Raw genomic sequence first — 144,179 nt, 5'->3', positions numbered from 1 at the left:
AATTTTGTTATGGAAGTGACTGAGTGGCAGATCAGCTGGATCCTTTGGAGGCTGTTTTTTAAGCTTTGTTAGGTGGGATTTAGTGCAGCCCTTAGTGGAGAATGAGAGTCTGGCTGGCTCTCAAGGGAGAGCTCACAGCCTGCAGCAGGGTCTCCTCATAATGGTGGAGCTCTAGTCTCCCAGCACTGTGGGAAATCCAAAACCTTCCAGGAGCTCATAGCCACCCCATACCTCTTTTCTTCTGGGGTGGCACTGAACTCCCCGGTGCATAAGTATTGGATTTGGCCAACAACAAGAGGACCAGCCACTGGGTAGATTTCTGGAGGTCCTTCTCTGTGCAACTCCTTCCTTCTGACACCCTCTCCCACAGTCCAACGTGCCTACCACCAAGTTCAGTCTCTACTCCTCAGCTGAGTGAAACTGCTCTGTTTGGGTTCCCCTCCCTGCACTCTGTCCAAACAGGGTCCCAGCCTAAAGGACAGCTGGCCATGGACTCACTTAAAGCATTTTTCTTCTCTTAGGTGTCATACTCCTAGCTGCCTGTTGTCCTATGTCTGAAAACAGTTATACTTCCTATATTATGCTCACTTTTGTATCTATCGAAAGTAGGAGTCTAGAACTGTCAATATCAGTAACAAAGGCTAGTTTTCTTGCCTTTACCTCCGTTGTTTGAAATGTATGCATATTTTTTTCAATATTTGTTCTTGATTTTTTTAGAAAGTATTACGTATGACATTGTTTTCCAAAATATGTTTCATGAAAAATTAAAAAGACTCAGCATTAAAATAGCTTGGGAATGCATTTGTCTTGACAGCGGGACATCTCAGAACCATAAAAAGCTAATACGGATTGTAAATTTTCAAGGGACTATATTATTTGCATTTTTCAAATTCATTTGACCACAGAATCCATTTTTAACAGATTGTCTTATGGGATTACTAGACAATGGACCACTTTTGGGTAATGCTGCTCTGCAGTTGCTATTTATTAATTTTATCAAAAATGTATATGCCTTACTAAAAAGAAATCATGGTTACAACTATCTTTTAAATTAATTTTTAGATGGCAAATAAGCTTAGCTTCTCCTTCCTCTCCTAACACCCTTCCATCCAAAATTATTTCGGAAAGTCCTCAAAAAATACGTGGAGATGTATGTATACATACACGTAGGTTCCCAGTGGTGAGTTTGCAGGTGGGCCCTCCCATACTTTATGTGTCATGAAAAGAATTTTAAAGGGAGAAGTGAAACTGTACATTATGAAAACATGTATTTCATTTTGACTTTTTCCCCCCCAAAAGATAGAGGCGGGTAATTTTTTTTAGACACGGTAAAATAAAGTCAGCATTTTTCATTCTGCGAAGTTATCATCCTATCATGCTGTTTGATAAATGAGATGTCACTAAAGATGCAAGAATGATTGGCCGTCAGTAGCAGCAGCAGCTGCCAGATCTCGTCTTTACCATTAATAATTCAATTATTTTAAGTGTTTCTCGCGAGCACTCCTCCTCCTTCAACACACTCACACAAAGCTCTGGGTGCAGCTGGTTGGGGGCAACTGCCTGCCACCACATGTCTAAGAATTATACGGAACCAGCAGAGAGGCAACAGAAGGGAAGACAATTGACTCGGTGAGACTCCAGGTGTAGGGTGCCATTTGGCTCTTTCATTAATCTCTGTCCAGCAGCTCCCCTCTCTGGACCCTGGTTTCTCCAATGGGACAATGAGTTCTTTGGACTGAGTGATTTCAGTTTCCTTCTGGCTCAGTTCCTGCATTCTATAGATCTTGTGGAAGAGCACCCCATTAACCAAAAAGTGGTAAGAATGCCATTTCTGTAAAGCATTGCCTCTCTGGGCTGGGAGAAGAAGAGATGTGTTCTGAAAAACAATAGAAAATATGACTGTCAAGCAACTGATGGGTTTCTTTTAGCTTTAGACCTGGGAACCAAAAAATTCTTACCCTTCAAGTTTGGCCTTCAGGGCTTAAATAACTCCCCTAATCACAATCAATTGGTCATCTGTCAAAGACTCACGTTATAGTTCTGGTTGAGTGACAAAGGTGCTGGCTTTTCTCCTGGAACTTTATTCCATGTTATCTTCCTATAGATGGTAGAAGGTTATAAGGCAGGAGAGAGACATTCTCACCAGAGATACAATGAAATTTTGCAGAGAACCAGAACAAAAAGATTTCGAATCTCTAAATGAAACCAGGAGAAACAAATTAAGTCATTCTGATTTGGGTTGCTAACAAAGGCAGAAAAAGAAAAAGACAGTTGCTGTGTTACTTCTCCATAAGCCAAGCTCAACACAAAATCCAAAAAGATTCCCTGTCACAGCTCTACATTACCTTCCATCGCATTATTGATTTCGATTATAGCAGGAGGGAAGAACCGAAGATCAAAGGTTTTGTTTTACCTGGAGCTTTAAATGCGTCGGAGAGTGTATCTATCTATAGGACCATTGTATTTGGATACCCATGGGATCCTTTGTGCTCTTGTCCTACCCAAGGGCCAGGTGAACCTGGAGAGTTGCGGGATGTGGTCCCTGGGGTTGTACTACCTTAGCCAATGTATTTACCTGGAGCTATGGAGAGCAGTACTAGAAGGAGATCCAGATGGGAAACTGGGGCTCTTAGGTGGAAATACAGCACTAGGTGTAGGCCTGAAGGCAAAGCAAATCCATAAAGAGGAAAGGAGTCTAAAGCAAGGAAGATGGGGGTACTTGGGTGGCTTAGTCAGTTGAGCATCTGACTTTGGCCCAGGTCATGATCTCATGGTTCCTAAGTTCAAGCCTGGAATCGGCTGGCTGATGGCAGCACAGAGCCTGTTTCATATCCCCTGTCCCCCTCTCTTTCTGCCCTTCCCTGCTCATGTTCTCTCTCTTAAAAATAAATAAACATTAAAAAAAAAATAAAGCAAGGAAGATGAGGGACAGAGTGGAAGACAGAATATGAGGTGGGTTAGGGAAGGAAACTGTGAGGCAGATGCCCATTTTTAAGTATTGCCCCAGTTAACTAGTCATGGGCCTTAAGTGGGACTGCCCACTCTTCCTTCTACTCCTGACTTGCCAACCTCTTAGCCTTAGAAGGGGAAGAAGAGATGCCCTTTCCTTTTGCTGGGCGATGGGGCACAGCTTTCTAGTTGTGCAACTTTTATAGAGTACAGTGGCTCAGCACACGGACGTGGCGAGATAGCCACTTCCTAACCACATCATCTGGGACAAGTTGCTTAATTCCTTTGAACTTCAGCTTCTTCCGCTGTAAGATAAGGATCATACATTTAATAAAAATCAAAGAGGGGAGGATAGTAACCTTCACTATGGGGTGGTGATAAGTATTAAATTAATGAATAGAAGGAAGGCACTTAGCACCTGGCACACAACAGTTAAATGTTAGAGCTGCTCTAATTACCTCCTGCTCCTTGTAGCTCCGCCTACGTCCAGCTATCCTGAGTAGCTCCCAGGATACAAGCTCCAGGAGGGCGCAGATCATGCCTTTCAGGTTCACACCTGCATTGCCGCCCAACAGCGTGCCTGGCACACAGGAGCCCTTTATGAATATTTGTTGAGTGGGTAAATGATCAAACAAATAAGAAGAACTTCTGATAAGCACTCCCGGGCAGCCTGGCTCAGTCTCTGTGAGGGAAGTTTGGGCAGCCACCAAGCACTAGGACACTCCAAGGTGAAGGGTCTTGACCCTGCCTGGTTTGGCCGGGGACACTGACACATGCTTGTACGTTCACTTTCTATGGCTCTCGTTAGGCAGGTACACATCTTTGCTATTTGTTACTGTCTCTAGCACCTCAGTTCAAGTCTTTTTTATATGTGTGTAGGAGTGTAGCATGTATCCAGTTTTGGTATTCTCACAGAAACATTTTTAAACTCATGGTGCTGGGTCAATAGAGTAGTAATGTTACTTTGTCCCACCTCCCATGTCATTCCCCAAAGAGAGCAATTACAGCTGGTATTTTACTTCATCCGCTTTTCTATAATAGATAGTATATGTACACAGACAACTCATTATCCCGACACACATTTTTCCATCCTGAGAGTCAGCCTCTCAAAATCTGTTTTAAAGCCCTTCCCATGGAATGACTGACACATTTTAATAGATCTCTTGTGGGGTATCACTTGGTATGCAAGGAAAAGAGGGAGTAAGTGGGTGGATAAAAGGAGGCCTGTCGGTGGTGATGCACACAGCAGGCTCAGGAGCTGGAGACTGTGTTGGGGGAGAATGATGTACAGGATCAGAGGAATCACAGCAATGAAGGAGATGGAAAGCAAGGCGGCTAGTCGCCAGCCCGCTTTCACAACATGCTGTTTCTACTTCTTATTATAGCATACACCACATTTTATGCGATTTTCTTTTTTTAGAAGTTGTTCTCCACCACTATATTGTAGACTTGATGATGTAGACCCTGTCTTATTCCAAGAGTCTAGCAGTCTTTGGGGCATAGTAATTCTTAAAAATTTTGAATGGGCGATTGGCTAAGTGGATGGATGGTTGGATGGGTCTTAAGAAGAGATTATGAGAGGGAGAAGTTATGAAAGAGGGAGAAGAGCGAAGGAAGTTATTAAGCAGGAGTCCTCAAAGTATCGAGTACATCTAGCACTTCCTAGGGCTGAGTCTCCCTGTGATAGGACCGAGAGAACCTCTCCCCTGAGACGCAGAGGTTGGAGGGAGACATAACCTTCCATCGGAAGGCTGAAATCAGTAGGATAGAGAGAATAGGCCAAATATATCACTGCTTGGGAACCAGAATCAGCATCTAAACCTGGAATTGGAGGCTGTGGCCTAAAATAAAAGCGGGAAGCAGTTCAGGGTCCTTACTGGAAACAGATATTGTTGTCTCCTTAGATCTGATGTGTCTGTCTTAGAGCTTATCTTAGGGCTCTTTTTTATAGTCAGGTATGAGGGAGATGCTCTCATTCCCAGAAGCATCTTTCAGATTCATCCCAGGCATCGGGGATGGGAGGTACCAAATTTCAGAGCACATGTCCCATCCCATACATTCTCATGTCTAATTTCTGAGGCTGAACATGATTTTGGCAAGAGTCCAGAGGGTCTTTGACAACATATTCAGGTCACTCATATTAGATTCTGGGATCTAGGAGATGTACAAAACAGAGTCTTGACTAGGCAAATGGACCAGAAAGTGGTAAGAATGGGTGGACAAAAATAATAAGGGAGGGTGGCTAGAGTTGCAAACTGTAAAAACATAAGGTTGACCTCGAAAGACTCAAGGTCACAGGCCTCCAAGATTTAACAGGTCCAAGGGCTTCTTGTGTACCATCTCCCATCCTAGATTCTTTCCTGACACATTCTTTGTTCTGTTGTGCAAAGGAGACTATCTTTTACATCCTCTTAAGACTCTCAGGCTACTCTAGGAAATAGCTACTGAAGAGGTGGTCGTCTGGGCATAGGGAGTTTGGGGGCAGAATCAGTACTTAGTTTCAAAACAGGTAGTCTGTCTAGAGGAGGCCAAGCATGCACGGTCTGGATTGATTGGCCCGTCCCATTATCTGCAATGTTCTAGGGCCCTATTGACCATTCCAAGTTGTTGTTAGCCTAGGAGAGGTATGCGATGGACAGGTTAGTATGAATGCACAAGTCTAAGCATGAAGGACACTTTCCAAACCAAGAATTTAAACTGAGGGACAGTGTCGGAGATCAGATAGCTAAGCAGTCTGTGAACATAGATCGTTTTGCTATGTCTTTTTGATATAGATGGGTAAGGATAGGGTTTAATACCTACAAAATATGCCACGTTGATGAGAGCATTTAACATTATTAGGAAGGTTTCTTGGCCATTAGGAAGCAGAGTATCTGAAATGTATCTTTTCGACAGGGTCCTAGGATGTTTGAGATGAGGAGAAATGCAGGTCTTCAGGCCTCCCATTCCATCTCTGATTCAAGAGAAACTATTTCAAATACTTGTGTGTTTCTGAAGCACGCTGATAACAAGCTACCAAAAGAACTCAAGATCATATTTATAGCCTTTAATGGATTTTGATGGCCTGACTGGTTAGTACAGTGTCACAGCTTCTAGGTGGGGATATCTCTTATTGCCAGTCTCTCCTGAACCCCATCCTCTGGAGTTGCCTTTAGCGGCTATGCATTTACATCAAATACTGCAATACATATGTACAGTGGTTGTCTACTTTGGATGGTCTTGCTTTTTAGAACTGTCATGGGCTAGATGACTACAGAGTATTCTAGAAAAAAATAATTTCTCTAGGTGTGGCAGTCTCAGTCATCTTCCAGTTTGAGAGTTTTTGTAATGGGGTTTCTGTATAACAGGTTTGCTTGGAACAAAGACAATGGAGAATTTGAATCAAAGAACATGGACTGCTTAGGATAGGTGATTTCCATGGTCAATGCCTTATAGTCAAAGACCACCAGAAGCCTAACTGTAGTTGAACAAGTTGGGTTTATCACTTGAAGTGAGGAGGGCTGCCTACCATAAGGAACTGTGGGATGTCTCAGTAAGAGGGTGTCAGAGGGAACTCATAGGATTTGGGCTTTGGTGAGGCAATTTTGGAAAGAGTTTAAGGAAATGTGGGTTTGCTCTGGATTGTGTGTTGTCAGAGGTGGGCACAATTCTGTTTTTCTCTTTCTCACCAGGCTTGTCACAATGTTGCCACAATGTTGCGGGTTATAAGGGTCTTGTTTGAGTCAGGGAGCATAATTCACTCTGATATTTCCAATGAAGAGACTTTAATGAAGGTACTTCCAGACATATGGGCCAAGTTAAGGAAAAAATCAAGTGAGGCACCTGAAGACCAGCAACAATGGCAATCCATTACCACCACCACCACTGCCTTCCTCTCCAGAGTTGACAGATACAGGGAGTAATTACTTTCACTGAAACTCCATGAGAACTGGGACCCCAGGAGAGGGACTGACCTCTAGAAAGTAGAGTTTGGGAGACATAAAACAACAGTAAGTAATGCTTTAGTGAAGCAGGAGGGCTGAGGGAAGAAGTATCCAAACTTTTTTCTCTCCAGCAAGTGCCAACCAGTACACCAACGATGCCCATCTGTGGAGGAGCTTAGATTATGAAGCCAGAGCTTCTTAGAGCATGTAGTAGGGCATTAAAAAAGCAGACAATTGCTATGGGGGTGGAAATGGATAGTAGAAAACCAGAAGAGCTTCCATACCAAGAGATAGCAAGGTGGTGGATTGGGGTGGGCAAGGAATGATCAAGACATAAGTCAGTTTATAAATCATGGGTGTAGATACTGTGGAAGGACAACAGCAGGTATCCTCAGTTGTCGTAAAGGGATAAAGAGATACAAAGAATTGATGAAGGTCAATTATTCAGGTTCGAATGTATGACCAACACTGCCTTGCCAACCCAATGGAATTTTTAAAACAAAAACTTTGGGGTGAGGATCAAGTCTGAATATCATCTCCACAAAGTTCTTTCTTATAGAAAAGCTAGGCCATCGGAAGAGCCAGTTGATTATATTTGAAAGGTGCAGGGCATCGAGGGTTCAATATGGCTTCAAGATCGAATAGGAGTATGGTTAGGCCTCAGAGGGTAACTCTTCTTAGAGAAAGAGAAGCACGAAGTGGATGGTTTTGCCCTCATATTTGGGGTATCACATACCACTGGATTGTTAGTTAAAAATATGAGTCTCAAGGGCAAGAACTAGCACATCAGGGAAAGGGGTAAAAGGTGTTAACCTGTGATAGAAATGACAAGGATTTTTGATTCCAGATCTGAAATGGTTTTCGAGGAACAAAACTTTCACTGTAGGAAAAATACCAGAGCATCTTATTTAGGGATATTTTAGGGACACTTGGGATTTGTTTTAATCAGATATGGTAAGAAACACATGGTACAGCTATCACAAAAGAGATTTATTGTATTCTTAGATCCCTAGCACAGAATGATTAGGATGCCATGCAGGAGGACCACATGGAGAAGCATCAGGGTCAGTCAAGAGGCAGAGGGAGTGAAGGAAAAATGCAGACAAGAGATTTTAGTGTGATTTCTGTAAGAAGAAACAGGTGAATGAGGGTCAGCAGGCTTAGGCTTGGCTAGTTTGAATTTCAGTGAGCTCTGGGATTTAGGGGATGTTTAGTTACCTGGCTGTGATAGTTAATTTCATGTGTCAACTTGGCTGAGTCTTTGTGCCTAAATAGTTGATCAGACATTATTCTGGATGTTTCTTATGGAGGGTTTTTTTTTCCCCTTTCCTTTCCTTCCTTCCTTCTTTCCTTTTTGGTGAGATTAACTTTTACATCACTGGGTCTTGAGTACAGCAAATTTTTCTCCATAATGTGGGTGGACCTCATCTATCCAGTTGAAGGCTTGAAAGATTGACCCCCCCTGAATAATAAGGAATTTGCCCACACACTGCTTTTGGACTCAAACTGCAGCTCATCCTTAAGGGTTCAGCTTGCCAGCCTGGCCTACAGATTTGGATTACCAAGCCTCCATAATCAAATGAGGCAATACCTTAAAATAAAACAAGTCTCTCCCCCTCCCCTCTCTAATACACACATACATCCTTTGGTTCTCTTTCTAGAGAAGTCTAATTCCCTGGACCTTGGGTAATTAGGGCAGATGGGCAGTGGCCAGGAGTGAGAGAGCTTGATAAAGGAGGAGGTGGGGGATATGAGCTCTGGGTTGGTTGGTTTGCATTTGAAGTTATGGGTGTGAGAGGAAATTGGCTAACCTTGGGAACAGCAGTCCCTTGAGGATCAGCAAGGTCCCAGATGTCACAAAATACCAAAATACGAAGAATAAAGACATACGGTTAATATAAGTGAGAAAGGGGGAAGTTATGGGAAACTGGTAGAATAGATTGGGGACTGTACATATCTCTAAACAAAAATGCCTCCATAGTGGGGATGGAGAAATCTCTACCATGGGCAAGACAGGCAAGGCTCCTGCTCTCAGTGTCCTTACATTAGAACGAAATGAATGCCTGGAGACCAGCAGTGGGCATTTTCAAACGTACGAAGTCTACTAAAAGGGTGGCAGAGAAATAAAATGCCTGATCATGGACTGAGGCTGGTAATTAAAGTAGAAGGAGGCTTGGCCAGAGGGATCTAAGCACTCAAGAACTCTGAGCTTAGACCATTTATTTAGAACAGACCCTTTCGGGGCAGGTGGGACAGAGCACTCTTGAGTGACTCCCTCAGCACCATGCTTATCCAGACCAAGACGGACTTCCTCCAAATAAGCAGAGGAACAGAACACAAAAGAGTCCCTTGAGATAATGCTACCAGCACAGGGACCAGGTTGTGACCCTAGGAGGAGTGAGCCAAGTGGGTTGGGGGGTTGCACCACTGACTGGACACTTTAAAAATGCACTGCCTTTTAATGAATTTATCAACAGCTTCTATTATTTCATCGTGCTTTGTCTAATCTCTGGTACAGGTGGCTGTTTACCAAATTAATTTCCTCTAGCAATTAATATTCCTGGGCAGAGTGGGGCCACATTTTTCAGACTGTTGCAGGTACGTGTACCCATATGACTGAATCAATGGAACGTGAGCACAAGAAATTGGTCTTGTTTCTAGGCAAAGGCTTTTAAGAAACAGGAGTTTTCCTCCATGTTATTTTCCCATTTTATGGCTAACTGGGATGGCACCCGCCAGAGTCATCCTGTAAACCATAACTTGCAGATGGCGAATGCATTGTCAGCATGGGTCCTTGTATGATTGTGTGGAGGACAGCTGATCTGCAGAACAGGAGCACCTACTCTGGACTATTATGTGAACCAGAAACAAACGTCCACTGTTTTAGAGCTGCTGTTTACATTAGGTCCATTTACTATCATGACCCTAACTGATGTAAGGGTAAATGAAAATTATTTTCTCCATTTATAAAGGGCAGAGAAACCATTTCCCTCTTTCTCTCTTTTCTTAGTATTTCCTCGGAGACATGATAATCTGAGTTTTTGCTCTAACCTTTGGAATAAAGATAAATCTCAGTAGGGATTAAGCCCAGTCTCCAGATTTTATACTACAGAGATATTTCTAAGGTCAGGAGCCAAATAACCTCTACTTATGTAAAACCGTACCTTCAGAATTAGCTCAGAGGGGAGTTCCGGAAGATGGCGGCATAGGAGGACGCTGGGCTCACCGCGCGTCCTGCTGATCACTTAGATTCCACCTACACTTGCCTAAAGAACCCAGAAAACCGCCAGAGGATTAGCAGAACGGAGTCTCCGGAGCCAAGCGCAGACAAGAGGCCCACAGAAGAGGGTAGGAAGGGCGGCGAGGCGGTGCGCGCTCCACGGACTGGCGGGAGGGAGCCGGGGCGGAGGGGCGGCTCGCCGGCCAAGCAGAGCCCCCGAGTCTGGCTGGCAAAAGCGGAGGGGCCGGACGGACTGTGTTCCGACAGCAAGCGCGACTTAGCGTCTGGGAGGTCATAAGTTAACAGCTCTGCTCAGAAAGCGGGAAGGCTGGAGGACAAAGGGAGGGAGAGCTGCTGAGCCCCCTGACGGCAGAGCTCAGCTTGGCGGGGAACAAAGGCGCTCGCCAGCGCCATCTCCCCCGCCCATCCCCCAGCCAAAATCCGAAATTGAACCAGTTCCTGCCAGGGAACTTGCTCGCTCCGCGCAAACACCCAACTCTGTGCTTCTGCGGAGCCAAACCTCCGGCAGCGGATATGACTCCCTCCCGCTGCCACAGGGCCCCTCCTGAAGTGGATCACCTAAGGAGAAGCGAGCTAAGCCTGCCCCTCCTGCCCCCGTGCACCTTGCCTACCCACCCCAGCTAATATGCCAGATCCCCAGCACCACAAGCCTGGCAGTGTGCAAGTAGCCCAGACGGGCCACGCCACCCCACAGTGAATCCCGCCCCTAGGAGAGGGGAAGAGAAGGCACACACCAGTCTGACTGTGGCCCCAGCGGTGGGCTGGGGGCAGACATCAGGTCGGACTGCAGCCCCGCCCACCAACTCCAGTTATACACCACAGCACGGGGGAAGTGCCCTGCGGGTCCTCACCACTCCAGGGACTATCCAAAATGACCAAACAGAAGAATTCCCCTCAGAAGAATCTCCAGGAAATAACAACAGTTAATGAACTGATCTAAAAGGATTTAAATAATATAACAGAAAGTGAATTTAGAATAATAGTCATAAAATTAATCGCTGGGCTTGAAAACAGTATACAGGACAGCAGAGAATCTCTTGCCACAGAGATCAAGGGACTAAGGAACAGTCACGAGGAGCTGAAAAACGCTTTAAACGAAATGCAAAACAAAATGGAAACCACGACGGCTCGGATTGAAGAGGCAGAGGAGAGAATAGGTGAACTAGAAGATAAAGTTATGGACAAAGAGGAAGCTGAGAGAAAGAGAGATAAAAAAAATCCAGGAGTATGAGGGGAAAATTAGAGAACTAAGTGATACACTGAAAAGAAATAATATACACATAATTGGTATCCCAGAGGAGGAAGAGAGAGGGAAAGGTGCTGAAGGGGTACTTGAAGAAATAATAGCTGAGAACTTCCCTGAACTGGGGAAGGAAAAAGGCATTGAAATCCAAGAGGCACAGAGAACTCCCTTCAGACGTAACTTGAATCAATCTTCTGCACGACATATCATAGCGAAACTGGCAAAATACAAGGATAAAGAGAAAATTCTGAAAGCAGCAAGGGATAAACGTGCCCTCACATATAAAGGGAGACCTATAAGACTCGTGACTGATCTCTCTTTTGAAACTTGGCAGGCCAGAAAGGATTGGCACGAGATCTTCAGTGTGCTAAACAGAAAAAATATGCAGCCGAGAATCCTTTATCCAGCAAGTCTGTCATTTAGAATAGAAGGAGAGATAAAGGTCTTCCCAAACAAACAAAAACTGAAGGAATTTGTCACCATGAAACCAGCCCTACAAGAGATCCTAAGGGGGATCCTGTGAGACAAAGTACCAGAGACATCACTACAAGCATAAAACATACAGACATCACAAAGACTCTAAACCCGTATCTTTCTATAATAACACTGAATGTAAATGGATTAAATGCACCAACCAAAAGACATAGGGTATCAGAATGGATAAAAAAACAAGACCCATCTATTTGCTGTCTACAAGAGACTCATTTTAGATCTGAGGACACCTTTAGATTGAGAGTGAGGGGATGGAGAACTATTTATCATGCTACTGGAAGCCAAAAGAAAGCTGGAGTAGCCATACTTATATCAGACAAACTAGACTTTAAATTAAAGGCTGTAACAAGAGATGAAGAAGGGCATTATATAATAATTACAGGGTCTATCCATCAGGAAGAGCTAACAATTATAAATGTCTAGGCGCCAAATACCAGAGCCCCCAAATATATAAAACAATTACTCATAAACATAAGCAACCTTATTGATAAGAATGTGGTCATTGCAGGGGACTTTAACACCCCACTTACAGAAATGGATAGATCATCTAGACACACAGTCAATAAAGAAACAAGGGCCCTGAATGATACATTGGATCAGATGGACTTGACAGATATATTTAGAACTCTGCATCCCAAAGCAACAGAATATACTTTCTTCTCGAGTGCACATGGAACATTCTCCAAGATAGATCATATACTGGGTCACAAAACAGCCCTTCATAAGTTTACAAGAATTGAAATTATACCATGCATACTTTCAGACCACAATGCTATGAAGCTTGAAATCAACCACAGGAGAAAGTCTGGAAAACCTCCAAAAGCATGGAGGTTAAAGAACACCCTACTAAAGAATGAGTGGGTCAACCAGGCAATTAGAGAAGAAATTAAAACATATATGGAAACAAACGAAAATGAAAATACAACCATCCAAACGCTTTGGGACGCAGCGAAGGCAGTCCTGAGAGGAAAATACATTGCAATCCAGGCCTATCTCAAGAAACAAGAAAAATCCCAAATACAAAATCTAACAGCACACCTAAAGGAAATAGAAGCAGAACAGCAAAGGCAGCCTAAACCCAGCAGAAGAAGAGAAATAATAAAGATCAGAGCAGAAATAAACAATATAGAATCTAAAAAAACGGTAGAGCAGATCAACGAAACCAAGAGTTGGTTTTTTGAAAAAATAAACAAAATTGACAAACCTCTAGCCAGGCTTCTCAAAAAGAAAAGGGACATGACCCAAATAGATAAAATCATGAATGAAAATGGAATTATTACAACCAATCCCTCAGAGATACAAACAATTATCAGGGAATACTATGAAAAATTACATGCCAACAAATTGGACAACCTGGAAGAAATGGACAAATTCCTAAACACCCACACTCTTCCAAAACTCAATCAGGAGGAAATAGAAAGCTTGAACAGACCCATAACCAGCGAAGAAATTGAATCATTTATCAAAAATCTCCCAACAAATAAGAGTCCAGGACCAGATGGCTTCCCAGGGGAGTTCTACCAGACGTTTAAAGCAGAGATAATACCTATCCTTCTCAAGGTATTCCAATAAATAGAAAGGGAAGGAAAACTTCCAGACTCATTCTATGAAGCCAGTATTACTTTGATTCCTAAACCAGACAGAGACCCAGTAAAAAAAGAGAACTACAGGCCAATATCCCTGATGAATATGGATGCAAAAATTCTCAATAAGATACTAGCAAATCGAATTCAACAGCATATAAAAAGAATTATTCACCATGATCAAGTGGGATTCATTCCTGGGATGCAGGGCTGGTTCAACATTCGCAAATCGATCAACGTGATACATCACATTAACAAAAAAAAAGAGAAGAACCATATGATCCTGTCAATCGATGCAGAAAAGGCCTTTGACAAAATCCAGCACCCTTTCTTAATAAAAACCATCGAGAAAGTCGGGATAGAAGGAACATACTTAAAGATCATAAAAGCCATTTATGAAAAGCCCACAGCTAACATCATCCTCAACGGGGAAAAACTGAGAGCTTTTTCCCTGAGATCAGGAACACGACAGGGATGCCCACTCTCACCGCTGTTGTTTAATATAGTGCTGGAAGTTCTAGCATCAGCAATCAGACAACAAAAGGAAATCAAAGGCATCAAAATTGGCAAAGATGAAGTCAAGCTTTCGCTTTTTGCAGATGACATGATATTATACATGGAAAATCCGATAGACTCCACCAAAAGTCTGCTAGAACTGATACATGAATTCAGCAAAGTTGCAGGATACAAAATCAATGTACAGAAATCAGTTGCATTCTTATACACTAACAATGAAGCAACAGAAAGACAAATAAAGAAACTGATCCCATTCACAATTGCACCAAGAAGCATAAAATACCTAGGAATAAATCTAACCAAAGATGTAAAAGATCTGTATGCTGAAAACTATAGAAAGCTTATGCAGGTAATTGAAGAAGATATAAAGAAATGGAAAGACATTCCCTGCTCATGGATTGGAAGAATAAATATTGTCAAAATGTCAATACTACCCAAAGCTATCTACACATTCAATGCAATCCCAATCAAAATTGCACCAGCATTCTTCTCGAAACTAGAACAAGCAATCCTAAAATTCATATGGAACCACAAAAGGTCCCGAATAGCCAAAGTAATTTTGAAGAAGAAGACCAAAGCAGGAGGCATCACAATCCCAGACTTTAGCCTCTACTACAAAGCTGTCATCATCAAGACAGCATGGTATTGGCATAAAAACAGACACATAGACCAATGGAATAGAATAGAAACCCCAGAACTAGACCCACAAACGTATGGCCAACTCATCTTTGACAAAGCAGGAAAGAACATCCAATGGAAAAAAGACAGTCTCTTTAACAAATGGTGCTGGGAGAACTGGACAGCAACATGCAGAAGGTTGAAACTAGACCACTTTCTCACACCATTCACAAAAATAAACTCAAAATGGATAAAGGACCTGAATGTGAGACAGGAAACCATCAAAACCTTAGAGGAGAAAGCAGGAAAAGACCTCTCTGACCTCAGCCGTAGAAATCTCTTACTCGACACATCCCCAAAGGCAAGGGAATTAAAAGCAAAAGTGAATTACTGGGACCTTATGAAGATAAAAAGCTTCTGCACAGCAAAGGAAACAACCAACAAAACTAAAAGGCAACCAACGGAATGGGAAAAGATATTTGCAAATGACACATCGGACAAAGGGCTAGTATCCAAAATCTATAAAGAGCTCAGCAAACTCCACACCCGAAAAACAAATAACCCAGTGAAGAAATGGGCAGAAAACATGAATAGACACTTCTCTAAAGAAGACATCTGGATGGCCAACAGGCACATGGAAAGATGTTCAACGTCGCTCCTTATCAGGGAAATACAAATCAAAACCACACTCAGATATCACCTCACGCCAGTCAGAGTGGCCAAACTGAAGAAATCAGGAGACTATAGATGCTGGACAGGATGTGGAGAAACAGGAACCCTCTTGCACTGTTGGTGGGAATGCAAATTGGTGCAGCCGCTCTGGAAAACAGTGTGGAGGTTCCTCAGAAAATTAAAAATAGACCTACCCTATGACCCAGCAATAGCACTGCTAGGAATTTATCCAAGGGATACAGGAGTACTGATGCATAGGGGAACTTGTACCCCAATGTTTATAGCAGCACTCTCAACAATAGCCAAATTATGGAAAGAGCCTAAATGTCCATCAACTGATGAATGGATAAAGAAATTGTGGTTTATATACACAATGGAATACTACGTGGCAATGAGAAAAAATGAAATATGGCCTTTTGTAGCAACGTGGATGGAACTGGAGAGTGTGATGCTAAGTGAAATAAGCCATACAGAGAAAGACAGATACCATATGGTTTCACTCTTATGTGGATCCTGAGAAACGTAACAGAAACCCATGGGGGAGGGGAAGGAAAAAAAAAAAAAACAGGTTAGAGTGGGAGAGAGCCAAAGCATAAGAGACTGTTAAAAACTGAGAACAAACTGAGGGTTGATGGGGGGTGGGAGGGAGGGGAGGGTGGGTGATGGGTATTGAGGAGGGCACCTTTTGGGATGAGCACTGGGTGTTGTATGGAAACCAATTTGACAGTAAATTTCATATATTAAAAAATAAAAAATAAAAAAAAAATATTTTATTAGGAAAAAAAAAAAAAGAATTAGCTCAGAGGCCTCACACAAGATGAACAGAGACTGTCACAAGCTTCAGCCCCCTTGTCTCTCAAGGAGATAAAATAAGTCTTCAGTTCTCTTTCTACCACTTTACTGTATAATTTGAGTTAAGTGCTGTGCATATTTGGTGGTCACTTTTCTCTACCATGTGTGCATATAAATCTATTCATGGTTCCTAGGTAATAAATTATGTTTTCCCCCTCTATTCTATATTGGTATAAAAGGGTCTGTTGTTGGCAGGTTGAATTATTTCTCTATCACTAACTAGAAATTGATTCTAGAAGTGGGACTTTGCCATAACAAAGGCCTAAAATATTTAGATTTGATTTAGTGGTCAAACATCTGCAGGGGAGGAAACAGCAGAGGCTAGAAAGACAAAAACCCATGTTACACAACGATGAAACTTTGGTAATATTGTTGCCTTCAGTAACTTGGAAGCCAGAACAAGAGTCTTCTAAATCCGCAGGTTAGAAAAAGCCAGAATGTCTGCACATGCATTGTATGCGTTAGTGCATTTAGCAAGGTATTATAAAGAAGACATAAACATGCAAGGATTGGCTAGGTTGAAAGTACAAATAACAGTGATAGGAATCTAGAAATTTGGGTCTGAAAAGCCCACTGCTTCTGGACTTTAAACAGCAAGAAATATGGGGGCATTTGGGTGGCCCAGTTGGTTAAGCATCTGACTCTTGATTTCAGCTGAGGTTGTGATCTCATGGTTTGTGAGATCAAGCCCCGCATTGGTCTCTGCGTTGACAGTGCACAGAGTCTGTCTGGGATTCTCTCTCTCTCCATCTCTCTCTCTCTCTCTCTCTCACTATACCCCTCACCCCATTTGCACACTCTCTCTCTTAAAATAAATAAATAAACTTTAAAAAAACAGGAAGAAATAAAAAGGCTTTTAGCGAAAAAGCTCTATAAAAATTCTGGCTAATCAAATGAAGAATTTCAGTCCTGTAGCACAGATCATATTAAAGATGTTCCTTTCTTGCCAATGCCTATTGTTTTAGAATGCTATTCTAACTTGAACAAATTCAGCAACATTCTTAGGAAGTAAAGAAACACAGCCAACTGGAAGGAAGAATTTTGGGTTTGGTCCTTGGCATATAGAATTGACAGGCAACAAACAGATCAAAAAGAAACTTATTGTTTGTGAGGAAAATGCTTTGCTAAAAAGAAATAACCCCAGGGGCACCTGGCTGGCTCAGTCAGTTGAGCGTTTGACTCTTGATTTTGGCTCAGGTCATGATCTTATGGGTTCATGAGATCGAGCCCCACATCAGACTCCTTGCTGACAGCATGGAACCTGCTTGGGATTCTCTCTCTCCCTCTTTATCTGCCCCTCCCCTGTTCAGTTGCACACACACTCCCTCTCAAAATAAATAACTAAACATCACAAAAAAGAGAGAGAGAGAGAGAGAGAGAGAGAGAAATAAGCTTAGCTTTAAAAACTCTTTGGCTAGAACTTTTTGAGCCTCTAACTTCCCAGACAGCAAAGCCAGGGGCATGGAAAACAATATGTTAGGGAGTTCTTCCCAGAAAGCAGGTCCAAGGTTTATTAAGAATTTCCTCCACGAGAGAACAAGAGTTCTTTATAAGACCCATTCAATCAGTATCTCATCCCGGCCACAGACCACTGCCTCTGGAGTCGGCCATATTTCTTCATCCCAAAGGGGAACTTGTATTTGGATGTCCTGTCCAAGCCTATATGGTGGTAGGAATTCGTCACCCAACCACAAGGTGCCATATCCAGAATGGCTGGAGAGCACCATGTATCACTAAGGGATCCTGACCTTGGAGATGGTAAGATGGGACTTTGGATTGTCTCCCTTGGGAAGAAGGCAAGTGGAACTTTGAGGAACAGATGGGTCAAGAAAATTTTAGCAAGTTTTGCTCTATGTGTCCCATTCAATCCTATTTTTTTCCTTCTTCAAGTTTTCACCAAATACTTAGAATATTTTTCAAAACTTGCAGAGATGGCTTTGCTTTTATTTTTATTTTCTTCCCCAAACACAAGTACATTTTAAGGTGAGAACACAAGTTTGGGATAAACTGAGATCAACACATCACATTTGGGCAACTAAGCACAGCATAGGAAAGACACCACTAGTAAAGCACTCTTTTTAAGTGAGCATCATGCTTTAATTTCTTACAATTGGGATTTGACTCTGAGTCCTGATAGTAACTGATCTATTTTCCCCATTTTCTTCTTCCATGAAGGAATCCAGTTTACTCAGTATATACGTAGACTGTTATTTATTTTCAACTCCAGTGTATTTATGCAATGAGCTACAGAGCAAAAGAAAGCCACCGTGTCCTCGCGGAAAATGCATTCTGTTCTTCTTCCACTGTGGGGATGGGGCGATCCACAGTTGTGCTGGCTTAAGCATGCCTGCACCTGGCAATCAATCACTCTTCTGGAGACTGCATCCCATCAGGCATCGGCACAAAAAGGACTCTTGCCAGGTAGAATCAGGGGCAGAAAATGCAATTCCAGTCTCTGACAGTGATTGAACATAGATATGCCAGGGCTTTGCCTGGTATCCCTGGACCCGAAACATGCACAGAAAAGTTGCCAAATGCATGGCTCATACTTCCTTCCGAATAAGACTGCCATGCTATTTTAAAGTTCTTACTACACAATTTATCCACAGCTAATACATGGCAAACAAAACTAGAGTTATATGTTCTCTGGGGGAGGTATATTACGAGAAGTAGACTGCAAGTAGACAGTTCAGTGACAAATAATTGGGCCCTGAATGCCCCACCCAGTGCAAGAGTTTTCTAAGAGGAGAAAAATTTTCACAAATTTAAGCCTCTCCTCCTGTATGTACATCATCCCTCAACTGCCCACCTCATTTTGTCCTCTCCCCAAAAGAATTCATGGAAACCTTGGTCCAATCTAAATAGATCCTTCCTGGCTCACAAAATCACAGGACTTTGGCATAGGAAAGCTCCATGAGCAATTTTACTTCATCCTCTTGTTGTAGGACTGGAAAACTAAGCACAAGAATGGTGAAACTATTTATCCAGGTTCAAACAGCTAGTAAGTATGGGATTCGGGATTAGAACCCCCACCTCCCATCTCCTGGTCCAGGGCCTTTCCCTTGTTTAAAAACACTTTTCCAGTCACATTCAGATTCCTGAATGTTGGTAGACATTTTATCAACTGAATCCATTAGGTATTAACTACAATTCTAAATTTTAACACTGCTGAAAAGACACGTAAGAGGCAACCTCAGTGCTCTGTTTGAAGAGAAGCAAAGAGTGCTCCTTAATTCTGTTATGAATTGCATCCTTTATACTTGCAGATCTTCCCCAAGCAAAGATTTGTTGGCTGATAATCTGGAATGAGAAGTATTGCCTTGTCAAAAGAAGGAATTTATCATGGAGAGAGGGATATAGTAATTACAGACCTACACATAAATGACAGTTGTGTGAAGACTGTTAAGGTTGATAATTATTCACCCAGTTATTTCATTCTTCATTCATTTTATATGTATATACCTGTGATGTTTGCAAGATATTGTGCTAAGGTTTATAGGGAACACAAAAGCAAATAAGGCCATGTCTCCCCTCAATGAGCTAGCTTCTGGTCTGCTAAGAAGAATCAAGTAAAGGATATTAAAACATGGTTTTGATTCTGTAGGAGGAGAGAAAACTCCGATGTTTCTGTAGGAAAAGGTTAGCTGGCATGTTTTCCCTATGTATCCCTTTAAAAAATAGCTTTATATATTTTTACAGGAAACAATTTGATACATTTTCACGTGTGTAGGCATCCATGAAAACATCACCATATTCAAGAGGGAGAACATATTCATAACTTCGTAAACTCGCTAATGCCTTTTTTAATATCTCCCTCTTGTCACTCCCCATTCCCCAAACCCAGGAAAACCTTGACTGCTTCCTGTCACAGCTATAGATTAAGGTGAATTTTCTATGATTTTATAGATAGATTCCATTTAAAATGGAATCATCAGATTATTTTTTTCTTTGGCTATTGTCATTCAGCATAATTTTTTTTGAGATCCACCTATATTGTTGTGTGTATCAACTAAGTAATATCACTAAGTAATATTCTACTGAATATGTATATTTATATTATTATATGTAATATTATATAATTATTCAATGCAATGATTCTATATCTACATATCTGCATATCTATCTATATCTATATCTATATCTATATCTACCACAATTCGTTTATGCATTCATCTGTTGTTAGAAAATTGGGTAGTTTCCAGTTTGGGGCTATTAAAAATAAAACTGTGACCATTCATGTGTAAGTCTTTATTTATGTGGACATACGCTTTCATTTATATGAAGAAGTGAAATGACTGGGTCATAATGTAGGTGGATGTTTAATTGTTTAAGAAACTGCCAAACCGTTTTCCAGAATGTCTCTGCCATTTTGCATTTTCACCAGCAATGTATGAGAGTTCCAGTTGCTCCACATCCTTGTCAACACTTGGTATGGTGAGTCTTTTTAATTTCAGCTTTTCTAAAAGTACCCATTTATATCCACTGATTTACAGAAAGGCTGATAGCTTCTTTGGGAAAAAAACTTGAACCCCATCTACCATTTGTGTTCAGAAATATATGCCTGACACTGCATAGTAGAGAAACAAGATGCACCATTGGGGGGAAAATAAACTTAACATAAAGGAAAAAAGATTGTATCACAGGAAAGCAGACTTAGCAACAGAGTCCAAAGAGACTGGCATTCCTGAGGACTATGCGTTGGTGTGAACAGAACTGATCTTATTCTAGTTTTGCATATGCACAGGGGAAAGAGTCACTGCTTCCCTGAAGTCTGCAGTACCTGAGGCATGCAAGCCACCTTGTTAAGGGTCTCTCCTGTGCCCAAAAATCACAGAAAAGTGTCCTTTTCCCTTCCTAAAAGTGATAACAGGGATCTCTATGGCTGAGCTCTTCCCATTCCACCATCTTGGATATGGTAGTTTCCCAACTCTGCCAGGTCCCATGTGATGGCAGTGGTGTTGGTAGGAGCAGCATTCCAACTCCAAGTGACACCACTGAAGAACTATTGGGCTCAGGCTGGTTAAGGGGATGATTTCTAATCAAGACCTGATTATGGAAACATGACAACAGCCTTGAGGGCAATTGACTGTGATTTTCCTGTTGTGTTTCTAAAACAAAGGAGAGGGTCAGAGTCATTGACATTTGGTAGAATAAATGAGACTACCTTGATACTTACTGGATGTTGAGCCTAAGACACTCAAGTAACACACACAAGTAGCCGTAAAGCCAGGGAAAATTAAAAAGATCCATAAGAGATAGATAATGATAGCAGACACTTTGTGAGAACTTAATGATGTGTCAGGTAACATTCAGAGTGCTTTAAGTAGATGAACTCATTTGGTTTCATAACACAGGGCCTTTATATTATGGGTGGCAAAAGCCAAAAAAAGAAGACAAAGTGTCTTCACAGAAAATCTGTGTTCTTCTTCCGAAACTTTGGGGATGTACTAACACAGAGATGTATTCACTTTATCATGACTGTAATTGTGAGTTGTTGTCAAGATTATCACCATTTTACTGGTGAAGAATCTGAGGCTGACCAGCTTAAGTGAATCGCCTAAGGTTATATAGCTAAGAAGTGGCAGAGCCAAGATTAGGATCAGGGCAGTCTGGCTCCAGAGCCCCTGCTCTTCAGCACTCTGCCATATTGATTCTAGAAAGAAATGCAAAATTCTCCTCTCACTTCAGAGAAACGTAACGTTATTTTTTACAGAATAAAAATGGCTTCATGCAAGGTACAGTATTCTAAATTATCTCTTTGAAGAATTATGAAAGTAGAGAATTGGAAGTTTGTAAGAATTAGAACAGGATGGAGAGCATTTCTGTCTGACATTTCAATTGTGCCAATGATTTTGTATACATCTTGTTCACTCTGAATTTGATCATAATCACAATGGAAGCAACCTGTACATACAAAGCTGGATTGACTTATTAAGGATACATATGTATTTTATGAACTCTCATATAACACATATTTGAGTTGTATCCTTCTCTCATTTGGGCCAGCCATTTCTTTACTACAGCATGGTGGGAGAAAGCACATACTAGGGAGTAGAACTCCCCGGGCGGGACCCCTTTCTGGCTCCCCTACTTTTTAGCTGAGAGGCCTTGGATATGCTGTTAATCTCTTATTAGAATTATGAGGAGCCTGAGAATTTACCTACTTGGAAGCTAACAAGTTAGCCTGGGACCATTTCTTGGATTCTAGTAGAACACATGAGACTCATGAGTCAGAGACAAAGGACTTCATTACTCTCAGCAATAGCAGTAGCCAGAGCCTCAGCTTTTGTGCCAGGTCCTGAGACCCAGTCCTTATGGGGTGATGCAGAGTATAAGAGATGCATGCATGTGCTATGGGTTGTTAGAGGAGAGCAAGCTTGAGTGTAGAAAACCCAAATGTTTTATAAGGGGCAATAAGCCTGCCTAGCCTTTGCCCTGAAAGGGGAGTTACCTATGTTATACTGGGCGAAAACAAACCTGCCTTTGCACTTGAGGGAGACACTATCCCTATTTTACAAGCCTGTTTGCTATACAAACGTCCTTTAAAAGACATCTGGAAAAATGGCAGCCACTTCCTCTGTTCACAAGATGTACAGGAACACGAGAGACCCATGGAGAGTTGTCTCCCCATACATCTATGTGCACAATTTATTCCTCTGTAAAAGGGGATAATTACCAATCTTCACAGGGTTGCTGAATAATATAATCAGATTATATTTGAAAAGAATTTAGAAGGGTATCTGCCATATTTCAAGCACTCAGTCATTGTAGCTCTTGTTGCTATCCATTAGTATTATTCATTAGTATTCACTAGTATTATTAGTGTTATTCATTAGTATTCATTAGTGTTATTTTCTCCTCATCCCTTCAAAAAAAAAAAAAAAAGTTGGCACAATCTCATGTGATTGCAAGAAGTCCTGCAAAGGATTCCTGGGGCTTGTCTGTTATCCACCACTCTAAACTCTTGCTCCCGTTCGATTTTCTATACCTTAAGTGTTTCCTTCCATATTCTCCAGCCCTCTGTGGCTTCCTTTGTTCCCAAAACATGACCTAGTCCCATCTCATTTGCTCCCCAAAGAACAACAAATGGAATATTCTCCCCATAACCAACTTCCATTGAAGGTTTGGCTAGAATAAATCCTGCCTAAATTTGACTATTGGTCATTGTCATTCTAAAATTCTTCAGCTGTGCCTTTCATCAGGGGATTACTTTCCTCCAGTACCAGCCCCACCCTATTCTACCACCACCAGTGGAAAACCCTTGCTTTTACTTTATTATGCAGGGTAATTTACTGCCTTTTTGTCCCAAGTCTAGCCTGGGGCCTCCTTTTGTAACTAAAGATCCATTAATGTGTTTCCATATGAAAAAGTGATTTATTCCTCTCAGTTAAATTCTGCAATTTCCCTAGGACATAGAAGTGGTTAAGGTCAAATTAAAAAAAAAAAAAACAACATTATTTTTCCTTCTAACTCAAAAAGAAGTCATTTAGAATTGCTGCAACATTTTAAAAACAATTCGGAGAGTTTGTTCAACATGTTTAGTCTCAGTCTTTCAAATAAAAATCCAGGGTTCCAAACATTTAATTGATTTGTTCAAGAAAAGTAGCAAATCATAATGAAACAACACCTGAATGATTCATAGTACATACAGCACTTTAACTTTTAAAGTTAAACAAAGGTACATAACTTCTAGTTCATATTTCTTTTTTCTCTTCCTTTCTTTAATTTTTTTTTTTAACATTTATTTTTGAGAGAGAGAGAGAGAGACAGAGCACGAGTGGCAGAGGGTCAGAGAGAGAGGGAGACACAGAATCCGAAGCAGGCTCCAGGCTCTGAGCTGTCAGGACAGAGCCCTACATGGGATTCAAATTCACTAACCTCCTGATCATGACCTGAGCTGAAGTTAGCCACTCAACCCACTGAGCCACTCAGGTGCCCCTCTAGCTTCATATTTCTAAATATGACATATGAAATAGAATATGAAAATATTCTATTCTATTCTATTCATATGAAATATGAAAATACGTTCTATCCTAAATCTAGGATAGAACAAAGTCTTCTCTATTTCTTCTTACAATATAATTGAAAGTAAAAATATTACTATTTGGGAATCAAAGAAGTAAAAACTACTTTTTTTATGTAAGGTACTTCTTTGTTATTATTCTTCAGTTACAACTAACAGAATAATAGTGTCAATTATTACTCATTAGTACACTATTTTAGTTTAGTAAAATGCAACATCCATTACTCTTTAAAACGGAATGCTTTCCTTTTTAACCTTCCTATAAAAGATACTGATATTTATTAAGTAGAGGCATTTATTTTGGCGTATTAAGGTTGGTTGAGTTTCTTCATGAAAATGTTCATGCCACCTACTCTTTTGAGTATTTAATGAATAAATTTAATTTTTCCTACTGTTCAAAAGCAATAAAAAAAAACCATTTTTTACATCACCATTTTAATGAGCTTTGCTTTAATGATTAGTTCAATGTGAAATTAGTCATACTTAACTGAGTTATGAAAATAGAAAATATTCAGATACCTAAGTTAGGGGTTCACTGGTATTCAGGTACAGCAAGATCCTGTTTAAAAAACTAATCTAATGGTAACTTTCAATTATTTGGGAATCAAAGTATTCATTATATTTTTTTGTTTTGGAAAATAAGGGGAAGGAAGGAGGGACTATTATCAGGTGACTAGAATAAAACAGTTTTAACCTTTATCCTTTGTCCTAAGAAATTCTAGGCCTTCTTTAACTAGTGGCATATATATATATATATACACACATACACGGAATATATATATATGGAATATATATATATGGAATATATATATATGGAATATATATATATGGAATATATATATATATGGAATATATATATATATGGAATATATATATATATGGAATATATATATATATGGAATATATATATATGGAATATATATATATGGAATATATATATATGGAATATATATATATATGGAATATATATATATATGGAATATATATATATATGGAATATATATATATGGAATATATATATGGAATATATATATATATATGGAATATATATATATGGAATATATATATATATGGAATATATATATATGGAATATATATATATATGGAATATATATATGGAATATATATGGAATATATATGTGGAGCATATATATGGAATATATATGTGGAGCATATATATGGAATATATATGGAGCATATATATATGGAGTATATATATGGAGCATATATATATGGAGTATATATATGGAGCATATATATATGGAATATATATATAGAATATATATAAGGAATATATATAATATATATATAAGGAATATATATTATATATATTTATATATTATATATAATATATAAATAATTATATATCTATATAATTTATAATATAATTTATATAATATAATATATATTAATATAATATATTACATATATTAATATATATTATATATAACATATATATAAATTTATATATTTATTTATATAAATACTTATTATATACATTTATTTATATAAATAAATAAATATATATATATGTATATATAAAAGCTGCTAGGTAAGGAAGGCCCAGAATATACAGACACATACACATACACATACACATACACATACACATACACATACACATACACCTGCATATGTACTTTGATAATTTACGTAGACCAGGACTGGTCTCTTTGGTGCCATATTCCAAAGTGGACAATCCTAACTCACCTAAATTTCACATATCTAATAAGGGGCAAATTAATTGTCTACTTTTCTCCTTTTTTATCTTATTTTTTTTTTAATTCCAGTTGGTTAACATACAGTTTTATATTAGTTTCATTTGAACAATATGGTGATTGAACACTTCCATGCATTACCTGGGCTCATCCCAGCAAGTGCACTCCTTAATCCCCATCACCTATTTTCATTCATTTTTCTACCCACCTCCCCTCTGGTTACCATCAGTTTGTTCTCTGTAGTTAGTCTGTTTCTTGATTTCTCTCTCTCTCTTTTTCTTTCTCTTCCCTTTGCTTGTTCTGTTTATTAAATTTCACATGAGTGAAATCATATAGTATTTTCCTCTCCCTGAATACTTGTTCACTTAGCATTATACTCTCAAGTTCCATCTATGTCGTTGAAAATGGCAAGTAATATTTTTTGTGGCTGAGTAATATTCCACTGTATATACACACCACATCTAATTTACCCATTCACCAGTCAATGGACACTTGGGCTCCTTCCATATCTTGGCTATTGTAAATAACACTGCTATAAACTTAGGGGTGCATGTATCCCTTTGAATTTGTGTTTTCGTATTATTTGTGTAAGTACCTAGTAGTGCGATTGCTAGAGCCTAGAGTAATTCTATTTTTAACTTTTTGAGTAAATTCCATACTGTTTTTCACAGTGGTTGTGTCAGTTTGCATTGCCATCAACAGTGCATGAGGGTTCCTTTTTCCTCCACATCTTTGCCAACACCTGTTGTTTTTTGTGTTGTTGATTAGCCATACTGATAGGTATGTGAGGTGGTATCTCATTGTAGTTTTGATTTGCATTTCCCTGATGATGAGTGATGAGCATCTTTACATGTGTCTGTTGGCCATCTTTATGTCTTCTGCATAGAAATGTCTATTCATGTCTTCTGTCCGTTTTTAATTGGATGATTTGTTTTTTTGGTGTGGAGTTGTATAAGTCTTTATATATTTTGGATACTAAGTCTTTATCAGATGTGTCATTGGCAAATATCTTCTCTCATTCTGCAGATTGTGTTTTAGCTTTGTTGATTGTTTCCTTCACTGTGCAGAAGTTTTTTATTTTGATGTAGTCCCAAATAGTTCATTTTTGCTTTTGTTTCCCTTGCCTCAGGAGATGTATCTAGAAAGAAGTTGCTATGGCCTATGTCAAAGAAATTACTTCTTGTGTTTTCTTTTGGATTTTTTATGGTTTTAGGTCTCACATTTAGGTCCTTGATCCATTTTGAAATTATTTTGGTGTAAGAAAGTGGTCCAGGTTCTTTCTTTTCCATGTAGCCATCAAATTTTCCCCACATCATTGGTTAAAGAGATTGCCTTTTTCCATTGGATACATTTCCCTGCTTTCTTGAAGATTAATTGACTGTATTGTTGTGGGTTTATTTCTGAGTTTTCTGTTCTGTTCCATTGATATATGTGTTTTTTGTTTTTTTTTTTGTTTTGTTTTTTGTTTTTGTTTTTGTTTTTGTTTTTGCCAGTATCAACTTCTTTTGATTACTACAGCTTTGTAATATAACTTAAAGTCCGGAATTGTGATGCCTCCAACTTCGCTTTTCTTTTTCAAGATTGCTTTGGCTATTTGGGGTCTTTGTGATTCCATACAAACTTTAGAATTGTTTGTTCTAGTTCTGTGAAAAAATGATGTTGGCATTTTGATAGGGATTGCATTAAATGTGTAGATTGCTTTGGGTAGTATACACATTTTAACAATATCTGTTCTTCTAATCCATAAGCATTAAATGTCTTTCCATTTCTTTGTGCCATGTTCAATTTATTTCATCAGTGTTTTATAGTTTTTAGAATATAGATCTTTTATCTCTTTGGTTAGGTTTATTCCCACGTATCTTATTTTGGGCACATTGTAAATGGGATTGTTTTCTTAATTTCTCTTTCTGCTGCTTCATTATCAGTGTATAAACATGCAACGTATTTCCATACATTGATTTTGCATCCCATGACTTTAGTGAATTTGTTGATCATCTCTAGCAGTTTTTTGGTGGAGTCTTTTGGGTTTTCCATATATAGTATCAAGTCATCTGTAAATAGTAAAGTTTTTCTTCTTCCTTACTGATTTTGATGCCTTTTATTTCTTTTTGTTGTCTGATTGCTGTGGCTAGAACTTCCAGTGCTATGTTGAATAAAAGTGGTGAGAGTGCACATCTTGTTGCACTTGTTGAGAGGAACATCTTGTTCCTTACCTTAGGGGAAAAGCTCTCAGTTTTTCCCCATTAATGATGATGTGAGCTGTGGGTTTTTCATATATGGCCTTTATTATATTCAGGTATGTTCCCTCGAAACCTACTTTGTTGAGGGTTTTTATCATGAATGGATGTTGTACTTTATCAAACACTTTTTCTGCATGTATTGAAATGATCATATGGTTCTTATCCTTTCTCTTATTGATGTGATGTATCACATTGATTGTTTGCAAATATTGAACCACTCTTGCAGCCCAGGTATAAATCCCGTGAGATCGTGATAAATGATTTTTTTAATGTATCGTTGGATCCAGTTTGCTAGTATTTTGTTGAAGATTTTTGCATCTATGCTCATCAAGGATGTTGGCCTACAGATCTCTCTTTTGGTGGTCTTTATCTGGTCTTTATGCTGGCCTCATAGAATGAATTTGGAAGTTTTCTTTACTTTTCTATTTTCTTTTTTTTTTTTTTTTTTTTTTTTGGAATAGCTGGAGAAGAATAGATATTAACTCTTCTTTAAATGTCTGGTAGAATTTGTATGTGAATCCATCTGGCCCTGGAATTTTGTTTGTTGGGAGTTTTTTTTTTTTAATGTTGTTTCAGTTCCTTTGCTGGTTATCAGTCTCTTCAAATTTTCTATTTCTTCCTGTTTCAGTTTTGGTAGTTTATATGTCTCTAGGAATTTATCCATTTCTTCTGGGTGTCCAATTTGTTGGCATATAGTTTTTCATAATATTCTCCTATACTTGTTTGTATTTCTGTAGTATTGGTTGTTTGTCCCCTCTCATTTGTGATTTATTTATTTGAGTGCTTTTTTTTCTTGATAAGTTTGGCTAAAGGTTTATCAATTTTATAGATTTTTTTCAAAAAGCCAGTTCCTAGTTTCATTGATTTCTTCTATTGTTTATTTAGTTTCTGTATCATTTATTTCTGCTCCAATCTTTATTATTTCCTTCCTTCCGCTGGCTTTAGGCTTCATTTGTTGTTCTTTTTCTAGCTCCTTTTAGTGTAAGATTAGGTTTTTGAGCCTTTTTCTTGCTTTTTTGAGGTAAGCCTGTATGGCTATAAACTTTCCTCTTATCTACTTTTCTCCTTTTAACAGGAAATTGGAAATCACTCCAAGGCCTAATAGATACACCTAACACAATCATCTGGGAATAAAAGGAACAGAAAGGGGGATATTTGCAGCTATTACACTTGACAGCTATAAGGGGTAAGAACACATGTGAGCTCCTTAGTAAAGTTATTATAACTTTTGGTAATTAATCACAGGCCTCTGTAGTATTCCACAGTGATGTTATTTAACCATATTTAACTACTTCTTTAAAGGATTTAGGAAGCTTTCAGTTTACACACACACACAGAAAGATAAACATAAGCACTCACATGGATGAATATGCACACACAAATACCATGGAGCAGCTAAAAATAAATTCAGATTAAAATACCAGAAAGTACTAGATATAAGAAGGAAAAGATGAGGCGTCAAGAACGTGAGTGGTGGTGGAGGTGACAATGATGATGTACTGATGGGGATGATGGTTGTTACTGTTTAGTTGCTTACCACAGTTGGTCATGATACTCAGAAGATTACCTCAAAGGGGCTTACTACATTTGAACATTACATTTATTAAGCTCTAAGATTCTTGTATCCAAGTCAAAGGAAGGAAATGAAATAGGCCAAAGGTGAATAGGATTTAGAAATTTAAAAACAGAATTGGAATTTGTGGCAAGAAGCAATCTGCCTAAATGTGATTCAAATACCACAGACTCTCACCTTTGTTACTGAATTTTCATAGATATTCTTGAAAAGATAGTTCTTCATTTCTTGTTTTTCCTTACAATCACTTACAGAAGCTTTAGTTTTTTTGTTTTTTAATAATGTTTACAAATTTCACTGGGAAGTGTATCGCTATAGCTACTCATGCTGTCACACCAGAAGTCCACCTTCTCAGAGCACTTTTTAATGAATATACGGTTGATCCTTAAACAATTAGGGGGTAGGGCCACCAACCTCCCATGCATATAACTTTTGACGCCCTCAGAATTTAACTACTAATAGCGTACTGTTGACTAGAAGTTGACTGATAACATAAGCAGTCAATTAATGAATATTTTGTATGTTATATGTATTAGATACTATATTCTTACAATAAAGTAAACCAGAGAAAAGAAAATGTTGTAAGAAAATCATAAAGAAGACAAAATACATTTATAGTACTATATTTATAAAAAAAAAACTCCATATATATGTGCACCCAAGCAGTTCAAAGGTCAACTATATTTTGCAATGTTCTATAACATACAAAAGTTGAAGGTGTTTAAGAAATATACTGGGGTTTTAGAAATGTATTGATTTATTCCAAGCCCAGACAAATTCCATTTGGACTTTTTGGTTTCAGTAATCAATCTACACAATCAGGCTCGGCAAGGGTGATTCAGGTAATTTATTACAATAACACAAATCTCCCACCATGTGCCTATCTTGGAGAGCAATAAAGACGAAAAAAAAGGTTGCTTCCCTTTCTTTTTGTTCAATTCAAATCCAAATGCTCTTGGCTAGTTTATTTTAATTAAAGCTAGAAAAAAACTCTGAAATCTCCAGATTTCATTTTAATCAATAAACTCAACATTTTTTCTACTTAAAATTTATTTTTCTGAGTTTTATTAAAAATAAAACAAAGTGAATGTAATTAATGACACAACTTTCTGTAGTTGGGACACTAATCTAGAGTGACATGTCTGTGAAACAGAGATGAAACCAAAAAAAAATTTCAAGTAATCTTCATGTCAGTTAGGATTAGTTTTGGCTGCTTATGAGAGGAAAACCAAAATAATATCTACTTAAACACTTGGGATTTGTTTTTTTTCTAATGCAAAAGAAGGTGGAGGAGGTTGTCCAGTGTTGACATGAATGCTCCAAAAATAATTAGGATCTCAGATACCTTCTCTCTCTGAGGATGAGGCTCTCATCCTCAAAGCCATTGGCGATCCAATCCAACTACTGGAGCTCCAACCTTGTCCAAAACACACATAAAAGAAAGAAAAAAAGCAAAATGAAAGAAAGGTGCACCTACCAGTGGTGTTAACTCCCTTTTCTGGAAATGCCACAAAATTATAATAGGGTAATGCTTCCATTATCATCATATTGCTCAAAACATAGTTACATAGCTACACATAGCATCAGGGGATGCTGGGAAATGTAAGTTTCAGATGGACATATTTCCAGTTCAAATAAGAGTGGGATTCTTTTACTGAGAAAGAAGTAAAGGTTTTTGGATAGGCAATTAACCATTGTACGACAATCTGAAAAATAGATAATCATCCATACAGAATAAATGTACAGCTGAGGTTTCTTTTACCCAAATAACTCTGTCAATAAACCTCTGGGAATTTTAGCTGCTGGTAGACCTCACACAGGCCAGGGCCCAACTGAGAGTTAAGCAAGCACTCAGGCTGTCGAGTCAGGCAGAGTTGGGTTCGCATTCTCTGTCTATGCTCGGTAGATGTGGGAGTTAATTTTCCTCAACTGTAAAATAGGGCTATCAAGGGAACTTGCCTCAAAGGACTGTTGTGGGTGAAGAGAATGTAGGACAATCCCTGAGGACTGTGCCTAGTACAGGGTGAGCCCTCTAGGTATGTTAGCCACTGTTATTCTCTACTACAGCTTTCTTTGTCATTTAACCCATGTGGCTTTTAATGACTTGAGTCAAAATAGATGTCTAGTCCTAATCTAAGCAGAATAAGACTATGTGTCCTATTCTATGTCTGACATAGAGCCATTGCATTGCTCAAGGGATAGAACCAGAAGTGTCCATGCAGGTTAGTTACTCACCTCTCTGAGAGGTGCACAGACATTTCTAGAACATGGTTTCTATTTGGCCTATAGTCAATGCTCAGTAATCCTCATGTGGATAAACAGAGTCCAGACATGTGGTCTCACTTATAAATGGTACCAATGGTAGCAACTGGTCAATACAATTTGGGGACTAGCTTCGAAATGTCCCCGGTTACTGGCGGTAGAGGTTGGTCTTTCATCTGGAAAACAGACTATGTCTGAAGCATTGCATTTAGTTTGATCTTCCTGAAGAGATTCCTCTACTTTAGACATTGTATTTAATTTTAATTTCCGGAAGAAAACACAGTTGTAGAAAACCTGAGACAGCCAGGATTAAGGAATAAATAATGCTGTATTACTACCCTCTATCCTCCCCAGTGAATTTTCTATTTTGGAAAGTGATTTCAAATTCTTTACAGCCTCTGAGCTTCATAAGAATCCAGCAAGTTCGGCAGGGCTGGGGAAAGGATCATTTTCCTTGTTTTGCACACGAGGAAACAGACTCAGCTCTAAGTGGCCTACATTGAGTCATATGGATTTCAAGGTGCAGAGCCAAGACCAGAATTCAGGCCTTCTGAGTGCAAGCCAGTGCCTTTTCAGCTCTGCCAGAAAGCAAATCAGCGGGGAGGCTGCTGAACAGCTTCTGAGTTGTCAGAAAGCAGAGTTTGCAAGTGGCTTCTGAAGCAGTACAGGTGACAGCAGGTGAGATGGGGCAGCTGTTTTTATCAGATTATAATTTTGTGTTAGAAGCAGCCATAGAACATCCTTCATTTGCCCTCGAGGAGTTAGCGAGGTGCACCTTCCTTTCATTCCTATCTGAGGTCTTACAGGGACATGGTATCAGAGCAGTGTGAATTGGCACTTGTGATTAGCAAAATGACTCCCAGGTGCGAAGTGTCAAGTGATCGTAGGGAGACAGAGAATAAAGCAACGGCGAGCTTGTTCCCTTTTTCATTCCTGCAACAATGAATCCCATATGATTAAATATAACCACCCGATACCTGTAATCCTGAGTCAGCCATTAGGGACAGGAATGTGAATAATAGGCCACAGAAGTATCAACCGTTTCGATACTGAGGAGGCCACAGAAGAGAGAGAAGCACTATGACAAGCATTGTTCTAGAAATTTACCGATAAAGTGGAATGAAAGGAGAGAGAAATGCTGTTCGTTTTCAGAACGGTAATATTCGAACTGGGCCTTGAAATATGAGGAGCTTTTTCCATTGAAACAGGAGGCAAAAGGGCATAATGGACATGGAGACAAGATGACATCTGTCATGGTCAGGGAATTTTAAGTAGTTCAAAGGAGCCTAGAACATATGGTGTAGGACTGGAGGTGGCAGGGGAGGAGACGGGGGAAGAGAGCTGGAAATGGGAGGTGAAGTCTGAAAGCTGTAATGGGATCTAATAGCAAGGCCAAAGTGAAGGGCTGGGGAATTTACACTTTATCTCGCAGGTGGTAGAGAAGTGTTTAATCAGGGGAGGGACGTGATCATATCTGCGTTAGAAACAATTCTAAAAAATGGATGCTTCTTTGGTAGCAAAGCTCTTTTTGTATTTCCTTTCCCTTAAATTTGCTTCTACTTGTTTATGTATTTTTTTCAGTAGTTTCCAGGCATTCTGGAGATACCAGTGCTCTTTCAAACCAGTCAGTGAGTTATCTACAATGGTTAACCTGGATATTCATGACAGACCATTAAATATCAGTGCAAAGAGCACTGGGCCATGCACTAAGCAGTCACTCAAGTGCACATGGAGGGGACTGCTTTGCAGCTGCCATGCCACAAGCCAGAGCACTCTCAGTTATGTCCATGTCCCTGGGCCCTCATGGGCCAATTTACTGCAAATAACCTCGCTGTGCTTTATATGCAAAATCCTAGGCTCTGGCCTCCAAGCTGACAGTATTAGCTGGGTAAGACAGATATTGAGAATCAGTAGCAGAAGGATCCTTAAGACTTCTTATAGCAATAAGCTGCAGAGAATCCCTACTCGAAGTTTAACATTAAGAAGCTGTGCTTCAGATGGCCCTGGGAAGAGTAAAGGTTAGTTACTTGTTAGGAGGAGGAGGAGGTGGAGGAGAAAAGAAAAAAGGGCTGCTTTAAGCAGCCTAGAAGATAGAAGATACCTGTTCAACTGGTTCCATGGTCCAATTGAATCAATCAGTTTGGGCAGAGAAAGAAATAAGATCAGCTGAGTTAAAATCTTGGTTTCGGGGCGCCTGGGTGGCGCAGTCGGTTAAGCGTCCGACTTCAGCCAGGTCACGATCTCACGGTCCGTGAGTTCGAGCCCCGCATCAGGCTCTGGGCTGATGGCTCAGAGCCTGGAGCCTGTTTCAGATTCTGTGTCTCCCTCTCTCTCTGCCCCTCCCCCGTTCATGCTCTGTCTCTCTCTGTCCCAAAAATAAATAAACGTTGAAAAAAAAAAAAAAATCTTGGTTTCAATGATTTAGTGTCCTGGATTGAATGACTGATTTCTGGCTAAATTTTCCGGCCAGTTTAGTGATGAGTTGAGTTTTATGTACAGTCCAAACAAGACAGAAATGGGCATCTGTGATCTGTTTTATGCAACGCAATGTCTGATTTTTTTTTATGTTTACTTATTTTTGAGAAACAGAGAGAGAGAGAAAGAGAGAGAGAGAGAGTGCTCATATGTGAGTGGGAGAGGGGCAGAGAGAGAGGGAGACACAGAATTGGAAGCAGGCTCCAGGCTCTGAGCTGTTAGCACAGAACCTGATGTGGTGCTTGAACTCATGAACTGTGAGATCATGACCTGAGCCAAAGTCGGACACTTAACTGACTGAGCCACCCAGGTGCCCCGTAAGGCAATGACTTTTATATATTTTGAGATAAATCGCATTCTACAATGTCTTACTGACGGGGTTTCCTATCCTCTTTTACTTAGAAAGAAAATATCTACATGTTTTCTATGTCCTCAAATCGACATTGTCAAAGTTTTGTTTCCACCGTGTTCATTCAAGTGTCCACTCACTGACCACTTAATCTACTTTGGGCAACAACAACAATAACTAAATCTATATAGCATTTGCCAAGCATTACTCTAAGTATTTATTATTTACTAATTTGTTTAATCCTCCCATTAACCTAAAGGATATGTTTTCATAGCAAATAGGAAAATTGGGGTACAGGGAGGTGAAGGAACCTGCCCCAGTCACAGTGCTATGCACGGCAGCACTGCAGTATGAAGCCAGGCATCTGGTCCTTCCAACTTCTCACAGCACATCCTGGTCAAAGGTCAGTACATGACAAGCACTAGAAATTGGTGGAGAATCAATTATCTCAAGGGCAACGTGTTCACCTTTATTGTCCAATCTCTTTTGATTTTCTTTTTTTGATAACTCAACTGAAAGCCCTTTTTTAACAGATTGGAGAAAGTGCCAATTTGATGTTAAGATGCACTATGTGTGAACAAAGGGCAACCAGCCTGTGTCCTTATCCCAGATGTCACACGTGACAAAAGATTTCACAGCCAGGGGTGATTTTCATTAATTCTATTTTACCTGTTTCTCATCCACGCTTTGTTGCAAAAGATATCTAAGTGGCTAAGCATTTAAATGTCATTTATTTTAAAATGTCTGCCTCACATGTCATCCTAAATGTCATGACAAAGAATGTGAAATACTCTTCTTCCTCCTTGAAAGGCTACAGAAGGAAACAGCAGGATCACACACTGTCTGAGTGATCACATCAGGCGGGGTTTACATGTGAGTCTGCTAGTGCTGGAATCTTCTATGCTTTCAGACATTCCGATTTTAGGGCTCTGGGACTCTGAGCCATTATTCTCTTCTGTGCCAGAGAACTGGAATCCCGTGGCACAGAATGATTGAGATTAAAAGGTAGGGAGGCTCTCCTGATCTCCTCTCTCCTGACCTGGAGTCCTGTACATGTGGCTTTCTCATCTACTGCCCCAGACTTCAAACCTACACTTCTTCACTCTGTGGTTGAGATATTAAGCCACTAATACCTCATGAAAGATGTGAAGAGGGGAGTTTATTCAAGTATGGCAATCTTAGTGTCTCTTCCACATTCCCTTCAAACTAGGAGTACACTGTCCCGGGCCACAGCATCAACTTCCCAGAACCAGGCTTTGGTAAGCTATTTGAGAAGAAAAATAAATTCCTATGGAACATTCTGAATGTACGATTTACAACGTTATGCAAAAAGCCAGTCTTGGTTCTTTTGCAAAGCATGGATCAAGGGAAGTGAAATCAAGTAGGAAATTATCCCCTCTGGCTCCTGTGCTCACCCCAGAAAATCCCGCCCTCCAGCCTCATTAGCAAACAGCTGTGTCAGTCCCTCAGCACAACGACTTTTTCTCAGCTTTTCTTCTTTCGTCCTGTTCTGAGGTATGCATGCCTTTGACCATTTTCCTTCATCTGTCTACCCAGTTCTCTCCTTGGTGTACTCACCCATCATTACATAAGTATTTTTCCCAGTAGAATTACATAAGTGTTTTTCCCCATAATGATTTATAAATGTTGTTGTTAATGAAACAGTGATTAAAATGGAAAGATAAGTCTTATAAATGGCTACACTTTCAAGATGTGAAAGGTGGGGAAAGCAGGAGCATGACATGGTGAAATTACTCTATTGATTGCCTCTGGATCTCATGGTTTATCAGTCAACCATGCGATATGACCAGGATGTACTAAGCATGCCATTTTATTGGCCTGGTGATTTTATTAATCACACTGTTCTCCCTTGCCTGTCTCTCTCTCTCTCTCTCTGAAGGCTAAAAATGCCAAATAGTTTCTCAGTATTTCTCAAGTACTGTAGATTGTGGTGCCCTTGACCCAATTCTAGTCAGTAAAAGGTGAAGGTAGTCTACTGGAAGATTCTAGAGGAGATACTTGTCTCCATGTTAAGAAAGAAGTACAGAAAGAAAAAGGTACTGTCCCTACTTCTACCTACTTCTCAAGGTGGTTGTGTGATGACATGATGGTTGGAGCAGCTGCAGCCATCTTGCAGCAAGGAGGAGAACACCAAGGGGATTTCAAGATCACTGACAGAGGGACTTAATATCATTCAGTTGCTGAAGTATTCCTTCAACCACCATTTATTGGATGCTTGTGTGTGTGTGTGTGTGTGTGTGTGTGTGTGTGTCAGGCACTGTACTAGTGCTGGGATTCATTTGTTCACATATATGAAATAAACAAAATCCCTGTTTACAGGGAACTTACATTTTAGTAGGAGGAAAGGCAGCCAATATTAAACACATGTCAGCTGAAGTTAAGAGCTGTAAAATGTTAAGAAGAATAAGGGATCTGGAGAGTGATGGGGGTGAAATTTTAGATAGGTTGATAAAGGAAGGTCTGATAAAGTGACATTTGAGAGACCCAAAGGAAGCAAGGGAGGTAGTTATGCAGATATTTGGGGCATAGGAAGGAGTGCTTCAGGAAGAGGGAATAGCCTATGCAAAGGCCCTGAGCAGCAGGAAGACCAGAGAGGCCAGAACTGAGTGAGCAACAGAGAAAATGGAGGAATGAGGTAAGAGATGGCTGGCATCTAGATCATTTAGAGGCTAGGAAACTAAGGTAAGGATTTTAGATTTCATTCTGAAGGACATAAATCTTGGGAAGGTTTTGTGCAGGAAAGCAACATAGTACTTATATTTAAGCCACTTTTTAATATGGTGTTCTCTTACTCACAGCTGAAACTCTTTGAAAGTATTCCTGATGTAGCTGGAAGCAAAACTACTATTTCTTCATATGTTCTTTTCTTCCCAGTTTTACAAGTTCAAACCGAGTCATTACAGTCCTGAACCACTGTAAACTCTTAGACAAGGATTTATCTATAAAATTTGCCTAATTATTGAAGTCCATTACAAATAGAATAGACTGAAAGAAAACTGAAGCCCAGAGAGCTTAGATAATTTGACAAAAGTCACACAGCCAGTTGAGTATCGATATTGTAACTCAGGTTGTAATCTGAGTTCAGTTTACAGCAAAAGAAGAAGATAGTAATACAAAATGGCTTCAGCTATTTTTCCATTATAGTTGGAAGTGGCAAAGCCAATTCCTAGATACTTAACAGGCTTTGTCTCTAATCCAGTGTTCTTTCCCTGGCAAACTGTGTATCCTGCATGGTTTACCGGGTCTCACAGCACGGGTGCTCTGCCTCATTGCCTCTCTGGAAGCCAAGATAAAGAACGGGGTCAATTTACTTACTGGGATTTTGCCATGGATTTGGATTGGAGAAAAGGATAGAAATCTGGCCTGGAAAAAGAAGGATAATGTAAAGCATTTTTTTTTTTTTTTTAGGAAAGAATCAGTGCTGTTAATTTCTTTATTCTGGTGAAAAGTATGGCGGGCCAATTGTAAGACTGAGCCAATATGGTGTACAGGAAATGATGAGAAACAGATCCCTTGTGGAGACTGTGGATAGCTTCATTAGAGCAGGGCCATCCAGTAGTAATATAACGCTAGCCACATAAGTAATTTTAAATATTTTTGTAAGCATATTAAAAAAGTACAAAGAAACAGGTGAATTAAAGTCATATACTTAGTTTAACTGAATATATTCAAATATTATCATTTAAAAGTGAGACAAACCACATTATAAATGCCCAGCGGTTGCATGTGGCTGAAAGCTACCACACTGGACAGCACATTTTCAGAGAGCTAAACATGAAAATATTTTAAAGGAGAAAACTTCCGTGATGAAACACAAAGGATAAAACACAAAGTCTTTTTAAGAAATCAGTAATGCGGGGTACCTTGGTGGCTCAGTTGGTTGAGGGTCCGACTTTGGCTCAGGCCATGTTCTCGCGGGTTCATGAGTTTGAACCCCACATCAGGCTTGCTGCTGTTAGCCTGTCAGCAGAGAGCCAGCTTTGGATCTTCTGTTCCCCTCTCTCTGCTCCTCCCCTACTTGTGCTCTCTCAAAAATAAATAAACATTAAAAAAAACCCTCAATAATGTTACCTGTTTCAATGCATTTCAACAAAAACACAGACCATTTCTAAGTCATTAAAATCTAGAATACTATTCGAGAAAGAATCCAGGACTTGGCAGTAAAGAGGAAACAGGGGCTAATAATAAGCCATCAAGGTTGATGTAAGGACCAAATGAGATGATATGGATGTTTTCAAAAATAGAACACTGTAAATATGCCTCTATAAATAGCAAAACTTGCTTTTATTTTATTAGAATATTGGTCTTTGTTTATGTAAACACTTCAAATATCTTTAGATGATTCTTCCCTTCTGATATTTTTATGCTCTTTGCTTTTGAAGCACTTATACATTTGGAAGCATTGACCAGGAACACATTCAAATTCCCAGGAATAGTCAGTCTGATAAAAGCTTGTAACATTTTCTCCCACCAATCAAGAACTATCTGAATGTGCACACATGGAAAATCTAGAGACTTTCTGAATGTAGCCAAAAATGTGGAGTGGGGGAGGGAAATGCTAATGGTTTCTCAAGTCTTTTCTGGTCAAATATCTGATTTAAGGACACTGTATTCTGAGAGACAGAAATATAAATATATATGTTTATACATATATAAACATGTTTTTTGTCCATAATGTCTGAGATTCTGCATTTTACTGTAATTACGTTTAGCAAGAGAAAAACATCCACGCATGTTCTGAGCGGCTCCCAGCAATCTGTCAGCTTTTCACAGCGTAGTAACCTACTGATCGCTTCCTCAGCCCTTCAATAAATACGTAGGCTGCGTGCGTGTGTGCTTACAGAACTTCACAGGTTTCCATGGATACAGGAATTTTAGTGCTAAGGCGCATTTACTATCGCTTTTCTTGTCACCAAGAGTCCTGTAAACACTTGTGTTCTAAGATTTTGTGCAGAAATTTAGCATTTTATAGAGGACCAAGTCAGAATTACCTTTTCCCAAATGCATTGTCTGATTTCCCCTTAGGGCAAAGTCCCTGAAATCCTTTATATTTGTGGCCTCTTTTTAGTGATGTGCTTTCATTTATTAGACTAATAAAAGGCAGTAAAGGCTTAACTGCATTGTCAGTATCACTTTTAAGTGGCAGATATTTATACTATGTAAATGTTACAATTAATAAATAAGACAACTGGCTCTGAATTGAAAATGGAAGAGGAAAATAGGGAAAGCAGAAATAGGAATATTATGTATATATTAAGCCATTTCTCTGGCTGAATATGGTGAAATTTAAGTGTCATTTCCAAGGATACCCTGGTATATCTATTCACCAAGCATAGTTTGAATTTACTGTTATTTATATTGTTTTTGTATATTTTAAGACCTTTCCACAGATCTGATGATGGCAAGCTATGTGTTATTTTTCCTGTTTTGCACATGTATAGCTCAGGCTTAGAAGGTTTCAGGAACCTTCTGTGTGTACTATGTCACACAGCTAGCAAGTGGCAGAACTGAGATTAGAACCCAAGACTCTTGTCTTGACTCACCGTCCAGGGCTTTTCCATTGTCTCTTTTCTTGGGTGGAATGCAGGCAGCTTCTTCTAGAAGGCATGCCCATTTACTTCCTTCCTTGACACATGCTGATAGGTTTCTGTGCCTCTGACCTGGTCCCCGTTAAACCATTCTTTTCTCTACCCATCGTCTTGATGTCCCCAGCGACTCAGTTCAGCCTAATTTACCAAGCTTAGTCATTTCAAATGCACACTACCACTCAGAAGCAGTAATCACAGACAGATCACATAGCCTGGATGTGCACTACATGAGGGGTCTTTAGGGAAACAAATCTCTAGATCCATTCATACTGACCAAGAATGTACAAGGCCAACTGGATGAGAGGCTTGGGCAATTTGTGTAAAAATCTAGTCTGAGTAGACACGAGCCTGGATATTCCAGTCAAGAAAAAAGTTTTTACTTTAATAGCATGGGTTTCGGGGCACAGGGTCGAAACTATTTGAGTGACTGTCTCAGCTCTCACTTGCCATGCTCATGTAGCCAACAGCCTCCAATATCATCATCTTAGGAAGTATCTCAGGCAAGGCCACAAGATCTTTTTAAGACCATCTTTTTTGCACCAGGCCTCATTCACCTCATATTTGTACAGGCCTTTTGGTTTTGTGGGGTTTGGCATGTGGGTTTCTTTCTAATTTTATTTTATTTTTTTTATCTAAAAGGAAAACTCTGCTTTTGCTGTCTAATAAAGAGAAAGTCTGGGTAGAGGAAGACCTCTCCACAAACAGGCCTGATCTTGGTCCAATCTTCACAGACACTGAATAAGGAACTTCATGGCTTAGGTCTCAGGGCAACTGCCAGGACCTGAGTAGTCACGGATTTGTTATGAGGATCAAATGATACAAAGGATATGAAAGTACTTTGCTGATTGTGTGTGTGTGTGTGTGTGTGTGTGTGTGTGTGTGTGTGTGTAAAATATCCACACAGAAAAAAGTTGTCTCAAGCATTCTGTCTGACATCACACAATGCCAATCGGTTTTAGCCTTTATGTATTACAAACGCAAATAATGATTCGCTTTGTCACAGCGCTTTCCCTGGAATGTGAACTTTATTCAACAACCAACATGACTAAATCATCTTCTTTGTAGTTATTTCAACGTTTTTCAACTCTTCCAACCCAGTTAGGCAACAACTGGGGTGCCGTGCACGTGGTGCCTCACTTAATATAACAGCCAAAATAATGGCAAATGGTCCTTTGGTTGTAATCTGACATCTGTTCCCATCGTATGCCACGTGCAGCCCGTGAGATCCCAGGATTACAACCCTAGATTCAGGTAAACTTTGGCTATAACTGCCCACGGTTCATTCCTCATTCTTTCTGACTGGAAATTTGAATTCTGGGCTGCTCATCCATAGAGTACCATTGAGTGATTAACCATCACTCCAGTCTGTAGAAATGAAGAGAGAACTCCGGGTTCTCCTGAGCTACAACGCTTTCTCTGTTTTTCCTACAAATCTCATTCAGATGTCAAATTGAATTTACCCTTAACCAAATGCATTTTCTCTATACCTGGCAGGGATCTGGAAGTAAAATCATAAGATTTATTTCATTTTAATTCTATTATGATGCATTTAATCACAAATACCCCCAAAATGAAATGATAATTTATCATTTTGCCCTGACTGGAGCAATCTTCTTTGGTTCACACTCATGAATCCATAATACAGAGAGGAGACTGGATGATTAAGTGTCCGATTAGAGAAAACAGATTAACCTGGCAAACATAATAAATTTAACTCATAAGCAGGATGGCTTTATAAATGCTCACAATAACTCTCCTGTAGAAAATCATGAACCACTTCCTTCAGTGATGACTCAATTGAAATATTTGAGGAACATAAAGTAAATGCATGTTTATGGCTTTCTCTCCGAGACCTTAAACGAGGATTGAAAGGCATATCTGATTCAGTTTAGGACTCTAAAAATATATTAAATAGGGAACATGTAATAAAAATATAAGCTTGAAAAAAACCCACGAAGCCACAACCTCTCAAGTGTTCTAGTTTCCACTTTGCCAGTAATTGTACCCAGATCCCTGATGCTTTCGATGTCTTTTTTACCTTCTCTATGTCTCCAAAGTTGCCAAACCCAGACTCACTTTCAAACCATGCAGATTCACCCTTAATCTTGACAGAACCTGATTCCTTTATAAAGGCAGCTGCATCTTTACATAATTCTTATCCCACTGTGGCAACACACACAAAATTAGCAAGTTATTTCAGCCTCTGAATCCTGCCTTTCAGCTGAGATTCCATTTAATTCAGAGTAAAAATCTAGGTTCTGACTTGTTTGCAGTAAAGTCCTGTGCAGAGCTCCAAAAAGTTCATTTAGCAGTCCGCCTGGCTTTCCTTACTTAGTTGGCTAGTATTCCTGGCCTCCCTTTTCTTAGCAGTGAGAAAGAGGATACTCTTCATGCCCAGCTTTATTTTTAAACTCACACGGTTTTATTTCTGGAAGCCTCTGCTGGCCTTCCAGGCCTGAAAGAGAGTCAGTTAGGCCCTGCTCTGTCACGTGCACCTAAGTCACGCTGAATAAGGGACTTGCAGAACCAGACCTTTGGTAGGGGAAGGGCAGAAGAGGTGAGGGGGAATGAATGGGCTGCCTGAGAGAGAGAGACTTCTGTCTTTAAGGAAGGCCCCACCCCATCAGGATCCAGGTAAATTTGCCCCTGGGAGAAACTAATACCTGGCTGTAGCGGGAGGGCACACTCTTCTTTCTTTTCTCCTTTCTCTCCCCTTCCCACTCCGAAGTTGATCCTAGGCTAGAGGGTGGTAACAGAGAGGGGTCCAAAGGGAACGGGGTCCATGTGTGTCCTCACAGTCTTTGGGCTCTGGATCAGGCTCACAAGCGCTCACCGTGTGGGTAGGTGTGTGTGTGTGTGTGTGTGTGTGTGTGTGTGGCGCGAAGCCGGGAGGGAGGGTTTCTAAGGCCACTCCCTTTCCCCACCTTTGCTGAGTTCAAGACCCAGCTGCTTTCTTGGGGCGCAGGGACTATGGGTCCTTTCCTGGGTAAAGGAATTTGTGCCGCGCTAGAAGGGTGTGTACAGCTAGCGGTGAGTGTGCATTCATGACGAGTGTCTCCACAAGACAAGTTCGCAACTGCAGCCCCTAGCACAGCCCTTGGGACCATCAAAGTTTGATGTAAGAGTGTCCTAGGGGCTGGGAGCGGAGGGCTGCAGTCATTGGTCGGATTCCATTCTGGGGCTGCGCTTTGACCGCTGTGTGCCTGTGAGTTACCGCGCGCGCGCGCGCGCGCGCGTACGTACAGATCAGGTGTTCTGTCGGGCTCCTCCAGGTGAGGGTGGGGACCCAGGCGGTGGCGCGGGCGGGTGCGGAAGACTTGAGCGTGCGCAGCAGTGTCCGAGGCGCCAGGACAGCTCCTCGCGGTGGGGTTGGCGTTGGCGCTGGAGGGCTGGCGCTGAGTGGGGGGGGTGAGCTGCTGTGGCCTTGACCTTCCCAGGGAGCAGATGGAGTGGGCCCGTGGCCAGTAGCCGGAGAGGCAGCAGCTGCGAGGCCAGGGAGACCCCAGGACCCCAGCAGCTGCCGCTGGTGGGAAAGACGACCCGGACCCCAAGCAAGGTGTGCTGGGGGTGGTGGGGAGGACCTCTAGGCTTCCAGACAACCTTGTTTGCACCACCTGTCAAATACCCCTCTTTGTTACAAATTGGAGAACTGAGTCCACAGGGAGAGACTCAGTCTCCAAGTCACACAGTTATGAAGTGTCCGAATCATGACTAGAAAACTGGTCCTGCCCAAAAAGGCTTTTTAATTTATTTTTTATTTTTTTATATGAAATTTATTGTCAAATTGGTTTCATTCCAAAAGGCTTTTTTAAACCCACCGTCCTCACTGGATGAATGTGGATTATAATACAAGTAATTAGCATTATAAGATATTAGGTGATATTACTTTGGCTTTCAAGACTATTAATATGATTTATGTGCTGGAAAAACCCAGCCACTCTGTCCTCCCTGGGCTTGGGCTTCTCATTCCTTCATTCATTAGACATTTACTCAGCAGTTATTTGTGCCAGGCGCTCTGCTAGCAACTGAAGGTATAGAGACAAACGAGAACCAGCAGAAGAAATTATTCCCGGGACACCAGTAACTGACGCAGGTGTGGGAAACACAATGGGTGTCAGATAAAACGCACCGCGAAACTCCCAAGGTGATGTCATTTCTGGCCGACTGCAAGAAGATCTTGGAGAGGAGGTGGCATCTGACCTGGATCCCCAAGAGTGGGGCTTTGGGGGGCATTTGGAAATGGGCACTGCACTCCAGGTAGAAGGTGCAGTGTTAGCAACGAAATTCCAGGGAAGTGTGAGGAATAATGAATAGTTTGGTTTTCCTGGGATGCAGTGATGAAAATATGGAGGCAAGGTGGGGAGTCAGTAGTGGGGAGCCTTGGAAGGATTCCAGGCAGTGGCTGAGGATAGTTCATCTGGTTGGGAGGATGGTTCACTTGGCAGTGAGGTGGAACCCTCAGCTGCAGAGTGAGGATGTCTGACCAAAGATCCTTAGAGCTCTGAGGGGCTGTGAAGTAGTCATTCTGAGACTGCAGAGCTTCATGGAGCCATTTCAGTGTAGGAGGACCAAGGATGGAAAAATGCAGCTGAAAGGGTTCAAATCACATTGGGAGACTGTTGGACTAGGGATGATCTGTGGTAGTATTTCAGACTTCCACAGCATTCTTGGGAGTAGTTTGTGAAAAAGTGCTCTTAGTATTCCTGTAACACAGGTGGCCTCATGGACACGAGCAGAAGTTAATCAGCCTGTCCCTATCTGTTCAGGGGGGCAGTTATATCTTTTGGGACCAACAGGGAGCTATGAACAGGGTAGCCTGTTTCTTGTACAAAGATTACAGACTTACCTTCATGCCCCTCTTGATGATAAACTAGATAAACAAATCTGGGCAGATGAACTGTTAAAGTATTTTTTTATCTTAAAGGTGACACACACAGATCATAGTAGAGGACTTCATAAATGTATCTTTAATGGGTTCTTGTTAACTCATGTTTATGAAGCACAATATTATCTCGTGCCCAAATGAAATGGGTAGACGTGGTCCCTGCCTATCGACTTACCCAACCAGATGGGTTACAGCCATTTCCCTAACGTCTGAGTCTAGGTACCTTCTAGATGCTTCTAGCCCCACCTTGACACCTCTCCTGCAGGACAAGAGCAGGGATTCCCCAAGGTCCTTTTCCCATCACTCACTAGTTCTGCATATAAATGTTTAAACACTTCCTGTATTGTTACATGAAATGTTTATTCTTTGTGCTTTTGCAACTTCTCTACACAATGGGTTTTTGAGAAGAGGGAAAAATGAAATGTCGTTTAGTAATAATTCCTTTGGTTAGTGATGTAAATCAGTGGTATAAAGCAGGAACATGCAGTCTAGAATAAGAAGACAGACCTGGGATTGAGCTCTATCTCTGTCACTTACTACCTTTGTGACTTTAGGCCTGATGGTTAACTCATCGGAGTCTCAGTTTCCTTATCTATAAAATGGTGATCATAATAATTAGCTCACAGTTGTTACCTGGTCCAACAGTGTTCAAAAAAGGGCCACAGATGTGTCAGCAATGGAGGCAATGCAGTAAGAATGGGATTAGGAACCTCGTCTTGGAGGTAGGCTTATCTGAGTCCTGGCCCTTTTCCCCTGTGTGACTTTGGGTAAGTTCCTGAGCTGCTGTAAACATCATATGCCTCATCTGTAAAATGGGGGAAATAATTATCTCTACTTCATGGTGTTGATTTGAGGATCACACCTTGCACAGTTCCTGGGAAATAGAATGAGAGAACATTAGAGCTTATAAGGGAACTTACAAGGCCTTCTTACTCTAACTATTGTCCCTCCCACCACCACCATGGAAATGTTATTTTCATCAACCCTTACTGTATTTAAACATTCCCAGTGACAGCCTACTATCTGCACAAGGTACTCTATTCCATTGTTGGATCACTTTCAAAGAAGTTTTCCTTATGCACAGCTAAAATCTGCCTCAGTATAACTTCCACATATTTATCCTCTTCTATGTTCTATATTAAAAAAAGCATTGGTCTGTTTTTTTAACTAATGTGTATGTTTTTAGGCAATTGTAGATTTACATGCAATTGTAAGAAATACGACAGAGAGCCCTTGTATCTTTAGCCAGTTTCCCCCAATAGTAACAGCGTGCAAAACTATAGTATAATATCACAGGCAGGTTATTGAAATTGGCATGATCCAGATGAAAACATTTCCATGATCTCTAGAATCTCTCAGGTTGTCCTTTTATAGCCACACCTACTTCTGTCTCACCACTTTTTTTAACCCCTAGCAACAACTATTTGTTCTCTATTTCTATAATTTTGTCATCTCGAGAATGTTCTATAAAAAGAATCGTAGAGTATGAAACGTTTTGGCATTGGCGTTTTTCACTCAGCCTAATTATCTGGGATTCCTTCAGGTTGCTGAATGTATCAATAGTTTGTTGCTTTTTATTCCCTAGTAGTATTCCACGGTATGGCTATACCACAATTTATTTACACATTGAAGGTCACCTGGGCTATTTCCAGTTTTTGAATATTGTGAATAAGCTGCTCTAAATTCTCACGTACAGGTTTTTGTGTAAATATAAGTCTTTATTGTCTTCAGTCTCTGGGGTACGTGTCTGGGAGTACAATCGCTGGATTGTATGGTAGTTAACAAGTTTTTAAAGAAATCGCTGCATTGCTTCAAGAGTGGCTATACCATTTTATATTCTCACCAGCAAATGGGTGATACACTTAGTGTGCATCCTTGCCAGCATTTTCTGTTGTCACTATTTTTTATTTTAGCGCTTGTGATAAGTGTGGAGTTCTATCCCATTGTGGTTTTAATCTGTACTTCCCAAGTGGTTAATGGTGTTTAACATGGCTTACTTGACATCTGTGTCATTTCTTTGGTGAAACGTCTTTGTGTCTTTTGAACATGTTCTAATTGTATTCTTTGCTCTTTTAATCTTCAGTTTTGAGAGTTCTTTACGTGTTCTCAATACTAGTCCTTTCTCAGATATGTGTTTTCCAAATCTTTTCTCCCATTTTATAGCTTGTCTTTTTGAGCTTTTAACAGGATATTTTGCAGTGCAAAAGTTTTAAACTTTGAGGATGTCAATTTGTCAGTTTTTTTTTTCTTTTATGGGTAGTACTTTTTGTATCAAGACTAAGAACTCTTTGTCTCCTCTAGATCCTGGGGAGTTTTTCCTATGTGCTCCCCCCACCTCTGTGTTTTATAGATTTACATTTAATTCCATGATCTGTTTTGAAATATTTTTTGTATAAGATGTGAGACTTATGTGGAGGTTTTAGTTTAGTTTTTTTTTTTTTTTTGCAATGAATATTCAATTGCTCTGGCAATTATTATTTTTTAATTTTTTAAAATGTTTTATTTGTTTTTGAGACAGAGAGAGACAGAGCATGAGCAGGGGAGGGGCAGAGAGAGAGCAAGACACAGAATCCGAAGCAGCTCCAAGCTCTGAGCTGTCAGCACAGAGCCCGATGTGGGCTCACAAACCGTGAGATCATGACCTGAGCCGAAGTGGGACACTCAACTGACTGAGCCACGCAGGAACCCCTGCTCTGGCAACTATTGAAAATCTTTTGTAAAATAGTATATGACCTTTGACAAGTCAAATTACCTGCCTGTTTCTATTTCTTCTGTCTTGAAAATGAGGGGCTTCTGCTAGAACTAGATGGGTGTTATTCAAGCTCCATTCCTAGAATTTCTGGGGCCCCAGACAACCTCAGAAGCAGCCACAGTGAGGAGCAGATGGGGCTCTCATGCTCTTTCCTGACTTCATCAAGGGCAGAGCTACTTTTATGTTTTATATTTTTGTGGGCCCATCTGATATTTGGTTTAATTCAGGGCTCTGATGCTAAAAACAAATTTGGAGAGCAGTGGATTAGGTAATGTCTAAAGTACTTTTCTGCAGTAAATTGCTGCGATTCTAAGCACTTGGTGTGGGCACTCACTTTCCCCGTACATCTTAGCCTCCAGTCTCTTCCCTTAGTTTCTTGAGTGGTAACTACAAGAACTAGTTTCCTTGTTATCTTGTCATCCTTCATTATAAATAGGATAGGCTTCAGGAAATCAATTAGCTTACATTTATAAATCAGTTTGCAAACCATATGTCGGAATGGAAAATGTGTTAAATATATTAAAAGTGGGCAGTGGAATTACCCATTCCACAAAGGCTGAAAGGCTAAGGAACCAAAATCACACAAAAGCCATGAACCACTGTGGCAACATGTACAAAGAGCCACTGCTGTTTTACCGTCCACCTGTCTAGCTCTGGCCAGTTCACAAAGCACTTGTGACAGCTTTTAGCCCGTCCATTTGGGATTACTTGCCACAACCTTTTGACATAAACTGATATTCTTATACGTGCCTGCAAGGTGGGGAAACTGATGCAAAATATGTCAGTCAGAGAAAGACAAATAGCGTATGATTTCACTCGTATGTGGAATTGAAGAAAGAAAACAAATGGTCATGGGGGGAGAAAGAGAGAGACAAACCAAGAAACAGACTCAACTATAGGGAAAAAGTTGACTGTTACCACAGGGGGATGAGTGAACTAGGTGATGGGGATTAAGGAGACACTTGTCGTGATGAGCAACGGGTGAGGTATGGAAGTGTTGAATCACTAAACTGTGCACCTGAAACTAATACTACTTTGGATGTTAACTAACTGGAATTTAAATTTTTTTAATGTTTATTTCCGAGACAGAGAGAGACAGAGCATGAGTGGGGGAGGGGCAGAGAGAGGGAGACACAGAATCCGAAGCAGCCTCCAGGCTCTGAGCTGTCAGCAGCTCCAGGCTCTGAGCTGTCAGCCCAACGCGGGACTCAAACTCACGGACCGTGAGATCATGACCTGAGCCGAAGTCGGATGCCCAACCGACTGAGCCACGCAGGCGCCCCTAACTGGAATTAAAAAAAAAAAACAAAACAGGAAACTGTGACACAGACATTTTGCCCAACTATTGCTATTTTTTAATAGCAAATAGACGACCTTGAGACAAGAACTCACATCTTTAACACCCATTTCCATTATTCCCCCTCTGTAGTTATAATATAAATGGTCCCTGACTCAGCGATGGTTTGGTTTATGATTTTTTTTTTTTACTTAAAATAGTGCAAAACTAATATGCATTCAGTAGAAACCATACTTTGAATTTTGACTTTGGATCTTTTCCCGGGCTAGTGATACATCCAATCCTGTCTCTGGCTGCTGGGGCAGTGGTGCCGAGCTGTAGCAACTACAACTGATATGCTTAGAACCATTTTGTACCCTTATAGCCATACAACCACATTTTTCATTTTCAGTACAGTTCTCCATACATTACATGAGATGTTCAATACTTTATTATAAAACAGGCTTTGTGATGATTTTGCCAACTGTAGGCTAACATAAGTGCTCTGAGCATGTATAAGGTAGGTTAAGCTAAGCTAAGCTGTTTGGTAGGTTAGGTGAATTAAATGCATTTTGACCTATGATATTTTCAACTAACGATGGGTTTATTGTGATGTAACCCCAACATAAGTGATCTGTATGAAGCTTTCAATGGGTATTTTCCAAAAGTTGGCATTAGCTACTATATCCTTTTTTCTATACAATGGAACGATAACATAAGTAGTGGTAGGTTTTAAAGAAGTTAAATAGGGTTAATTGCAATAGTGCATTTGAAAAAAAAAGTTATACTACAAAGTGCTCTCTGTTCAAAGGGTGATTATTATTGTAAGTTTGGCTAGGTCGCTGAATTCTAGTAGGCAGCTGTGTGTGCTTGCTGAATCCCATTCATGGGAAATGTGTTTGTTTATTTCATAGTATATTATCTATTTTTCCTTTTGGTGCCCATGTGGCCAAATTCTGAACCCCATATTAATAAGACTCAAACATATTTGAGAGAGTGGTTAGACTTAATGGTTCCTATAAAGTTGTTTTAATAGTTATTTTTCAACAGATGGACAGCGTACATTTGGCCAGATTCCTGTGACAGTGTGGTGATTGAAGTTTTCAACAGATGGCATACAAATACTTGGGAAAACACCCTTCCAATATTAAGTGTTGTAAAAAAAAAGACTTTTAGGGTGCCAGCAAAATGATAGTCAGTATTCCCAAGTCCTTAGTCTGTGCTATTATGAATATAATTTAGATGGTTTGGAAATTTCCCTTTCTGGCACTTGGATTTATTTTGTAATTGAGCGTACATATCTACATTAGAGTGAGAGATGATGAGAAACTCTGCTGTCAATTAGAGATTCAACATGGATATAGCACTAAATCTCCTTTTGAATACTGATGAATGTCTGTAACTTCTGCCTGCTGAGTCATTCTACTCCCATGTAGAAAATGTAACCTTACATAAAAATCGACCATCAGAGACTTATATGTTCTTTCTGAAAAATAGTGACTTAAAAGGAAAAAAAAAACTCACCACGCTTAGAATTTTCAGACATATTCATCAACATGACGAACTCCCCAACCTTCCAAGTTGTCTCACTTCTACGGTGGCCACCTTAACACTGTTTCTGGAATCAGTAAGTCAGGAATCAGGCAGTAAATGGGGCAGTAGGGGAGGGGTGGAAATCTGTGTGGATATTTCTGGTTGTCACATGACAAAGAGCATTTACTGATATTTAGTGGGTAGAGACTGAAGTACCTAGATTGCACAGCAGTTTGGCACAAGGAATAAATGTCCCGTGTATTACAGTATGACTGAATATGTGACTGGCCACTCCTCTGAGTCTGGAACTTCTTTCTGCTTAAGTTAAATGAGAGAGTAAGTTTTGCAATACAAGGTATTTTTTCCACATATCAGTGTCAGTCCTCCCATACCCTGTTCTTTGATTTTACTTATTTGAGAGGCTGAAAGGCTTCTCATCTTCTGCCACTGACTGTTGACTCTTTCATGCTAAGTAAGTGCACACTTATGGACATTTTATTGTATCTTTTTGTATAGTCATGGACCGACTATTTACATAAGTAAAATACGTACTATTGTATATTTACTTCCCCTTTCTGTTCCAATAGGGCACCATATTACTATTTTTGAAATTTTGTGTATGGGTAAATCATATTATCTATGAATATCTGGATTTAAAGAGAGAACTATAAGATGCTGATTATCGTAAAGGAGCCCTGGGGTTGATCAGGATGAGAAGCATTACTATAGAAAATTAAACAATTAGCAGAAAAATTCTTTCCCACTTGTTTTTTCACTTTTGCACACATAATTCAGTGTTGGAATCATACAAAGAATGATCATACAAAGGACAGTGGTGTGAGTTTAAGTCTTTAATAAGGAATGCAATCCCAATAAACTCTGTATCCTTATACTTCTGTGGAAGTCTTAAACTGATTTTCTTTTGGCAAGTCATGTCAGCTAGATCGTCTTTGTGTCTGTCATTGCAGATGGCGTTTAATGATTGCTTTAGTTTGAGCTATCCTGGTAACCCCCAGCCAGGGGACTTGATTGAAGTGTTTCGTTCTGGCTATCAGCACTGGGCACTGTACCTGGGTGATGGTTATGTTATCAACATAGCACCTCTAGGTAAGTTTTGTTTCCCACAACTCCTGGAGGTTTTGAATTCTCTTGTTATAAGAAGGAATCATGAATGAAATCATAAAAAAAAAGAAATAAAATGTAGAAAGTAGATAAATCTATCTGAAATAGGTTTAATGAAGGACATAGTAAGACCAAAGTGGCTTTGGCTAAATCACAAAGACCAATTAACATTAAAATGTTAACCAATTAACATTAGAATCCAGTAAAATCTCTGGATTAAAAAAAACATAATTAAAAAGGAAATAATCCACTGGGGAGAATATTGCTCACAAACATAAGCGTCAGTGTCTTTACCTATCACACAAATCATTTCAATTTGTTCAACATCTATTTATAGATTACCCAGTATGTGCCAAAGGCTATTCTAGATGCTGGGGATACATAAACAGCAAAATCCCAACAAACATATGGGTAAAGAACTATGAACAGTATGTAGAAGAAGAAAAGAAGTCAATACCCATCTTTAAAGGGACTGATCTAGGAATTGTACAACAGAATAACACATTTTATGCCTATCACATTAGCAAACATTTAAAAGTGATAAGTCAGTGTTGATAAGGGTATAATGAAACCAAAGCAAGGATATTGTTGAAGGAAATGAAAGTTGATAACATCATTCATGAAAACAATTTAATATGGCACAAAAACAGACACATAGACCAATGGAACAGAATAGAAACCCCAGAACTAGACCCACAAATGTATGGCCAACTAATCTTTGACAAAGCAGGAAAGAATATCCAATGGAAGAAAGACAGTCTCTTTAACAAATGGTGCTGGGAGAACTGGACAGCAACATGCAGAAGATTGAAACTGGACCACTTTCTCACACCATTCACAAAAATAAACTCAAAATGGATAAAGGACCTGAATGTGAGGCAGGAAACCATCAAAACCCTAGAGGAGAAAGCAGGAAAAGACCTCTCTGACCTCAGCCATAGCAATTTCTTACTTGACACATCCCCAAAGGCAAGGGAATTAAAAGCAAAAATGAACTACTGGGACCTTGTGGAGATAAAAAGCTTCTGCACAGCAAAGGAAACAACCAACAAAACTAAAAGGCAACCAACGGAATGGGAAAAGAAATTTGCAAATGACATATCGGACAAAGGGCTAGTATCCAAAATCTATAAAGAGCTCACCAAACTCCACACCCGAAAAACAAATAACCCAGTGAAGAAATGGGCAGAAAACATGAATAGACATTTCTCTAAAGAAGACATCCGGATGGCCAACAGGCACATGAAAAGATGCTCAACATCGCTCCTCATCAGGGAAATACAAATCAAAACCACACTCAGATATCACCTCACGCCAGTCAGAGTGGCCAAAATGAACAAATCAGGACACTATAGATGCTGGACAGGATGTGGAGAAATGGGAACCCTCTTGCACTGTTGGTGGGAATGCAAATTGGTGCAGCCGCTCTGGAAAACAGTGTGGAGGTTCCTCAGAAAATTAAAAATAGACCTACCCTATGACCCAGCAGTAGCACTGCTAGGAATTTACCCAAGGGATACAGGAGTACTGATGCATAGGGGCACTTGTACCCCAATGTTTCTAGCAGCACTCTCAACAATAGCCAAATTATGGAAAGAGCCTAAATGTCCATCAACTGATGAATGGATAAAGAAATTGTGGTTTATATACACAATGGAATACTACGTGGCAATGAGAAAGAATGAAATATGGCCCTTTGTAGCAACATGGATGGAACTGGAGAGTGTGATGCTAAGTGAAATAAGCCACACAGAGAAAGACAGATACCATATGGCTTCACTCTTCTGTGGATCCTGAGAAACTTAACAGAAACCCATAGGGGAGGGGAAGGAAAAAAAAAAAAAAGAGGTTAGAGTGGAAGAGAGCCAAAGCATGAGACTCTTAAAAACTGAGAACAAACTGAGGGTTGATAGGGGGTGAGAGGGAGGGGAGGGTGGGTGATGGGTATCGAGGAGGGCACCTTCGATGAGCACTGGGTGTTGTATGGAAACCAATTTGGCAATAAACTTCATATATTGAAAACAAAAGAAAGCAATTTAATAGTGTGTATGAAGAGTCTTAAAAGAGTTCCTATGCTCTGACCCTGTAATTTTACTTCTCTGAGTCTATTCTTCAGAAGTATTTATAAAGATGTAGAATAACATTCAGCATAAAGGTATTCACTTCTATCTCATAAAAGTTTAAAAAACAGGCAATGGCAGAATAACAAATGATGGTGAGGATGTGGAGAAAAGAGAATATTCCTGCACTGTCAGTGGGAATATAAATTGGTGTAGCCATTGTGGAAAACAGTATGATATTTCCACAGAAAATTAAAATTTCCTCAAAAATACCAATGATCCAATAATTCCACTATTGGATATTTACCCAAAGAAAGTGAAAACACTAATTCGAAAAGATGTATGTACCCCTATGTTTATTGCAGCATTATTTACAAGGGCCAAGATAAGGAAGCAACCTAGGTGTCCACTGAGAGATGAATGGATAAAGAAGATGTAATATATATACTCGCTCACACACACACATGCACACACACAAATATATATATATATATACACAAGAAGTTATGTATATGTATATACACATACATATATACATAATATGTAATATATATATAATGGAATGTTAGCCATAAAAAAGAATGAGATCTTTGCATTTGCCTTAACATAGATGGATCTAAATGGTATTATGCTGTGTGAAATAAGATAAAGACAAATACCATGTGATTTCACTTCTATGTGGAATCTAAAAAAAAAACCACTCACCCACAAAAAAAACAAAACCCACAAAATCACAAATGAACAAACAAACCAGAAACAGACTCACAAATACAGAGAGCAAATGGGTGGTTGCCAAAGGGGAGGGATAGGGGGATAGGTGAAATATGTGAAATGGGGGCGCCTGGGTGGCGCAGTCGGTTAAGCGTCCGACTTCAGCCAGGTCACGATCTCGCGGTCTGTGAGTTCGAGCCCCGCGTCAGGCTCTGGGCTGATGGCTCGGAGCCTGGAGCCTGTTTCCGATTCTGTGTCTCCCTCTCTCTCTGCCCCTCCCCCGTTCATGCTCTGTCTCTCTCTGTCCCAAAAATAAATAAAAAACGTTGAAAAAAAAAAAAATATGTGAAGGGGATGAAGAGGTTAAAAAAAAAAAAAAGAAGCCAACAATGGCTTAGATTCAATAGTGGACTAGTTAAGTGAATTATGACTTTGTCACAGAATATTGACAGAATTCTTTAGTTGCAAGTAACGGAAACAAACAAAAGTTAGCATAAGCAAAAAGGCAAATTCATTGCTTCACTGAGGAAAACTACAAAAAAGGATAAAGATGGTTGGTGCTGGCTTCAAGGATGCCTGGATGTAGGGGCATAAACATGAGTATCAAGACTCACATCTGCATTTCCTTTCCAAGTATTGTCTTAATTCTCCCAGACTATGCCTCTCTAGGAGACTGAACTGATAGTCATCAACATCCTTAGGCTCTTATTCTTACAGTCTTGTGATCTAATAAGAGAGGGCCAATCCCTGCCTGTTGCAGTTAGAAATAGCATGGAGAACAATCTGATTTGGGCGAGTGTGGATCCCATGCCCATCACTGCACCATCGTTGTGCCCTGGAGAAGGAGATACTGTGATTAGCCCACACAAAATCATTTCCAGAAAGAAAGAGGCAGAGGTGGGATGGGGTGCTAGATAAGCCAAAACAATAGCTATTTAACGGCCATTAAAAATCATATTTCTGGACATGCTTAATTGCTTGAGAAATACTCTTGCATGATATTTACTTGAAAAAAAATCTAGATTAAAAATGCAGTGTGTCATATTATACCTACTTTGCAAAGAAATAATATATACCCATGTGAATGCACACATAGGCATGCTTCAATATACATGTGTTAATAAAAGACATAATAGAAAGATATGATAATATTATTATCAAAATAATAACATGATTATGGTTGGGCAGATAATGGGTGATTTAAATTTACACATTTATGTTGTTTTTTTATATATTTCCTAAATATTTAGAAATAAACACAAATTAATTCATTTTTTAAGAAAAAAACTGTATGCAAATAACAAGTAGCCTGGAGATTTTTTTTTCTTCAAGTTACATTTAGAAAGAAGTTTTAATAACCTTGGTCTTACTATCTTGGAGATGTCTGAGAATTTTTAATGTAGTGACTTTTGCAACATCTTGAGATATTTGCCTCTTGTTCTAGAATATTGGGAATGGAAATGGCAAATAAAGTGACATTTACGATACACACCCATTAGTTTCTGCAGAGTCTAGTGATTAACAGTAAGCAATGCTGCAATATCTCTGCAGTTTTCACGTCTGGAATACAATAAGAGATTTTTCTGCTCTTCCCTTATTTTCATGTGTTAAGCTCCATTTTAATATGGTTCTAGTACTGAGCTCTGATCCTGTAGACTGAAACGCAGTTTTCTGGTTCTATTGTTAACTACTCAGGTGGTATTTTGCAAGCCAGTTTACCTCTCTAAGCTTCAGTGTCCTCCTCTATAAATTGATAGCATCAGACTAGTGTAAATAAAACTTTAGTAATTCTAACTAGGAGATCTCTGCTCTAAGAACTTGTACAAGAACTTCCAATGTGTAAGATATTAACTGGAAATGCTGCTTGAAGGAAAAGGAACTTGGAAGGTAGGAAAAAAAAGGGAGTGGAAAAGAAAGTTAGCTTTTAGTTATTACAAAAAGGAAGACTCTCTTCACACCGGTTACATGGAGACTCTCTCATGATTGACTTGAACACATAGCCAAGCATAGCAGTCTTGGGCAGATGGAGAGGGACCAGGGCCAGGTGTTAGAGCTGAACACTGAGCAATCATCTGTCCAACCTCAGATACTGGCAGTAGCAGGCCAGGAGACAAAGGTATCTAGACAAAGGTAACTGTTTGCCAACTGAGGCAGTTAAAAGGGAGTTGCAGGGGTGGGACATGTAACAGGTGGGTATGGCATTGCATGGGGCTGCATCTGGTGGACAGGGCCTACTAGGTTAGATTCAGTTTCAGGACTTAGTTTCTTGGCCTAAAGGAACTGGCAAGATAAAAGCAGGGCCCCAGCTTGACCCCAGCTGACCCCTTGGAGGGGTTTCAAATTGGAACCAAATTGAAGCCAAGTTGAAAGAACAAGTGTAAAAAGCAGAGAAAGGGGTAAGGAGCACACTTAGACAACTAGGACGAGCTTATCAATCACAATGCACACAGCTGAGGCCCAAAGAGAGTAGCTGGGAAGGGTTCAGATGCTGAATAAAAGCATATTTTATAGGGAAAAAAAAAGGAGACAATGGTTTTATTTGTATTCTGTTAGGGACACATACCAAGATCTCTAATAATAATGCCAATTGATAGAGAACGTGTTTCTCAAGAATGGGTAGTTTTCTCACTCAATTTTCTCTATGGGCAGATACAGGTTTCTCTTCTATTTTCCCTCATTATAGATAAACTACCAAGTGAGTTATTGAGCCTGGTATGATTAAAGTGGCTTCTGGTTTGGTGCTAAGTTGGGAACCGAGCTGGGTTCAGTGACTCCATCACTTCCAAACATGTGGCATTGCAATACTCTGGCATTGGGGTTCTCTGAGCTGGGTCACCACATCTTGCTAACCAGAATTCTCCTTATAGAGGATGGCATTCCTGCAGCATTTACAAGCGCCAAGTCTATATTTAGCAGGAAGGCCCTGGTGAAGATGCAGCCCCTGAAGGATGTCGTGGGAAACGACACATACAGAATAAACAATAAATATGATGAAACTTATCCTCCTCTCCCCATGGAGGAAGTCATGCAGCGGTCAGAGATTGTTATTGGACAAGAGGTGGATTATGACATACTTGTCAACAACTGTGAGCATTTTGTGACTTTGCTTCGCTATGGAGAAGGAGTTTCAGAGCAGGTGAGTTTTCTTTAGAAGACATAGAAGTTGCTTACCTTGGGAAAATAAGCACTACTGACTATAAGATTCTCAGGCCTAAAACAAAATGAAAAGAATGGAGAAAAGGTGAGAATCCTGAAGGATAAGGACAGGAATTGAGGTGTCCAAGATCATGTAGCAGTTATGACCACATTAATGCGTGAACGTGGACATTTTGAATTTGGGGCTGGAAGGAGCTTGAAGCAGAATCAAGACCGTAGCTTTTCTGTCAGTCCTGTTGCGTTCTGTCCTTCAGGGTTCCTTCCTTCCATTTTTCTGCCATACAGCAGCCTCACATGCTGAAAGGGACATTCTGAAAAGAATGTTGAAATATTTAAATGGAAGTTCCTTTGCCAGAAATAGAGATGGTAACTCTGAGATTCTTCTCCATTACCTGACTGAGAGAGGCCAGCTAATGACAGACATATTTTGGTGGCTTTGAAAATTGTTTCTGTCTCCTTGCAATGCTAGTTTCAGAGGAATCTTGTGCTTTTAAGCAGGTCCTTTGATTGGTTGAGATTTTGGATGATTTCTTAAAATGGATCAATTACTTTATTTTTAAAGTAGCATGCAATGTTGTCGTCTCTCACACTATTTTGTAGCGTGGCAGATTCCTAACTAAAAGCATGCTTGGTTCATTTGCCTTCTTTCTACCTATTGTGGCACCAATCCAATTCCAACGTTGATGTTCTAACCTAAAGATTTATTAAAGGGATATTAGAGAATGAATAAAGGCTCCCAGTATCCTGAAATGGTTGAATCAGTTACAGAAACATCTGTTCTAAGGAATTAGTTTCCAATTCCCCTCACGGAAGCTTGGGAAGATGGGACAGGGAACATAAAAGGATACATTTGTTTTCATTAGGAAATAATTTAATTGGAAATGCATTTCTTTAGGAAATATATTAACATAATGAATGTGCTATTCACATGTAACAATAAATCGCTTGTGAGCCAGAGCACAGAAAATATCCACACAAAAAATCCTGTTCACCTTCGCATTAAAAACTAAGGGTGTAACTAGGAAGTGAAGTCCATTCCTCTCCTTTGTAAAGGATAAAGTTGTCCACTGTGTTCAAGAAGCAATTTTTTTGAATGTGGCTAAAAAAAAAAAAAAAAAAAAAATGGGATCAGAACCATCTTCTTGCTTTGGCTCTAATTTACCATCCCTCATCTTTTCCCCTTTCATACCCAGAATCAAGACCCATGAAAAATTAATCATTCCTCAACAACTAGAACTGTTCTCTAGCTGGTTCTGTTGCAGGAAGTACAGTGACAGCCCCAAGAACTCACCTAAGCTTTGAAATTGTGCTTACCTGAGCTACAACCACATCTTCCCCAGTTATTAGGTTGGTGGCTTGGAGAACATTGTTTATCAGTTTCCCAACCTATAAACTGAGGCTCTTTGGGGGATTATACTAGATATTTGAAGTCTCTTAGTGCACTGTATTATATATCATCCATCTCAATAAACAATGTGTCTTAGATGAATGTTATTTTTAATTATAGTAATTAAGAATTTTATAGCTCTGTATTGGTACTCCTCGATAAAATTTATGTTGATCTGATAGAAACTGTAGCACATTATTATTATTTTCATTATTATCAACAATTCATAATATTACTACCAACAATAGCTAGTGTTTGATTAGTTTTGGGGTCTCCTCAGGGATTAAGGGCCTTTTTTTTGAAAGTTTCAACAAATTTATTTATGTATTTATTTACTTATTTATTTATTTAAATCTAATTTATTGTCAAGTTAGCTAACATCAGCATATATAGTGTCCTCTTGACTTTGGGAGTAGATTCATTGCTTGCATACAATGCCCAGTGCTCATCCCAACAAGTGCCCTTCTCAATGCTCATCACCCATTTTCCCCTCTCCCCCACACCCCCCGCAAATCAACCCTCAGTTTCTTCTCTGTATTTAAGAGTCTTTTATGGTTTGCCTCCCTCTTTGTTAAAAGCTATTTTTCCCCCTTTGCTTCCCCCATGGTCTTCTCTTAAGTTACTCAAATTCCACATATGAGTGAAAGCATATGGTACAGTCTTTCTCTGACTGACTCATTTCACTTAGCATAATACCCTCCTGTTCCATCCACATTGTTGCAAATGGCAAGAGGTTGTTGCCTGTTTTCTCCTCTAGGGTTTTGATGGTTTCCTGTCTCACATTTAGGTCTTTAATCCATTTCGACTTTATTTTTGTGTATGGTGTAACAAAGTGGTCCAGTTTCATTCTTCTACATGTTACTGTCCAGTTCTCCCAGCACCATTTGCTGAAGGGACTGTTTTCCATTGGATACCCTTTTCTTGCTTTCTCAAAGATTAGTTGGCTGTACATTTGTGGGTCCCATTCTGGGTTCTCTATTCTATTCCATTGGTCTATGTGTCTTGTTTTTGTGCCAATACCATACTGTCTTGATGATTACAGCTTTGTAGTAGAAGCTAAAGTCTGGGATTGTGATGCCTCTGGCTTTGGTTTTCTTTTTCAACATTAGCTTGGCTATTCAGGGTCTTTTGTGGTTCCATACAAATTTTAGGATTGTTTCTTCTAGCTCTGAGAAGAATGCTGGTGCAATTTTGGTATTTCACTGAATGGGTAGATTACTTTGGGTATTATTGACATCTTAACAATATTTGCTCTTCCAGTCCATGAGCATGGGAATGTTTTTCCATTTCTTTGTGTCTTCTTCAATTTCTTTCTTAAGTGTTCTATAGTTTTAAGCATACAGATCTTTTACATCCTTGCTTAGGTTTATTCCTAGATATTTTATGGTTCTTGGTGCTATTGTAAATGGGATCAATTTATTGATTTCTATTTCTAGTGTTTCATTATTGGCGTATAGAAATGCAACTGATCTCTGTACATTGATTTTATATCCTGTGACTTTGCTGAGTTCATATATCAGTTCTAGCAGCTTTTTGGTGGAGTCTTTTGGGTTTTCCATGTACAGTATCATGGCATCTGCAAAAAGTGAAAGTTTGACTTGTTCTTTGCCAATTCGGATGCCTTTTATTTCATTTTGTTGTCTGATTCCTGAGGCCAGGACTTTCAACACTATGTTAAACAACAGCGGTGAGAGTGGACATCCCTGTAGTGTTCCTGATCTCAGAGGGAAAGCTCTCAATTTTCCCCCATTGAGGATAATATTAGCTGTGGGCTTTTCATATATGGCTTTATGATGTTAAGCTATGTTCCTTCTATCCCAACTTTCTTGAGGGTTTTTATTAAGAAAGAATGCTGTATTTTGTCAAATGCTTTTTCTGCAACTATTGACAGGATCATATGGCCCTTATCCTTTCTTCTTTTAATGTGATGGATCACACTGATTGATTTGTGAATATTGAACCAGCCCTGCAGCCCAGGAATGAATTCCGCTTGGTCATGGTGAATAATTCTTTTAATATACTGTTGAATTCGATTTGCCAGTATCTTGTTGAGAATTTTTGCATCCATGTTCAAGAAGGATATTGGTTTGTAATTCTCCCTTTTAGTGAAGTCTCTATCTGGTTTGGGAATCAAGGTAATGCTGGCTTCATAGAATGAGTCCGAAAGTTTTCTTTCCATTTCTATTTTTTGGAACAGCTTGAGAAGAATAGGTATTAACTCTGCTTTAAATGTCTGGTCGAATTTCTCTGGGAAGCCATCTGGCCTAGGCTCTTATTTGTTGGGAGATTTTTGATAACTGATTCAGTTTCCTCGCTGGTTATGGGTCTGTTCAAATATTTTATTTCTTCCCACTTGAGTTTTGGTAGTGTGTGGGTGTCCAGGAATTTGTCCATGTCTTCCAGGTTGCCCAGTTTGTTGGCATATATTTTTTCATGGTATTCTCTAATAATTGTTTGTATTTCTGTGGTATTGGTTGTGATCTCTTCTCTTTCATTCATGATTTTATAGGTCCTCTCTCTTTTCTTTTTGAAAAGTCTGGCTAGGGGTTTATCAATTGTGTTTATTCTTTCAGAAAACCAGTTCTTTGATGCGTTGATCTGTTCTACTGTTTTTTTCAGATTCTATATTGTTTATTTCTGCTCCCATCTGTATTATTTCTCTTCTTCTGCTGGATTTGGGGTTTCTTTTTTTTTTTTTTTTTTTAATTATTTTTTTTAACGTTTATTTATTTTTGAGACAGAGAGAGACATAGCATGAACGGGGGAGGGGCAGAGAGAGAGGGAGACACAGAATCGGAAGCAGGCTCCAGGCTCTGAGCCATCAGCCCAGAGCCCGACGCGGGGCTTGAACTCACGGACCACGAGATCGTGACCTGAGCTGAAGTCGGAAGTTTAACCGACTGAGCCGCCCAGGCGCCCCTGGATTTGGGGTTTCTTTGCTGCTCTGCTTCTAGTTCCTTTAGGTGTGAGGTTAGGTTGGGGATATTTCTTGTTTCTTGAGATAGGCCTGGATTGCAATGTGTTTTCTTCTCAGGACTGCCTTTGCTGCAAGGGATTAGGGGTCTTGGACATAGAACAGTTTTCTTGGGGAATGGCTATGTATTTCTCTGAAATTAAAAAACCTCAACAGCATTTAAAAAGATTAGAAAGGTGGAAGGATCATGGTCCATCTTTTTCTTCTTCGTGCTTTTTTGTGTTAAAAAAGTTATAGGCTTTATTTTTTTTTAGAGTAATCTACAGTTCACAGCAAATGTGATCTGGAATTTTAGAGAGTTCCCACATACCCCCTCCCCATCACCCATATACACGGCCTCCCCAACCATCACCGTTCCATATCAGTGTGGTATATTTGTTACAAATAATGAACCAATACTGACACATTATCCACCAAAGTCCATAGTGAAGGAAACTAGAATATCACCTCAAAATCTGTGTCATAAGGATTATTATTTATTATCAAGAGCTGAAGGCACTTAAGAAGGAGGCCCTGCTCTCCACATATTTGCCTAAAAGTGGGAGATACATTTTGAAAGGTGTCCCTCTTCCCTTTGCTAGCAGGAAGGACAAAAATTAATCATCACAGACAACCAGTAGAGGAATCTAAATAACAACACTTACTGGGGCACCTGGGTGGCTCAGTCGGTTGAGCGTCCGACTTTGGCTCAGGTCATGATCTCGCGGTTAGTGAGTTCTAGCCCCGTGTCGGGCTCTGTGCTGACAGCTCAGAGCGGGAGCCTGCTTCGGATTCTGTGTCTCTCCATCTCTCGGCCCCTCCCCTGCTCACGCTCTGTGTCTCTCTGTCTCTCAATAATAAATAAATGTAAAAAAAAAATTTATATAACAACCCTTACTAACTAGCCTTTGCCATTAATTTCCCATGTTTACCTTACCGCGGTCTGCCATCCTAGGCAGCCTGAAACTGCTTTCTTTTGTCCTGCCATTACTCTACAAATGTATTGATCTTTGCTGAAGATGTGCTATGTAAGCCTGAATTCTAAGCCACCTCTTTGAATTACTCTTCCCTGAGTTTCTCCTGTGTATGTTTGAGATGTACATGTTAATAAACCTCTGTTTTTCTCTTGTCAATTTGCCTTTTATTAGTGAGCCTCAGCTGAAAACCTAAGATGCACAAAGGAAAAATTTTGCCTCTCCTAAAATAGTTTACATTAGGGTTTAGTCTTAGTGTTTTGCATTCTATAAATTATAACTGTATAGTGACATATATCCACTAGTACAGTATCATATGGAATAGTTTCCCTACCCTAAAACTTCTCCGTGCTCTCTTTGCCTATTCGTCTTTCCTCCTCCCAAGTCTCTGGCAACTGCTGAGAAGAATGCATACTAAGCAACATGCATTTAAAATTCCTCCATGTCTTTTCATGATTTGGTAACTCATTTTTCTCTATCACCAAGTAACGCTCCGTTGTCTGGATGTACATTCAGCAACTAAAAACCATCTTGGTTGATTCCGAGTTTTGGTAATTATGAATAAAACTTCTAGAAACATTTGTGTGCAGGGTTTTGTGTAAATACCAAAGGGCATGATTACTCGATTGTATGGTAAGAATATGTTTATTTTTGTTAGAAACCATGGAAGGTCTTACAAAGTGGCTGTGCCCTTTTGCATTCCCACCAACAACGAATGAGAGTTCCTGTTTTTCCATGTCTTCTTCCACATTTAGTATTGTGAGCATTTTGGGTTTTAGCCATTCTAATAGGTACACAGTGGTGTCTCACTATCTTAATGTGCAATTCCCTAAACGTGTATGAAGTTAAGCATCTTTTCATATGCTCCTTTGTGATTTGCATATTTGACGATGTGTCTCTTGAGATCTTTTGCCCATTTTTAAACTGGGTGGCTTGCTTGTTTTCTTTTTGTTGAGTTTTAAGAACTTTTTACATATTTTGGATAACAGTTCCTTATCAGATTTGCCTGTTGGAAATGGTTTGTTTTGTTGTTTTCTAGTATGTGGCTTGTCTTTTCTTTTAAAAAAGATTTTAAGTAGACATGTTCCACTGGTATAGTCTTAACAAGGTATTGAAATGTGCCTAGCTTTGTGGAAGATGGCAGCACTCTTGCATAGGCCTGAACAAGCTGATCTACAATATACCCTGACTGTGCTTCAGTGCATAGCACTGTGAACTTAGAGTCTCAGAGGAAAAGGAATTTTGGTAGACCTTGTGGTCATCTGTGACCCAGCTGTGCTATGTCAGGATACAGCACTCCAGATTCAACTAATGTTTCCTTGGTCATGTTTAGATCCTCAGAATGAGGCTTTTATTATGGCCCACAGTCAGAAAGCCCTGTAAAGGATAAAAGTATGAAGAGTCAGCTTAGGTGACTTTATAATCCTAAATTGTGAAATAAAAGCTCGTGTTCATATAGGTTCTGAGAACATTCTGAGATGTTACAATCTTGCAAGTCAGATCCTGTTACTCAAAACGCCAAGGGATTGTCCCAATCACGCAGGGTTTTGCCATCTAGAATGTAACTTGAAGTGTTTGGGATTTGGGAAACCGCGTGCACTATAGGAAATAGTTTCCTTGTAATAGTATCTGGCCTGTGTGCTGTCAGGGGATTTTGGCTTAGGATCACATTGCTTTCCCCAGGCCTCTTAGATCTGTGGGATTTCTTTCATCTCTTGTATTTCTACTGGCTGAAAGATACCCAGTGAGTTAGGTCTGCGTTTAGCAGATCCCAATACACAAAACGCCAAGGGATTGTCACAGGATTTTGCTGTCTAGAATATAATTTTAAATGTGTTTGGGATTTGGGAAGCCCACAGGATCTTCCCCAGGGCTGTACCCTACTGCCATTTGACTCCTCTCTCTAAAGATACCAATTGCATCTTCCTATTTGTTCATTGCCCCGCCACCACCACATTTCCCTGTATCAGATCTTGGGATCTCAGCATCTGCCTGGAATTATATGAGAGTTAGGCTTGATTATCCGATTGACTATCTGATTATTGATTTTGCCTCTCTTTGGAATTTTGTCCTCTGTCTTGTGTCTGCCTGTCCCCCTGGCTCCCCATGGGTAGTTCTGGACTGCAGCAAATTCTGACTCTTTCCCCGGGAAATAACTTAGGTGGTGACTAATTAAAAATTATGAGTAAAATAATCAAGCAACCAAATAAAGTTAGGATTGTAAAGTAAAATAACATTTGTCATTTGTTCGCCAGCTGCCACTCTCCCTGGCAGTTGGGGATGGTGGCACAGCAGGGAGTTTTGGTGCCTGGCCTTGTCCCTGCAGACCGCAGAGTGATATAAATGGAGTAAATGCTCCTGTCATTGGCCAGGCCCTTGTGGTCTGGTTCCCACAGGGAAGCTGCAGGTAGGGAGGCAGCACTATGTGGCAGTCACGTAGGGGTGGCAGGCTCTGTGGTGGAGACCTGTGGGTTAGAGAGAAGGCATGCTCAAATGTGATCTGGGTCAGGCTTTCCAGCATTTGGGTTGGTCCCTGGAATCATTTGGGGAAAATATTTTGCTTTATTTGAAAGCCTGATTTCTTCAATCCCAGAGAACAATTGTTGTTTTCAGAATGTCTGATGACTCTGAAGCATCTGAATATGACCTTTGGGTCATAAAACTGCATGCAAACTCATGCAGATGGAAGGCAATATTAGCTGAGTGCCATGAAAATCATGAATATTTATTAGATCCCTCATCATGATGATTAATACCCTTAAAGCTACAAACGTCTGAACTCCTTTATGGACAACTGAGCTTGAGAGTAGTTTATTTTAGTTTGTCTACATGAGAAATTAATTTGTGACACAATAGTTAACATCAGTAGCGACCTCTTTTGAAGTTTGTTTATCAAAAGAGAAATTGTAGCTACCAAATAAGAGCATAGAGGTATTTAGTTTAGATTACATCTGTGAATTCTTTCTCTAGTAGACATTCTTGAGTCAGGAACACACATGCGCACACACACACACACACATGATATTCACTCTGGTATAGACCAAACTAGGGTGTATTAAGGAGGTAGGGATTGTTTGGAAGAGAAACACATGGTTCATGGCTCAACCCATATCTAAACATGTTGGTGGTATGACCTCAGGCAAATCACTTAACTTACCAAGTTTTCCCAAATAGGAGTAACACTACCTCCCAGATGTACTATGATGATTATTAGGAATTGTGCCATCATGAGTTATAAACTATTGGGGGTCATAAAAATATGAGAAACATATGCCTACATGTATTTAACTATCTCTTTGTCATAATTATAAAAATTATAAATTTATTCATCTTCACACAGAACTTAATTTGGCATGAAGCTTTAAATTTTTCTGGTGTCATTGAAAGGGTCTTCAGTTTGCTTGGATTTAGGACACTGAGGTGCCTTTAGAATAAGCTGTGGTGTTTTTTGTTTCTCATTTCTCTATAGGCCAACCAAGCAATAAGTACCATTGGGTTTGTGACAGCTGCTGCTGGTGTCTTCTCACTCCTGGGCTTGTTTCCAAAAAGACAAAGAGCAAAATACTATTAACAATTTACTGAAGAGATATTGGAACTGAAGGAATTTGTGAGGAGGGAAAAAAAAAAAACTGGGAATACTTATTTTCGATGCATCATTATTGTTCAAAATTCCAGTGATGGATGGCAGTCTCTTTAATAAATTGCTTACTGATGTTATCGCATTATTGAGCCGTGGAAATTTTTCTCCCTACCAGCAGAGATTTGCTGTGGCAGCTTAAACAAGAAGCAGTAGCCTTTTGAGCAAGCCAGCGGAAGATCTTAACACAATCACATCATATTTTACCTTTTACCATAAATATTGGTTTCCTTTCTCCTGAGGGTGGGCTATTTTGTACTTGCCAGAGGAATGAAGAGCCATTTGTATGTGGTTTTAAAAGAAATGTTAAGATTCCCAAATTGTTCAGATTGACATCTAACTGAACAGAAAAGAAACTGGGAAATTGATGGGCATTGAGGTGGGCACCTGTTGGGATGAGCACTGGGTGTTGTATGGAAACCAATTTGACAACAAATTTCATATTAAAAAAAAAAAGAAACTGGGAAATTGAGCATTTGGTTAGGCAGTTTGAGGAGCTTTGATTCACAATCCATTTGAGGGTGGACTCCTAGCTCCTAGTTCCTGTGCAGATGGGGTTGGGGCGGATGGGAGCTGGTGTCCTTTGCTCTGGTGTTTGGGATCCAGATTTCCCTGGAAGTCACTCATTTGTCAGGAGTATGTGTCAGGAGTGAACAGCAAGAGTGGGTTGTTCTGTTCTACGGAGCTACATTGTTTTCTTTGAAGTATTTCGGGGGTTTGACCCTTTTAACCCTAACAAGAGATCATTAAATGTAGGTTTGAAATGCCATTTTTAGAAAACAATATCTCGTGTTACTGTTTAAGGCTTTTACTGTAAGTCAAGGAGTGTCATGATTTTATCCTTGCATTTTGTTGATTATATGTTGAATGAAACAAATTACTTTTTAATATGTTCCCAATGTAATTCCTGTTGGCAGCAGGTGGAAAAAAAGTGAATGCAGGTCTCAATACCCTAGGATTGTATCAGACATTGTAACATTACCCTACCAACCACACTGCTAAGCAATGATATCCTTCTTATGTCATAATTAAAAGCATGAATTAAATAAAGAAAAAGTTCAATTAAATGGGGGTGAGAGGGTATGATCAGGGAATAAGGAACGTGGTAGATAAAGTAACTAAACAGAAGACTCAATGAATAGATAGGGTCTATGACCCTATCAATGATAGGGACCCCATCTCTCTTCCTTGTTCCCTGTCTAATCCGTTCCCTTTCTTATGACACCAGTTCTGCCTCCAGATAACTCCCAAACTCCCTCTTCCTCCACTTGTCCTCTGGGAGAGGTGGGTGTCTTCTACCGGATACCATGATCCAAAGTCACCCCTTCATTTTTATTCTACATTAAGTTTCTTCTTCCTTTTATGCTCTCCTTTCAAGTAATAGTAAAAAAAAAAAAAAAAAAAAAAAAAAAAAAAAAAAAAAGAAAGGAATTTTTCTAATATTGTCAAACTAGGGTGAAATTGGCATCAGCTTAATGTGTTACCTTTCCCAGGGTGTGCTTACCTTTTAATAAAGTATGACTGCAGAGGGCAAATTTTACCCAAAGCAGGAGACTCGGGTGTGGTGGGATTACCACACCAGCCGATGGGAGAGGGAACGGAAGTGGAGACAGAAAGGACCTCCTGAGGATCTTCAGGTCAAACCTTACTAGTGAATTCTAGACCCCTCCACTCCACAAGGCAGTCCTAGCTGTGCTGGGTCACAAATGCACTTCTAAATTGAATTCGATGATATCTTTTCCACATAGGTTGTGTTCAGGCTCCAGTGGTGTTCACCCTGAGAGGAAAGCTCACAAAGGTAGTCATCAGTTTTCCCATAAAAATGTCCATTCTTCATGATGGGCAGCTTAAGACTGCCCAGGGCCATGCTCATTGTGCTTTTATCAAACATTTCTTCCAAGACTATTAAGCCCTTCTCTGAGAGTACTTTCAGCAAGGTCAAGCATAGGGTTCAACTTTATTATGTGCCCTCCCCACACACACACAAAAAAAGATCTATGAAATAAATATCATCATCTATCAGATAACTAATAGGGTGTTGGAAAAACTGGGCAAGGGAGGCTGTACATTTATTGAATAAAGATTTTTTTAATCTTTTTATGTTATCTAAATGTCATAGTGTGTCAATTGAATCTTCTGATTCTGAAGGTCAAATTACTAAATACAAATAACGCCAGTTCAAGAAATCTGAGCTGCCATATATTTTAGGTTGGCATACATTTCTTAATCTAGAATTCTGCTTTGTCTTTTCATCTTTCATTGGTAGTCACTAAATTAGACACATTTTAAAATAATCCCTCTCTAAAGCCATCCACCCAAGAAAAGGTTAAAAAGCAAATAAAGTGTAAATAAAAAGGGTTTGTTTTTATAGGAATTTGCATTTATGCTGCTGGTGTGTATAACAAAGTATATAGTACTATATACAGCAATGCATTGCTGAAATGTTAAAAACATTTTTTCAGCTCTAAGGATTACAGAATTATAAAGGTATTATTGAATGCATCTATCACTGTTAGGCCCATAACTGAAGCTCGTGGGATAGAACTGGTTAGCTAATTGCCTATGAGCCATTAAAGATATATTAGCAAAACTCAATTTATGGTCACAAGGAAAGCCTACTAGCTAATTTAAAAGGTTCACTAGAGATGTATGTCCTCTCAAGGTCACCGAGAGGTAGATATATATTAAAGGTAATAGCGTACAGAATATATTTACAGAGGATATACCTTTTCTTGTGGCCATTAGTGCGCACATAATGATTGAGTAAAATAATGAAAAGATGAAATGGGACTTGAGGTCGTTCAGCAGCCTGATGCTTGTCATGCTGTAGACACAAACATTAGGAGTCCCTACTCCAGGATTGTGTTTTAAGATGAGCAATGCTGAGTTTGAACCAACTTTTTGACTTAGAACCTGAGGGTTTCATCTGTCCATAGCAAAAAATAAATAAAACTGTCATGTTTCTTTAAGTGAAAAGTATAGTTTAACATTTGTCCCATTATCTTTGTGATCTACCACGGACTTTCAGGCTCACTGCTCCCAAAACAATATACTTTGGGTTATGCCAACATCAGTGGAGTTGGCTTAGATATAAGCTGTGCCCAAGCCAAGATTACAGGCAGTTAACAGGCACCTCCATCATTTTCTACTTATTACAGAGTTAATTTTTCTGAAGGAAATCTCAGTTCTTCTTTCTTTATTAAAGCCATACAAAAGAAGCAAAAAGAGGAATTTTGTGACCTTGGGCAAAGTTAAGTACATAAATGGTCTTCGCAAGTAAATATAAGGTTCAGTAAACCTGTGATAATTTATTGACAGAAAGACTTTTTCCCCCCACATTCTTTTATTTGTCTGTGAAAATAAAGATATATTGGTGAAACTTTCAAAGACCAAACTCTTCTTGAATTTTCCTTCTACTGATGTTCATATCACTAATTTCACTACCATAAAAGCTTGGGCATTTCAGCCAGGATAATGGTATGCAATATTAAGGAAAAAAAAAAAAGACAATCGAGGAAGTTCATGTTTTTCCTCAGTAGCGGAGGATACAGTCAAAATAAGCATATTTAAGGTTCTTTTTTGCAAGGTTCAATACATCGAGAAATGCACCTTGAATTCTCTGATGGATAAAGAAAGGTAGAGGTAGACTGTCATCACCTCTCCACAATATGTTAGTTTCTGGGAGCAAGGAGATGCTGTTAACCCCATATGACAATAATTCTGATTACAGCCTGGTCCAAAAATGCTGTTCTGTGGTTTGGCCTTCCAATTCGAGTTTCGCTTTTGGAATCTGTTCAGGGCTTTCATAGCCACGGTTGATGTAGAATCCATTTTCACCATCGCCTGAATAATCCGTTCTGTTTGTGGGAGGCCAGGTGGAATCTTCTGCCAGCGTTTTTTGCCAGTGCCTATATTGACTTTTAGAATAGAATCCAAATTCTTTTTTGATCCACAGCCAGAGCTTTCGATTTTGAAGGATGAAATCCTGAGAAATCAGGTGGAGAAAACAATCAAACCATCCTTCCACATTCCCCTGCAGCCAGGGTGCTCACCGCCCGCCCGGGGCCTCTCAGATGTACTTATTTAAAGCTGCTTCTGCGGCAACTTTACTCCCTGCTGTCCCCACCAAGTCTAGCAGCTCCCTGGTTCTCTCCCTTGAGAAGGGAGTGTGCTTGTGTTCACACCAAAAGCTTACAGCCTTTCATTTCTACAGATTTCCTAGTTAAATCCTGGCTGGTGATTCACCTAGAATTATTTTACTGCCAGACTGAAATGATAACAAAATAACATACTCAAAATCGAGAAAAGGAAAAAAAAAAATCACTGCTACCTGCCACAGGCCACTTACAAGGTGCCCCCTGATGGTTTGTTGAATGAATGGAGGAACTCTAGAAATCAAATGGGTTTTGCTTTCCGTTTGGGAAGGGTTCTCTTTTTTTCTATGTTCACATGCACTCACAATGTTTACACATTTATAATAGGAATGGTCAAATTTTGCATTCCACTTCTGGTTATGCTAGACTTTCTGTCACATGTAGCCATAGTCTTCTCAATAATCACTTTTAATGATCCTATACCATTTTTTCAAATTGGTGTATAACGATTGATTTAAACAAACAGCATCTCTACTTTTGAACATATAGGTTGAATCTAAAATTTTACCACCATAGGGGTACCTGGGTGGCTCCGTTGGTTAAGCGTCCAACTTTGCCTCAGGTCACGATCTCATGGTTCATGAGTTCGAGCCCGCATCAGCCTCTGTACTGACAGCTCAGAGCCTGGAGCCTGTTTCCTATTCTGTGTCTCTTTCCCTCTCTGCCCCTCCCCTGCTCACACTCTGTCTCTCTCTCAAAAATAAATAAACATTAAAATGTTTTAAAATTAAGATAAAATAAAATTTTACCACCATAGATAATACTACGATGAATACCTTCATACATGTAGGCTTTTTTTCTCCCCCTTTGGGTTATTTAAAAATCTCTATAGTCTCAGGCACCTGGGCTACTCAGTTGGTTAAGCATCTGACTCTTGATTTTTGGCTCAGGTAGTGATCTCACAGTTTGTGAGATCGAGCCCTACATTGGGCTCTGTGCTGTCAGCAGAGAGCTTTCTTGGGATTTTCTCTCTCTCCCCATCTCTCTCTGCCTTTCCTCCACTCGTGTTCTATCTATCAAAATAAATGAATAAAAACTTAAAAAAAATAAAATACGTAAAAATATATATAGTCTCAAATGGAATTCCTTAGAGTATGAGAAATTTTACACTCATTGTATACAATGATGTGTGTGTCACACACACACATATATTTATATAGATTTGTTTGAACCCTTTTCCCAAGGGATTTACAACACATGAATCTTTTTTTTTTAAACTGTCCCTTAAAAAAAATAATACCCAGGACTTTCACTGAGTAGGTAAAGTCATTTAATGACAGTGAATAGAAGAAAAATACTATAGGGGAAGACTTTCAAGAGTAAGAATTGACTAGATGAGCAATGGTTTCCTTCCACTCTTAATTAAGGAAGCCCTTCTGAAGACAGCTCTTCACGCTGAAAGGTCTCATTGAATTTTAGAGCTTGTAGGTCACCTGGTCTAGTCTCTACTAGCTTATTGATAATACTAGAAAAATACACTACGATGCCTTCATGGGAGACAAAAATTAGAGTTAATTTGATGTTTTGCCTTCCATGCTAAACATGGATCCTGAGAACATTTCTATGCAGCCTTTAGAGAAGTTTAAATCACTCTCCAAGAGTTTCCCCCAAAGAGAACATGCACAGTTCTTATAAACCGTTAATAACTATCACTTTGGGAGACAAAAACGGTCCATCTAAAAAACAGGTATGTGTTGAGAATGAGACCCTTTATTTGTTTATTTTCCCAGAAAGAGTGTAAGAGATGTACAGAAATTTACCTCTATGAGGAAGGCCACACAGAATTGGGTGAGGGCTGCCACCAAAATCGAAACCCTCCATGATGTCAGTGTTGGGATAAACTGTTAAAAAAAGAATCTTACCTTTATACCATGCAGACCTTAAATTTTGAACATACACACACATAAACATTATCTTATTTAATTTATGTATTTGTAACAGCTCTCTGAGCTTGGAGGGTAGGCATTGCTTTCTCCACTTCACAGATGAGGTCAGTGCGTTGCCTAAGGATGCAAAGCCAATCAATAAATAGAGCCAGAATTCAAATCAGAACTGACTGCCTCTTGGCCTGTGTTTCCTCCACTGCCTGAGAGTAAACATTCGGTAAAATGTGCCATGGGTCACAGACATGAGACAAAACACTTTGGAACCTGTGTGTCTCTCTTCATTTTTATCTTTTCAAATGGAGGTAAGAGGATGCAGGATTAAGTCATTCATCTAATATTGCTATCACTTCTAATCCTCCCAAAGTTAAAATCTACTTGGAGTTCATTCATTCAGTGAAATTGACGTATGAGTAAAACATAAAGGGCACAGAGGTTACCAGTTACTTTTGATACTAGGTAGAAACTTTCCGAACCAAGGTTCCCAGCCCTAAGTCTAACGGCTTGATCAACGTTGAACGCACACAACCCACCTCCTTTTAAGGATTCAAGGGTACCTATTGGCCACCAATTATGATTAAATGATAGGTATTAACACTACAACTTCCCATGCTGGCATCAGTGGCAAAAGATTACTCCCACAACTCCCTTTCTGATCCCAAAGTCAAATATGGGGGCTGAGCTGTTGTTGGGACTAAAACCACAGATCCTCCACAGCATCTGATTGCCCCCTTGCAATTCTCATCCCCAGTCAGATACGGGTTATTGCGCTTTATTTTCTCCCATCATGTAGAGACAGCCTTTCTCAGGGTTGTGAGACAGAGCACCTGGGTGCAGAGCTGTCTGGAGACTGTTGTGAGATCTGGCAGTGGGTCAGAGCGTAGTGGAGAACCTGGTCCTTCCCCTCCCTGCTGCTCCTGCCCTGATCTGAGAGGACTCCTCTCCATCCCTTGGCCTGGAAAACACTTGTCACACTGCTTTGGAATTATCTGCCCACGGGATGGTCTTCCCTCCTAGCCTCTGAACTACTTGAGAGCTGTGCCCACGCGCCTTACACATCTTGGGCTCGCTAGTGCCAAGCATGCTCTGGAGCTTCATAATGTCTTGTAAGTGACTAAATGGTCTAGGTTCTCATTTCCTAACTGCATCTCCCTCCATAGACTCTCTGCTCAAGCATATAGCATCACGTAATTAGGCTGCCATCACGTAATTAGGCTGTCCTAAAAGCCCTGCTGGAAAGCCTGCTCAGATATCTTCATTGACTCTCTGTTGCTCTCAGGAGAAAGCCCAAACTCCCCTGGCCACCTTTGTCCAGCCACACCACGCCTTCCTCACATTCCACAGCATGTTGCCTCAGGCTTTGCCAATCCTCCAAGCATTCTGTGAAACAAGTCTTGCTTTCGATTTTTATTTCGGCCACCTTACATTCTTTTGCATTTCCAAGACAAAAGAGATTCTTGCAGCCTTCTCTGCTTGTGCTCAGGCTGTTTTCCTGGTTTGAAATACCTTTACCTCCTACCTAGCAAAATCCAGCCTATCCTGTGGACCCAGATCAAGTTGAGCCTCCACCATGAGGCCCTCCATGATGGTACAGGGTACAGGCCCCGTGAGAGCTCCTCCTTCCTGTGTTCTTCCCACTTCTCCCTACACCCTCTACAAGCACAGGTGGTCCCAGGTGGCCATGTCATCATTTCACTCGCATAGGACACAATGTCCTCAACAAAACTATAGACTGCAAGAGTCAATCCCTCTCTTTCATTTCTCCCACAATGCTGGCTCTAAGAATGGGTTCAATGACCTCTTCTTAAATTTTATTTTAACCCACCACCCCTTGGGTTAAGTGATGCCCACTGAAATAAAACTCCCCATAGTCAATGTCTGACAGACAGAACCTGATTGGCCTACAGGTCTACTTTTTCTTACTCCTTACAACTACATTATAAAGGATTTCTACTATATGTTTAAAAAACGACACTTGAAGAATTACTGAATTAGCACATCAATTTATCATATTAGCATAACATGGATGAATAAAGTATCCAAACAGCATTTTTAGGTGTGAATAGGATAAATGTTCTAGATTGATAATACAGATGATATGGGAACAAGCAGAGGTTAGCATATGTGTGATGAGTTATTTGTTCCTCTAGGAAGTCAGAATAGCCTCACAACATGAGATGGTTGGAGAGAATACGGTAATACCTGACTTGCAAATTACAGTGCAAATATGGTCCCATTGCACATATGAGTCACTCCAGAGGTGGAAATGAATACCACTTACCTCCATTCCACGATATATATCTTGAAAGTCAGAAAACAGAATGAAAACTGTGAGGCCCAAGGCAGATATCAGCAGAAATGAGAATATATCTGAAGAAACACCAAACGTTATTTTTAGATGCTAAACGAATGTTTCATATAATTTGGCACACACTGCAGAATCAATTATCTCTGTTGGGCAAATATCGGCTCTATCTTCAGATGTTTTGATAGATCCTCATATGTTTTAAAATATGTTCTAATGCTTACCAGACAAAGGTGACAGCTTCACATCTTTCCTTTGAAAGGCGTGCTATGGAAAACTGCTGATCTAATACAGGACACTCCATAAAGGAGTCACATCAGCTGAGAAGTCCAGGAGGGCCGGGACGCCCTGCAGTGACCAGCCTACGTGAAGGGTCACCAGAGAAGCCCCAGTGCTTTATCACTGCGTGTCTGGTGAATTGTGCATGAATGGATGAACGGTCAGTCCTCTTAGTATCATTGCATTCTTTGTTGCCTGGAGAATAAAGTCCAAGGGTCTTCAACTGATATTCAAGGTTTTCCTTGAATGGAATCCAATTTCCATCTGCCTTTCTGTTCTAGTCTCTTATTGCTCTTTCTTATGTGTTGGAGGGGGGTTAAATCACAAACCTGCTACCTCCATGGAGGACTTTGTTCACAAAGTACCCTGTATAGCGGATATTCTTTATGTCTTGGCAGTTTTTCTTAAATTTTTCTTAAAGAGCCCAATTCAGATACCACGTTCTTTTTAAGGACTACCCAGGCCTCTCTCACAAAGTTTTCTTTCATATGGTTATGTAACACTCTGCTTTGCAAGATCTTTATGCATCTACTAGACTGTAACCTCTTAAAAGTGACTTCGTATGCCCTTCTGTAGGACTCTGAATTGAAAGAATGAGGAGCTATCATGTACATCTGCTGGGTTCTTTCTCTCCAACCTGCCCGAATGGCTTTGCTTTAGGAAGCTTAAACTTCCCAGGATGCACTGTGCCAACACCACTGTTTTTATCCCTCCGGCCCTACCCACGTCTGCATCCACAGAGCTTTTACACACTTTGTAGATGGGCCTTACAAATGTTTTCTGATGAGATTAGCACCTTCAGGCCCGAACAATTGGATTTCATCAGTGTTGCCATGATATAAAGGATCCTAACACGCTCTAAAATTTATAAACAAACAAACTGGATGTTCTCTTATATTCTCTCTACCTCGTTTATTCCAAGGTTTATGGCCTGCCAGCCCCCACCTCTATACAGGTCTATACGAACCAAAAATCGGAGATGACCGTGCCGCTGCAGCTGGCCCTATTTTTGTGAAGACATCAAAGCTCTGTTTCACCCCTGTGCACCTACACACCCCCTCATATTCATCCAAGCTTCACTTGATATATACAGCTAGATGCCACACCTCCCAGAAGAAGAGCCAGGCTTGCTTGGGAGGGGTGTGAAGCAGAGAGAAGAAAAAGCAGGGGCACCAGGATCGCTTATTTCCCAAAATAATGTGTGCAGCTGGGTAAGAAGAGCCCAGGAGATGGCTGTGTGGATTTTTCATTTATGTCATTGTTTCCATGTCCCAGGGACCCAGATGTTGGGAAGAAGATGATGCCCCAAGTGTCCATCCTGACAAAGGCCTGGTAGTCACAGCAACTGAGTGGAGTGCTGGACACATCACACCGTCCTTAGACTAATGATCTGAAAAGCAGGCCAGGTGGGCACACGAATGACCAGTGTGGAAGGAAAATTATAAGGCCTTCATGTAATTCAGCTTTGATTGGAGAACATAATGATGAACGGAAGTGATTGTTGCCTCCCTAGATCAGTTGCTGTTGATGAGGAAGCTTGAAAGAATGGTACTCTTTTTGCACACGTCATTTGGGAAGACATGTCCTGGGCAAGACACTACAGATTGTTTGCAAGGAAGGGAAGGGTTTGCAAATAGTCACATCTGTTTCCATAAAGATTAAGTTTGTATTCTTTCTAGATCGTCTCATTATAAAGTTGATCTGCCAAAGGCTATCAAGAAAGATACAGAGTTGAAAATAAAATTGCTTGATATTGTAATAGAAAGTTCCAAGGACTTTTGAGACTAAGTGACTTATTAGGAGATTCTGTTGTTAGAATATTTGTTTATAAAACTTGTTTTTAACTTAAGATTTTCAGTTATTTTCGATGTAGGACTTGAGTTTACCCACAAGCTTTAAGTCACTATGATGTAACTAATTCGGTTCTCACTTAATTCAATGTATGTAAAAAGCTTTGTAGTTACTGTTCAAACTAAAGTACTTGCCAAAGTAATATATCATATCCTCCTTGTAAAATACATTCACAATCAAAAAAAGGACTATAAGTGATTTAGCTTAAAACATAAAGCAGAATCTTGATTTGTTGTGACAAGAGCCAAGGGCATTATCAAACACTGAATCAAAACTAAAAAATATCATAAGAAAATCAGGAAGAAGTTTATAGAAAATATAAAATGAAAGGAAGGTCTTAGCATGCTCTCAAAACCTTTGAAAAAACAGCTGTACCAAAAAAAAATGGGGTGTGGTAGTGACAATAGATAGAATGGTAAATAATTACTAAAACTAGTTTAACATAGTCAAGGTATATTTCTAATTTAGGAATAGGAATGAGGCTTACTTTTCTAATATCTATGACTTATTTAGAAAATTACAGATTGCAGGTTATGCCATATGATGGCAAAACTATAGTAAATTCCCCAGAGCAGAAATTTTACAGGCCAGGTTCTCTGATCAGGACAATAAAACTAGAAATTATTAACTAAATTTAATGAAAAATCCCTTCTTTTTTTTTTTAAATTTTTTTTTTAACGTTTATTTATTTTTGAGACAGAGAGAGACAGAGCATGAACGGGGGAGGGTCAGAGAGAGAGGGAGACACAGAATCTGAAACAGGCTCCAGGCTCTGAGCTGTCAGCACAGAGCCCGACGCGGGGCTCGAACTCACGGACCGCGAGATCATGACCTGAGCCGAAGTCGGACGCCCAACCGACTGAGCCACCCAGGTGCCCCATGAAAAATCCCTTCTAACATACAGATTTAACACAAAATTCAAAACATCAGCTGGGACAAAAAAGCAAATCAAGTCCATTTGCAGACTGTTGAATAAAGAGGACTAGAGGAATGAAAACGAAATCCCTTTCCACTTGAAAAGGAAACCTCTCTATTCTGAAAACTAGGTGGGTCAGAGAAGAAATCAAGTCATAATTAGAGACATGTGAAAATGTAAAGAACGTGGCCCAAACTTTGTTGATCTTGAATGATTTTCTTGTTTCACAAGAATCAAAAGAAAATACTTACATTATAAAGTCAATTCAAACATTACAATTTTTTCAGAGAAAGTAAGAAGGAAGAAAAAGAATGAAAACAGCAAAATTAATAAGTTAGAAAAGAGAAAGCATACAGAATTTATTAAATCTGAGAACTGGTCTTTTAAAGAAAACCAGCAAAAATATCATTCTTGTAAGAATATATGAAAAAGGTAACACATACAGGATGAGAATATTCAAAGAGTTATAAAAGGAAATAAAATTATAAGAACATACGACTCAAAATCTTATGCTGAGACTCAATAATCTCAATGAACTAGAAATATCTGGGGGAAAACTTGTTATGTGAAAACACAGTTTAAAAAGAGGATAATTTGGGGCACCTGGGTGGGTCAATCGGCTAAGTGTCCGACTTTAACTCAGGTCATGATCTGGCAGCCCCTGAGTTTGAGCTCCCTGTCAGGCTCTGTGCAGACAGCTCAGAGCCTGGAGCCTGCTTTGCATTCTGTGTCTCCCTCTCTGTTCCTCCCCCACTCACACTTTGTCTCTCTCTCTCTCTCAAAAGTAAATAAACATTAAAACAATAATAAAATAAAATAAAATAAAATAAAATAAAATAAAATAAAATAATAGAAAGAGGGTAACAAATCAGTCCTTTAAAAAAAACACAAATCTTTCAAAGGAAGGATTTAGAGCCAGATTATTTTACTGGGTTCTTGCAAATTGTCAAGAATAGACCCAGGAGAGAAAAAGTCAGAGTTTTCAAGCCTAATAATAAACCTAACAAAACACTACCCACACACACAAAATCAATCCAACAGGAAATGCAGATATCAAAAAGCTATAAAATTTGGGGGGCCTGGGTGGCTCAGTTGGTTGAGTGTCCTACTTCAGCTCAGGTCATGATCTCACAGTTCCTGAGTTCAAGCCCCATCTAGGGGTTTGTGCTGAGAGCACAGAGCCTGGAGCCTGCTTCAGCTTTCTCTTTGCCCTGCCCCCTTCTTTCTCAAAAACAAACATTAAAAAAAATTTTTTTAAATAAAGAATGAACAAATGGAGAAGCATAATATAGTATGTCTTTAAAACTGAGGACTTAATTGTGTAAACATTATAATTTCCCCAAAGTATCAAAATTCAAAAAAGGAATTTTAAAAAAGCCTTACAATTTATTCTAGAGTTTATCTGGAAAGATGAATAAGAAAGAGAAGTAAAAAATGTTTGAAAACTGAAGAGTAATGAAGATACATCAATCTAACTGCTTATTAAAACTTATTATAAAACTATAGCTAAATAAATGAAACTATAATTTTTAAAGTATAGTGATAGACCAAGAATAAGCTGGCATGTTAATGAGACAGAAAAGATAGTCTAGGAACTAATTAATTGTATATAAATTAATATGTAAGTATATAACAAATATAAAAACTCACATAATATAAATTATGTATATAATGCAGCCATAAATATACATGAATATGTAGGTATGATAAAGGTGGCATATAATCGGTTGAGAAATAAATGATGAAAAGAAATATTAAGTAAAATCTGCTGGGAAAACGAACCACTAGTTAGATAAAGTAGTTTGATCTCTACTTCAAACTGTATGATGAAATTAACATTAGATTTAAAAAGCAATAAAAGAAATTTAAAAAACAAGAGAAATTCTAATCTACCTGATTTTGCAATGGGAAAAACCTCTCTGTGCCTAAAGGCAATGGGAAGAAAATCGCAAAGGAATAAACTCATACAAATAAATAAGAAATAGAAGAGTGACCCTGTTGGAAAAGAATGGATAAAAATGTACGTAGGCAATTCAGAGAAGAGATGGCTAAAATCATGAAAATGTGTTCATCCTCACTGGTGATTCAAGAAATGCACAGAATAAAGTAACTTGCCCAATGTTGTGAAGCTACAAAGAGGTCAAGTTGTATCTGAATTGGTTAGAAAAGTCTTTTACAAAGTGTCTGGATATATATACTCAAAATCATTCTTGATGACTCACAACAGGACAGGACTCGTAACTATTTAATAATGCATGTGTGTATCTGCACATAAGGAGTTTCCTGCCCAGGTTTCTACCACTCATGAAAATTATCCTTCAATACTCCATTAACAAAAATTTTTTTTAATGGAATTACATTTAAAAAAAATTTTTAACGTGTATTTATTTTGGGGAGAGAGAGACAGAGTGCAATTGGGGGAGGGGCAGAAAGAAAGGGAGACACAGAATCTGAAACAGACGCCAGCCAGGCTCTGAGCTGTCAGCACAGAGCCTGATGTGGGGCTCAAACTCAGGACCTGCAAGATGATGACCTGAGCCGAAGTCAGACGCTTAACCTACTGAGTCACCCAGGCACCCCTCTTTTTTAATTGCAAGATAAAGCTGAGAAAATACAGAAAGTGAAAGAAAATAATGGTGGATAACTAGAGGGAGAGCTTGTAAGAATGAGAGCAAGTCACAAAAGCATTATACAACCATTTGTAGATACTTCATTCCAGAGTTCAGCCATCACTTTACCACTGAACTGCAACCCTGGGGAGGGTGGGGAAATGGAAGGAAAATTAAACTTCATATACTCACAGTTTGTGTAGATGGGTTTTCGAAATGGCTTTCCCTTAGAGAAGATAAACGCTGCTGTGATACAGTTGATGGTGGTGAGGGGCCACAGTGTGGTACTCTCAAAACTTAAAACTGAACCAGGAATCAGCGTTGTATTTTCAGTCCCATTTCTCTCCAAACTCATATTCATTGAGAAATTACTTTTGTTGTCCAGAAAGCACTCACTACAAGAGAATCGCCAACATTTATAGGATTTTCTATTCTATTTTTATCCAGGTGGCGGGAAAACAAAAAAAGTTTATCACTGCCATGGGGTCTCAGCTTTCAGATTGTCCCAGCCAGTAACTACCAAGACATATTTTGTTCACCTCTTGCAATGACAAAGCAGAAATAACACTTAGAACAAGTCAAAATTATTCTTTGTCTCTCATTCCATTTAGAACAAGTGATTTGTGTTGAAAGGGCTTGGATGATAATTTTCTATGAAATTCCTTTCAGTTCAGAACAAATGAACCATGGCTGCCCATGTGTGTGCATTCGTGCATGTTGGGGGAGGGTTGTGGTGGGCACATGTGTGTGTGTGTGTGTGTGTGTGTGTGTGTGAGAGAGAGAGAGAGAGAGAGTATGTATGTGTTGTTTTCTCTTCTGAGGACTAATATAAGCCTACTACCTTAGGTCCTGAGTATGAATCTGCCTGCTCTATATCACTCTCTTCCTGAGGATCCAAAAATGACCCTCTCCTGTTTCTGAGTGTCAGTGGCTCTATTTTGCTAATAAATTAAATGCCAACTTCTCAGGCAAGCCCAGAAATCTTCGAATCTGGCTTCCTGCCCTTATCTTTTGCCAGCCCTTCTCTGCTCCTTATACTCCAAACACATAGGAAAATTTTCTGTTCCCCAAGTACTACAGTTTGCACACGCCTGGGTCGAATACTCTATTCCGTCTCCATCCCTCTGTTGTCTTTAGTTCACTGGAAAGTTTGCCTACTGCTCTCTGTTCTTGCTTCTAGTGCTGTATTTAGCTCATTGTTCTGCAATTATTCATTCACATGTTTTTATTTTCCACCCCTGGGATGAGAGTTCCTTGAATATGGAATTTCTCTTTTGGGTTTACTTTGTTGTGATTTTACCCAAATTTACAACACCTTAACACCTAGCACAGAAATGCCACAGAATAGTTCCTCAGAAAAACATTTGTTTAAAAGATGAGCCTTCCCAGTCCAGATTGATCTATTTGCAATGTTTATTTTTTTTAATCTCCAAACTCACAAATTAGTTTGTATCAGCTTTCTTGTTCAGCTTGAAACTTTTTACTCTTGTAACTGTTTATAGATGAAATTAGTTCCCAATAAATAGACTTAAGTCTTAATATCTTTGGTTCCCTAGGGTCCCACAATGTGTTTGGCATATGGTAGATGTTCAATTAATGTTTGCTGAGTACATTAATGAAACAAATAATCAGTAGTCACAAAATGTTTTTGCACAAGACAGATAGACCAGAAGGCCTGAATTATAGAGTTTAACACAAAAATATATTTATTCTGTTATACTTACATTGCAGATAAGAGAGTTAAGATCTAGTGTTGCAGGGTTAGTGATAAAGGCAGGACTACCTAGCCATCATCCATTTAGCTATCCCTGCTTGTCTCCCAGATTCAGAATTTTACTTATCTGAATATATGCCTTCCGATGAGGAGAAAAATCTGGTTTTGAGACAAAAATGAATTCTCTACTCCAAGCAATAATACTTGAATTGCTGAATTTAGGGTGTAAATGGCAATCTTAGACATCATTCAGTAGTTTTCAATCTTTCACTGGTTGCTGGGGCTCCGGTGCTTCAGGAGCATCATGGAGTCTGTGAAGAGGAGTTTGTCCAAGCCTTACCTCAAGGCTTGAAAAACTCAAGCTAATTTAAGCCAATCTCTCTTGTAAATCAGAGGCCAGCTGACTAAGTCCATAGGCCAAATCCAACTCAACACCTCTTTTTGTAAATAAAGTTTTATTGGAACATAGTCACACCTACTTTTTATTGATTGTCTATGTCTGCTTTTCACTGCAACAGTAGTACTGAGTAATTGCAACAGACACTGTCTAGTCCAAAGAGCTTAAAGTATTTACTGTCTAGCCCTATGTAAGAAACGTTTGCTGACCTCTGGTCTATATGATAACCAAACCACCAGGGAATGAATGCATTCATTTACTAAACACATTTAGTCTACACATTAACAACCAATGTGAAGATCTTCCCCCCCCCCCCCTCCACTGACATGGCTCACCCCAGGACTCCACCTATTAACTGTGTTTGGTGTTCTATCCTGACATTGGTAGCATAGAACCCTGGAGACCCAACTGTTGTTAATTAAAAATTTAGGGTGTATGTTCAACCAAGTTGTACAGTGACATTGGGCACTCGTTGTATCACCTTCAGAAAGGAAAACTAAAAAAACTGAACTTTACCTGTATCTGTAGACCTCACAATACCAGGGCTGCTTCTTCACATAGAGAAATGCACAGATTTGCACAATGCAGGTGAAACAGGTGTTCAAAAAGACTGAGAGCAGCAGAGGGGGAGAGAGGAGCTGTCCGGCCGGTCGGTAAGGAGCCAGTTTGGGGTAGGCATGAGTTGAACTCACTGAAAGACAAATGCATTTTCCCCTATTACAGTTTCATTATTGACAATAGAAGATTGAGATGCCTGTTATCTTGAGACTTCCGTTAGGATTCAGATTCAGCAAACATGAACTCAGGGTTTACATCTAGGGAAGCACATTGCTTAGGTGTATATCCAATGCTACCAGCCTTTGCCTCTTCCATGCTTTTGTTTCACCTTCAGAAACAAAAAGTAATAGGTTTAAAAGCTCTATAAATAATACATTTACCATATTTCATGGTGCATATATTTTCTTCACAAGATGACCAGGAAATGTATGTAAAATAGAAAGGTGGCCTTCCACATGGATAAGCAGTACTATGATCTCTCAGTGCTGGTAGGAAGGCAGAGAGTTTAAGATAAGGAGAGTAAGAGGCATCAGGCTAGATTAATCTTCATATGCTGGAGATTATGTTTTAAGTACCGATTTTATTATTCATTCATCCAACATTCTCTGAGCACTTTAGTGTACCAGGATAGATGCTAGAGGTGTGTTCTGTTCCCTGCTGGATAAGTGTGTAAATGGAGAACTGCTAGAGTGTATTAAGCTTGGTTAGGAAAAATAACTCAAAACAGTCTTGCTTCCAGATGAGAGTATTAAAATGTATTATAGCTTTGATCCTAGAGTTTATGTATTTTTTTTTAATTTAAAGGATAGGCGATAGGCAGAGATTAAACAGAACCACAAAAACAACAGACTGCATCCTTCTTAGGAGCCATATGTTCTAACAAGCTATTGAAAATGGAATGTACTTTACTTCTTAGGGCAGTGCAGGGAAGAAGCATGGAAAAGTCAGGAATTAGATACATTACATCAAAGGTTTACACAAGAGTCGTGTCTCACTTCTTGTCTTCATAGCTGATACCTTTTCCTTTTTCATAGCAAATCATTGGTTTCTTTGATGTAAGGAAGAAAGTAGACTGTGTATGCTGAGGTTTGTGTTCATGAATGAAGGGGTAGGGTGGTAGGAGCAGGTGTCCAGTCTGGGATGATAAAACTCTAAAGTAGGTCTTCAGTTTGCTCGGTGGGTTCTTGGGTAATCACCTGAACCCTCTGGTACTTCATTTTTCTCAAGTATAAAATGAATGTGTTGGAATATCTAAATGGTCTCCAAAGTCTCTTCCAACTCTTTTACTCTAAAGCTCTATGACTCTCTAAGGATTTACCTTTTTTTTGCTTAAGTTTATTTATTTATTTATTTATTTATTCATTTGGAGACAGAGAGAGTGAGCAGGGAAGGGGCAGAGAGAGAGGGGGAGAGAGAATCCCAAGCAAGTTCTGCACTGTCAGCATGAAGACTTGATGCAGGTCTTGAACTCACAAACCGCGAGACCACGACCTGAGCTGAAACCAAGAGTCAGAGGTTTAACTGAATGAGCCACCCAGGTGCACCTAAGGCTTTACCTTTACCAATTTAATCAATAGTTGCCTGGGACAGTGCTAGGCTGCAAGCTGTGAAGTATGCACAGATGAGGAGGTCATCTCATCTGCCCCAAAGAACTTGAAGTCTAATGGAAGACAAAGACGGGTTGTAATAAAGAATTTGGTTGGCTTTTATTCCCAGTTCCTGGGATGTATCCTCTAAGTTGTTGGGATTTCCTAAGTTGATAGGAGTGTCTTTATTCATGATAGCAATGATGGTTTATGCAAATAAGATGACAGATGGCAGGCATAAAGAGAGTTGGTGATAAAATGATAATCCAGCATATAGATGCCATGACACCAAAGGTTGAGATCAACTTGGGGCATCTGGATGGCTCAGCTGGTTTAAGCATCCAACTCCTGACTTTAGCTCGGGTCATGACCTCGTGGTTCATGAGTTCAAGCCCCACATCAGGCTCTGTGCTGGCAGTGCAGAGCCTGCTTGGGATTCTCTCTCCCTCTCTCTCTCTGTCCTTCCCCTGCTTGCCCTCTCTCTCTCTCTCAAAAATAAATCTCAAAAAAAAGAAATTTGAAAAATAAAAAGATTGAGATCAACTTCATGGCAAATGATTCCACCAATCATGTCTAAATAATGAAACCCCAATAAAAACTCTAGACACCAAAGTTCAGGTGGATTTCCTTGTATGGCAATCCTCTGCATATTGTCACACATTGATATTCCAGGAAGATAAGGCAAACTGACACCCCACGAAGAGGACAATGGATGTGTGGGGATCCTCCCACCAGACCTCACTCTCCCTTTGGCTGGTTCTGATTTGTATCCCTTTGCTATTATAAAACTGGAATCATATGTATAGCACTTCCCTGAATGAGTTGTTGATATGAATCACTGAACCTATGGGGAGAAGAAGAACCCCCCAATTTTGCAGCCAGCTAATCAGACTTGTGGGTGTCATGGGGACCCCCAAACTTATGGCTGAGGTCTAAAGTAAGGGCAGTCTTGTGGAGGCTGTGCCCTTAAGTTGTAAAGTCTGGCCTCACTCTGGATGGTTGGTGTGAGAAGTCATTGCATGGCACTCAAGGAAGGGGCACCATGTGGACTGTGGTCAATGCAAGGAGACTGTGCCCTGGGGCCACAGAAGGCAGAGAGGCTACAGTGTTTCTAGTTCTTCCCATGTTCCTGCACTCAAGGAAGAAGACGGCCACCAAATGACTAAGTAGGCTGTGGATAATGGAGAGAAGTCTAATTGCATCTCTGTGTATTCTGCTCTCCGGTACTCTCTTTCTCAGATGCTCGCTGAGCTTCTGACTTTTCTTTTACACAGAGACTGTGCTAGATTGAATTATTGGCCTCATTGTGGTAGAGTGCACTTTACCACCCTTTAATTTTGGTTTTGCTTTGTGATTTTCTCTGGCCGAAGAGATGTTAGAGGTTTGAGGCCTGCTTGCATGGCAATGCTCACTCTCTGTGATCATGCTCAGGTCTGTTAGGCCAGCCTGGCTCCAGAATTAAAAATGTGGAGCTGACTTGAATGAAACCCCTAACCTGGGGCAAGACCAACTGATCTACCTCCTAAAACAGATCAGATTCAGCTGACCTAGACCAGCTGACTATCTACAGAGCAATGGTATTGTAAGCCACCGGGTTTTGGGGAGAAGTTTGTTATACAGTAGTAATGTGGTAATAGCTGATTGATAGAGTCCTAACATAAAGAATATTTTAACTTTTCCCATATTAGAAATCCTAATACTTTCTGATAGAGAATGTGTATATCTGACTATAAAATTAACGGCTAGCGTTTAAGGGCCCCTACTATGTTCCAGAGGCTATGCTAAGTGTCTTATACACATCATTTCTTTTTTTTTTTTTCTTAATGTTTATTTATTTTGAGAGAGGGGGACAGAGGGCCAATGGGGGGGGGGCAGGCAGAGAGAGAGGGAGACTGAGAATCCCAAGCAGGCTCTGCACTGTCAGCGAGGAGCCCGCTGCTAGGCTCGAACCCACAAACTGTGACATCATGACCTGAACTGAAATTGAGAGTCAGACGCTCAACTGACTGAGCCACCCAGGGGCCTCTAAACGTTATTTCTTTAAAAATCAATGCAAAATAGTTATCTCTATTTTACAGGTGAAGAAACTGAGCTTCAGAGAAGTAGGGTCCCTTATGTAAAGACCCATAGTTTGTGAGCAACAGCGTGGTAAAATAAACTTAAGTCTGTAAAGCCCCCCATTCTCTGCTCTATAGCATATCACAGTAGTGTGGATTTCATGAATCAAAAAGGATAAAAAACTTTTCTGAATTGCCCAGATTTCTTCAAAATGATGATGATATATGCAATCATGTTGCATGGAGAGAAATGTAAGCTTGTGAAGTGTTATATTTTATTCAGAATTAATCACTCTCTCCTCTGAGAGTCCACAGCACATTACTCATTTTGCTGCCCTGTAGTGAGGATGTCTCACATTAAATCTAGTCGTTGACACATGCACTCAGCAGACTGTGAGCTCGTTGAGGGAGGAAATCTAGGCTCATACCATTTCCTGTCCCTTACTGAAATTAGTACAGGGCCTGCTATGTGGGAGGACCTAGCAGTTTCAAATTTTTATTTTCAAAGGATACTCATAATTTTTCAGCATTATTTGAATATAATGTGGGTGTGATTCTCCTAAATAGTTGGCTTGCTTTATATTATGGACATTTCAAGTCATGTAACTCAAATTTCCAGAGCCTCCTGAACCCACCTGAACCACATGCAAGATTTTGAATGTGCCTCACGAGGCTTTTAAGGTGAAAAGATCTCTGTCCTCCATGATACTCTCCAAAGGGACCAAGAACCAAAAAAAAAAAAAAAAAAAAAAAAATTTACGATTCTTTGAAGCAATGTTGGAATTTATGTAAGAGATGCATTTACATAATGGATGGAGTCCCTCCTACAGCCTTTTTCTCTGGACAGTACCTCCTTCCACACACTGAAATGGTTGGCCTGAATGGAGCCAAATTACATGACCTCATTTTCATTCACAGAAATGACTGGCTTAAGGTAGACATCTTACTCAAGTTAGGTCAATGAATTTTCTCTCCAAAATATTTGCAAATGAGACACCGAGAGGCTGAGCTAATTAGCTGTGCAAAGACAAACAGAAAGGTTATGGAGATTCAATAATAGAGACACCATTTAGGGTCATTTGCAAGGCGAATGAGTTTAAGTCAGATGAAAACAGAGTGGAAAGGAGAAGAAAGAGACAAGATGGTTTCTTGGAAATAAAAAAAGTGGCCTCTGTTTTTCACTCTTTGGTGTTCTAGTCCTTCTCTGGACTGGGTGCTTCTGAGTTTCTAGTCTCAGATTTTTTCTGAGAATTATATTCATAAACATCCCCCTATCTCTATTTTCTTGATCTAATTTGAGTGGGTTTTGTTGAAGAGGATAGAGATGCAGCTAGAACAAATTCCTTTCAAAATGGCTCCTATACCTACTAGGGTCAAATTGAGCTTTAAGACATACATTTTCTTAATTGACTTCTCTGACTTCATTTTACTATTCTGCTTGATTTCCCCTTTAATATAGCTTGTCTTATTAGCTACCTTTGTGTTACCTTAAAATCTTGTAAGAACAAGGCAGGGTATATATAGATATGCAGGTGCATAAAAAATTAAATATGCAGTGGTATTGTCTTTGTACCATACTAATTCAGGCTTGAGGTTAAACACCCTAACCTGGGAACCTGGAAAGAAAAGAGCCTTGGTGAGAGTGATTTTATATTAATCATCCAATTGTCAATGACTACTAACATCTGCAGATGAATGTCCACGGTTCTCAACCCGGTAGTCAAGTTCTATGATCTGACCCAACTCATCTTTTCAAATTGCATCTCCCGCTGTTCCTTTTCACATACGCTACAGTGTGGTCAAATTGAAAAACTCATGCCCCAGCTCTCTCTTGCTCATGCTGCCTCATTCTACTTGAAAAGCTCTTCTTTTGGGAAAAGATTTTTGAAATCTGTCCATCCTTTCTATTTTGGTGCAAATGTTACTTCTTCCATGAAGCCATCCTTAGTATTTCTCTTTTCTCCATTGCCATCTCTGCCTATTATCAGAAATAACCTCTTGTTTCTCTGAACTCCCAAAGCACTTGCTGTGCTCTGGCACTCACTACTTTTGACTTTCATTTCCTTCATACATTTGTGTGAAGCCCCCTCCCCAACTAACTCTATACTTCAGTGATCAGTCTTTTCATGCCCCAGACACCTATGTGCCTAACATATAGTAAGAGGTGAACACATCTAAGAGGATGTTGAATGGGGCTTTTCCTCTGTCTGGGGAATTTTACTGAATCTCATATTTGATAATGATAAATCCCAACTGAATGTAAAGAGAGATCATGCCATATCTCTGTTGTACTCACTCAGAGGTATCCATACTGGTCCTTCAAGTGTAGCCATGCCCCTACCCCCAAGCAATTACCTATGTGCCAAATACATAAGAGAAAACCATGCTTTAAAGGAAATTGTTAAGAGCTGCAAGAATTATGGTTATCTTCCTAGCATCACTCCAATCCAAAATTAGGGGAGGTCATAAGAACTACTCTAGGAGAGACCTGAAGTGTCTTGAGGGGGAAGATTGCCTTGCCACCTTCGGTTGCAATATCAGAGGAGAAGGACGGGGGGCAGCAGCGAGAGAAAGCTATATATCTATCCATTAGGTGAAGTGGATGCTATGGAAATTAGCCAGGCTGGGGCTGTGTTGGAAGGAATCTGCCCAGTGGGGGCAGTCTGCGGGGGCTAGGGAGCCAAGCAGTAGAAAAAGTCTTCGTGGTGTTTACCACCAGCAGGCAATTGTTGAAAGGAATCCTGGGGAGTCAGAGGGAAAGAGTACCACCCATGTCAGGAAGGAGTCTAGTCCAGAGCAATTCAAAGGAATCTGAAAAACCCCCAAACTCACCAGTGATCCCATACCAATTGCCTGAAGTTTAGATGCCTGCCACATTAGAGGGTACTCGACAGGACAAAACTACAATACCCCCACGTGTATAAAGGGCCATTTGCTTTTGTTGTTCCAAGGCTCCCTGAGCAAGGGGCCCAAGGAAAGTAGAGAGTATGGCCTTCTCTCCCACTGCTTGCTTCAAGGTCAGGTTTGATCTAGAGGAAGAAAAAGTTTGAACTGGATGCAAACACAAAATGTGAATTTACGATACCTAGACTTTTGATGTCTGAAGATGAAATCATTTTAATACCTGATATTGACCAGGAAGTGATGTGCCCGTGGGATGATTGGGCTTGCAGTGATGGAAAAACAATAGCGTTTGAAGGCAGAGGAGTAAAACACAAACACTACTACCCACGTTTTTGGATTTTGAACCAATCAGCCTAGCTGTACGCATTCTAACTCTGTTCAAGGGCTCACTGAGTTAGCCAGTTATTTCAAAAGAAGAAAAAGAGATTAGGTGCAGGGTGGTATCATTCATCTTGCTGTGAGTGCTTACAGTGTGTGACACACTGTGTTGTACCCTTCACATGCATTGTTTTGTCTGATCCTCACAACCATATGAGAACATTTCATGTCAGAAAATTATTTCATAAATAATTTGCCAAAGTTCTCAGAGATAGGGAGTGGTGGAGAATAGCCATAGCCTTCACCTTTATGCTACTACTGCTAGCTTAGCTCCTGGAAGTTCCTGGTGGGTTTTTTTCTTCTTCTTCTTCTTTTCTTCTTCTTTTATTTAGCATCATCAACCATGTTCACAAGTAAATCATACAAAATGCTTAAAAATAGCCAACACTGCAAAGGCAATATCATTGACTCAAAATGTTCCAGTCATGTGACCATTAATAATGCACAGAAAAATAGGCTAATGGACTACAAATACACACTTTCACCTTAAGAATCGAAATTGATGTCACTTATGTTTCTGACACTGGTAAATTTTGCCACAGGGTTGATGTATCCGTTTCATGTTTTAAGATGCTACATGAAATTCTCAAGGTTATTAATATTCTGCATTGTCTGATTTTTTTAATCTGTTTTCATAACAGTCTCATTGTTGAACAAGGAAAAAGAGATGACTATGTCATTCTTTTTCTTTGCTCTCTGTTGAGGCAGTCTCCTTTCTCCCTTAAGAGTTAGTATGAAGCCCTGAGTCCTTGGATAAGAAATACTTTATCGCAGTGTCCTCGCAAAGGAAGGAAATGAGCAGTAGCTGCTGTGAGTCACACCTTGCTTTTGAGAGAATTTCTAGAGTTAAATGCTCGCATTTGTTCTCAACATGTCAAAGACCTGGCAAAAATCTGGTTTCATATCAGTGTGAAACATAGCTGAATAATGGAAAGTCACCTTTGGGTTTTAAACATTTCCCTTTCTAGGTTTCTTGTACAATTTTCTATGTACAAGACACAAACCCACAAGGAACTCAGAATACATTGACCATTTTATGAAGCTAAGATTTATTTGCTATCAGGATGTTTTAGTGCCAAATCTCAGGACTTCAAGCCTCCACTTACTGCCAACACCTCTTTCAAAAAATTCACAAGTACAGTGGTTTCAGTAGTAAAGGTGTATCTTTCTCAAAAGCTTTTATTTGTATGAGCATTTCTAGAATGTCATGGGTAAATAAATACAAATAATGCTGTTTACTTTGCTGAAGTACTTACTTGTTAAACAGACCATCAAGGTAATGGCTACGTCTTGCATGAGATACTGGTAATTCCCAAAGAGCTGTAGCTGCTGGAAAGGAAATAAAAGTAAATATAAATGTTGCTTCTGCCATTGTAGCATTTTTATTATTGCCAACTCTCTTTCTGAATGTAATCAGGAAGCAACTGTTATTTTTCTCTCCTCTTTAAAAAGAAAGTAACTTACCTATGATCTTTAGCATCTCATTGTAGATAATGAAGCCAGATCACTACTTTCCCAGTGTTTAACTTAATTCCATGTTAGCAACAAGAGTCAGTCCGTTGGGAAACACCCGGGCTTGGGCCACAGTAATCTGACAGCTGTAGTCTCAGCCTGGACATTTGAATTCTCGACATAAGATACCCGCTGGGAACTTCAAGCTTAAACATTTGAAATCCAAGCCTCAAATCATTCAACAGGTGTTCCTCTCCATCCTATCCATGGATTGAGTTCACAAATAGTTCTCTTGGGGTCCATTCATTTTTACAAACTGAACAACTGCCACTATTCCCAAGAAAGCCCATTACAGACTTCAGTCTGGTGTGCTTGACTTTCTAAGGTCTGTGTAGACATAGAAGTTGTTTGAAGTTTACATTTATGGAGTCATATATAAAAGTCAGCATATAACCTCCAGAAATTTGCCTTGCAATACCTTTTGCAGCCAGGTCTGTTTATGTGCTTCATAGCTGCTGACTGAGCACTAACTTATAACCTGGTCTGAGCCATTATAGACCAGATTTATGCAAATGAGAAATATTTCTGGATTTTTAGAGTGTGAACCCAAGGCCCTGAAGTTTCTAATTTAAGGTCTCTGGGGGACACTCTTTTCTGGGTCTAAACCATCAGAATGAATGGCTTCAGGCTAGACTATCATTCCAATTCTATGTGTGAAGACTTTGAACTGAGAAATATTTCAGATTTTTAAGAAGATACAAATGATTCCTCATCCTCCATAAAGGGTTCCCAATGGTTCTCATCCTCTAAGTCTCTGTCCTCTTTACATTTCTTTCTCACATCCTTCCTCTTCTTTCCCCCTCAGAATGGTGCAGTTATATATAGGCAGGGTGACACGAAACAGGGAGGAATTTTCACAGGCAGCTTCAGTATTTGTTCCGGAAGCAGTTTTCATAGAACTATGGGGATCTGCCAGCCTGACCTCCCAGAGGCATATAAAGGCTTGGTCAAGGGCAAGATCTAGTATGTTCTTAGTGATAAAGGCAGAATTTGAATCTAGGTTTTCTGACTCCCAGTCCAGTTTCTGTTTCTACCCACCTGGTTGCCCCTTAGCCCTCTGTGTGTGATTCTTGTAGTTAATAGCCCACCAGATGCTAGAGACCTGTGGTCCTCATTCATGTCTCAAATGTCCCAGGAAAGCAGTATAGTAATAAATGCTCTCTGAAGCACTCCCTGAGTCTGTTGGATCATTTTACTCTAGAGCAAGTTATGACTGAAATAATGAAGATTTTCAACTTATACATATCCCTTCCATATAGCTATTTAATTTGTAAGTGATTATTTTTATCATTTAATTGCAAAAGTCTTTTTTTTTAAATTTTTAAATGCTAATCCTTTACTAATGACATGTCTATGTGTCTAACTTCTGGGCGAGTTCAGAAGTAAAGCTCCAGTATGTGAGTTTTCCTAGTTTTTGAGCCCTTCAAGGTCAAATTCCAGAACTTCTCTTTCTTTTTATCTCTTCTTAGTCTTTTGCCCATAGTTGGAGACCGACTTCTTGTTGAGTTGTATTTACGCTGTTCTGAAGTTCTCTTCATACTCCAAGTGGAGAACTAAATGCTTGAAGAGGTCAAGGTTCTTAGGTTATCTAGAAGAAAACAGCACTGCTAGAAAACTGATCTCTAGCTACTTATTTCTAGCTCCATGCTGTATGTGCAGTTATGTCAAGTTCCAAAGTTTGCAGACATCTGTTTTGAGAAATGTCATTTATTTATAAAACATTAAATCCTGTGTAGGAGCCACACCCCCAAGAACAAACCAAGTATGTAAATGCAATTAAAACTGGGAAGAAATTATTTTGGTTCATACCCAATAGAGCAGTGATGTACCAATAAGTTGGATTATGCCGTACATGGTCAAGTATTTAAATACCCCAAAGGATGAAACCAGAGCAGCTCGGCCTTCTCTGTTTAAGAAAAGATAAAAATAACTGGTTATGCATAATATACATCTCCCAGTCTTTTATATTTCAAAGGGAGTTCAAATTTAATAGCTTGTTAATATACATTCACTTAATCAATGATTCATCGTCTCAATTATTTGTTGAAACACTCATCTGTTCATTCATTTTCAGCTTCTATCATGACCTCACTCATTGACTCACTTTTATTTAGGGCTTATAAGGTACCAGCATTGTGCTAAGAGTCATGGAGGATATAAATGAATCAGGCACAGTCTTTATTTTCAGTGAATTAAAAAGATTAACACATATAGTAGAAACACATGACATTATGATGAGATACAAAATGTCAAGCACTGACTCAGCTGTGACTCTTTACATCCTAACAACAGGCTTCTGAGAACTGAAGTGTGTATGTTTTGGAGTCCTGTGGAGACATTAAGCTAAAGGACAGGTGCTTTTACATGTTAGGAAGTGTGGGTGTGCCTCCAATATGTGAGATGAATTGGGTTTTGTTGGTTTCCATACTCCAGGGAGAACCCATGGTAATAATCTGAGCTGGTGTGCCCTTCAAAAGACACAAAGACAACAGTAAAAACCGCAGGTTAAGAAGTAAATATCCACCCCGCCTTGAAAAATCCTGTTTGGCTGCTATTCCCTTAACTGAGGCTTGGTGTGGTGGTGGGTTATGACAGGCCAAAGAAGACAGCAACACGAGGCAGGAACATGTGATGGAGGGACGGTGAACTTGGCAAACAACCCCTCCTGCAGCCTGCTCTCATCAAAGCAGAAGCGAATTCACATGGGGGGCAGCCCATATCACCACCACCACCACCACCCCCCCCCACATTGACATGGGCATTAGTGCTACTTGAAGACTTTGTCAATGAAATGGGGACTCAAGAAGGAAAACCTTAAAAGACAAATAACCACCTGGGCTCAGGCAGGATGAGAATGTTTGGGAGGGATGGGCCAGGATGCGTTGGGCAGATGTTCTCCACCAGGCTGTGAGGCACTAACATTTGTTTTCAGCACAGAGGGTGCAGCAGCAGAGAAGCTGAGAGTGGGGCAGGCATGTGAAGCCTAGACCGTTTTCTGACATAAACTTGGTGGTTTCATCCTTTTTCTCCTTTTGTGAAGGGCTCAAGAAGCCATTCTAAATAAACTATGGGTCTCCAAAATTACTCCTATAATTATGAATTTTAAGAAGCCAATTCATTTATTTATGCAGCCTACAAACATTCATCCAGTGCTCTGTTGTGTCCAGCTTAGTGCTGGGCACAATAATACAGAAATGAATAAGGTGCAGTCCTTATCCTAAAAGGCTTCCACTCTAGCAACAAGTCAGTCATGTTTCAAAAGATACAAATGAAAACCTGTGGACCTATGCATTTAAAACAGTACCTCGCTGCCCCTCTGGAGGATGTTTTCTCAGAAATAAGCATACATCAAGGATAGCAAGGGTAAAATGAGCCTAACAGAGCTGAACCATATCTAATTTTTATGAATCTAGGAAATAAAAAAGCAAAGAGCTTCCACCTTGAGTCTTACTAAACCATCTGCCACTAGAGAAATTTTACACCATGACGTGTATCTTAAAACACTGCATTCCATTCACAAATGAATTGGGCCATGTGTGTGAGACAGCATCTGAAGTTCAAATTGCACTGCTTCTCAGATGGATCAAATAGGCACTTGTGCAACCATCCAAGAGTTTAAACTCCCTCCACACCTGTTGCTCCAGCTTACCCTCCATAACTCCCACCTGAGAAGCCTCCCAACAGGAGGCTTAAGGAGGCTTGAGAAGCCTGGGCTATTGGGCTCTACACTCTCCAGTTAAAATCCCATTTCTAAATGTGGCTCTCCACTTCTCCCACTTGGAATGTTCTCCCACCTCCTTCCTGTTTACGTACTTCCTATCCATCCTTCAAGTCCCAATTCCCCTCCTGAAACCTTCCCTCCTGGCTTGAGTTACCAATTGGAACTACTGGAACAATTACCATATTGTTTGAGCATTAATTTTTTTAAAACTAATTTGTTGAGCACTTCTCACTGATCAGGCAGATGATTCTCTGTTTAGTGATTATATTTCTATCTCTCTGTACCTTTACTGGAACATGAGTCTTCCAGGACAAAATCTGTCTCATCCTTTATCCGCCATATTTCCAAGCACAATATTTTAAAAAGCTCCATGAGTTGTATTGACATAGGGACAGGGTCCTGGGCACTCTCATTTCGTAGTCACTGGCTAGGAACCAAATTTAAGGCAGTAGAGAGTAAGGAGAGGACTTGGAGACAGTCTCCCAAAGACAATCCAGTAAAACATAATGCCTGCTTGGCTATGGATGAAGAAAGGAGAGAGTTCAGATTTCTCTGAAGTTCTGAGGGCTCTAAGGACCAGATAGTTCTCAGAAGCAGAGAACATGGGAGTTAGGAAGAGGAGTCTCCTGCTCTGGAGGCAGAAGAGCTGCTGATGTTTGAGGGTGTGGAAGGACACAGGGACAGGCACCCCGAGATCAGAGAGATGTGTCAAGCTATTTGCTATGCAACCAGACACGGGCATAGAATTTCAAGCCTAGCACCTTTAGGTGAGTAACTCCTGCTAGTAGGTGCCCATTCAGATGCACAGATGCACCAGGGGACATGCTGGAGAACTTCATGTTCATCCCTTTGGAATAAACTTCAAGTTTCAGGGATGTCTTTCAAACCACTGGCTGTGAAGATGGCCTAAAGTTACCCCACAGTGTTATAGGGAGCAACAGAAGAGTACGATTTGTGAACAAAATATAAAACCTAACATTTTATTCTTAACTACGTTTAAACTATGAGTAGAGACGAAAATCAGTAATGAGAGCAGAATGGAGGTGAGGGAGCTATCTTGACAAAATAAATGGTCTTTAATTCCTTCCCCTTCCCTCGATTATAAAAGTCTTGCGATCATTTTGGATATTTGCTGATTGGTATCTTGGAGAGATAACATTATCTGGGGAGGCTATGTGATGGAGTGTTTTCTTTGTGCTGCCTCACCCTTCCCAATCCCCAGGAGGAAGGTTCCAGTAAGCACCCAACATACAAGATAAGGGAGAGAAGTAAGAAATGCAATCAGTTTTTAAATATCAACTCTACCTTTCAACTGTCCATACAATATAGCCTTTCATCCTTTCAGCCTCGGCAAAGGTCACTTTTTGTGGTTTTTACCAGCATTCCCAAGCAGCACAAATGGCCCCTTAACTGGTGCTCGGATAGCACTGTACCCATACCTCTGTGTGACATTTATCACTTTAAATTGTGGTTGAATTCTGTACAGAGCCAGACAATGAGCCCGTCGGTCATGAGGGTGGAAGGGAACTAGTGGCTTACCTGATGAGATGAGGCACACACGCGATGTTGGCTATTTTCGAGGTGAAAGGGGAGGCCACAGATGCCTCCTGCTCTGACAGCGAAATGCCCGCATGAGCCATTTTCAAAGCCTAGAAGGATAAATCCACGTTACACCCATGACTCCTCGGGCCATGTTCTATTTGAACACCATGAGCTATTCTTCACATTATTGAGTTTATAACCCTGTAACCTTCCAGCCCTGGGTGTCTGTTTACGCTGTCCCTCCACATGGAGTACTATCCCCCTCCAGATCCAGAAAGTCACCAACCAAAGAGGCGCCAGATAAACGATGCTCCTGGGGCAAAAGAGTGGTGCGTGCGTTCATATGCATGTGTGTGCATTGCTTGTGCGGATGTAGATGTGATAAGCAAAAGGAAGGAATAATTCAAGAAGTCAACTGAAAAGGTGATAGCATTTGGATGGGTATGTGTGGGGGTCTTCCTCATCAACAGTTCTTACACTCAGCAGACCATCTTCACGAACGATAGGAAAAGAGATCAAATCCCCACCTTTCCCTGGGCTGCCTGATATAGCCAACCAGTTAACTGTTGGGACAAAGTACGGGGCTCACAGCATCTTCACTGGAGACAGGGACCGAATCGTACTTATCACACATCCTTCTAGGACCTGTGTTGCCTCACTAAAATAAAGGCTAAATCATTGTCACAAGACTCGAAATGGCCCAGAGAGAGCGTAGAGCAGACAGTGGCCAATAAGCAGGCCAGAGTCAATTTTTTAATCCCATAAGAATTGTATGAGCATAAAATGAGATTTCGTAGTTCTGTAGTTCTGTAGAACCGCAAAGCATCTGTTTACCGTGGCTGGCACACACTAAATTCATGTTCAATACACATTAGAATAGTTCCTTCTCCCTCTATTCTCTCTTAGTATTTTGTATCTCTATTACATATTTTAAGATCATCTGTTTTATGCTTGGGTTAATATATAATTTTTAATGTTTATTTATTTTTGAGGGAGACAGAGCATGAGCGGAAGAAAGGCAGAGAGAGAGGGAGACATAGAATCCAAAGCAGGCTCCAGGCTCTGAGCTGTTAGTACAGAGCCTGACACAGGGCTCGAACTCACGAGCTGCAAGAGCATGACCTGAGCCGAAGTCGGATGCTTAACCAACCGAGCCACCCAGGGGCCCCTGTTTGGGTTAATATTATGCATGATTCTTTCCACCACTAGATAATGAATTTTAGGGGGGCAGAGACTATGTCCTTTTTTAGCATGATTTGTTTTGTTCTAATTTCTACATAATTATGGGAATGGGTAACTCATTTTAGGTTTTGAAGCGTAGACTAACAACGAGCGTCTTCTCGTGAAGCATAAGGTAGAAAAATTCATAATAGATCTCTAAGCGTGAACACAATTTTTCACAGAACTTAGACGAAAATATTTAAAAAGAGAGGAGCACAACTACCCAGATCCTAAGGATCTAGTAGGCTTTGGAAATACAAAGCAATCCCGTTCAGTTTTGTGCTGAAGATTTTGTACTGAAAATATTTGCTTACGCACATAAATCTTCAAGGTGGGCTATTATTTCAACCATATCTTCAACACTCAGAGTCTAAAACACGTACTGCTTTCTCTTGTGTATGGGAAGGCATCTGCTGAGAATTATTTAATTTAGGCCTCTCTATAGTTTGTAATAGCCACATAGTTTGGTCTGCGATTTCACTGATATGTTATGCATACATGATTTTATACATAATTCAACACTTTAAACCATCAGTTTCAAACGTTTCCTTCACTCGGCCTTTACCACTCATGTGTTCTACTCACCCCACAGTCATTAGCTCCATCTCCGCACATGCCCACGTAGTAACTGCAGGGGACGGATAAAAAACATTAATGCCTTAACGCCTCTCTTGGGTAATTTTCATCACAACCAACTCACACGTGATGTATGTGTGTGTGTTGAACACACGTGGCATCAGGCTCATGGCAAACGACTTGGACAGCAATATCCCCAGAGGAATAAGGCTGTTGTATTTAAGTTGTTTCCACCATGTGGAAATGACAGTGATTTTGCCAAGGACGGCCACCAAGAAGATTACACATTTCTGAACAAGTCCTGGGTGATTGTATCCATCAGGGCTAAGCTTAAGCGTGTGCAGCCATAATCACAGCACTTCCCACACCTGATGCACCGAATAACCTGATCCATCTGTGTTTTTTGGTGGCTGATGCCACTGGAAGTTTAGACACTAGGATGAGAAACCTTTGGGAAATGGTTGAACAGAAAGAACCAAAAGCATATACACATAATCTTGAGGCATTCTGGAGTGATATGAGAGCATATGCTCCTAATCTCTACCAGTTTGGTGTGCAAACACCACAGCATGAATAGAAGAGTAATAACAAAACCAATACAGGCAAAAAATAAAGTTCTTGGACAGTTTCCTTATGATTAACTGACACATAAGAGATGGTCATTTTTATAAGTCAAAAATGGTCAAAAACAAACAAACTCATAAGATTCAACCCAATATTTGGCAGGTATATACGAAAATATTCTTATAAACATTTCATGGGCTCACACGCATGTCATGACTGTGTACATTTGCTGAAGTGGGTCCTTTTCTTCAGGCTCAAATCACATATTTAGTCTCTATATCACACAAAGAATCTTACATCTTCAAGTGCTCCCTGAATTCGGAAGACAACTCAGACAACCTTATGTGCATTGTCAGTGATAAAGTCAGGAGGAATAAGATGGGGAAATCGAGAAGACAGTTCATTCCGAGACAGCATATTTTCCTGAACTGATTTTTCTTTAAGGGAATATAGCTTTTCAAAAGTAAGCATATAAATTGGCAAAATTTCTTAGGCATTTGAGATGGGTAAAATTACTTTCTTCGCCCATTATCATATAATGACCATGTAAGTAAAATAGTCACTTAAACACTGGCTACTAACCCAGCCTCAAGGCATTATGGGAGTTGACAGGCATTCTCTTTAAAACTTCCCAAAGAATGTTTTGGCAACACAAAATAATAGTGAAAGGCAGTCTCCTGATTTTAGCTACTACTTGTCAGTAATTATATGAAGTTTCACTACTCTCTTTCCTTTTCACTTTCTGGAAATATGTAGCTCAGAAATTATAACATTCCCAGAAAATTATAGGTAGGTCTGGTCTCAAGAAGAACCATTTCACTCTGATGTACATGGTTATCTATATTTTGAAGGAGATAAAAAAAAAAAGGACTTTTTTTTTTTTTTTTTTTTTTTTTTTTTACTTTGGCCTCCATACCCAAACCATGGCCAGGGCCAGATATAGTGAGACTATCATTCCACCTCTTTCCTACTGGTCCTGGAATCATTCACATATCTTCTAATGGACCAACCTCAAATAATTCCAAGGGATGACCCACACACTTCCTCATTTTTCTCATTCTGAGATATATAAGCCCCTATTTTTTCTATTCCCCACATCCAAGCAGAAGATCTTCCTTTAAGTTATGCTGTATGGGCCACAGAAGGAATGCTGTATGGGGTAGGCAGCTTCCAAATGGCTCTATGATTGCCATCTCCTGGTGTTCAAGACGTTATATAAAGCCCTTCCCTGGGTGTGGGCTAGACTCAGTGAAGTGCCTCTTATTAGAGAATACTGTGCTGTATTAGAGTATTAGTGCTGTATTAGAGAATACAGCAAAAGTGATGCGATGTCTCTTCTGAGATGAAGATATAAAAAATGGTGATCTCTCTCCTTCTCTCTTTTGATCACTCTTGTGGATGCTAGCTACCACACTATGAGCTGCCTTATGAAATGATCCATGTAGCAAGGAGCAGAGGGTGGCTTCTGTCCAACAGCTACAGGGAACTAAATCCTGCCAACAGCACGTGAGGGAGGTCGGTGGCGGGTACCTCCTCCTCCAGCACTGAGGTAGCTGCAGTCCTGCCTAACACGCAACTTCAGCCTTGTGAGAGGCCTGAGCCGGAAGACTCAGCTCAGCACACCTGGCTCTCTGACCCGTTGGAATGTAAAATAATAAGTGGTGTTATTCTAAGCCACTAAATGTGGGGCTAATTTGTTACACAGCAATAGATAATGAATACACTCTCCTTTCGTGCAATAATACCTACTTTAATTTCTGAAATTCTTCAATAAGACTAGATTTCTGCCCAGGAGACATTCTTGCAAAAATGGTTCCATTCACCAGGATCTAAAGAGAAAAACAACTACTGCAATAAGATTAGGATGAAGAACACTTTTTTTTTAATTTTTAAAGTTTGTTTATTTATTTAGAGAGAAAGGGACAGAGAGAGAGCAGGGGAGGGGCAGAGAGGGAAGAGAGAGCGAGAGAGAGAGAGAGAGAAAGATAATCCCAAGCAGGCTCTCTGCTGTGAGCATGGACCCACCATGGGACTCGATCTTATGAACCACGAGATCATGACCTAAACCCAAATCAAGAGTTGGACACTTAACCACCTGAGCCACCCAGGAGCCCCCAAGGACACTTTTTTAAAAAAAGAACAGCCCTGAAAGTCATTCCCAGCCACTCTTTGAATATAGCAATAGGTGGTGTGTCGTTAGCCCAAATGTCAGGACAGGGAGAAAGGGGACTCAATGCTTTAATATTTAAGTTTCACTTTCATCTCCCATCACAACTTTATGACTTTTTTCCTGGCCATTTGTCTGAGATGGGATAAGCTCTAGTTAATAATAATAGCTGAAAAGCAGCAGAGTATATGGGACAAAAATGCTTAAGGAAATACAGTTCTTTCTACTAAACACTATCACCACAATTGCAGCACAGATAGAGGAAAAGTGATAGGTGAGGAGTGGAGACCAACGTTTCATTCTCAGCTCTGGTCCCACTAGCTGGGCAAAGCTTAGACAAGGGACCTCAACTCTCTGAGTCTCAGCTTCCCCATCTCCTCAATTAGGTACTGCACTAGAGCTTTCTAGAAGCCTCTGGGGTCTAGATTCAATGGTCTTGTCTGTTAAGGTGACAGAATTTTCAGGAAACTGCTAACAGATGGTTGCTTGCCCTCAGCTTGTGCTCCACTTATCTCCTTCACACTGACAGCACAACCCTGCACAGCACTATTTTTAAATAGACACACAGAGGACAAGATAACAAATGATTTTGAAAATAAACCACGGGGTCTTTGTTTCCTGCTGCTGTAATTTAAGAATCCAGACAGGAAGGGGAATAGAGCTCAACCTGACATGAGTTGGTGGCTTTCAGAGAGAGGCTGACCCACAAAACAGGCAGCACATTTGGAACTATTTGGAGGTCCTCCCTGCTGGGGAGGGAAAGGAGGAGGGAGACTGGGATTGGGCTGGCCATGGGGGGGTGAAGAGCTGTACCAGAGCTCAGACTCTGAAGAGGGGGTTATGTGCATGTGCAGGATCAGGTAGGGCTGGGGAACTTCTGAAGGAGCACCTTTGGGGGTGTTTATTCCCCAAATCTGAGACAACCTCACTGATCATCACCTTCACTATTCTCTTCTTTTTTTTTTTTTTTTTTTTTTTGCCTCAATAATTTGAGAGCAAAACAAAACACTTCATTTCACCAGTACTTACTTTTGGAAGCAAGCTGTTGAAATGCTGAAATATCACTTGGTAGGATTTCCCACTCATTGCAAAATGGTAACAGCTCCCTCTTGCTCCATCAGGCACCGAACTGTTCCCAATGTTAACGCAGGTTTCCTAAATTCAAAAGGGCATTGTTTCCACATGGGCTCTTAAAGAATGTCTCTGCTTTCCTATGTTTTATGGAAGGAAGTGTATTCAAGTTATGCAATAGTGTAATGCCAGCAAATGCATAAGGTGCAATTTGTCCATGGAACCTAGACTCCGATGAAGAAGACACTCAAAATGTCCTTCCCAAATTATATGAACATATGAGACATTGACAACACAATGCTCAGGATCATGTCCTAGGAGTTAATACATGTATGTCAGTCTGCTGAGGAAATCCTTCCGAGGTACCCGTTAGTGATTCCAAGGAAGAGTAGAAAACATTCTTCCCTCCTCTTTCCTCTCCTCTTCATGCTTTTATTTCCTAAGATCTTTTACCAGTCATTCACTCACCAATCATTCTCCAATTTCTTCCTTGTAAAATAGGCAGACTCTTTCTTCAGAGCCTAGCTCCTTATAGCACCTGCCTTCTCCCCACCTCAACAGGCAACATGTTCCTTCATGGTATTCCACTCCTCTTCCATGCCCTATGTTCCATTGCACTGGCTCTTTCTCTCCTGCCCTCCACTTGTCAATGTGCTCCCATCACTGCAATCTAGCTCTACCTGGCTCAGCCCCAAGAGAGAGCACCCGATGAATGCACATGCACTCACAGTGTTGACAGCTGATCATGCTTTTTCATGCAACATTTCTCAGGGGTCCTTACATTAGTGTAGAACTCTGAGTTCAAATAGCATAGAAGGTGAGAACATTCTTTTCACTAGAGGGATTCATCTTGATATTCTGAATTGGGAGGCAAGGAGATACACCCCTCTCTTTCCACGCCCCTTCTCCCAACTGCAAAATAGCCAACAAAAATATGCTTAAAGCATTCCACATGAGGCAAGGAAAGAATTCCTTCTGCTTTCAATAGAAAGTTGGATAGGGAAAGTGTGGTGGGAGGGAACCAGACTACCCAGCGATGGCCAAAACTTCAGTAAAGGTATTAAATTAGTGAGTGGGTAGTGTGAGTGGACTGTTAAAAATTAGTGAAGACCTGATTTTTATCACACAGTGAAATGGAGGCAACATGCATTGACACAGAAGCAAGCGAGTTTGCAAGGATATAAAGCACCAGAAATCTGCTGAAAGTACAGATAGAGCTGTCATCTTTTACAGCCAATATGATGGGGTTTGAGCCAAGTAGGGGTAGGGTCACTGTACAGTTGTGCAGTTTGTATACTGTACGAGGTCTACTCTACATTTAACAATCCAAAGGGCTGGTCAGCCTGAAGGAAGGGAGCATTTTTGTAATTTATCACCTGGAGGACCATCTGGAATTCAGACAGGCAGATGTGCCACATTTAATGATGGAATGTCAGGCTGCAGCCCATTTTTTTCACAAAAGCACAGGAAACTTGCTATCTCGAAAAGCTTGACACTTGCTAACTTAACGTCACGAACACAGCACAATCTAAATGGCCATGGATCTGGGGGCTCCTGGGTGGCTCAGTGGGTTAAGCGTCCAACTTCAGCTCAGGTCATGATCTCACAGTTAGTGAGTTTGAGCCCCGCGTCGGACTCTGTGCTGACAGCTCAGAGCCTGGAGCCTGCTTCAGATTCTGTCTTCCTCTCTCTCCGCCCTTCCTCAGCTTGCAATCTGTTTCTCTCTCATTCTCACAAAATAAACATTAAAATTTTTTTTTAACTTAAAGAAAAAGTACTTCTGAAAAGTCTTTAAAAAAATAAACAAGTAAATGCCCATGGATCTGGGTGCTATCAAACAGACCTAAATTTGATTTCCTGCTCTGCAACTTGCCAGCGGTGTGTCTTGGGCAAGTTTACCTTGTTGGACCTCAGTTTTCACATTTGTGAATTGAACAGTTTGTCAACTGTATAGGCCAACTATGAGATTCAAATGGGAAATATGGACATAAGTTCCCAGCCACATTGGAATCATGGGCTGATGCCAGCTCCCAACCCAGAGATTTGGATTTCACCAGTAAAACCTTGGCACTGGAAGCTTTAAAACTCTTGCAGGTGATTTCTTCATGCAGCCAGGGCGAGAAGTGCTAGTGGAAATGCTAAATGCTTTGCAAACTTCAGAACCTACAGCTGTGAAGGGTTTTGACTTTGGTGACTTCTAACGCCCAGAGAAGGCTGCCCAGGCCAGGGCTGTATGCCATCAGCCCAGGCCACCAAGGGGCCTTCTAACATTTGCTCACATTCTTCTCTGGTCCATTCTCCTGGTTCTCAACCAGCTGCCAAGTCACAGAGGCAGGAACAAAATCTTCTGGTTCATTGGCTTCAACAAGGATCACTTGGCTTCCTCCAGGAATCATTTCAGAATTCTTTGCCACAGTAATCGCTGTTTGAAGGTTGTCACCTAGATGACAAAGAGAGTCAGCTTGCTTTCTGTGTAAATCTCTCAGCAGCTCAAATTGAGCTCTGCCTCCTCTGAGTGGGCATACCCCAATATTGGTGCTCTTTGTGGGGCATTTCCCACTTTGGGCCTTATTTGATAACCATTTGTCTGTCCCTCTTGCCCAAGCCTGTCTGTCTCTAGTGGTCAAAAACAATGTCTGCATCTCCCTGCCACAATGGTATCATGTCTTCAACATTGAATATTTCCAAAACATGCAAGGATGAATAAGGAAATGGTTACATGCTTTTTGATGAACCCTCACAAGACTGAGAGCCCCAAGTGGTGAAGATAACACGGGCCCACTCTGATCGCATGCAACCATTTTGGGGATCTGGGTTGCAGTCAAACAGAGACTAGAACACTGAGGGCTGGGCCATGCGTGGACTGGATCAGCATATGCTATGCCTGCCCCACAGCCCTGAAGGACAGCTAAGTAGAGTTTTACACACTTTACACAGACGTCTCACGGGGGTTCTTGATGAGCACATATCCGTTCTTGTGTTTAAACATTTACTGTGAGCCTATTAACTCTGGACCAAGCCCAAGTAGGGAGAAGGGGCATTAGACAAAGAGAATGAAGTATGGTCTCTGCTACCAAATCTCACAGTCATCTTGGGGCTGCTGCACTTGTGCCGCAAGAAAAGGAGTCAAAGAACAGTAACACATGACAGCTAAGTATTTTTCCTTCTGCCTCAGCCACATGAACCCACTTAGCTCACATGGTCTTTTTCTGACGCCTGGGATACATTGAACGTGTCAGGCCTCCGGAAGTACACACCAGTAATCATCACGGTCCTGATGCAGGCTTCATGCAGTTCCTTCAAGACTGGCTTGCTTTCTTTTTTCAAGCGATTCTCCATTATGAGAAGTCCCAGAAATGTCAAGTCTGACTCCACCTTCTCTCTTGGGATTCAGGAGAAAATATTAAAGCTTATTTACGGAGTCTTGACGGTTGAATTTATTTCTTCCTTAAAAAACTTTTTCTAAATTTTATCAATGGAATGCATGCATATGTTTTAAAAATAAAAAAGAACCCAAAAGCTTATGATGAAAACCAATAGTCCCTGTCTCCACCCCTATTCACCCCCTCTCCTTCCCAGAGGCAACCACTTTTATATCTTTTAGCAACTTCTTCCATTTTTCAACTCCATTTTTTAAAAGAATGTGTTTATCTACCAACTCTTCTGTTGGTTTTTAAAATTTTTGTTAATCACACATATTTTGTTTTTAATTTCAAAGAGCTTTTTTGTGACCTGGTAATCAGTTTAGTTAGGCATTTAGTAAGTCTACGGGATACTACGGTCACAGTTGAATATGGAATCATTCCTTTCAACCTCCATCTGTAACTTCCAGAAAATATATGATATCAGCTAAGCCTTCAAAAAGTTATCAGAATTTGAAATTGGAAGCTTGGAGTCTAACTGGGTTACACTCATTTTATAGGAACTCACCTCAGGAATGGAATAAATCTCAGGTGACTGTTTAAAAAGTCAACGTGGGGGGCCAAGATCTCTTTCTGAATCTCGCATTGTTCCTTTTTCTGCCCAGGGAGGAGTTAAGATTGCAGGAGGAGCTGGAGACCTAGGGACCTAACCTTGTTGGGTACAATCTCCCATGTTCAGTCCTGTCCCACGTCTACCTTCCACAGTACGTGATAGAGCTGAGTCTCTGCCTGTCAGGCTCTACAGGGTGGAGCAACTCCCCTCTCGCCATCTCTCTCTCTGTCATGGCGTAAACCACACTTCTTCCATCCCTACTGATTCAGACTCCATTCACCGCCCCCCACCTATTTTTCATCTTACAGAAATGGTAGAAATCTCCTGTCTGCACTTAATCACCTTTCTAGTTTTCTTTGATGTTATTTCTTTTCTATCATGCTGGTAGGACTTGGGAGATAGAAGAAATAAACACGCAGTCAGTAAACCTTCTTCAAGAGAAAGAGCAGAGTTGGATTTCTTGATGAAAAATATTACTCAAACTTAGATGGGAACACAGTGAGGAAACTTCTCTCTGGAGTACAGAACAAGTTACTCCATCTTTCATTCAAAAGTCCACTCACCAAACAATCACTCTGTTTTAGACCTTGTATTGGGCACTTGCTGAGTACTCAGATTATCGGATATGAATCCTGCCTCAGTGATCTCAGAGAATATTATGAAAGACCTACCTAAATACAGAATGTGTTAAATTTCTATCATTTAACTTCATAGCTGCCTATTATACATTGGATTCATATTTTCCCATTAGCTAGAACTAAAACAAAGAATCGTCCCACCAGTTTCTTCCAGTTTTGGTCTCTATTTGAGGACTTTTCCCTTTTCCACCAATTCAGGCACTTGGGCCTCTTGCTACCTTGCAACATTCCCGGCAAATCCCTGTGTCAGGGCCCTTGCACTCACTCTTCTGACTGCCTGCAATACTCTTCTTCTGGATATCCTCATGCCATATCTCTGTTCAAATGGCACCTCTTCAGAGGACTTTCCCTGATCACTCCATGTAAAATGGTATCATTATCTATCTTTCCCAATTAGGATATAAGCTTCTGAGGGCAAAGATTGTCTCACTTCAGAATCTTCAGTGCCTTAAAGAGTATCTCGTGCACCCTCAAACTCAATAGAAATTTGCTAAACCAATGAAAGGGAGAATTTTGACAAAGTATTTCTTCTGTTTGTTAGTGTGGGTGTTTTATTTTTTCCAAAAAAAAAAAAAAAGAGAGAGAGAGAGAGACAGAAAGAAACTCTTCTACTTCCCTTTTATGACATACCAGTTTTTAAAGAAGTTTTTGATCTTTCTGATTTGAAAACTTTGCGAAATATAATTTGATTCTAAAAAAAACTGAAAACACTTTTCCCTTACTCTGTTTGAAAATAGTAGCGAAATTTTAAGAAGCATAATAGGATCCTGATATTCTCTGGGAAAATCTGAGATGATTGGAAATCTAGCACATTTGATCATCACTTTCTTATTCTGTTATATTTATAATAATGTCTACTCATCAGTGACTTTTAAATGAGAACATCACAGCTACATTAGTGTGTGGCAGCTGGGTGGTGGCAATATTCCTTGTCAAACTACATGAATTTTTTCTTCACACATAACCTTAGCTTTTGTTATTAAAATTTTTGCCTTGAGAAATTACAAAATCCTGTGTGTTATGGGTCTTCGTGCTTGCTCAAGAATAGCTAACACCTTTAATGTTAAATCTGAGAGTGCCATAATTTATTTCATTGATTTCAAAATGAGCTTTCTGATTCTATTTAGAAGATTAAAATGTCATGGCTGAAAGGCTCCTTAAAGATCATCCAATCCTACACTTGAGAGACGAGGGAAATAGACACAGTGCAAGGAAGGGACAAAGATTCTATTAGAACACATGGACATAGCTTGTAAACAGTAACATTGAACCAAGGATATCCACATCTTATGTGAAGGTGCTAATTGTATATAAGTGAGGGTTTCTCTATCAGCAACACTACATCGAAGATAATGCATAGTTTGTTATTCAATGTTCCGCAGTATTTCACTACTCCTTTGTCTTAGACAATTCAAAAATAACCTTTAAAAACTGAGAAACATTAAAAGAGAAAAGAATCTGCAGATTATACTCTCAAGAGGACATCTTATCCATTAATGTAATTAAGAATACTGAATCCTATTTCATATAACTCAACTTAGACTCACTACATCTCCAGGTCTGAAACCAGGTTTAAAGCATACTGGAGGTCAGTGTGTCACAGCGCCCACTCTCTCCTTCTCAACCCGTTTGTACGTGGGACCCCCAAGCCAGTCAGCCACATAATGTTCCAAGATTGAAGGAGTGTTGGTTATTTTTGATTGGATGATGGACTGCCGGGCAGAGATAGCTCACTGACAGCTGGGAGTCAAGAGATCTGGACTACCATCTTTGTTCTACCTCCAACCAGTCTTCCCCAGTGTGGCTTACGGTTGCCCGGCTCCAAGTTAGGAGATTGGATGAGACGACTTTCCATCTCCAGGAGGCTTCCTCGTGATTGGAGCTGTCCTTCTGTCAATCTCCAACATTCATTTACTTCACACACACAGAGCCTGCTCTAGTGTCGATATCTGACTTCCTTACCTGGCTAAATTCTCTACTTCTGAAAGCTTCTTCATCTTCAAGCCTTTATGGGCAAAAGCAATGACACGGAAGCCTTGTATTGTGTATTTCCTGAGTTCCTGTGGGAAATTCTTGGGTACTGTCAGGTGAGAGGAAAGAGGTAAAGGTAAGGTCACACTGAAGACTGCCCACCTCCTAAGCAAGACTCTGGGATCCACTGTACCTTGTTTTAAAATTCCAAAAAAAAAAAAAAATACTTTAATAGAAAAACTACAGCTCTGGCTAAAAGCCACAACTTCATTAGGGTGCTCTTATTATTCTGACAGAAATGAATGCCAAGGATGCGCCGGTCATCCCCTGGGTGTCAACTCCACTGGCTGGCTTTAATAAGGTTAGACCTCACGACTATGTCTACAAGGATAAAATGAAAACAGCTGATCCTCTGGATCAGGGGTCAGCAAACTAAAGGCCAAATCTGGTCCATTGCTTGTTTTTGTAAATAAAGTTTTATTGAAATGCAACCATGTCCATTTGTTTATCATCTATGTCGGGTTTGGGGTCACAATGGCAGGGTTGAGCAGTTGAGACAGACACCATGTGGCCTGCAAAACCAAAGTTATTTTCCACCTAGCTCTTTGCAAAAAAGTTCGCAATCCCTGCTATAGAGGACAGATGACACAATGCCGTTTGTGTATTTTGACATGGTAGTCATTACCAATATTACAATATTTGTGAAATCTTTATGGCTCGTAGGATGCCTAGAAGAGCATTAAAAAGAACAGTGTAATGGAAGTGTAGTGGCTTAGGTAGCAAAACACTTGATTTCTAGTATCCACTCTACTGCCAACTAGCTCTCTGACCTTGGGCTTGGTAGGTCTCTCTTCTGGCTCCTCAATTTTCCCATCCATAGAATGAGAGGGTGTGGACCTCAGTATCCCCATTCAGCTCAAGCTTCCTGTAATTCTAAAATGATCCAGAAGGTGGGGATCAAGGCATCTCCTAGCTCTCTATTTCCTAAATACAGGGGGAGAAATCACTGACGTTATTAGCATATGTCAAAGATCTGAGGTCAGGACAAATAAGAATTGGGCTACCAGAAGGATGAGAGGTGAGAAGTGACAGGCCCAAACCCTTACCAGGGAGCAAGGGCAATAATCACCAGTTAAAATTTCAAGAAGATACTCACTTGCATCTGTGAGACTGAAAAAAAAAAAATGTATAGCAAAATATAAGCCATCAGTCTGTGAGGGATAGAGTGATAGAGGGATAGAGTGTTAGAGGTCATGGGAGTTCTGAGGAAGATCAAAGTCAGAAAAAGGGGCCGCTTCTAAGGTAAAAAAGGCTCTAAGTAGAGGGAGAAGTTAAAGCAATCATTTGCCAAATCTAAAATTGTGTGCACAAGTTGATGGCTATCAGCAATCATAGGGAGAATGTAGATGAAAATCAGGAGAAAAAGGCCAATTTTATCCAAATGAACTCATTTGAATGCAACAATATCCTTACAAATCTGGGCTGCCGCTTAGAGAGTGCATATGTTTGTAAGACAAAGAGACAATACAAATCAGCTCAAAATCTGGCCCAGAAAGATGAAATTGCTGTGAAAATGATCAATTGCATTGCTCTAATACCGTCTAATTTGCTCTAATTACTTTGTGCGTGTGTGAAAGATTTATCTTGTCTGTATTCTCCTTCCATTGACCTGCACGAGGCCCTTACATGGTGCCAGCCCCCAGAGGTGTCAGGCGGAGCGCCCCAGCTGCAGGCTGAGTGCAGGGCCCAGACCTGTCCCATTATTCCCTTCCCACGTTCCTGGTTCGCTCACCCTTACGTAGCTTCCTGTTCTGGCTCCTGATGTTTGCTTCATATCTCCTTCCCTGATACCCCATTGTGGTTGGACTTTTCTGGATGGATCAAAGCCAGATATTTACTCTCTGCCTCACGGCCTTGAAATGATCACCTCTGTCTTATCAGATCTCCTGGGCCCACTTCTCACTCACTGAGAAAACAATCACTTCCACATTCATTTAGTCTTGTGTGCTCTGTGTGTTTGGGCTTCTAAAACATTTTTACCTCCTGAAAGAGAGAACAGGGTCAATTAGTACCTGTTTCAGACTTGCAGAACTTGGCCAGCATCTCCGGGGCACCCTTCATGTACACATGGAAGTGATCCTCCCCTGCCACCTGAGCGACCACAGACATCCTCTGCAGGCTTGAGGAAAATGGAAACTGGCGCAAGATGGCTATGGCTTCCACGGGACTCTGAGACAGCACCAACAAAGGGGAGCTTAAGATGCTTGTGAAATTTCACAGATGCACACCAACAAATAGGACTTGCTCTGCAATGAACCCAGGGACGTCATGAAGTGGTATGTTTGTCACAACATTGATACTTTTCTGTCTGCCTCGACGGCGATTCCCTCATCAAGTTGTCTGGTTCTGCAAGGCCTTTCCCTTTGACTGCCTGGAAAAATCCTAATCATCTTCCAGGCCAAGTTCACAGGTCCCTTCCTCTGTGGCACTTCTCTCTCATAAATAGTATTCACTCTCACCTCTGAACGCCTGCAGCTCTTTCTTCAGCCTTTATTATAGCAGTCGGCACAGGGTATTGCACTGATTTGCACCTATATGGATTTTTCTACCAGCCTCTGTACTCCTCCAACACAGAGCCCCACACATCTAGCTCTGAAATCACTCTATCCCTTAGCACCTAGCGCAGTGCTCTAGCATAAGACAGGTTCATGAATAAATTTAAAAATAGATTCAGGAATGAAGGGACGAGCAAACCAACTATGGACACTGTTAGTTTCAAGGAGAAAGAGCTGTCTGATTTGAAAAAGCAAGTCATACCCAACTGGCTTTCGGTCCTGGCTTTATTATTATGTTTGAACCTGGCATCCCAAATGTGCAGTAGTCTGCATCACAATCTTCCATTATCTGTTTCAAAATGAAAACATTCATAAGATTCCTTAGAGCAAAATAGTAAGAAAGAAATACCTCTCATTTGCATAGCACTTGAAACTTTTCAAAGCCCCTTCCACATATTTTCTCTTGTAGGCTAATTATCTGAATACCATCATTGTCAAATTTCTGTTGTGTTATTAAGGACCTTGGAGAATGTCAAAAAGCCAGAAATATTGTGACTACAGTTTAAGTGGTAATTGATGGAAGAAATGCCAGCTGCAAGCCAATGGCTCTTCCTGAATGGTATGACTAGCAATTGGATGAGAATTTAATATAGCTGAGCACATTAGCCCTCAGTTGAGTTAGGATTGGGTCTTGAGATAAACCTGGGATTAACTCTTATTCTGTATCTACGTTACTAGCCTAATTGGTTAGCTAGAGAGTTAACAAGTTAGCTGCTGGCAAATTAGAAAGCATATTTGAAAACAGTTTGCATTCTTTGGAGGTTGCAACAGTATAAGTTACACCATTTGAGAAACCAATATTAACCTAAAATATAGGAAAGGCAGTCAGATATACAAATCAGAAAATAGGAGACAACATTTGGCCTCTGCTCCATCACTTACCTGTTTAACGTTGGGGACAATGCCTCCATTTCTCCAGATCCCAAATTTCTTCTGAAAAATATTCTGACATCCCTTGTAGCACTAAAATTATTGGAGTCTACAAGGATATTTTCCCTCCTCATGTTTCATGACAGTTTCCTATCCACCAAAGGATATTTATTTCGAGACTGAAAGTTTCTCACCTAGTTTTAAATTCTGCAAACCACTTTGCACTTCCATACTTTGCTTGGGGTGGATACCACTGCTCTTAAAGACAGTTCTTACAGAGCTAATCCTAGCAATTTATGTTCCTGCACAAGACCCCAACTTGTATGTCATGTGTACAAATAGACCAACACCCCTCGATGGAGAAGAGCCACCGTCAGAACCAGGATCAAAGTCACATATAGTAAGAATGACCCTAAGCAGCTCATCATTGTGTCTACGCGAAGGATGCCGGTGAGGACAATGTGTAATAATTACACTGATTCCTCTCCGTTAAGATCCAGGAAAGTGATTATCCCTTTGTGTTTAAGTAGAAGATTTCTCCACAGCAAATGCTTAAATTTTAACTTGCTGCTATCAACACTTTCCATGTTTACCAGGTTTCCTCTTTTATTATTTTGGCTTCTAGAAAGCTACATTTTTGCCAGTACACACTTTTTAAAATTTTTTTTTATAAGTTTACTTATTTTTAGATAGAAACAGTGTGGGGGGGGAGGGGCGGAGAGAGAGAGGGAGAGGGAATCCCAAGCAGGCTCCACACTGCCAGTGGAGAGCCCAAGTCGGGGCTTGAACTCATGAACCCGTGAGTTCATGACCTGAGTCAAAACCAAGAATCGGACACGTAACCCACTGAGCCACTCAGGTGCCCCTCCCCCCACTATAAATCTATACATCTATAAATTTGCCTTTTTGTGAGGTGTATTTCATGTCCCTGCAGTCATGTGTTTTCATTCCTTTAACATTCTGTTTAAATGCTGCCCTGTAGTTAAGATATCATTGTCAGTAGCTTGAAAACGTGTTTTGTTTTGGTTTGGGTTTTTGGAGAGCAGAGTAACGTAATTAACTAAATAGTGACTGCCTGAATGAATGAATGCTTTTCACTTGGTGGGCACTTTACAATGCAAGCAGCCCCTGTAGGCTCATAGGATCAGTGCTTACCACAAGTCGGTGAGTGAGGCATTATTATCACCAATGCACACCTGAGGTAACAGACTCAGAATCTTGGTTCTGGATTTGGGGTCACACAGCTAGAAAGTGATGGGGTCGAGAGGTCTGCTCACCATGTCATGACAGCCACGAGAATGGGTTTATACCCTTCAACTGTTCACACTCAGCTCAAAAAATTGATCCAGTTGGACTGGGAAACCTTCAGGCTAGTATCTAGACCTATACTGTCTAATACAGTAGCTACCAGCCACCTGTGGCCATTTATATTTAAATTGATTAAAGTGAATAAAATTGAAAATTCAGTCCTTGGTTGCATAGCCAAATTTTAAGTACTCGATAACCACATGTCGCCGGCTAGTGGCTACTATACTGAATAGCACTGCTTTAGACCACTGTTTCTCTGTGAGTGTTACAGAGAATGTACCATGTTTTTGGCCTGTCAAGGTTTTGTGGTCAAGAAGGTTTGGTAAATGCTGCTTATCCTATTCCTTCTTGAATATTCACAATGCACCACAGTATACTAAAGAAATCTGCTGGTCAAGAAATCAATTTTACTTTCTTAAAACAGCAGGTTCCCAAACGATTTGATCACAGAACCTTATTTCAAGCTGCACTCATTAACAGAGTTCTTGGGAGCAGATACTGGGAAATTCAGGTAGAGTCGAACCTTCCTTCAACGTTGTTACAAATCTTCTCTGAGCTTCAACCAAAGTTAGAAAACTTTTCCACTTTCAGTAAGGATTTCTTCAAGTTTTTCTCATTTAGCCAAAACAAGAAACTATCATCTTACCCAGGCAGTGCCCTCAAACATTTTGAGGTCCAGTGGGTCTCCTTGGATGGTCCCATTGAGAAGGATCAGAGAGTGGCAGCTGGCCATGGCAGCACACAGCGGGCCCCATGGCAAAGCCTTGCCTGAGGCAAAGCTATTCACTTCCTGAAAACTGGGAGAGAAGATGATTAAGAAATGAAAGTCTTCAACAAAATCATTTTACACACTCTGCCCCTTAAATCTTGCCAACACAGAGTTTCAATAATGCTTAACCTTTATGTTCAAATCCTTCCAGAGCTCCTCATGTCCCGTATGATAAAGTCTAAGTGCCTGGATATAATCACAGAGACTTCTGTCAGGTTACTTGAGGTCAGTGCCTAAGGTGACAGTAAGCTCAGAACCTGCAGCCTGCTTCAGAATCTGTCTCCCTCTCTCTCCACTCCTCCCCCACTCATGCTCTCTCTCTCTCTCAAAAATAAACATTAAAAAAATTTAAAATAAAAGAAAAGCACACCTGGACTCTGAAATATTTCTCACGACTCAGTCCTTTGCCCTATTTCTAGAAACTCCTGGCATAGATATCCAGCGTCTCATTTTCCTTTATGATGGTAGACTGGTACAGTTTACCATTCTCATTTCCCATCTAATAGCCAAATGAGAATTGTAGACTGTGGTTTCTACACCCCGAAAACCTGAGCATTTGGGGAAAGGAAAAGAGAGGAGGGGTGAAAACCCTAAGCATCCTATTCCCCTTTCACTGGTCTGGCCAATAGAAGACAAAGCAGTGCCTGCCCGGACAAAAGCTTGGCCCGGCCATCTGAGCAACCAGGAGCTGAACCACATGAGTAGGGTTGAACCCAAGTATTTTCTGCAACATCGCACTGCCTGTCTGCTGTTATCTCGTGCCAGAGCTGTGTTTGGCCCCATCACTGTGCTGGAGAGCCCCTGCATGACTCAATGACAGAGGCTCAACCACTGTTTAGAGCCAAGGGGGGATATCTAGAGCTGAAGAGTCAAGGCATCTTGTACTTAGACCGAGAGGGCAGATCTCAGCCCTGTGAGGAAGGGGAGCAAGGGCCCTCTCCTCACTATCCATTCTGGGGTAGCATCTCTGTGATTGTTCTCCCCTCTCCTGTGGCCAGCTTTTCACCTGTGTCTGTAAAAATGGTAGCCATATACCCTTTAACATTCTATCTCAAGTGCTATCTTTGTCAGGCGTTTTTCCTCATTCTGTTCATTTCCAAAATTAATTTCGACCTTTTATTCACTATGTTATTCCAAAATCCAAGACTGTGTATTATATCAAACAATCATTATTATTTTTTCTTCTCTCTTCTGATATGCGTGCCTTAATCATAGCTCTTTCCATGGACTGTATTATGCGTAGAAGATGAATGCATTTGTGCCTTTCAATCCCATGAGATGTGAGCTACATGAGGGAAGGGAGGGAACTCTTCCTTTCTGGACTCCTCCCCCCACCCCGCCCAGTCCAATAACCACCAGCAAATCTTTGTGGTTTTTAATTAAGTACACTTATGATTTCACTCTTTCCTCCTCTTTTTTATTCATTCAGCTTCTTACTTATCCAGTTCGTTCTATTTTTTCATGTGGAGTTTGAAGGCCTATTTTCCCCATCTGACTCTGAACTTAGAACCCATTTAATTTAACAAGTTAGAATAATTGGGACACCAGAAGGACAGACTTGAATAGAACCAAGGTAGCTACACCAATCCCACATCCCATCTTCACTGAAGTGCTTACCAGTTGTCAGCAGTAGGGACAGTCCCCCAGAGGTCCAGCCCATCTTCCGTAAGAGTGCCAGTCTGGAAGAAGTTAGAATTGGTATTAGCATAAGATTTAGAACTTTTGGTTATATCATGATTTAAACAAAACCCAACCTCCCAAAACATTAAAGTAGATCTAGTTGTCCAAAGTCCTTGTTTGTAAGCATTAAATTTTGTTTTTTTATTATTTTTTAAAATATGTTTTTAATGTTTATTTTTAACAGAGAGAGCGAGCATGTGTGCATGTCTTGAGTTGGGGGGGGGGGGGCAGAGAGAGAGAGGGAAACAGAGGATCCAAAGCAGACTCCGTGCTGACAGCAGTGAGCTTGATGCTGGGCTCAAACTGTGAGATCATGACATGAGCCAGTCAGATGCTTAACCAACTGAGCCACTCAGGCACTCTTGCAAGCATTAAATTTTAAATCAGAGAAGGGTACCTGAAGGAAGAATTCAGCAGGTGACAAATGATTCCTGAAAAGACTGTGTCGATAATGAAATGATTCTAGATACTAATCATTACAATCAAATGTTAGTGTTTTGCTTTTGTGTGTTTATTTTTGCACTTGCTGTTGTTAAACGAGAAGCATTTAGTGAATAGAAATCCAATAAGGACCAGTACGAGTTTGACTTTATAGTTGGCACCTGCTATCTTTCTAAAGCAGAGTTCAGAATTTTTCTTTCTTTTTAAGACTGATTAGTTCATAGTCTGCCATCTGGCTCACAGCAATTTTCTAAAATATGGGTGACGTGATGACTGTCCGGATTGATAATGAAATGTTGATAAAGGGCTTTTTGAGAATTTGGAGAGAAATGAAGTGCTAATAATAAATACTCATTAATGCCCATGAATGAGTTTTATTGTTAGATTGTCAAGAGGAAAATGGTTGGGAGATTTGATTTGCTATATTATGGGAGAGTATTTATCACATAATGTAACAAAGAAAGCAACATGGAACTAAGTACTATGACAGCACTTTGAATTTGCTTATTGCTTCATAGCCCACCATTAATTACAGACCCCGGTGTCTTTATGCAAGAGGCCAACACCCAGTCAGAGTAACCATGTGGCTCCCGCTACTTCAGCGCTGTCAAGGCTGAGCAGAACATTCCCAAGTGCTGGGGTGTATCCCTTTTCAATACTGACACCCAGGTCTCTGTCATCATTCTTTTTACAGTCATTTCTGTATAAGACACTGAATTTTCTAGCTTCCTATCAAATGACATTTCTTTCATTACAGCACATTAAATTGGCATAACGCTTTATGATGAAGTGCTTACAATGCTTCTAATTCTTACAATCGACTAAATAGGGAAGGGACATTCTCAGGTTAGAAGTTAAAGGAGCAGCCTCAAGGTCCAGTGGCTTGCAGGTTGGAGAGAAAGAACCAGAATCTGGCCCATCTAGAATCTCCCTCTAGATGACAAATGTTAAATAAATTTTGCAAAGCATGCAGAAAGACAAAACCCATACTGGACTTCCAATTAAGGAATGAAGGATTCTTTGTTTCATTAATTTATTTGGGCTTCACAGAAAGCTAACACGCTTTGTGTGAGTTACTCCTTGAAGAACAATAGAAAAAAACTTATTTGCTTCATTTCCCTCCTGCATTTTATGAGGGTTCCAACCTGTGTGTTTAGATTCCAAATCCTCTTGAGTTATTCCATTTCAAAAAGAGTTAGCAGCTTAATTCAAACTGAAATGTTTCCCTGATGATCAGATTATATTTTTACACATCAATATTTTGAACATGAAAACAGAGATTAGATGGCAGCAAACAGAAATGGGACCGTGTCATTTCTCTATGTGAAACTGATTCTTATACTATAAAACTAGCCATGAACAGAAAGAAAACTAAATTATAGTTACAGTTGTAAAAGGAATAAGACAGAAAAAGCCAACTTCTTAGCATAAATACTAGCCCAGGCTTGGGCTGAGCTGAATAGAAAAGAGAGAACTGTTTTAGAGAACTAACAGACCAACATAAACTAGAAATATATGGGAATAAGAAGCACATGGTGAATGTCTTGTAAGTGGAAATAAAAGTAGACGGGGACCTCGATTAATTGTGGGGTGCTTCATTCCAACACCATATTGGTAGAGTTTTACAATGTACAAGCTGGAAAGGCACTGAGAGATCATTGGAGTTCAAATTTCTCTTGATTTCTCATTTTGCCGATTCCCAACCCAGTGTTTTTTGCACTATGACATGTTGTCATGCCACTGGGGTTTGGCCAAGCGTGCCGAGGAGCAGTTCCTCAGTTGGTCTAGCAAAGGAGCACATGAGGACGTGGAGGGGAAAAGCTTTGTATGAGACGTAAAATGAACAACTGGAAAAATTAGTTTTAGAAAAAGACAAATATGTAACGAACCTAACTTTATAAATCTCCCTCTTATATTACAGGCACCAGTGAGGCTGCTGGGTAAATAATGGGAATCCCTACCAGAAAACTTCCAAGGCCGTGGAACTAAAAGAAGCTACTGTTAACCCTAGTGGTTAACTTGAGGAGTGGTGATTGAGGGTTTTCTTTGCCAGAGGAAACTCAGCCAGAATAGAATGGAACTAATTTTAGGGCTGAGCTGCTTCCAGTGTGGAGCCAAGACTTGTCAAGTCTACTCATGGTGTCTCTCCAGTTTGTCCTATACTCTCCATTCTTGCCCTCCTTGCTTAGGACAATGACCCATCTCTTCAGTCTTCCCTAGATAGCTTCCTGTCTCAGTCCTACCTCCCTTTTGTTCCTTCTCACCAATTACCCTCGATGGAATAAACAAAACACACCTATAAAAATGTCTTTGATCGTCTTTAAAAAAAATGGTACGGCTCCCATTCTCCTTCACAAGGCCCCACTTCTTAGCTTGACACATCAGGCCCTGAGCAATTGGGCTCTTCCTCTCCAGCTACATTCCCTACCACACAGCCCCTGTTGTAGCCACACCCACATGCCACAGGCCATGACATCCCTGTGCTTCTGAACTGCTCATCTCTGAGCCCATTCTGTCTAACAACCAAAGCCACGGCTCAGCGGTGACCTCCCATCCATGGCAGGTAACTTAACTTGGACGCTTTTCCATGCCTCTTTGAGCATGCATTTCACTGCATTATCATGGTTTACACTTCCATTGTACCTGCTTCCTCAGCTAAGTCACGAGCTTCTCCAGAGCAAGGACCCTCTTATTAATGGGACTCTTGGCCAACGTAGGTTAATTAAAAAGTGTCAAAGCCTTAATTAATTATTCTAATACAAACAAAGTGAAGACATGGAGGGATCGTCCAGGCCCACTGTGTTACAACAATTAAATTGGCCTGCCCAAGCAGAGGGCAGGATCTGAACAGCAGGTGGACGAGGCTGAGGTCCCTCCAGGGACACAGGACCCCCACAGGAGAGTCACAGAAAGAGGTTTTAGACCTGTCCCAGAGCAGCAATCCTTCCCATTTGGACATACTTCTCCCCTGCTACCTCCAGAACCCTAAACAGTTACAGGACAACATTCTTCTAGTCCTGAGTCCTGATAACCTGGGGGTCAAAGGAGAAAGGAGGGACTGAGTGCATTAACACAGGCACTGTCCCCTCCCTCCCTTTCCTTAAAAGAAGCAGAGGAGAAAAATGGAATATTTTCAATTAAACACAGGACAAAGTATTTCAGGAAACAGAAATGTTCCTCACAAATTTTTTTGCCTGAAAAAGCCAGTCAGTCATAGAAGTTATTACAATAAGAGATTGTTTTGAAACCCAATACGGGCAAAAAATATTAAATTTCATAGGGAAGAAATTTATGATGTGATATAGCTAAACCACTTCCTTAGGACTCTGTACAGTGGGCTTGTAGAGCATGGTCTCACCACTAGCCCACTGTGTGACCTTCTCTGGCCTCAGTGTTCCTATATGTAAAATGAGAGCAGTGAACCAGGCATTCATTTGGAGGCCTTTCCCAGCTCTGCTCTGCCTTGAAATCAACCTCCAATCAGGAAAGTTTAGATCATACTTTGTCAAAGCACACGAGGTTTATTTGTCCACACATATTGATTCTCTGCGGGGAAATACAGAAGATTTTCTTTTTCTTCAGCCTCTTTTGTGCATACACGATTCCTGTGGTCAGGGCAGCTGGTAGCACAGGAGGGACAGTCACGGTGAGGAGAAGCAGGGCCATGGTTGCCGTGTCTCTTGGAGAAACCTAGGGAGGGAGGGACATGGAGGTTAGCCTAGCAGCACAGGGCGGCACCCTTTCTAGCACCATCTCCTGCAGCACTCCAAGAGTTCTAGAAGCTCAAAATATTTAAAGAGAGCTGCTCTCTCCGTGGGGCTGAGAGATCTCTTGGGTGTGCTTAAGGAACAGACAAGTTGTCTCCCATTGTGCACAAAAGAAACTCTGATCCCTTTTCTATGTCCACCCTGCCCTTTTTGACTGTTTCTCTTTGCTTGGTATTCCCTCCACCCAGAGTACCATCCTTCCTCTGCTCATCATAACACACCCTCTTAGACTCCCCAGGCACTGAGACCATTTTTGAGTTGTAACATTTCACACACGGGCTTGACAGTTGGGTTATAAATCTCCCCCAGTCGCTTCCAAACCGCTTGGGTGCAGCAGCTTGGCTTATACATCTTTGAAGTCCTTTGCAAGTTCATCTTATTCATCTCTAGATATAGAGCCTAGCACAGTTTCTGACACAGGAACTATTAAATGAATGGTAACCTGATAAAAATGATGACCAAGAGTCTGCTAAAGGAAAGTCCATAGTAAAAATAGCTTGTTCTCACTGCACACATTCTGGGGCGAGAGCTGGATTAGGCTACATAAATGATTTAGTTACTCCTCACAACAACCTTAGGATGTAAACACTGTTATTTTCTCCATTTAACAGATAAAGAAACCAAGGCTTAAAATATTAAAATAACTTCCCCAAGCCATCTGCTAGTTAAATGGTGAGGATCTGAACCCTAGGCTGTCCCACTCGGGGGGCACAAATATGTGACCAGTATCTTATAGTATCCAGTCAATTCTCATAGAGTCAAGATCCCAGGCGGGTCCACAGAAATTCACATGGCTGATAAGAATAGGGCCTAGATCAAATCACAGCATGGCTTGTTCTATTTTTCACCTTCTCTAGAAATTAATGGCCTTACCCTAGATTTTTATGAAATTAACCGTAATTTTAGCCACTAAAGTCCTCTTCTGAGTACTGGGAATACAGATTCAAGTTCAATATCAAAGGCTGCTAGATACATCATTGGTCCAATCTCAGATTGTCACAAAACCCAGCGTTCTCTGTTTTTCCCAACCACAGCCACAAAGTGTTGACACTGAGGACTCAGCTCTGTCTATTCCTGAGACAGTACAGATGAAGGAAGCCAGCAGGGTCACAGGTTATGACCCACAAGAAGGTGGGGTCTACAATTAGTATCGCTGCTTTGGTGTGTATTAGATGTTGAGTTCTACCCGGGAAATCTTCATTCCGAATCACTGTGGGTGCTTCCTGGTCCACAGAAGAGGGCCTTTTGCTTGTTTTCCTGCTCAATGCTCCTGCTCCCCAGATGAAACTGGCACAGTGCCTCAAGTTCCAGTCCCACTTGCTTTAACAGTCTGCCCAGCTCTTTCCAGGGTCCATTCTAGGGGTGCCAATATGTCCTGGCCTCCTTTGCCTTTGCCTGACCTAGAAATGCTGCCTGAAGGCTTATATCAGACTGAAATGACTACCCAGAGCTCAAGTACGAGAGTGAACATTGCCTGGAAATTCTCGTCACTCTGTCCATCAATATTTACCCCTCTCCCCGACAACACACACATAGAATGCACTAAATTTGGGCATTGTAATTAAGTCACCCATACCCAGTTTCATACCTATGTTTGGACCCTTTTATTTACATTTTTTTTTCTTCTTCCCAATGAGCCCACATTGCTAACATCCCAGTATGTCTTAAAGAAGAGATTACACAGTTCACAAAAGAATCACACTCTCAGGACCAGAAAGGACCTCAGAGGTCATTTGTGAGAACCCTTCCTTCAGCCATCACAACTATTAAGAGAAATGTTCAAACAAACCAAAACCAGACCACTATGAAGTTTAAAAGGAAGTGGGGATCCGTGCAGCATATAGTTCTGTAAAAGTGGACAGTCAGTTCTATTTTAGAACCTAACAAAACATAGAAAAACTCACTGGGTACATGGTATGTTGGGTATGCCTTAGACAATGTACACACTCAAATATCTCAGCATTCTCAAATAATCCAAATTTCTAAGCACGGCATTCAAGATCCCCTTCAATGTGACCCATTTTACCTTGCTAGACTTAATCTCTCAGTTGCTTGCTGGTTCCAGAAGACCCATCTGCATTTCTTCCTTTGTCCTTTTCTCACTCCAACTAGCATGCCCTTTCTCCTCCCTGATCTGATTGACTAAATCCTCTCCATTCTATGAGACTTGAGAAACACCTATTTCCTCTGAGGATGTTTGGGCTTCGGTATTACCAATGCCACACATGAAGTAACCTCTCATTCGCATCCAAGTGGTGAAAGAAGTCATGAACTTTGCAACTTTTCATAGCTGTGCCATCCAATACAATTTTCACTAGCTACATATGGCGACTTGAATTTAAATTAACTAAATAATCAAATCACTAAATTACTTAAATTAATTAAAACTAATTAAAATGAAGTAAAACTGAAAATTCATTTCCTTGGTCACACTAGCCACGGTTCAAGTGTTCAATAAGCACATGTGGTTAAGGGCTACCAAACTGGACCATGTAGGTATAGAATAGTTCCATCATCTAAGAAAGTTCTATTGGACAGAACTGATCCACAGAATGATGGGGCTAAGAGAGAACCTTATCCAACCCTTTTGAGTTAGGTGAGGATCCTTGAAAAAGCTATGTCATTAAAAAGCCTTACCCCCAGTACTTACTCCATGGTACATATATACACCAAGGGCATAGAAGAAACCCACAATGCCAAGGAAGGCCAGGAACACTATGAACTTGAAGGCATCATTGTATAGCTTGAAGTTCAGAGGTCGGGGATAGAGGATGGATCTCACCAAGTCCCCTTTGGCAGTATTGTAACCTGCATGAAGGTAATCACAGGTGGAGTAAGTTCCTTTAATACAGTTTACCACGACACCCAAAATGATTTGCATTGAATTAAGGATTGGTTAATAGTGTCATCTGAATATGGGATGAAGACATCACTGCAAACAGTATATTTACATTTATTATCCCTACAAGTCACTAGGAACAATAAGTGGTATTCACTTAACCTTGTTCAATTTCTCTTGCTCTGGAAGTCAGTGCTACAATGGCTCACACAGTGAAGCTCCTCACTCATGCATAAGATTGAGGAAAAGAAGACTGAGGACTGACAGACACAGTCACCAGAGAAGACGAGCTGCTAAGAGAAGACATTAAAGCTCAAGTATGTGTTGAAAATAATAGAAAATGAAGACAAAAGGAAAGCACAAAACAAGTAATTTCTTAAACACATATACCTCTGATCATGTCATTCTTATGCCCAAACACCTTCCAGAACCCCTGATTTTTTGCAATAAAGTTAAAATTTCTAGGCACGGCATTCCAGATCCTGTCAACCCTCAGTATACTCCTGTGTTGCTAGACTTATCTCTTTACTGCTCGCTGCTCTCAGAAAACCCCAAGGCAGTCCTTCTTTTGTGTTTTGCAGAAATAGATTAGCATGTTTTTTTAGCTTTCTGCTAGGACTGGCTAAATCTTTCCCATCCTATCAGGCTTGGCTCAAAATGCCGCCTCATCAAATAAATATTTTCAGAGTTCTACTCCCACACTTCCTATCAAAAATAATTTCTCCCCCTCTTTGGGGTCCCTGTAACACTTAATCATGTGACATCTATCATTGCTCTGTGTTTAGTTAGCTCTAACTCCACACTGTTTCCTGCACCAGACCACAATCCTCTTTAAGGGTAAGGAATGTCTCCTAATTTTTTTCTTTAGCCCTCAGGGCATGGCACTTAGTAGATCTTCATTAAAATCTAAGTTATTGGCAACAAAAGGGGGGCTACTAGATATGAACCACTGTTGTATGAAACACGCCTTAATCCCACTGCTTGGTAAACATATAGTCTCCTCAAACATGGCTTTGTAGGCTTTGGAGAAAAAGAGCAGAGTTTTCTCTAACTTGTTGCCTCAGCATTTTACAAGCTCAGATAAGGTGGTTCCCATGATTTCCATTCATTAGCTCATGCCCACTGACCCCTTTGAAGCAAAACTTGATATTTTTAATTTAAAAAAATCAGGTAGAACAATTGAATCATAGGCTAACACATAGAGACAACAAAGTTCAAGGTGGGTTTTGGATCTGTGCATATGTGGCTGGCAGAAACACAGGTCAGGGGTAGTGTTGGCTGTGTGATGTCCTGTGAAAGACCGGGAGTAAGATTAGTAGTCTTGAAAACTTTTTGAGCATGGTGTGTGTAAACTGCTTCAAAATCTGCTTTAGAAATATGACTTGGTGGCAGATCCAAGGGGAGGTGGAACAAAAGACAAGGCAAAGTATTTGAGGCAAAAGCTGAAAGGGAACAGTCAAGAGAATATTTCTGTTGCAATGGTTAGACAAGAGATGATGAAAGGCCTGGACAAAACACCAACTGTGGGGATGAAGGAAAGGGAGACAAGACTCAGAAGGTATTTGTAGAATTGACAGGATGTGGTGTCCTACTTGGTACGGGAGAAAGTGGGAAGCTAAAGGTGATGTGGACAGACCGGCTAGATGGTGATGCTGTCGACAGAAAAAGGAGGATAAGTCCTTTCGATGCCTTGACTTTGAAGTGTCTGTAGGGAACCCAGAGGGAGGCATCCAGCAGGGACCTGGAAATAACAGCCCAGCAAGCAGCAGTTTGAAAGGAGAAAGTCCTCAGGTGATAATGGTTGGAACTTTTTTCTTGGGAATCACTTAGAGTTGGTATAGAGGGAAAAGGAAAGAAGCCTGGGGACATAAAAAACAAACAAACAAGAACACAGTCTTGCCTTTGAGGCAATGTATTTCATCTCTGTATCATCAATGTATTTCATCTTAGACAAGGGTTTTAACAATGAACCAGTGAGGTTGGAAATGGTGGCAACTTAGAATAAATAAGGATCTGACTAGAAACAAGTATGACTGTTATTACCAGAAGGTGGCAAACTCCATAATCCTAAACCAAATTTCCCCAATCCAACTCCCCCACCTCTAAGCAGGGACTACATTTACAAAAGTGGAATCTACTAACCTGTTTGCAAAACAACTGCTCTCACTGGCCCCTGCCCAGACGGCTTGACCTGGATAACTTCTGTCCCGCAGAAAAGGACATGTTTCCGATAGTCCTCCAAGCTGTGGGATTTCCAGGCCACGGTGTTCTCCGTATGGGGCAGTGGCGTCTTTGTGACAGGTATGCTTTCTCCTAAAGAAGATTGTGTTTTGTTGATTCTGTGTGAACTCAGGTATTCAGAGTTGGTGCTTGACAGTTTTGAGACAGTATACAAACCATAGCTATTCAGGTCTTAATGCCCATTTCCTGGGTCAGATGATTTCTCAAGGATGCTGGCGATGCAAGCAGTGGTGTACTTGGTTATATTTTACATATTTATTTAAGGTCCACCTATATTTTCCATACCTGGTCTGCATGGTTTGCTATCGTAATTTAAAAAGCAGGCCATTTTAACAAAGATAGTTGTCACCTAATTGTCCCCTCAAGTGTTCTTTAAGCCCAAATTTATGCTAGGTAATTAAGGAGCTATAAAGCAAGTATATAGCTATTGTTATTTGCCTCTCATTTATTTATCAACCCATTCATCCATTCACTTGACAAATATTTTTAAGTGCTTATTTTGTGCCAGGCACTGTTCTAGGTGCTTAAAATAATGAAGACAGAAATCCCTCCCTCAGAAAGCCCAGGGAGTCAAGCCAGTAAATAGCAGTAAATAAATGATTAAAGTACAATAAAGTAAGGATTTTGGTAGTATTACTGGGTGATCTGAAGATCTAACCCAGAGGACCAAGAAACATTTCCAGAACAACTAATAAATGACAACTCAAAAGGAAATGAGGCCAACTAGATCAAGGTGGAAAGGAAATTGTTCTTGGAAGAAGTGAAAGATCATGCTGTGCCCTTGGCACTAAAAATGGTTGAGAATGTTTGGGACATTGAGTGTAAGGGTAGAGGTAAGCGGTCCTAGAAGTACAGAGATGAATGAGAAATTATGCCTTCATAAAACCTCTTAAATGTTCTTCATGATCTTTGTGGAGCTTGCAGTGAAAGATAAAAACCAATATAACAAGACAGGGCCTCTCTTTTTTCTTTCTGGATGATCTCAGCTCCATTCTCATTAATACATAATTAATTAACAATTAAAGTGTTAATTAACAATTAATTAAATAGCTAGATCGATAATGTCTAATCTTCATTTCCTCTCTCCTGTGCTTTTGTTCTATGTTTCCCAATGGTGGGCTGTTCATCCCAACCTGGATATCCCACTAGCATCCCTAAGTCCACATACCTAAAATCCATACTAATATTTTGTTTAATTTTTATTTTATTTATTTTTGAGAGACAGAGTGGGGGGGGGGGGTCAGAGAGAGAAGGAGAGAGAGAATCCCAAACAGGCTCTGCGCTGAAAGCCCAATGCGGGCCTTGAACTCACAAACCGGGAGATCATGACCTGAGCCACAATCAATAGTCGGATGCTTAACTGACTGAGCCATCCAGGCACCTCCGTACTAATATTTTTACCACTAAACATCCTCCTTTTTCTTTGTGGTATCATCCTTTTGCTGAGTGACAGGTTTACAGTCTCGGAATCACCTTTGATTCCTCCTCTTCCCGTGCTCTGCCCTCTCATGGTCTGATTCCCCAATTCCTAACTGCTTTTCTCCATGAGTATGTCTCACCAAGTAACTCTTGGACTCTTGCTTTTGGGTCCCAAGGGCTTCACTAGCAATCACTATCTAGTGGTGGCTGCCTTACCAATGGATTACCTATAATTGGCTCCTTGACATGAAAACCATTTTAATAATAATAATTTGAGTCTATGGTAGAACTAATATTTCTTTTTTATGAAAAAGTATCTCACCCACAATATGCCTTGACCTCTTGAGTTGGAAAAGACCTCCAGTCCTTCCTCCTATGTGTCTCCTTTGCTATGAGGCTACTACTGCACTCACACACTCTTGATGCCGTATGGATGGGGATTTTCCCACAACGAGCAGTTCCGTGACACTAGCTGGTTGTCCTACAATTCAATTCAATTCAACTCAATTCAATTCAATTCAATTCTAGATATAGCATCAGATCCCACAGGTTAAGGACTCAGTCCCACAGGACTGCTCCCATGCCACCTCAGATGCTAATTGCAAACCCACATTGTCAACTGTGCTTCTGACTAATAAATCCGAGGTTCCCATAATCCCCTTCTTGGGTTCAATTCATTTGCTAGAGCAGCTTATAGAACTCAGGGAAATACTTACATTTACCAGTTTGTTAAAAGATCTGGTAAAGAATATAGGTAAATAGCCGGATGAAGAGATACATAGGGTAAGTTTTGGAGGGGTCTCAAGTGCAAACTCTTTTGGTAGATTTTCAAAGCCACCACAATCTGAGCATCACTGGCTCTTTTTCCTACACACTCCAGCTAATCTAAGCCACTTGCATATCCTGTTATACATATATATATATGTATTCTTACATGATACCATTCCTCTACTTCCCCTGATGGTGGGAAGACAGGGTATTTAAGATACAAAGAAAATTAGCTCAGAGTTCAAAAGGATACATTTCAGAGATAAAAATAAAAGTGCTAATAACTTCCTCACTCCCAGATTTAAAAAGCATTAGAATGAATTTAAAATTCCATCAGTCTTTTGCTAAATGTTCAATTAGCAAAATAACATGTCATATTTCTAATTTGGAAATAGTATTCTATTGATTATAGTTACAAAATCTAGGTTCTATCTCTCCTAAGTAATAACTGGTGGCAAGGACTTTGACATATATAACTTTTTATATTCCTCATTTTCCTTGCTGGTATGTGATAGGTTGAAAAGACTTATTTTTGCTGAATGCCTGGATGAACTGAATAAAAACAACTGCCCAGGTTTTCCTATGATTGGTTTTTCAACAACCAGTTTTCTACATGGTGCATTTTTTATATCCTAAGGTGCAAGAAGCCATACAATTTTTATTAGTGATCTTGAAAAATCTCAGGAAATTCCTTTAGCCAGGCATTGTCCCTAACTCACTGTCTTTAAAAATTATGATATTTAGCCTTTGTTTGATATTTATCCTTTGTTTGGATTTACCACTTGTGGTCTAAGTGGCTTTGGAAAAGGGATAGGACATTTTGACAAATCTCCAAATCATCATAACACATTGTTTTGAAATCTACCTTTGTGAAAGCAGATACTTAGAGATGATTTCTAATGTTTTTATGCCTATGAATCACTGAATATTAATCCATTATATATTCATAGACTAATATTAGTGGATAGTTTCTGCACACACAACCAATGACATTCGTGGCAGGCAGACATTCAATCAACCAGGGATGGAAGCCATTTGGAGATAATGTTCCAAAGATAACATTCAAATCAGATATGATTTTACACAGAAATGACTTTCAAGTCTCTTTTACACTACTCGCATATTAATAAGGAGCCTCATGCTTGGCCTTTCTTGGAATCTCAAGAAAGGACAATTTGCCTACAAATCTATGGAGTTCTAAGTAGCCCGGAGAGTGTTTCACAAGGAAAAACATTCATCATCCACTTCACCTGGCTTCTAGGACCCGGAAGTCCTGGTGCTGTGAAGCGGGATACTCTCCCTTGTCCCCAGTGAGCCAGTGCCTCTGCATGGAAGCAGTGTTTGAAATGCCATGCCCTTCTTTGTTTCTACTTCTGGGGCCATTAGACTGTGAGCTGTGTAAGGGCAGTGGCCATCTCTCATTTGTCTTGGTGACTCCAGCACACAACATAGTGCCTGGCGCAGAGGAGGCATTTCTGAACCTTTACTGAATAAGTGGATGGGCAAATGAATAACTGAAAGAAAAGGAGAAGTGAGAGACTGGAGGAAAGGAAAAAGGAAGAGGGAAAAGACTCATTAACTCATTATAAGCTTGTCGGACAGGATGTAAATGGGAAATCACCACTTAGGAAAATTTCTGTGTACCCAACTGGGATCTCTGCATACTTCCCCCCCACCACACACACACGTTTCAAATACATCGCTGATTCTGTGAGTAGAGGGAGAAGGAGGGGATTGTGGCAGAGTGAATGAATCCTGCCACTCTCTGCCATAATCACCTCTAAGAGAATGAGGGAGCAGTAGTTTCAAGCATAGGCTCCCAGGTCAAAAGGCCTGGGTTTGAGTGTTTTCGCTTCTTCATAGAATTTATAAGCATTGGAAATTTATGTCATTTACCTATTTTCATGTTTTCTTTGTCTCCACTAGAACATCACCTCTATGAAGACAGATTATTATCTGCCTTGTTCACTGTTGTATCCCTAGCACATAGTAGAGCATTCTGGAATAGGAGCTAATATACATTTGTGGAATGAATGAATGAATGAATGAATAAACAAATGAATCCAAATAGCAACTCTACCACTTTTAAGCTGTGTGACTTTAGGCCAATTACTTATCCTTTCTGGCCCTCAGATTCTCCCACCTTATAGATTCATAGGTTGAATGAAATAATACACGTAAAATATTAGCATAGTGCCTAATACATATAAGAAATAAGAAAAATTAGCTTTTGTGCCAAAAGAAAGTTTCCAGGCATTAACATAATTTCCCCCACATAATTTCCCCCTTTTGCCTCTTGACCACTTTATGAGGAGCTAGATCTTGAAGGAGCCCATTGCCTCCAGAGGCAGAAAGGATAGAGAAGTTGATAGCTGGCTTCTGGGTTTTACACATCATTCGTAAGTTTGACCATGAATTTTAGAGACTACATGAGAATAAGAACAAAGCTTTCCCGTTCACCTGCCTTCCCTCCACTACTTTTCTAGCTACATAAAAATCCCTAGATTGGGAGTTGGAAGAAAATCCAAAGGAAGCTTAGATGTTGTGTGTACTTGAGAGAAGGGGCCGGCACAAAAGTAAGGTAAGGAAAGACCCTAGAAGTTTGTGAAAACAGAGAAAGAGGCATCAGTAGGCCTCCTTTTACAGGGAGATAGGCTTGGGACATTTCTCAAGCCCAGAGCAGAGTGGAAGCAACCGAACGGAGGGCTGCCCTAGACAGACCCACCTCCCCAGTGCCTTGCACAACTTCAAGTAGCCAGACTTGAGTCAGGAGACCTGCCAACTGGTGGGGACAACTGTCTGACTTGGACCAGATACTTTGCAACACTGCTTACTTTCAAGGATGGCAAGATTTGGAGCAAAAATTAAAAAGTAAGTGTAGTTATACGATTACGTTTCTTGCATAGTTGAGCTTATGGCAGTAGGACGAGGCTAAGGAGAGGAGGATGAAGAAGACCCTACAATGGACGTGTGTTATGGGCAGGACTACCCAGTGGAGAGAAAAAGATGAGGAGGCACAAGGAATGTCAGCTCTACCCCTCTTAGAATCTGCTTCCTCCTCACTCCGGTGGCCCCTCACGTCTGGGAGCAAAAAATACCACCTCCAGCCCTGATACTGGCTAGCTGGGCAGTCTGGTCCCTTCTCACCTGCATTTCCTCATTTGTAAATTGGGCATTATAATTCCTAATTTGTTTATCCTATGATGAAGTGAGATATAAAAATTATTTATAAAACATTCATTGCTCTAAAGATGTTTGGAGTATTTGCTAATTCTCTTCTAAATAAAGACCTCTATATATACGAAAGACTGGTTTGCACATGGGACAAAAAAAAAAAAAAAAAAAAACCCAAAAAACAAACAAAAAAAAAAACCTGAGTCACATTCTTGGACAAATGCTCGAGGAAGACATATGCAGTTTCAGGAATCTAAGCATAATCTTATTGTTCAATCAGGATCCTTTTTACAAATGTATACGTGAGTGGGCAGATCTATGTAGACTATGTAATAAAGTATTTAGAGTATGATGGTCTTAGATCTTTCCAAAGAAAACAATGAGAAAGAAGTATATTTCTATTTTATGTGTCTGTCTCTAAAACGGATTTTTACCAGTACATAGTTTACACAGATATTAATGCTGGTGACCTTCTTTTTCTAGAAGTAGACCTAAGAAAAGCCACTCACTGCTTAAGATCATTTTAGGTCAGTTTTGCACATTGAAAGGCAGCTTTGTTTGCCAACTCTACCGTTTCTTTCTCTGAGTTTTCCTCAGAAGTAAGGCAAGAACCAAGCACCCCAGTCAGTAGACCCAGCGGAGTAAACACTGCGATCTCTCCTTCCCTTTTTTCTCACAGCCATGCTCTGTCACCAATGAGAGAAGCCATTCTTCACTGGCAGGCTGCTGGGAAATGTGAGACAGTTGCTGTCTTTGGTTTAGGAGGCCAGTTTTTCTTGGGCATGAGGTTTGCACGTTGGGTGCTATGGCAACATTCCGGATGAAAGATATCATCAGTATGCAAATCCTCATCACTATCATTATAAGGCAGTTAGATTTCAACACACTAAAGGGGCATTTTGTAATTATACCGAGCATAGTTATGTTTACTACATTTCCTTGTCTCAATTTTAAATTAAGCAGACCCATTTTTAATGTGAAATCTGCTTGTGTTGAACAATTTAGGAATCGATGATTCTCTTTACATTTAGGTGATATTAAAAAGGTGTGTGTGTGTGTTTTCCTGTCTTTAGCAACTTGGGAACAGAAAAATACAACAATTTGTAAGCACGAAAGACACATTCTTTCTATTTTTGTGTTGTTGTATAGTTTCTTCTCTCATCATGATGTCCCATGTGTTTTGGTTTTTGCCTAAAGAATATTTTCTAAATAGTGCCTTCCTAATTACACAAATTCAAGTGAACTTTACAAAGCGCAAATGAGAGCAAGGACGACAGTTCAAATCGTTGTTACAAGAAAACTGGCTTTCTGCTTGGTCGGATCAACTGGAAACACAATTCTAAAGAACAGAATGTTACACTGACTTTCCTGAAGGTTCAACTCAATACTCTTCCAGCAAAAACTGGGGCTCCGTTTTCCATCTACAGAGAGCAGGGCTGTATAAAATCTCTGCATCCTGCCAATTATAAGAGTTGTTGGTTTCCGGTTGTGTTCTGTTTGGATAGGTGTGTAAACCATGCTCATGTTTATGAAGACATCATGCATCAAGTAGTCTATTCTCTCACCGTCCTCTGAACCAAACGATCTTATTCACCCCACGCATCAGGAAATTAACCAATCACATATATTAGACTTTTCTTCTAATTTTGTATTTATTATCATTTGATTCTTATATTACGGGTATACATTATATAAATGGGATATATTTTATCCCGTTTGCATTTATGGAGTCTTCACCTGCATGAATAGCCTAGCCGTGTCTACCTCACCTATCTTTCAAAATCTTAATATCAGGCAGGTAAGGATATGTTGATCTGCTTTGCTCTTGGCCGAGATGTTGGACAGGAAAGAAGCAGCTCCATGGCAATGGCCTACCTGTGAGCATGCCTTCAGTCACCACACAGCTTCCATCAATCAGGATAGCATCACATGGCAATGAAGTTTTTCCTGGAAGAATAAGAGTATCCCCAGGAACCAAGAGATGGGATTCCAGCTTCTGCAAACCTACACAACAAAGTTCCCGTGACTGGCTGACCTTTTCCTGTTTTTACTTAAGAATGGGGGAAGGGGAAAAAAATTTAAAAAAGTTACAGAGAGGGAGGGAGGCAAACCACAAGAGACTCTTAAATACTGAGAACAAACTGAGGGTTGATGGGGGTTGCAGGGGAGGGGAAAGTGGGTGATGGGCATTGAGGAGGGCACTTGGGATGAGCACTGGGATGAGCACTGGGAGGAGGGCACTTGTTGGGATGAACCACCCAGCCAGTTTCTGCTACTCTGGGCTGCAGCTCCCTGCTCCTTACAGAGAGCCATGGCCACCCCAACCCAAGGTAAGTCAGAGCAAATACCATTTACAAGCATTCTTCGGGTCTGGATTCTGGATAACAGATTGAAGTGTTAGAATTCAAGGTCTGTTTGGGATCATTAGTTGGGGAAATCAAAACGCCTCAAGAAAGCTTACCCAGTAACATTCCAGTGAGTGAAATATGGGAAGGCAGAGGGAATTGGAAGTGACTCAGACACTGGGTCAAAATGGTTCAATCAGGAGGAGGCATGCAAGGTACTCAGGGTACAAAATTCAGTGAGGTGCTCACCGTCTGGGTCCTGGAAAAGCAGGTCAGCGTTTGCCTGACCTTTCCTCCTTAAGTTTGTCATCTTAAAAGTCTTATTTACCTTACTTTAGCCTCCGTCCTGGGTTTCATCAGAAGAGGTTTTCTCCTCAACTAATAATCGATAACAAATGGGACTGATTCCACTCTGAAATATCAGGATGCTGAAGATGGCAGAACATATCACGTACCTTTGTCCTTTACCATGACTGTAACCTGGACTTTGTTGTGATCCTCCACAAGGTTGTGCAGCTTCACTGATTGCTACCAATTCAAAGTCAACGTTTAAGTATCAGATAGTCCATAACCGGAAAACCACATGATCTCAATACTGTAAATACCAAGCCTGTCACACAGCAAAACTTCCTTGGGCAAAGGCTCACACTCTAGCGTTTCTGCTTCCCTGCCCCAATTCCTACCGCAGCCAACCCCCGACTTATAGCAACAAATATGGTAATTAGTTTAGTGCTATTTCAATTCCAGGAAACATAATGCACAACCACTGTCCCCAAGGACCAACGCTAAGTCCCCGAGGTTGTACTTCTTAAGGGCGCACGATGACACAAGGGAAGAACAAGACCATGAACAGATTAGGTTCCCTCTCGGTACCCGTTTCCCTGTCTATAAAACAACAAAAATGAATTTGATCTTTCCATTGTAAAAGCCTGGGAATATTTGAGTTATGTTTTGATTTTACGTGGAATTTTATCCCCTCCTTTACAAACTGGTGGATTTTCCTATTGGGTCAGCCTGGAGACTGAAGCCATGATGCTCCAGAACCCTAGTGCTTCCCCTTAGGCATTATTCAGCTTAGTTAACTCCCTTTTCCTCATCTGAAAGTGGAGATATTAACAGTACCTCTTCTAGAGGGTTGGATATTACTCATTACGATGGTAAGAGCTCAGCAAGGGTTAATGATTAATAAGAAAGTTGCTGTTGCAAAAACAGCATTGTTTTGTCTAATGCATCCCCTTGGAAGATTTGCTTAGGGTGGAATTCACTGAGATACCACCCTGGGCTAAGTGGAGGAAATGGAAGCAGCCTGGAGAAGCGAAGGCAGCATCTACTGGGATAACTCAGGAGACAGGAAGGCAGAGGAGTGAGGGCAAATTGTCCACACAGTTCCATACACTGACTGTAGGCGACGCCATTGGCAGAGGCATCCCTGGAAGGCACTGCCTCCTTCTGTATGGACGTCACTTACTTGGATACTTCTAAGTAGAAGAGATCTGAATACCGTCAACAGTACTTTAAACATAGCTTAACCTAATTCAAGTATAAAACTTTCCCTTTTAGATGATAGGGTAAATTATTTTTATCTGCCCTCTTGATGATTTTTAAGGTAGCCAATGTCACCAGATAAACATTACACACAATTACACAATTTTCCTCTTGAGAGAAATTAATAAATTTGGTGTTTCTATTTATACAGAACAATTTCTTATTTACTCCATTTTTTTTAGGAAAGGCAACACTTCAATCATTTGGAACAACTGAATGGAAGAAATGCTACTGCTGTTTGTTAGGTACATAGTCATTGCCCTAACTTGACTTTCTGAGGCTTCCCTATTGGGGCATCCATTTTACTGATGGGTAATAGCGAGAAAGTCAGCCGTGGTTCTGGGACAAGAACACTGGATTCATTCAGGACTCCTGAGTCGTGGGTCAAGTTTACCCACTAACCAGCCATGTACCTGTATATAAGAAATTTCACTTTATGTTACTTGTTCTTTCTGTAAACAAATGACATTGAATTGAATCATTTTCAAGCTCCTTCAAAACTCAACATGTCTGATACGGATATGTTTTGCATATCAGAGATTTAGTCAAAGCCCCTAAGACTTCATAGAAGAAATAACCTGGGGTTTATAAATGGCTCACAGTATTATTATTAGGCAGTTTAAAACAGTAAGCAACTCCTACGTGCCAGGCACTGTTGTAAGCACTTGAAATGTATTGCTTGATTTTTTTTTTCTCCTCAAAATAATCCTATGATGTTATTGTCTCCAATGTACATATAACAAAATAAAATGACCAAAAAGAAACAAAAAACAAAAAACAAAAACAAACCAGGGTCTTGGAAATGTTAAAGTAACTTGTCTTCAATCATTTACTTACTAAGTATTAAGATTGACAGTAAAACCTGGGTTTATCTGACTCTAAAGCCTTTTCTGTTGATGAATATGTTCCCCTAAAGTGTTTGAAAATAGCTTTTTTCCTTTAAGAAGATAAATAACCTTCCTTTGTTATAAATTTCTTTAAGTTACTTTCTTGCTTAGCAAACTCTTCTAGCCACTGCCATGAGAATTTCACCCTAGCTTAAGAGGATGATAATCAACACATTTGGAAGTGGTGAAGTATAAGTTCAAAATGCCCTCTCAAAAATCATTATGGCATCAAGCTGGATTTATTCATCAGGCTTAGCATTCTGCGAAACCTGCCATGCTTCCATGCCTTCGTTCAAGCTATTACCTGGAATGCTCACCCAGGTTTTCTACCAGCAAACTCCTAATCCTTCACATAAAGTCTGGCTCAAACGTCACCGCCACTCCATAAGTCTCTAACATCTCAGAAAGAATTCATTGTTCTGCTCCCTGTGTTTCCGCCTGTATTAGTGTATGACCAATTCCATTACAGGCGTTTTCTTGTCAGGTCTCCTGTGTGAGGCAGGTGGTTCAAAGAGCCAAACACTCATCTATGTACCCCTGGAGTCTGTCACATAGTAGGCCCTCAGCAAACATTTACTTAATAGAACTGAATTGTTCCACGTCTCCCGACAACACTGGAGAAGGATAATATAAGCTTCCTCTCTGAGCTAATGTACCCAGAAACTCTACAAACACAGGTTTCTATGACAACCAACCAGCTAGGAGAAAGCAGGTGCTATGATGCTTGCCGTGATTTGGAAGCTCGTTGCCTGATTTTCATTAGGCCCCCTCTGGTTTCTCCAGTCCCGGTTTAGTGGGACCAGGATCAGTTTCCAAGGCTAATTTGCATATTGTTATTATTCCGGCATCTGTTGCTGTGTGTCCTTGTGTTTGCTGTGGCTGGATTTCCTCCAGAGATGAGTAATGAGGGCACTAACTCAGGTGTCTTTTGAGCCCAGCTCAGTCATGGCTAAAGGCAAAGCACCATGGGTCAGATACTCTCAGTGCTATCTCTAGTGGCCGCCTGTGGAGCCAGCAATAGAGTATGCAACACGGCTCAGTGTAAATACAGTTGAGTGCCAGCTCAATTTACACTCATACCTACACCAAACTTGCTAGAGAGGGGCTGCCGAGGGTGTTTCTTGGCGTAGGCAAGGTGCCTCTCTCTTTGCTGCATGATTTGGGGCCACAGTAGATGCAGAAAGATAGTTTATTCCACTCCTGCAAACACCTCCCCTCTTGCAATTTTCAAAAGCTGTTATATCTTTAGCATGATTTGTAAATGACAGTAGATGCTCCTTCCATTTCTAGCAGCCCCTTTCCCAAATATTTTCGTAATAAAATTATCAATCGTTTACTGCTGCAAGGAAACGCATAGGTCTCTTTGAGATTTTGCTCCGTGGGACAGTGTGAAGTACTTGATGTAGAATCAGGAAACCCGGGGCTGGGATCTATAGCCACGATTACCGAGCAAGTCACTTCACCTCCCTGATTGTCCCCATCCCTCCGTCTCAGGTGGTGGGAGGACACCACAACCACATGCGTATCATTTTAGAGGCTGCCATGCCCCACACAAGCACATCTGTCACAGACGGGGGGAGCCCGTTACAAATTGTGCTAAATAAATATTGATTGGTGAGCATTTGTGATTTAAACTGCAAAAATAGTTTCAGGCAACTGGCCCATTTTGTATAATGTTACAAGATCCCTTAGAGTTTGGGTCTGATAAGCTTTTGTTAACAAATATTAACTGCAAGGGCACCTGGGTGGCTCAGTCAGTTAACAGTCCGACTCTTGGTTTCGGCTCAGGTTATGATGTCACGGTTTTGTGGGTTCAAGTGCCCCATCAAGCTCTGTGCTGACAGCTTAGACTCTGCTTGGGATTCTCTGTATTTCTCTCTCTCTGTCCCTCCCCCCTCGCACTGTCTCTCTCTCAAAATAAATCAATAAAACTTGGAAAAAAAACCCAAATATTAACTGCTAATGGAATTAATGTCTCCTTGTTAAAGCTTTTGCAGTTCTGCCATCAAGTGAAGTTCCCAGGTCAGTTACTATTTTAAACAAAGACATGTAGGGATTTTAAGATGAAGAACCTGAATATTTAAGATTCATTAAAGATTTTAAAATAAATATTGAGAAAATTACAAATAGAACAGAGCATGCCTACTTTTAGAAGAGCACTTGAGCAGCAAAACAAGAAAGGCAGAAACCCAGAAAAAAGAGAAACATATTTGACTGCACACATTTTAAAATATCTGACAAAAGTCAAGTCAGAGGAAAAATGATAGACTAAGAAAGAAAACTTTTCCACATGGATGATGGATATAAAGAGACAATAAATAGAAAACAAAAATGCATATATCTTTTGGAGGAAAATGTATCTAATCTCACTAATAATTAGTGGAATATAAATTAAAACATCATTGGGACACAATTTTTTTAAAATACATTAGACTAAAAAAAATTTAAACATCAATATATAACACTGGTGAGGATCTGGAGAAATGGATACTCTCATATGTTGCCGTTATTTTATTTAAGAAAATAATAAATATCGCAGGATCTATTAACATCCAAAATATACATACCTTTTGATTCAGCAACCTGGCTTTTGATTATTTTACTAAAAACAAATGCAAACACTCATATGTAAGGACACATCTATATTGTAGTTGTGTGTAATTCAGCATACTTGTGGTGGCAAAAATTGGAAAGGAAGCCCCCTATTTTCTAGAAATAAACGAATGGCTGAACAAATTATGATATACCATGGAATTTCACACCGTTATTTTTAAACGTGATTTAGAATTATTTATTTACTTGGTAGATAGCCGTTATATTTATTGTAAAGTGACAAATGCAAGTTCCAGATTAATGTACAAAGTATGTTCCTGTTTTATTGAAACAAATTAATAAATACATAAGTAAATCTCCACATAAACTTGTATTTCTCTGCATCTTATAGAGGAGAAAAAATGAAATATATATTTAGCTAATGATGACATAAATAAATAAATAAATAAATAAATATATGTATTGGGGATCTTAGTGCTTGAATTTGTCTTTTGGTGGATTCCTCTGGAACAACAGCTCTTAAGCTTTCAGAATGCATGACAAGCACCTGTTATGAAACTGTGAAAAAGCACAGATTCCTCTTGTTACCTTGGATATTTTGACTTAATGGGTCAGGAGCTTAGGAATCTTGACTAATTCTCTCACTGAAACATTGCCCTCTAGAGTATTGAATCAAACCTCTTTTCTCTGTAACCCTTCCCAACTCCCACACAGGAATCTCTATATTTCTTTTCTGTTTCCTTAAAGACAGTTATACCTACGTTCCAAATGAAAAAAAATAGTGTAAAGGAACTTGAGGAGAGACTGAAATTTGTCATAAACATGTAGATGGGAAGTATGTATTTAAGTCAGGGGAAATATGTGGAAATATTGTAAGGGGTGTAACACATCAAGTGGTAACACCACATTTACTTAGGACCCATTGATTACAGGCAACAGAAATTGGTTAAACTGGTTTAAGCAGATGAGAAATTGTGAAGATGCAGGGACATCTCACTAACCTAAGGTGGGAAGTGAAGCCAGAGCTCCCAAAGGCTTCAAACAAGAGCAGGAAATGCTATGAAGAGTAGGTTATTCATTCGGTCTCTGTCTCTCTGCCCTCTCCCTTTCTGCTGGGCTCCATATGGCTCACCTCTGTGTCTCTGTGTATTTGGTTCGTTCTTTGTGCCAGTTTTTTTCTCTTCTGTCCACACACAAGGATCAAGGGTTGCCACCCTGGTCCTAGCATCACTTTTCAGATCACATTCCTGACAGAGCATGACAGATAGCTTCAAGTCTTAGGCTTGGATCCCAGGCTAAAAGATATATGGGCATCATTCCTGCTGATGGACTGGCTTCCGCTGGGTCAGATACCCCCGTTCCAACTATGTGTGCCAGTGGAAAGAGAGAGCCACCTAGAGCAAACTAGTTGCAGGCTGCCAGAGTTCTAAGAGGAGGGGGGTTGCAGTGCTTGCCCCAAAATATGTGTACTACTTTCATGCTTGTCAGGGAATACGAGGCTGGAGAGAGTAACCCAAGTTCATGGGTACAGGCTCCATTAAAGTCCACTGTACTTCATGTCTTTGGGTCCTATGAGCTACTGGTACATATTTATAGTACATATCCCTTTGATGATTAGGGTAATTTAGACAGGTTTCTATTCTTCATACACATCTTGACTTGAGTAGTTTAGGACTAAAGTCCAAGTGAACACTATTAGGGTCCAATAGGAATTAACTCCAGTTTGCAGCACATGCTCTCAGATTTCCAGTGGCCAGAAAATTTCTTACTAGCATTCTAAAGTTTTCAAGGGCTTTTTTTCATTCCTTGTCAGTGGCCCTGGCAAAATGATAGAATCCTAAAATGGTGAGACCTAAAAAAGTAGGGTATAACCTCCACCATGCATATAGCTGAGGAAAGTGAGCCCAAGGAAAACAGAGTCCTCGGGCTCATATGAGTGAACCAGCGGTTGTTACCAGCCCTGTCCTGATGGTCCCATGCTGCCTCCTGTTCTCTTCAATCTCTGTACCCCCTCCCCCTCCCATCTGTCCCTTGCCAACTTTCCCTAACTTTTAATAATAAAAACAGCAACAGCAATATCAATGATAACAAGAACTAACATTTTACTAAGTGCCTACTATGTACCAGAAATATAAGTATTCAAAGTGATTGTTTCATTTAATTCGCTCAACTCTAACACCAACACACACTCACGTGCCCACACACATACACACCTTCTACAGATGAGGAAACTGATTATAACAGCACCAAGTAACACAAACAGGAGAGGTAAGGGGGAGGTTTTCAATCTGACTAGATAAGTTCTCCCTCCCAAAAGGCCTCAGAGAGTTCTGTGTTTTTCCTGAGAACACTTGGATGGTTTATGACGATATATCCGGGTGACTGTGCGTAGATGTCGCCCCAGTGGAAGGAACGACATGCGAGAAGGGCTGTATTCACTGATGTGTGACTTAAGCCAGAAAGTGTATGAATGGCTTGCACGTATCAAATCAGATATTCTATTAAGGAAAGATTTCTCAAAACCCAGAAACTAGAAATTCTATCTGCTGGCTTCACATTACATACCTTTATCAAATGACTAAGGTAAAAGCTTAGGACACTCTACTTTTCTATTGAGACTCAGCAGAATAGTCAGATCTTTATTGTCTTGGTGTCTATGGTCATGCTTTTGCTCAAAGGCCCAGAGTTCACCAGAAAGACAGTTACTCTCCCCCAGGTCTCGGCATCCAGGCAAGTTGCTGGTCACTCTTCACATCTTTGGGATATAAATTAGTTTGTGAAAAAACACACCTAGGTACTCACTTTTTAAAAAGGCAGAAAACCAGAAACAAAACAAAGTCCTAGTAGCCTGGTCTCCAGCTCAAAGTATCTCCATTCATCTAACTTTTCATTTTTAGATCCTGTTTCCTAACTCTTTACATATCTATTGTCTTTCATTTCTCATCAAAGACTTCATAACTCAAAATTTGTAGGATCTAAAACCAGATAACGAGCCGATATTAGATTTAATATTGTTGAGCCACTGAAATGGAATAGGAATGAAAGCTCCCTTTCAGTTAGGCTTATGTAAAGGCCCCACGTCTGCCTTTCTGACTTGTGCCCAGTGCTCACTGTGTGGACATCGAGAACTCATCTCCCTTCTCAACACTTGTGTTTGACTTTCATTCCCAGCTGTGACACTACTTTGGAAAGTGCCTTATGCTAAGGAAATATCGCACATGTGGCAGAATTTCATTTTATGAGGAGCCAGAAGCTCTGACTCTGTCACAAAACCAAACTCTGATTTGGAACAAGCTCCCTGGATCTTAGTTTTTTTCCCTGGAGATGAAGGATGAAACTTGAGACTAGGCGGTTTCAACAGTGCAGTAGAGTTGACAGGCTGACACAGTGTACCGTAACAATGCCCAGCCCCCAGCCCCATCTCTACAAAGCTAATTCCATAGTCAAGTTTTCAAAAACATACAGAAAATACAGTGAGACATCGTTTTTGGGGTTGCCTCCTGATTTTCAGGCTGATGATTCTTAAGCAAAGTAGCCAAACGTTTTCTAGAAAGATACTGTGGGGGCTGAGACTTGCAGGGACTGTGGAGTTATAAGTAATATTCAGCAAAATTCTATTTCAGAATGCACTGCTATCTCATTTAGAAGACTGATTATTTTGGGGCACGTGGATGGCTCAGTCAGCTGCGTCTGAATCTTGATTTCAACTCAGGTCATGATCTAGTATTTCATGAGATCAAGACCCATGTTGCCTTATTGGAATTCTCTCTCTCCCCCTCTCTCTTCCCCTTCCCTGCTCATGCTCACTTGCTCTCTCTCAAAATAAATAAACTTAAAAAAGAAGACTATTTTTTAAAAAGGAAGACTTTAAATCGCTACAAGATGGGGCGCCTGGGTGGCTCAGTCGGTCAAGCATCTGACTTCAGCTCAGGTCATGATCTCACAGTCTGTGACTTCAAGCCCCATGTCGGGCTCTGTGCTGACAGCTCGGAGCCTGGAGTTTGCTTCAGATTCTGTGTCTCCCTCTCTTTCTGACCTTCCCCTGTTCATGCTCTGTCTCTGTCTCAAAAATAAGTTAAAACATTTAAAAAAATTTAGCTATGAGATGAACAATGATGGAAAGGTATGCTGTCATCATTAATCCATCAAAGCATTCTTTCCCACCATACTCAGATACAGCCTCAGAGTCCTTCTGAACACTGTATGCGGGTCAGCCTTCAGTCGATAAATCCAGGTTTTCAAAGACATTTACATCTACCTGCTATTTCTGAAGATCTCCTGAGTTCTTACATTTAGTAAGCCCTTTTTTTTTTTGCTTTATGACTTAAGTTTCACAAAGCTACTCCTTGCTGTCAGTGGAAAACCCAGAGGCTTTGCTTCTTGTGCACCATAAGCTTAATAGAACCCAACTGTGATTTTAGCTCTTACCTGTCGCAAATCATACACACTTAAGACAATGGAGATAATAGACAAGATGATGATGGCCACAGAGTATTCTATGTAACCTTGAGACAGCCACAAAGTTAGGGTAAAGGCTTGGAACACGTAGAATGGATTTAAAACCTGCAAGTACAAAAACAGCATGTGAGTCACTTGCATGGATCACATCATTTCAAAGAAATTGAAGAAGAAACAAAGAAATGGAGAAAATTTCCATGCTTATGGATTAGAAGAGCAAATATTGTTAAAATGTCTAAACTACCCAAAGCAATCTGTACATCCAATGCAATCCCTATCAACACACCACCAGCATTTTGTCACAAAGCAAGAACAAACAATTCTAAAATTTGTGTGGAACCACAAAAACCCTGAGTATCAAAAATCATGTTGAAAAAGAAAACAATTCCAGACTTCAAGCTATATTACAAAGCTGTAATCATCAAGACAGTATGGTACTGGCACAAAAACAGACACATAGATCAATGGATCAGAATAGAGAACCCAGAAATGGACCCACAACTATAGGGTAGCTAATCTTCAACAAATCAGGAAAGACTATCCAATGGAAAGAAGACAATCTCTCCAACAAATGGTGTTGGGAAAATTGGATGGCAATAAGCAAAAGAATGAAACTGGACCACTTTCTTACACCATACACAAAAATAAATTCAAAATGGAAGAAAAGCCTAACTGTGAGACAGGAAACCATCAAAATGCTAGAGGAGAACATAGGCAGCAACTTCTCTGATCTTGGTCACAGCAACTTCTTACCAGATACATCTCCAGAGGCAAGGGACATGAAAGCAAAAAAGAACTATTGGCACTTCATCAAGAAAAAAAGCTTCTGTACACCAAGGGAAATAATCAACAAAACTAAAAAGACAACCTACAGAATGGGAGAAGATATTTGCAAATGACATATAAGACAAAGGGCTAGTATCCAAAGTCTATAAATAACTTATCAAACTCAACCTCCCAAAAATAATCCAGTGAAGAAATGGGCAGAAGACATGAACAGACATTTCTCCAAAGAAGGCATTCAAATGGCTAACAGACACGTGAAAAAAATGCTCAACATCACTCATCATCAGGGAAATACAAATCAAAACCACTGCCAGATACCAGGTACCACCTCACACCTGTCAGAACGGCTAAAATTAACAACTCAGGAAACAATGGATGCTA

General features: G+C 40.3%; 2 protein-coding genes across 4 annotated transcripts; one reads left to right on the top strand and one right to left on the bottom strand.

The window, feature by feature from the left end:
- The first annotated feature begins 42,804 nt into the window (after positions 1-42,804).
- LOC132683526 (phospholipase A and acyltransferase 1) lies at positions 42,805-66,869 on the top strand. Of its 3 annotated transcripts, XM_078453125.1 has the most exons (5): positions 42,805-42,972; positions 43,776-43,894; positions 51,753-51,891; positions 57,545-57,813; positions 66,617-66,869. In XM_078453125.1, the coding sequence occupies exons 1-5, from the start codon at positions 42,906-42,908 to the stop codon at positions 66,716-66,718; spliced, it is 696 nt and encodes a 231-aa protein (XP_078309251.1). In that variant the 5' UTR covers positions 42,805-42,905; the 3' UTR covers positions 66,719-66,869. The 3 variants fall into 3 exon arrangements, with proteins under 3 accessions (XP_078309251.1, XP_078309252.1, XP_078309253.1); XM_078453126.1 differs by lacking the exon at positions 43,776-43,894 and having other exon boundaries at positions 42,839-42,972; XM_078453127.1 differs by lacking the exons at positions 42,805-42,972; positions 43,776-43,894 and adding an exon at positions 43,586-43,610.
- Positions 66,870-68,307: 1,438 nt separating this feature from the next.
- On the bottom strand, positions 68,308-143,237 carry LOC132677873 (putative cation-transporting ATPase 13A5). The gene is made up of 24 exons (XM_078453124.2): positions 142,983-143,237; positions 134,025-134,097; positions 133,100-133,228; positions 125,765-125,935; positions 123,434-123,591; positions 120,518-120,706; positions 116,513-116,574; positions 114,773-114,923; positions 112,151-112,237; positions 111,406-111,562; positions 109,325-109,442; positions 106,007-106,131; positions 105,029-105,189; positions 102,708-102,833; positions 101,261-101,340; positions 98,957-98,999; positions 97,148-97,257; positions 93,697-93,793; positions 91,632-91,704; positions 83,409-83,583; positions 80,974-81,176; positions 75,103-75,191; positions 72,699-72,779; positions 68,308-70,769 (listed from the first exon to the last, which is right to left on the bottom strand). Exons 1-24 carry the CDS (start codon positions 143,151-143,153, stop codon positions 70,509-70,511), a joined length of 3,090 nt encoding a protein of 1,029 aa, XP_078309250.2. The 5' UTR covers positions 143,154-143,237; the 3' UTR covers positions 68,308-70,508.
- Between the last annotated feature and the right edge of the window lie 942 nt (positions 143,238-144,179).

This window comes from Panthera onca, chromosome C2, assembly GCF_046562875.1.
Source record: "Panthera onca isolate mPanOnc1 chromosome C2, mPanOnc1 haplotype 2, whole genome shotgun sequence".
Classification (NCBI taxonomy): Eukaryota; Metazoa; Chordata; class Mammalia; order Carnivora; family Felidae; genus Panthera; species Panthera onca.
Note: the sequence above shows the minus strand (reverse complement) of the source record. Positions and strands in the feature narration are given on the sequence as shown.

Excerpts from the sequence above, each read along its gene's own strand:
- LOC132683526 (XM_078453125.1), top strand. The coding sequence starts at position 42,906 with ATGAATGGGCTGCCTGAGAGAGAGAGACTTCTGTCTTTAAGGAAGGCC. Across the intron at positions 42,973-43,775 it reads CCCACCCCATCAGGATCCAG|GGAGCAGATGGAGTGGGCCC; the intron begins GTAAATTTGCCC and ends TGACCTTCCCAG. Across the intron at positions 43,895-51,752 it reads CGACCCGGACCCCAAGCAAG|ATGGCGTTTAATGATTGCTT; the intron begins GTGTGCTGGGGG and ends CTGTCATTGCAG.
- LOC132677873 (XM_078453124.2), bottom strand. The coding sequence starts at position 143,153 with ATGCAAGTGACTCACATGCTGTTTTTGTACTTGCAGGTTTTAAATCCA. Across the intron at positions 102,834-105,028 it reads AGAATGGACCAGAGAAGAAT|GAAACCTGCGTTAACATTGG; the intron begins GTGAGCAAATGT and ends TTTTGAATTTAG. Across the intron at positions 91,705-93,696 it reads GTACATCACTGCTCTATTGG|CAGCTACAGCTCTTTGGGAA; the intron begins GTATGAACCAAA and ends TTTCCTTTCCAG.